General features: G+C 47.0%; 3 protein-coding genes across 3 annotated transcripts; 1 reads left to right on the top strand and 2 right to left on the bottom strand.

Annotated features, from left to right (window-relative positions):
- Positions 1-1,391: 1,391 nt before the first annotated feature.
- GEMIN4 (gem nuclear organelle associated protein 4) lies at positions 1,392-24,665 on the bottom strand. The gene is made up of 3 exons (XM_075334215.1): positions 24,527-24,665; positions 16,611-16,668; positions 1,392-5,123 (listed from the first exon to the last, which is right to left on the bottom strand). The coding sequence occupies exons 2-3, from the start codon at positions 16,630-16,632 to the stop codon at positions 1,930-1,932; spliced, it is 3,216 nt and encodes a 1,071-aa protein (XP_075190330.1). The 5' UTR covers positions 16,633-16,668; positions 24,527-24,665; the 3' UTR covers positions 1,392-1,929.
- Positions 24,666-45,599: 20,934 nt separating this feature from the next.
- Positions 45,600-76,592, bottom strand: GLOD4 (glyoxalase domain containing 4). The gene is made up of 9 exons (XM_075334214.1): positions 76,453-76,592; positions 71,017-71,066; positions 70,617-70,737; positions 69,940-70,084; positions 68,578-68,714; positions 67,487-67,573; positions 64,129-64,242; positions 58,094-58,180; positions 45,600-45,816 (listed from the first exon to the last, which is right to left on the bottom strand). The coding sequence occupies exons 1-9, from the start codon at positions 76,543-76,545 to the stop codon at positions 45,751-45,753; spliced, it is 900 nt and encodes a 299-aa protein (XP_075190329.1). The 5' UTR covers positions 76,546-76,592; the 3' UTR covers positions 45,600-45,750.
- Positions 76,593-76,800: 208 nt separating this feature from the next.
- On the top strand, positions 76,801-98,709 carry MRM3 (mitochondrial rRNA methyltransferase 3). Its single transcript, XM_075334213.1, has 4 exons — positions 76,801-77,143; positions 81,421-81,665; positions 83,951-84,118; positions 97,589-98,709. Exons 1-4 carry the CDS (start codon positions 76,824-76,826, stop codon positions 98,116-98,118), a joined length of 1,263 nt encoding a protein of 420 aa, XP_075190328.1. The 5' UTR covers positions 76,801-76,823; the 3' UTR covers positions 98,119-98,709.
- Positions 98,710-121,896: the final 23,187 nt, after the last annotated feature.

The raw sequence follows: 121,896 nt of genomic DNA, 5'->3' as shown, positions 1-121,896 counted from the left end.
GATCTTAGAGCTCATTTTTGCATGTGAGAAAAACGTAGCGTTCTCAGGAATAAGACATCAGATTGCAGATATCAAGGTATCTTTTTATTCAGCTTCTTATAACCTACATTTCCATACAGACGGCTTGGCAGGGTTGATCCTACTGACAGATTCCCTTAAAGAAAAATCCTAAATGTATGCACCTTTTGGAGCTTTTTATAGCTGAAGTATACCTAAGCATTCAAAAAGAGGAAGCAAAGCTATCAATGATGTTGGCGGGGAATTGTTTAAGGGTCTGATGTTAAGTGCACATAGTGTACGGCTGGTATTGTAAAGGGTAGGTGTCATCAGAAAAAGATCTATAATTTAAATAATGTTTGTGTGTTGGATACATTCAAATATTTTGACAGTTTTCTTTTTTCAAACCTGAAAAATTGATCTATGTGATCACAATACCGATGTAGTTCGCAGTGAACCAACAAAACCTATAAAGAACTACAACATCTTATATTGAAAAATCTTTATTGAAAAGTATAAAAAATACAAGATAAAAATATGCACAGCAAGAAGATGACTTGAGGAGGAACAACTTCACATAAGATGCAATTTCTCAGTGGCTAGCAATAGTAAACAAACATCATTATCAGATGGGATATGAGTAGAATACTTGTCAAAATACTGACATCCCAAATGGACTCAAAGTATCATCTGATAAGCCCTATTTATAAAAAATAATTATATGCCACATATGGGTTTATAAAATATTACTAAAGTTGATCCATGTGAATGAACACTCTGCAAAGCAGGTGGATGGTAGATGGAAACAGGACAGCATGTCTATAATAATGATAACAGATGTAACACTGCATTGACTGTAAAGAAGCAAGGACATCCAAAGATGTAATAGGGGGTGTCAGGAATCAATAACAAATACAAGTAGGTAATGCCATAACTAACAATGTAGAGTATGGAAAAATAATTATAAATGAGAGTCCTGACACGCCGCACCACATACATATAAGTCACATGCAAATATATAGAACACCCAATGTAATCACATGCTGCATCTTACCACAGAACACCCTGACGCGTTTCGCCGAGGCTTTATCCAAGGGCGCTTGAGTGTTCATTCACTTGGATGAACTTTAGTAATATTTTATAAAGCCATATGTGGCATGTAATTATTTTTTACAAATAGGGCTTATCAGATGATACTTTGAGTCCATTTGGGATGTCAGTATTTTGACACGTATTCTGCTCATATCCCATCTGATAATGATGTTTGTTTACTATTGCTAGCCACTGAGAAATTGCATCTTATGTGAAGTTGTTCCTCCTCAAGTCATCTTCTTGCTGTGCATATTTTTATCTTGTATTTTTTATACTTTTCAATAAAGATTTTTCAATAAGACGTTGTAGTTCTTTATAGGTTTTGTTAGTTTTCTTTTTTTCCTAGATGATATTCTTTATTAAAAATAAAAAAAAAAGAAATTTTGCAATTTTCACGCTGGACTCTGGATCATTTAACATTCTGTTTCAGGAAAGTCACATGCGGCAATGACCAGTCTCTGACCATGTATTTTGTATTGAAGCATCTAATCAGGGTGTGCAAAGAGAGCTGTAACATGGCCTACCGTGATTTGGAGATCCTGTGTTATCAGAGGTGTATAGAGTGTTACCTGTCTTTGTAATCCTACCTCTGACAAGGAAAACGCCGTCAACTCTTCTTTTGAAAATTGCAAGATGACTAATTGTTTTTTTAATAAAAGTGATGAAATAAAAAACACAGGTAACAAAACCTTATTTAAACAATAGGTAATTTTCTGATGACACTCCCTTTTAATAGATGATATGCAATACTTCACATGGCCATTGCTGAAGTTGAGGCAGGGATTTGTGGCATCTTGTAAGAGACTGTACTGTTAACTATAGGGCTATACATTTCTATCTTTAAAGCTTGTTAATCTTCTGCATCAGTGTAGCTCGATGGTCTTCATTGCTCACATTCTCAGTAATGGATTTCAAGAAATGCCTTTCGTTAGCCTGCCTGAGCGAGCGGTTTTTGGAAGTGTCATTTGCTTTCAGGTTTTCGTACTGGGAGAGAATTTCTAGTGCCAAAAAAAAGAGAGGTTCACAAGTATTTTCTGGCATCATTGCAATGATATGGAGGACATGACAGAATACCTGACTGTAAATAAATAACACCTCCTGGACATAGTTTGCTTCTTTCTGCATTTGAAGATTATATTCTGCCAGCTGCTGTTTAACAGTATCCAGCATATCAGATATGCACACACTGTAAAGCCTCGCAATGTGCTTTTGGCCATCAATTGTAAGCCAGTTAGAGCAACTTGAGCTACAAAGAAGCTGGAACCCTCTGAGTAATAAGACTGAGAACTGAAGATCATAGGCAAAAGGCCGGAGATTCAATAGAGGCATAAACTGTACATATTCCAGAGAATACGGGACATGGAGCAGTTGTCTATTCAAAAGACTCATCACAACCTGAGAGAGAAGCTTGCACTCTGTAGAGCTGCACCATGGCAAGACTTGTACCATGGCCACTAAAAATCCTTTACTAAAAAAATTAACCTCTTCTGGGTCTTCTATGTTGACGCAAAGAACTGAAAGCATGAAGTCTTTCATCTCTCTAGAAATACAACAGCACTCCATCCAAGCTAATAGGCCTGTGCCAGGACCATACTCTGGTAGATCAAGAGGTGTCCACTCATTCTCGGAGAGTTTGCAGACTTGAAACAAGGATGCAGGGGCTTCATTTTTAAAATGCTCCCCAAATACAGGCTTTATCCTCAAGCGTACAACCCAATCTAAATGCTCCATTTTTCTGTGAAGCCAAAAGAGTGACTTTCCCCACGTTTCTATGCTAATTTCAGCTTCAGGCAATGTCAAAGTGCAGATCTGGGTAAGAATTTCAATGATTAGCTCCTTGATTCCCAAGGTAAGGCAGTATGGCTTATCTGATTGTTGCCAGCACCTAGTGAAGCTATGGAGGAGTTTACAAAGAGACATAATAAGAGGGAACGGTGAGCATGAAAGAACCCAGTGTTTACCAGACTCATCCAAAGGGTTCTCAACATTTAGAGCTTTATGAAGAATACGCAAGCAAAGCTCCACGTGATCGCATTCATCAAGTATATATGGAAGAACAAATGTCCTCACTACCTCTGCTGGCTGTAATAGTGAGACATTATCACCTGTATTTTCTGAAGGATTCATCAGATAACCAAGCAAGTACAAAAACTGACTTTCTTCCTTATCAGCGGAGAGTTTGCCCCAACATGTCTTCATCAAGCAGCGAGATAATAATGAGACTGATGGGCCTGCATTATTGGGAATCCTAAAGCTTAAAGCAGGAAGTGAAGTTAATATTTTTGCTAAAAATACATGAGCACCAAGATTAGAAACTGCAAAGTGGCATGCTTTGCTTATAACATACTCAGGATACAATAGGGCCAACCTAGCCACTCTAGAAACTGTGCCATAGTCCGTTACATCTTGGGAGATTTGATTGAATGTCATGTTGAGCTCTTCTTGGAAATTATCGGTAAATGCAGACATGCAGTGGGACAGACCTTTTTCACCCCATGTGTTCAGTACCTTCATCAGCATATCATCCATCTGAGCTAATGAAAGCTCACAAAACAGATCTAAAATAATAGCTGTAGCATTCTTAATGTCCATGATGTTTATATTATTCTGCTCATAAGTGGCTTTAATGACAGTTTCCAACAACTTCAAAATGAGGTCAGGTTCCAGAAAAGTCTCTCTATTTGTTTTAAGGCAATTTACCCAATCACTGGAGAAGGCCCAAGTTATTTCAGATACAAACTCAGAACATATTTCCTTATAACGGCACATTTTATAGTCAATTATGTTTTTTGCAACTGTAGCCATCATGTCCACGTCATTCATCTTACACATTATTCGAATGTTGGTGGTTTTTTCCAGATGGCTCGAAATGAAGCTTGACAGTTCTAAAGTGTTCCCTCTTTGTTCTTGAGGAAAAGTCTCACTAGATGTAATTGGGACCAAATTTTTATGTAAAGATGCAAGACTACCATTCATCCTGAAACATTCATAGGAACTCTTGTCACCGTTATTCATGTAATTGTGCAACTCATCACCCCAATGAGACAGTAGGTCTTTCAAAAGTTGTAAGCCAATGTGTTGGGCACCTCCTAATAACCTGAACCTAGAAGCAGTGCTGCCACTCTGCACAGTCCTCTCTGCTTCTCGAATCATATCTTGAAGACTTTTTTGAGGAATATCATCCTTGACCTTTGTGTTACCAAAACAAAGGACAGCAACTAGCTTCTCCAGATATAGTCTTATCGGAAGATCATCGGATTCTTTTTCTAAAAAAGCAGATGAGCATAACATGTCAGCTAAATTTGCTATAGTGTAGCACTTTAGTTTGCCGTTATCTATGCATTGCATGATTTTAGGAAGCCCCTCTAAAAAAACAGATAGAATATTGTCAGTTGGAGGTAGGAATTGCTCGGGATCAGACTTAAATCTCTTAGAGGTTTGGCAAACTTCATCTTTTGTCTTAGGTAAGTATTGACAAGCAACAGCTGAAAATATTTCGACAATCTCATCCTTGCAGTTTTGATTATTTTTCAATATTTCCCACCACACATCCAGGAAAAAAGTCACATCTTCTATGGAAGTTTCATCGCAAACATGGTTTAACATCAAGGATGCTTCTTCAACCCAAAAATGTGTTGGTAAAGACAAGAGAAGTTCTGCAAAAACATCTGCTGCTTTTGTGGCTTTTAGTACTTCAAACAAAACAGTGTGATTCATTTTTGGAATCATGTTTTCCACAGGAAAGAAAACATCCTCTTTCCATCTCCTGTCAATATCAAAGTCTCCATCCAAGGAGTGTTGTGCTTGACATGAGAGCACTTTGGCCCAAAATATTGCAACGATCTTCTTCCTCCATTCATGGCTTTGCGACCAGGTTCCTGAGCTGATTTCTTTTAAAGCATTTGTGATCGTCTTCTCTACAAGAGGCCATTCAGCCTTTTTAATCTTCAGCAAGGTTTTCTGTAAAGTCAGTTTTTCAGCTAATAATAGAGCTCCTTGAAGAACTACTGTTTGTTCACATATGTTCCAACTACCTAGAGAAAAATAATAATAAAATAGCTTTAGTATAAATGTTTGCAGGTCACTGATAAAAAGACACACAATACAAAAATATTGTATAAGAACCTGTTTAGCAACTTTTTGTTAATTAGCGGCAAGCCAAGAAGATCAAGTAACCACAAAAGCAATTAAAACCTACAGGAAAATTATTTTCTTGTTGCCAATATCTTGAAGAGTTCACAACTCCTTAGTAATTCAGATATTTTGAAGAAAGTCAGGCAATTCTTATGTAGAGAGAGGGAAGTACTGTTTACATGCTTCTTTACTATTATATAACCTAACTAGCTGTAGCACCCAGCATTGCCCAGGATAGTAACTGTGTCTCTCCCAGTCTCTGTCTCTCTTTGTCTGTCTGCCTCTCTCTTTGTCTGTCTGCCTGCCTCTCTCTTTCCCTGCCTGCCTCTCTTTCCCTGCCTGCCTCTCTCTTTGCCTGTCCCCGTCCCTCTCTTTCCCTGGCTGCATTGTGACACTCCAACATTCCATTTAAGGGCATGGCTGCACATTCTTCTGAAGTTCTGACTGCACTGTGGCTCCCAGCTCCATTAACTTTAATGGAGGCAGGTTTTTTGGCGAATGACTAACGCACATGGTTAAAACTTCCCCTCAATACATAGTCTGACGTTTCCTGAGTCAAATGGAGTGTCTGTGCAAAATTTCATGATTGTACATGCAAATTCCTTTAGCGGACATACATACATACATACATACACTCAGCTTTATATAATAGATAATTAGCGGGCTGTTTATTGGTTCATAATACACACACAACACAGTAAAAAAAAGTTTCGTAATACACACTGCCACTCATAGTGTGAACAGTCCTTATTAAAAAATTTAGCAAATTTCTTTGCATTGCTCAAAGGCATTAAGCAGATGACCTTGTAAGGGTAAGAGTCTGTTTACAACAAGAGTGAATAATCTTTTTTTACTCAGATGGTCACGTTGTCTTTTTTTCCTACTTTAAGAGGCTGGAACAAAACTTAAAAGGAGTTGTCCAGTCTAAAATGACAAGTCTACAGTCACTGTGTCACTCTGTCACTATGACTGCCGACTTGTGTATACTCACATAGCATGAGTACATCACTATGCGCAATAAGGATTCTCCAGTGTCGGAGCAGGGAACAGCAGTCATGTGACTGCAATTATGTGATATGTATACTCCCAGCCACATTCCCACTAGATGGGCGCAGCCTTGCTCAACGCTAGTATATTCAGTGAGGCCACCCCTATATAGTCGGAATGTGGCCAGGAGCATACATATCACATAATTGCAGTGACACGACTGCTGTACCCAGCTCAGACCCCAGAGAATTCTCACTGCGCACAGTGCATGCAATGTAAAGATTTACAAGGCTGCAGTCAGATTGACCACAGTCATTTTAGACTGGACAATCCCTTTAAAGGGAACCTGTCACCTAGAATATGCGTTCTGACCTATCAGCAGACGAATGTGTGCCCTAATTACACCTCCCTACCCATCCCTGTGCTGTAAAATTGTATAATATGAAAGTAATAAAAAACGTTTTATTACCTTCATATTTCGTATGTAAATAGCAGGGAATGTGGTCACAGGGGCGGCACCTTGCCCTATGGACGTCTGCATATTTCCGTGGTATCACGCCCCTGTGGGCGTGATACCATGGAGCGACATCCCCGTCGCTCATTCTATCCTGAAGGTAATAAAACGTTTTTTTATTACTTTCATATTATACAATTTTACAGCACAGGGATGGGTAGGGAGGTGTAATTAGGGCACAAATGCGTCTGCTGATAGGTTACAACGCATATTCTAGGTGACATGTTTCCTTTAAGCTGCTTTGTTTCGTACGCAAGTGATATAGATAATTAAATTCTCATATAAACTCTATTTGGAATTGCGCCTTATACCTATATAGAATGACTGGCAGCACGATATGACTACCGATCAGTAAACACTTACTGATCAGCTGTCATTTAAATGACTGTTTACACAGACAGACCAAAATAAATGATTCACATTGCGTGATCTATACAAGATTACTCAGTGCTCAGACTGCCATAGTTAGAGACTTGTTTACACTGGATGATGCACCACTGAAAATGATAATCTTTTGCACTGAGCAAAAAAATCAAATCATCCAGTGACCATGCTTTTTGCTCATTCATTGGGTGATCACTACTATGCTCAGTACTTGTAACAAGCATTCAGATGCTCGGACGGGCTGGACTTGTATACAGAGTATAATGGAAGCCCATTCAAAACTCGAGGAGTATTCTTGAGATCTTCCAGAAAAATGCTCGACTTTCCTATTGACTTGCAATATACTCGGTACACGAGTCAAGCACGTCTGAGATTCCGATTGCTCGTTACGAGTAGCAAGCACTCCAGCATGGTAGTGCTCGCTCATCAATAATGACCACTTACTAAGGCCTAAGCCACACGGCGAGAAAATCGGTGTGAGTGGAGTGCGATAAAACATCCCATTCCACTCGGACCAATATTAGCCTGTGTGTCAGCACATGAGCGATTATTTTCTCAGCCCTAATCGGACCCCGAGAAAACAATCACAGCATGCTGCGACATTCAAGTGAATGGGGCGAGAGAAAAATCGCACTGCACTCGCAGTACACTCTCCTCCTCCATGCCAGCCCGCCCCCCGCAGCTGAGGTCTGCTCACATGATCGGAGCTCAGATGCAAGCACACTCGTATGACAATCGGCTCCTGCTGTGCTGCCAGCGCGAGCCGAGTCTCATGCGAGCATCTCAGTAGTGCCCCGTGTGGCCCCAGCCTAAACACGGCAGAACAATTGTGAAACGAGCAATTATAACAAAGCTCATTCACGATTATGTTGCAGTGTAAATGCAGCTTAAATCTGGTCAGAGTACTTACACTCACACCACTAACTGGCGTATACATAAGTGACTTTTTTTTTCCACAGTCACCTCAATTATGCGGCACCTTTGTTAGAACATTACCTCAAATAGTTTATTTCTGTCCATATGTTGAATTAGAGTAAATAGACATTATAGGAACGGGTGCAATTAGAATCTCTTTCTCTGTTTAACTCAGCTCGATCATATGGTACATTATTGGCAATACGGGTAGTCATCATCAACCTGTAGAGATGTTAGCTAATTGCTGTTATTGTGACCGCCATCTACTGTCTAAGGGTGCGTGTCCATGATCAGTGTTTGCAGCATTTTGGACGTAGCATGCTTCAGCTGCATCCAAAACGGTGTGTTCTACAGAACAAGCATAGTGGATTGGATTTCTAGAAATCCCGTGCCCACTGTGCTTGTTTTATCCGCATCAAAAACTGACCTGCGGTGAGTCTTTCCAGACTGAAGCATGTCAATTTTTTGCTGTGGATTTGCATGCATCCTCCGTAAGGAGAACACAAGCGAGAGACAGCAGCGCACTGAACCCTGATCGTGGGTACAAGCAGCTGCGGTCTCCTGCGGAGGAGACTCGCGGCCCTGCAGGTCAGGAACCGCTGGGTCCAGGATGCAGTGAATCTTGATCGTGGGCACATGCCCTAACTCTATAATAAAGGTGTTCCCTTTCATAGTGACTCTGCCTTTTAGAGAGCATTGGGTTAAATTACTAATCACCAGGGATCTGCCTGCTGAGACCCCCAGCAATTCTGAGAATGGGGGTTCTGCAGAGTGAAGATGCACAAACTCCTCTGTCTACAGGGCTGCCCAAGCACTGTACTTCGCTATGGATAGCCCCTTTATAGGGAACTTGACAAGCATGCCCTTCTGACAGGCTGTGTCATCTTTTCGGCAATGGAAATATTGTACATGATTCCTTACTGTTTGTGCACAATGAAGTCAGATGTACCCTCCCTGGTTTTATTGGTGCACTGCAGATTCTCAAGTAGGGAAGATACCCCATATGTGAGCAATACTTCCAGTGCAGAAGGGATGACGAGGCCAGTCAGAAGGACATCGCCCATGGGAATATGATCACAGCATGTACATATGAACTGCTCTATGAGAAGAGACAGCACATTGAATAGTCAGGGTAATTGCCTGCGTGTTGAGAGACTATTGCCTACTACAAGCTGTGAAGAAAAAAAAGAGAATTTTGTTTACTTACCGTAAATTCTTTTTCTTGTAGTTCCGACATGGGAGACCCAAACCATGGGGTGTATAGCTAGCGCCTCCGGAGGACACACAAAGTACTACACTCAAACGTGTAGCTCCTCCCTCCGGGCTATATACACTCCCTGGATGACAATCTATCCAGTTCAGTACAAAAGCTGAAGGAGGACATCCACCCATAAGTAGAGATAGAGTAAACGTTGCAAAACCAGAACTCTGTCTACTAACAACAGCCGGTGAAACACACGGAACAAAAAACTGCCAACAGGCAACAGGGAGGGTGCTGGGTCTCCCATGTCGGAACTACAAGAAAAAGAATTTACGGTAAGTAAACAAAATTCTCTTTTTCGTTATCGTTCCTTCCATGGGAGACCCAAACCATGGGACGTTCCAAAGCAGTCCATGGGTGGGAAAGAAACCAAACTGAGAAGTAGGCAAAACCTAACTTCACAAGTGGGCGACAGCCGCCTGAAGGATGCGTCTGCCCAAGCTCGCATCTGCCGAAGCATGAGCATGCACCTGGTAGTGCTTCGAAAAAGTGTGCAGACTGGACCAAGTGGCAGCCTGACACACCTGCTGAGCCGTAGCCTGGTGCCTGAAAGCCCAGGAGGCACCGACAGCTCTGGTCGAGTGCGCCTTAATCCCCGGCGGGGAAGGCACCTGAGAACACTGGTAGGCATCGGCGATAGCCGACCTAATCCAACGAGCTAGGGTCGGCTTAGAAGCAGCGAGACCCTTGCGCTGACCCGTGGTTAGCACAAAAAGTGAGGTGCACCGCCGAAAAACGGCGGTGCGTGACACATAGATTCGGAGCGCCCGCACCAAATCCAAGGTGTGCAACGCCTTCTCACAGCGATGCACAGGGGCCGGACAAAGAGAGGGCAATGAAATGTCCTGGTTAAGGTGGAAGGAAGACACCACCTTAGGGAGAAAGTCCGGAGTCGGACGAAGAACCACCTTGTCTTGGTGAAACACCAAAAAGGGGGATTCCGAAGAAAGCGCAGCCAAATCAGAAACTCTCCTGAGAGAAGTTATGGCTACTAGAAAGACAACTTTCTGTGAAAGTCTAGACAAGGGAACCTCCCTGAGAGGCTCAAAGGGGGGTTTCTGTAAGGCCGTGAGGACCAGATTAAGGTCCCAGGGATCCAAGGGCCGCCGGTAAGGAGGGATGATGTGAGATGCGCCCTGCATGAAGGTGCGCACCTGAGCCAGTCGGGCGATACGCCGCTGGAACAATACCGACAAAGCCGACACCTGTCCCTTGAGGGAATTGAGGGACAGACCTAACTGTAGGCCTGACTGTAGAAAAGACAGGATGGTCGGCAAGGAGAACGGCCAAGGGGCACGGCCGGAAGAGCGACACCAGGACAGGAAAATTCTCCAAGTCCTGTGGTAAATCTTGGCCGAGGAAGACTTCCGAGCCTGAGTCATGGTGGAGATGACCTCAGGGGGAATGCCTGAAGCCGTCAGGATCCAGGACTCAAGAGCCACGCCGTCAATCTGAGAGCCGCAGAATTCTGGCGGAAGAACGGACCTTGAGAGAGAAGGTCTGGGCGGTCCGGGAGATGCCACGGCACCTCTACGGACAGGCGGAGCAGGTCTGGGTACCAAGCTCGCCTGGGCCAATCCGGAGCAATGAGTATGACTCGACGGCCCTCCGTACCGATCTTGCGCAGAACCCTGGGCAAGAGCGCTAGAGGGGGAAACACATAGGCCAGACGGAACTGAGCCCAATCTTGAACCAGTGCGTCTGCTGCGAAGGCCTGAGGATCGTGGGAGCGAGCCACGTAAACCGGAACCTTGTTGTTGTGCCGGGATGCCATCAGATCCACTTCCGGAGTGCCCCACTTGCGGCAGATCGATCTGAACACTGACGGATGCAGGGCCCACTCGCCGCCGTCCACGGTTTGACGGCTGAGATAATCGGCCTCCCAGTTTTCCACGCCTGGGATGTGGACCGCAGATATGGTGGACTTGAAGTCCTCCGTCCACTGAAGGATTCGTTGAACCTCCAACATCGCCAGACGGCTGTGAGTCCCGCCCTGGTGATTGATGTAGGCAACCGCCGTCGCGTTGTCCGACTGAACCCGAATGTGCTTGCCCGCCAACAGGTGGTGAAAGTCTAGGAGAGCTAGAAACACAGCTCTGATCTCCAGCACATTGATCGGGAGGGCTGATTCGGACGAAGTCCAAGTGCCCTGTGCTCGGTGATGAAGAAATACCGCTCCCCAACCGGAGAGGCTGGCATCCGTGGTGAGTATCACCCAGGACGGAGTCAGGAAGGAGCGTCCCTGTGACAGGGAGAGGGGCTGAAGCCACCACTGAAGGGAGTTCCTGGTCTGAGATGACAGAGCCACCAGCCTGTCCAAGGAAGAGATCCGCTTGTCCCAACAGCGGAGAATGTCCAGCTGCAAGGGACGCAGATGGAACTGGGCAAAGGGAACCGCTTCCATTGACGCCACCATCTGACCCAGCACCCGCATGAGGTGTCTGATGGAATGACGGCGGTGCCTCAGCAGAGAGCGCACCGCCAGACGAAGGGACTGCTGTTTGACTAAGGGCAACTTGACAAGTGCCGGCAGAGTCTCGAACTGCATCCCTAGGTACAAAAGTACCTGGGTCGGGGTCAGAGTGGACTTGGGCAGGTTGACAAGCCACCCGAACTGAACTAGCGTGGCGACAGTGAGAGAGACACTCCGCTGGCAGTCTACACTGGATGAGGCCTTGACTAGAAGGTCGTCCAGGTAAGGAATCACTGCCAATCCCTGGAGGTGCAGGACTGCAACCACTGCTGCCATGACCTTGGTGAACACCCGAGGGGCCGTGGCTAAGCCAAAGGGAAGAGCCACGAACTGGAAATGTTCCTCTCCGATTGCAAAGCGTAGCCAACGCTGGTGTGAGACCGCAATAGGCACAGGCAGATAGGCATCTCTGATGTCGATGGATGCCAGAAAATCTCCTTGGGTCATTGAGGCAATGACCGATCTCAGAGATTCCATGCGAAAGTGCTGCACCTGAATATGCTTGTTGAGAAGCTTGAGGTCCAGGATGGGCCGGGAGGAACCGTCCTTCTTGGGGACTAGAAAGAGGTTTGAGTAGAAACCGCTGAACCGTTCCCGGCCGGGAACCGGAACAATAACCCCGTTGGCCTGCAGGGAGGCCACGGCCTGAGAGAAGGCGGTTGGCGGGCTGGAAGAAAATTCTATCCTGTAGCCGTGGGAGATAATATCCCGCACCCACTGATCGGTGACGTGTTGGAACCACACGTCTCCAAAGTGGGAGAGCCTGCCACCGACCAAGGACGTTGCTGGCGCAGCCAGGTAGTCAAGAGGAGGCCGCCTTAGTGGCAGCGGCTCCTCCGGTCTTTTGAGGACGCGGCTTTGCGCGCCAGTTTGGTTTACGATCCTTGGCTGCGGTAGTGGACGCGGCCGAGGGTTTCGAGGATGACCAGTTAGAGGAACGAAAGGAATGAAACCTCGATTGGATCCTGCCCTGGACAGGTTTCCTGGCCTTAGTTTGAGGCAAGGAAGTACTCTTCCCGCCAGTAGCCTCCTTGATTATGTCATCCAGCTGTTCCCCAAACAGCCTGGACCCAGCAAAAGGGAGACTCGCAAGGTACTTTTTTGAGGAAGCGTCTGCTTTCCACTCTCGAAGCCACAAGATCCTGCGGATCGCGAGGGAGTTAGCGGAGGCCACCGCAGTGCGGTGAGAAGCCTCCAGGATGGCAGACATGGCGTAAGATGCAAAAGCCGAAGCTCGAGAAGTTAAGGTCTCCAGCTCAGGCATAGAGTCCCTGGTGAGGGAATGCATCTCCTCCAGAGAGGCAGAGACTGCCTTGAGAGCCCACACTGCCGCAAAAGACGGGGAGAACGAGGCTCCAGCCACCTCATATACAGACTTGGCCAAAAGGTCAACGTGGCGGTCAGTGGGATCCTTAAGAGAAGTGCCATCAGCCACAGCCACGACTGTGCGGGCTGAGATTCTGGACACCGGAGGGTCCACCTTTGGGGACTGAGCCCATTCTTTAACCACCTCTGGTGGAAAAGGAAAACGGTCATCTGAACTACGCTTCGGAAAACGTTTGTCAGGACAGGCCCTGGGTTTGGTAACAGTGGCCTGAAAGCTGGAGTGGTTAAAAAACATACTCCTAGCTTTCTTAGGTGAGGTAAACTGGTGTATCTCTACCAGAGAGGCTTGTTCCTCAGACTCTGGTGGGTTGAGGTTCAGTACGGAGTTAATGGACGCAATTAAGTCACTAACATCCGCATCTCCCTCAGACAAGTCAATGGGGTACATAGAGGTAGCGTCTGAGCCCACAGTAAACGAGTCCTCCTCGCCCTGCACCTCGGCACGTGAATCAGAGCCGTGGGAAGAGGAGGGAGAAGGGTCCCTGCGTCTCCGTTTAGGGGGACGGGGTCCTGGGACATGCTCTGAGAGCTCTGCAGAGCTAGGAGCAGCCGAAGCACCCTGTGAAGGGGGCTGATGCATGGACAGCAGTGTCTGGGACAGCTGCCCCATGGAGTCGGCAAAAGACCTGGAAAGAGCTTGAGAAAAAGATGCTACCCAAGCCGGGGGTTCAGCCACCGGGGCCAAAGCAGCCGGAGGGACCCCTGCGGAGGCTCCAGGCTGAGACACAACCATATTAGCACAGGCATCACAATGTGGGTATGTGCTTGGCTCTGGCAGAATGAGCTTGCAAGCAGTGCATATAGCATACATGTTTGCAGCCTTGCTCCTAGTGACAGACATGCTGCTGATGGTGGAGAGCTCTGCAGCCAGAATATACTCCTGTAGAATGCCTGAGAGTGTAATAAAAGTCCACAACCAGAGGTTGTGGCTTACCAGCCCGTGCTCTCTGTGTGCCCTCCGGATTCCACCGCTCCCCTGTGAAGCGTTAGCCTTCCTGATAGAATGCAGCTGCAGCATCCAGCTCCCTCTAGCGCAAGAACGCTGAGAAAATGGCGCTGGGAGAAAGAGGGGGGGCGTGTATAAGCCCAAGAGCGGGAAAAACGGAGGGCAGAGAGATACAGGACGACAGACAGGGGAGGGGACATCTCCCCAAGGAGGAGTGCCCTCCCCTCTGCTGGCCGGGCGGTGGGCGGCGCTGTATGCAAAACATGCAGAGAAGCCGATACCGAAACTAGGCCCAAACAGAAGCCGGGGCCTAGATTTAACAATGCGGCCGACGAGCAGGCACCTTCGGCGCGGTTCTCAGGGGAAATCCCCAGAATCGGCCGGAAAGTACAGTAACGTTAAAACACATACTGTCCCCCTAATAAAAGTCCCGGGACCCCTGAAAAACGTCTCTATACTTATCTTTGAGACGCAGGGCCATGTCCCTGGAGAGGGGGGTAAATGCTCCTTCCAGCAGGGACCAGACAGGGCTGCGGATGGAGACCGGTCGTCTGCAAGCAGAGAGGACCGTGGAGGCTCCCACTTCAACCCAGAGCCTCTTAGAGGATGTGAAGGAGCGCGGCATGTGAAGGCTCCAGCCTTATAAAGTCAACCTTAACAGCACCGCCGACAGAGTGGGGTGTGAAGGGACATGCCGGGAGTCCAGACTGGACCCGCTTTTCTTCCAAATCTTTAAAAAAAAATAAAAATGAGAAAAAAATATCAGAGAATGCAAGTGTGTGTTCCTCCTGAAACACAAAGTATTGAACTGGATAGATTGTCATCCAGGGAGTGTATATAGCCCGGAGGGAGGAGCTACACGTTTGAGTGTAGTACTTTGTGTGTCCTCCGGAGGCGCTAGCTATACACCCCATGGTTTGGGTCTCCCATGGAAGGAACGATAAAGAAAAACAAAAGCGCTGGCAGGTTCCTTTAAACATGTCCACAAAAAGACAAGTTAAAGACACCTTGTGAAAAGCCAAGTTAAAGAATAAGCGCACATGAAATTCCTCTGCAAATTTCATTGCAAAAACGGTGCAAGTGAAACATGATAACAATAGAGGCAAGTTGAAATTCCAAATCCGCTGCGCAGGACAATTTATGCTGTGGATATTCCCATACATCTGTTACAATTCACAAAATGCTGCTACTGTAAATCCGGAAATTTCTGTTGCCGATGCACCCATGTGCACATACATAAACGGACATGTAGAAAGACTATAAACTGGCAGATATGAGGTTAATAATATTTTGACCTGTATTCCTCGGGCTGTCAGTTATACACTGTGTGCAGAATTATTAGGCAAGTTGTATTTTAGAGGATTTTTTTTAATTATTGATCAACAACTATGTTCTCAATCAACCCAAAATCCTCGGAGTGGAGCTCTCTGCCCTTTACTGATCCAGCCTCTGGCCCATCCATCTGGCCCATCAAGAGTCACTCTCATTTCATCAGTCCATAAAACCTTGGAAAAATCAGTCTTAAGATATTTCTTGGCCCAGTCTTGACGTTTTATCTTCTGTTTCTTGTTCAAAGGTGGTTGTTTTTCAGCCTTCCTTACCTTGGCCATGTCCCTGAGTATGGCACACCTTGTGCTTTTTGATACTCCAGTAACGTTGCAGATCTGAAATATGGCCAAACTGGTGGCAAATGGCATCTTGGCAGCTTCACGCTTGATTTTCCTCAATTCATGGGCAGTTATTTTGCCCAACACGCTTCTTGCGACCCTGTTGGTTATTTGCTATGAAACGCTTGATTGTTCAGTGATCACGCTTCAAACGTTTGGCAATTTCAAGACTGCTGCATCCCTCTGCAAGACATCTCACAATTTTGGACTTTTCAGAGCCCGTCAAATTTCTCTACTGATCCATTTTGCCAAAGGAAATGAAGTTGCTTAATAATTAAGTACACCTTATATAGGGTGTTGATGTTATTACACCGCACCCCTCCTCATTACAGAGATGCACATCACCTGATTTACTTAATTGGTAGTTGGCTCTCAGCCTTTACAGCTTGGGTAGTACAACATGTATAAAAAGTATCATGTGATCAAAATACTCATTTGCCTAATAATTCTGTACACAGTGTAGTGGTGCAGCCGGCGCAGTTTCAGTCAGTGCATTATGTGCACAGTAAGCGGCGGCTGTAACCGTGCCTGCCACTGACTGACAAGAGGCTGATTATCCTCATATCTGCATTTTTTTACATGACATGTTCCCTTTAAAAAGAGTAAAGTCCAATTAACAAAATAATTTCAGCCTTTAGGTGTAAGTAATTACTTAATTTACTGACAACAATCAGAGATATTGAATATGGCAGGAAATTGAGTCTCTAGACATACACCCCATTGGAAAACCATTGTCAGAAAATGTGAAGGAGTCAACAAGTTTTACCAATGTTTCAGAGTGGAAGTACAGGCTCGAAGTAGGCAGTTTATATACAAGAAAGTATTCTAGCAAGTCAGATATCACGTATACTTACCAAATTCCATTGCATTACTCATGGTATGGAAATTCTTACAGCATAGCACCAGCACAATCTAAAAACAAGTGGACTAAGGTTATAAGAATATGGTAAGAAAATGATTAATGGAAACAACTATTAATGCAATAATCCATGATGTCCAAACATCATAGCAGTAGGACATACATACAGTGCCTTACGGTAAGTATTCGGCCCCTTTGAATTTTTAAACCTTTTCCCACATTTCAGGCTTCAAACATAAAGATACAAATTTTAATGTTATGGTGAAGAATCAACAACAAGTGGGACACAAGTGTGAAGTTGAACGAAATTTATTGCTTATTTTAAACCTTCGTAAAAAATAATAAACTGAAAAGTGTGCAATATTATTCATCCCCATTAAGTTAATACTTTGTAGCACCACCTTTTGCTGCGATTACAGTTGCAAGTCGCTTGGGGTAAGTGTCTATCAGTTTTGCACATCGAGAGACTGAAATTCTTGCCCATTCTTCCTTTGCAAACAGCCGGAGCTGAGTGAGGTTGGATGGAGAGCGTTTGTGAACAGCAGTTTTCAGCTCTCTCCACAGATTCTCGATTGGATTCAGGTCTGGACTTTGACTTGGCCATTCTAACACCTGGATACGTTTATTTGTGAACCATTCCATTGTAGATTTTGCTTTGTTTGGGATCATTGTCTTGTTGGAAGACAAATTTCCGTCCCAGTCTCAGGTCTATTGCAGACTCCAACAGATTTTCTTCAAGAATGGTCCTGTATTTGTCTCCATCCATCTTCCCATCAATTTTAACCATCTTCCCTGTCTCTACTGAAGAAAAGCAGGCCCAAACCATGATGCTGCCACCACCATGTTTAACAGTGGGGATGGTGTGTTTAGGGTGATGAGCTGTGTTGCTTTTACGCCAAACATATTGTTTGGCATTGTGCCCAAAAAGTTCCATTTTGGTTTCATCTGACCAGAGCACCTTCTTCCACATGTTTGGTGTCTCCCAGGTGGCTTGTGGCAAACTTTAAACACTTTTTATGGATATCTTTGAGAAATGGCTTTCTTCTTGCCACTCTTCCATAAAGGCCAGATTTGTGCAGTGTACAACTGATTTTTGTCCTATGGACAGACTCTCCCACCTCAGCTGTAGATCTCTGCAGTTCATCCAGAGTGATCATGAGCCTCTTGGCTGCATCTCTGATCAGTCTTCTCCTTGTTTGACATGAAATTTTTGACGGCTGGCCTGGTCTTGGTAGTTTTGCAGTGGTAGGATACTCCTTCCATTTCAATATGATCGCTTGCACAGTGCTTCTTGGGATGTTTAAAGTTGTGGAAATTTTTGTAACCAAATCTGGCTTTAAACTTCTCCACAACAGTATCACGGACCTGCCTCTTGTGTTCCTTGATCTTCATGATGCGCTCTGTGCTTTAAACAGAACACTGAGATTATCACAGAGCAGGTGCATTTATACGGAGACTATATTACACACAGGTGGATTATATTTATCATCAGTCATTTAGGACAACATTGGATTATTCAGAGATCCTCAATGAACTTCTGGAGTGAGTTTGCTGCACTGAAAGTAAAGGGGACAAATAATATTGCACGCCCCAATTTTCAGTTATTTATTTTTTATAAAAGTTTAAAATAAGCAATAAATTTCATTCAACTTCATAATTGTGTCCCACTTGTTGATTCTTCACCATAACATTAAAATTTTTATCTTTATGTTTGAAGCCTGAAATGTGGGAAAAGGTTTAAAAGGTCAAGGGAGCCACATACATGCTTGGAAACATACAAATGCTTTTATATATCTATATATATAATTGCCTTATTCTGTCTGTCTGTCTGTCTGTCTGTCTTGCTCCAAAATTGTGTCCTTACGGTGACACAAAGCTGATTGGCAGCTGGGCTCGCCATGGTCCTGCCCCCTCGCACGGATTGGCCGCTCGTCTCCGCCCCCCCACGGATTGGTCGCTCGCCTCGGCCTGGCCCCGCCCTCCGCATGGATTGCCCGCTCGCCTCGGCCCTCCGCATGCATCGCCAGACATAACCTTGCGCTGCTGGGATCGTGACGGAGCCGGTGTACGCTGGTAACCATTATACACATCGGGTAACTAAGGTCCCTTGGTTACCCGATGTGTATCATAGTTACCAGTGTACACTGGCTCCGTCACGATCCCAGCAGCGCCAGACATACCCTTGCGATGCTGGGATCGTGACGGAGCCGGTGAACGCTCGTAACCATTATACACATCGGGTAACTAAGGTCCCTTAGTTACCCGATGTGTATGATAGTTACCAGCGTACACCGGCTCCCGGTACACATGTGCAGGGAGCCGGCATTATACTCCTCTCCCCCCAGGACTACTCCTCCTATTATAGTCCTCCTATTATACTCCTCTCTGAGTATAATAGGAGAACTATTATAGCATGGGGGATGTAGCACGATGGGGAGTGCGCAGCATGGGGGATGGAGCACGATGGGGAGTGAGCAGCATGGGGGATGGAGCACGATGGGGAGTGCGCAGCATGGGGGATGGAGCACGATGAGGGGTGCGCAGCATGGGGGATGGAGCACGATGGGGGGTGCGCAGCATGGGGGATGGAGCACGATGGGGGGTGAGCAGCATGGGGGATGGAGCACAATGGGGGGTGCGCAGCATGGGGGATGGAGCACGATGGGGGGTGCGCAGCATGGGGGATGGAGCACGATGGGGAGTGCGCAGCATGGGGGATGGAGCACGATGGGGAGTGCGCAGCATGGGGGATGGAGCACGATGGGGAGTGCGCAGCATGGGGGATGGAGCACGATGGGGAGTGCGCAGCATGGGGGATGGAGCACGATGGGGAGTGCGCAGCATGGGGGATGGAGCACGATGGGGAGTGCGCAGCATGGGGGATGGAGCACGATGGGGAGTGCGCAGCATGGGGGATGGAGCACGATGGGGAGTGCGCAGCATGGGGGATGGAGCACGATGGGGAGTGCGCAGCATGGGGGATGGAGCACGATGGGGAGTGCGCAGCATGGGGGATGGAGCACGATGGGGAGTGCGCAGCATGGGGGATGGAGCACGATGGGGAGTGCGCAGCATGGGGGATGGAGCACGATGGGGAGTGCGCAGCATGGGGGATGGAGCACGATGGGGAGTGCGCAGCATGGGGGATGGAGCACGATGGGGAGTGCGCAGCATGGGGGATGGAGCACGATGGGGAGTGCGCAGCATGGGGGATGGAGCACGATGGGGAGTGCGCAGCATGGGGGATGGAGCACGATGGGGAGTGCGCAGCATGGGGGATGGAGCACGATGGGGAGTGCGCAGCATGGGGGATGGAGCACGATGGGGAGTGCGCAGCATGGGGGATGGAGCACGATGGGGAGTGCGCAGCATGGGGGATGGAGCACGATGGGGAGTGCGCAGCATGGGGGATGGAGCACGATGGGGAGTGCGCAGCATGGGGGATGGAGCACGATGGGGAGTGCGCAGCATGGGGGATGGAGCACGATGGGGAGTGCGCAGCATGGGGGATGGAGCACGATGGGGAGTGCGCAGCATGGGGGATGGAGCACGATGGGGAGTGCGCAGCATGGGGGATGGAGCACGATGGGGAGTGCGCACCATGGGGGATGGAGCACGATGGGGGTTGGGCAGCATGGGGGATGGAGCACGATGGGGGGTGCGCAGCATGGGGGATGGAGCACGATGGGAGGTGCACACCTCCCCCCAACACACACACACAACACACCACACACACACTGGGAACCACAAACACCGCCCTACACAGACACCCACACACACAGACAGACAACGCCGCACACACACAACACACAAACACCGCGGCATACATAAATATACGCACATACCGCACAACACACACATTGCACAAAACATACCTCCCCCCAAAACACACCACACCCACACAAACCACGCAACTCACACAACGCTACAGACACACAGCGCTCCACAAACAACGCAACACACATACAACACCGCTCTTACCCCCCGCCACACCCAGACAACACCCAGAACATGTACAGCCATACAGAGATCCACGTACACATGCTGTAGCCATACATAGATCCATGTTCACATGCTGAAGCCATACATAGATCCATGTACAAATGCTGTAGTCATACATAGATCCATGTACACTAACTGTAGCCACACATAAATCCATGTTCACATGCTGAAGTCATACATAGATCCATGTTCACATGCTGTAGTCATACAGAGATCCATGTTCACATGCTGTAGTCATACAGAGATCCATGTTCACATGCTGTAGTCATACAGAGATCCATGTACACATGCTGTAGCCATACAGAGATCCATGTACACATGCTGTAGCCATACAGAGATCCATGTACACATGCTGTAGCCATACAGAGATCCATGTACACATGCTGTAGCCATACAGAGATCCATGTACACATGCTGTAGCCATACAGAGATCCATGTACACATGCTGTAGCCATACAGAGATTCATGTACACATGCTGTAGCCATACAGAGATTCATGTACACATGCTGTAGCCATACAGAGATCCATCTACACATGCTGTAGCCATACAGAGATCCATGTACACATGCTGTAGCCATACAGAGATCCATGTACACATGCTGTAGCCATACAGAGATCCATGTACACATGCTGTAGCCATACAGAGATCCATGTACACATGCTGTAGCCATACAGAGATTCATGTACACATGCTGTAGCCATACAGAGATTCATGTACACATGCTGTAGCCATACAGAGATCCATGTACACATGCTGTAGCCATACAGAGATCCATGTACACATGCTGTAGTCATACACAGATCCATGTACACATGCTGTAGTCATACAGAGATCCATGTACACATGCTGTAGCCATACAGAGATCCATGTACACATGCTGTAGCCATACAGAGATCCATGTACACATGCTGTAGCCATACAGAGATCCATGTACACATGCTGTAGTCATACAGAGATCCATGTACACCTGCTGTAGCCATACAGAGATCCATGTACACCTGCTGTAGCCATACAGAGATCCATGTACACCTGCTGTAGCCATACAGAGATCCATGTACACATGCTGTAGCCATACAGAGATCCATGTACACATGCTGTAGCCATACAGAGATCCATGTACACATGCTGTAGCCATACAGAGATCCATGTACACATGCTGTAGCCATACAGAGATCCATCTACACATGCTGTAGCCATACAGAGATCCATCTACACATGCTGTAGCCATACAGAGATCCATGTACACATGCTGTAGTCATACAGAGATCCATGTACACATGCTGTAGTCATACATAGATCCATGTTCACATGCTGTAGCCATACAGAGATCCATGTACACATGCTGTAGTCATACAGAGATCCATGTACACATGCTGTAGTCATACAGAGATCCATGTACACATGCTGTAGCCATACAGAGATCCATGTACACATGCTGTAGCCATACAGAGATCCATGTACACATGCTGTAGTCATACAGAGATCCATGTACACATGCTGTAGTCATACAGAGATCCATGTACACATGCTGTAGTCATACAGAGATCCATGTACACATGCTGTAGTCATACAGAGATCCATGTACACATGCTGTAGTCATACAGAGATCCATGTACACATGCTGTAGCCATACAGAGATCCATGTTCACATGCTGTAGTCATACAGAGATCCATGTACACATGCTGTAGTCATACATAGATCCATGTTCACATGCTGTAGTCATACATAGATCCATGTTCACATGCTGTAGTCATACAGAGATCCATGTACACATGCTGTAGCCATACAGAGATCCATGTACACATGCTGTAGCCATACAGAGATCCATGTACACATGCTGTAGCCATACAGAGATCCATGTACACATGCTGTAGTCATACACAGATCCATGTACACATGCTGTAGTCATACAGAGATCCATGTACACATGCTGTAGCCATACAGAGATCCATGTACACATGCTGTAGCCATACAGAGATCCATGTACACATGCTGTAGCCATACAGAGATCCATGTACACATGCTGTAGTCATACAGAGATCCATGTACACATGCTGTAGTCATACAGAGATCCATGTACACATGCTGTAGTCATACAGAGATCCATGTACACATGCTGTAGTCATACAGAGATCCATGTACACATGCTGTAGTCATACAGAGATCCATGTACACATGCTGTAGTCATACAGAGATCCATGTACACATGCTGTAGTCATACAGAGATCCATGTACACATGCTGTAGTCATACAGAGATCCATGTACACATGCTGTAGCCATACAGAGATCCATGTACACATGCTGTAGTCATACAGAGATCCATGTACACATGCTGTAGTCATACAGAGATCCATGTACACATGCTGTAGTCATACAGAGATCCATGTACACATGCTGTAGCCATACATAGATCCATGTACACATGCTGTAGTCATACAGAGATCCATGTACACATGCTGTAGTCATACAGAGATCCATGTACACATGCTGTAGCCATACAGAGATCCATGTACACATGCTGTAGCCATACAGAGATCCATGTACACATGCTGTAGTCATACAGAGATCCATGTACACATGCTGTAGTCATACAGAGATCCATGTACACATGCTGTAGTCATACAGAGATCCATGTACACATGCTGTAGTCATACAGAGATCCATGTACACATGCTGTAGTCATACAGAGATCCATGTACACATGCTGTAGCCATACAGAGATCCATGTTCACATGCTGTAGTCATACAGAGATCCATGTACACATGCTGTAGTCATACATAGATCCATGTTCACATGCTGTAGTCATACATAGATCCATGTTCACATGCTGTAGTCATACAGAGATCCATGTACACATGCTGTAGCCATACAGAGATCCATGTACACATGCTGTAGCCATACAGAGATCCATGTACACATGCTGTAGCCATACAGAGATCCATGTACACATGCTGTAGTCATACACAGATCCATGTACACATGCTGTAGTCATACAGAGATCCATGTACACATGCTGTAGCCATACAGAGATCCATGTACACATGCTGTAGCCATACAGAGATCCATGTACACATGCTGTAGCCATACAGAGATCCATGTACACATGCTGTAGCCATACAGAGATCCATGTACACATGCTGTAGTCATACAGAGATCCATGTACACATGCTGTAGTCATACAGAGATCCATGTACACATGCTGTAGTCATACAGAGATCCATGTACACATGCTGTAGTCATACAGAGATCCATGTACACATGCTGTAGTCATACAGAGATCCATGTACACATGCTGTAGTCATACAGAGATCCATGTACACATGCTGTAGTCATACAGAGATCCATGTACACATGCTGTAGTCATACAGAGATCCATGTACACATGCTGTAGTCATACAGAGATCCATGTACACATGCTGTAGCCATACAGAGATCCATGTACACATGCTGTAGTCATACAGAGATCCATGTACACATGCTGTAGTCATACAGAGATCCATGTACACATGCTGTAGTCATACAGAGATCCATGTACACATGCTGTAGCCATACATAGATCCATGTACACATGCTGTAGTCATACAGAGATCCATGTACACATGCTGTAGTCATACAGAGATCCATGTACACATGCTGTAGCCATACAGAGATCCATGTACACATGCTGTAGTCATACAGAGATCCATGTACACATGCTGTAGTCATACAGAGATCCATGTACACATGCTGTAGTCATACAGAGATCCATGTACACATGCTGTAGCCATACATAGATCCATGTACACATGCTGTAGTCATACAGAGATCCATGTACACATGCTGTAGCCATACATAGATCCATGTACACATGCTGTAGTCATACATAGACACATGTATCCCAAGAACACTTTGCAGGACTCCATACCTGTCCAGTCAGGAGCCGCACACAGCCCCGTACAATGCGGCTCCGCAGCGTCCTGTGACACAACTCGCTCTAGGCAATTACTTCAGACACGGCTTCGTTCTGTTACAGCCGTAGACATTGCAGCAGCCATATTTCCGAAGCCATTCTTCTGTTTAGTTAGCACAAGTATCACATCCAAAATGGCTCCTTTCCGAAAGACAGGAATAATGTTCTATCGCAAAGTCCCTCTGACGTCATTAGTATGCGACATTGCAGGTGTCTTTTCCTGCCAGCAGAGGGCACAGGCACATTTGCTGGCGGAGCTATACAGCGGTGTTGTCAGGGTAACGGAAGGCGCCGCAGGACTGATAGAAGCCGCCTCACTGTAAGCCTGCGCCTTGCTGACTATGCCGGGCTACGCATTACCGTGACCGGTGGCAGCCTGTCCTCTGCCGCACAGAATGTCCTGTCAGCATGGAGACGCTATGGTGCAGACCGGCCCTGTAATAAATATGGCTGTAGGTCTAGCTGAAGACCTAGGTCATTGGGGTGATGGGGCTCTGACCCTGGCAGCCCCCAATGATCATCTGAGCTCTGCTCCAGCAGCACCTGCAGTACTGAGTAGCGGCCACTAAGCAATGCGCGGCGCTGTATTATTCTGCTCCGCCTGTAGCGGACATCGGGCCATAGCAAAAGCAGACATCTGCCCCCGCCGACCTGATATTGATAGTCATAGACCGTCCCTTTAAACTGCTGCCACAGGTCAGTCCATGCTCTGGTATAAACGCCACAGTTACTCTAGGGCAGTGATATGGAACCTTTCAGAGACCGCGTGCCCAAACTGCAACGCAAAACCCCATTATTGATCGCAAAGTGTCAACAGGGCAATGTAACCTGAAGAACTTTAAAAGCATTTGGCATGTTTTTGAACAATTAGGCTATGTGCGCACGTCTGCGTTCTATTCCGTAGCGTTTAAGGCTACTTTCACACATCCGGTTTGAGCCATGCGGGTCAATCTGGCTGTGAAACCTATGCAACGGATGCGGCGAAAACACCGCATGCTTTTCATAAGTTTTTACATGAGGCCGGTCCGTTTTTTTCCGGTTGCGGCACGCTACTGAGCATGCGCAGTGGAAGAAACCGCATGCGGCGGTCGGATGCGTTTTTTCCGCATCACGCCACATCCGGCGTCCATAGGCATGCATTGAAAACTGCGCCGCAGCGGCCGGATGCGGCGCAATGCTTTTTTTTTTTTTTTTTGCTGGAGCAAAAAAAGTTGCAGGCAACGTTCCATCCGGCCGCGGCATTGGCTAAATCTGCCACATGCGGCAAAAACCGGACCAAACGTAAGTCCATGCGGCACAATACGGCAGTAATGTAAGTCTATGCAAAAAAACCCGCAACCGGCGGCAAAAAAAACGGTTGCGGTTTTTCTGCAGAGCGCCAGATTGTGCTGCAGAGCAAAAACCGGAGGTGTGAAAGTAGCCTAAGTTACTGCATGTGCGTTTCAGAGCGCAGCCGAAAAGCTGCGTTCTAAGACGCATTGTACATGCAGAATTCATGCGTTCTTGATGCTTGCTCTGCCACAGACAGAGGGAAAAGCATCCAAAATGCACAAAAGAAGTGACATGTTGCTTTTTAGAACGCAGCGTTTTGGCAAAATATTTCAGCATGCAAATCACTGCGCTCTAAAACGCAACGTGCACATGGATTATGCACCATCTTCATAGATTGTGCAGGGGACGCAGGACGCATGCTTTCACGCTGCGGTGCAAAACGCAGCGTAAAAGCATGAAAAAAGCACACGTGTGCACACAGCCTTAGGCCACCTTCACACGTCTGAAAATTACGCACATTTTTCACGGATGTGTCAAAGGTGCGGATTGCCCTCTGTGTTCCGTGTTTATGGTACACGTGTGTTCTCCGTGTGTTATTCGTGATAACACACGGAGAATGGGAACATTCTACTCACCTGTCCCTGGCGTCGCTGTCCGTGGCGCTGATCTTCGGTCTCCGGTCCTGCCGACTCCCCGCTGTTGCTGCTTCCGCCCGCAGTGGAGTGAATATTCATGAGCAAAATGAGCGGGGGTCGAAAGCAAGTGACAGCAGCGGCAGAGACAGCAGAGCTGGAGAAGAGGAGTGCAGAAATTCTTTTTATTTCACAGGCACGTGTTTTCTCCGGTGCGTGTCACACAGATCACATCCGTGCGGTCCGTGTGACACCTGTGATGCCAGAGAAAAACGGAAATGTCTACATGTGGAGCACACGGGCACACGTATGCTCCACATGGTCCATGGCAAAACACACACGTGAGCGTACACCCATTGATGTCTCCGGCACGTGAGGAAACGGACCAAACGCGTACCGGAGACACAGATGTGTGAAGGGGGCCTCAATGTGATTTTTGTTCCATTCTGATAATTTGTCTAACTTGGCTCATACTTTGTAAGTTTCAGAGCAACACATATAGCACTCAGGTCATCAGATTTTATATAATTCAAAGTTGAAAACAGCCCCATCCTGTTATAGATATCCCCATCATAGCCCCATCCTGTTATAGATATCCCAATCATAGCCCCAACCTGTTATAGATATCCCAATCATAGCCCCAACCTGTTATAGATATCCCAATCATAGCCCCAACCTGTTATAGATATCCCAATCATAGCCCCAACCTGTTATAGATATCCCAATCATAGCCCCAACCTGTTATAGATATCCCCATGATAGCCCCAACCTGTTATAGATATCCCAATCATAGCCCCAACCTGTTATAGATATCCCAATCATAGCCCCAACCTGTTATAGATACCCCAATCATAGCCCCAACCTGTTATAGATATCCCAATCATAGCCCCAACCTGTTATAGATATCCCCATGATAGCCCCAACCTGTTATAGATATCCCAATCATAGCCCCAACCTGTTATAGATATCCCAATCATAGCCCCAACCTGTTATAGATATCCCAATCATAGCCCCATCCTGTTATAGATATCCCCATCATAGCCCCAACCTGTTATAGATATCCCCATCATAGCCCCAACCTGTTATAGATATCCCCATCATAGCCCCAACCTGTTATAGATATCCCAATCATAGCCCCATCCTGTTATAGATATCCCCATCATAGCCCCAACCTGTTATAGATATCCCCATCATAGCCCCAACCTGTTATAGATATCCCCATCATAGCCCCAACCTGTTATAGATATCCCAATCATAGCCCCAACCTGTTATAGATATCCCAATCATAGCCCCAACCTGTTATAGATATCCCAATCATAGCCCCAACCTGTTATAGATATCCCCATCATAGCCCCAACCTGTTATAGATATCCCCATCATAGCCCGATCCTTGTATATATGTCCTCATCATTGCCCCATCCTGTTATAGCTATTTCCATCATAGCCCTCATCGTGATATAGATGTCCCCATCATAGCCCCATCTTGGTATCAACTGTATGTCCTCATCAATGCCCCATCCTGGTATAAATGTCCCCATCATTGCCCATTTCTGGTGTAGCTGTCCCCATCATAGCCCCAACCCAGTGTAGATTTCCCCCGGGGGCATATATAAAAATCATGGGGCCCATAACAGAATTTCTAATTGCACCCACCCCCCATCAAAGAAAAGAAAACTAAAATATTCGGCTGGGTATCAGAAGAGCAGCCCTTATTACAAAGTAATTTTCCTCCTATTTATGCCCTTAGATTCCCCTTTCATTGCAGCCATAAAGTATGATGTCAACAATAATGCCCCAGAAACACTGTATGATCCCCCACAGTAAATTCCTCCACAGTACCCTCCACACGCACAGTATGATGACCCTACTGTACTCCCCTTCAATGATTGGTGACCCCAACACAGTAAGATCTCCAGCTGTGACTCCCATATAGTCCTCCATTTAATGTATTTCACCGCATAGTCCTTCATATATTATAAGGCACACCACAGTTATCCATATAGTATAATGCATTCCCCATAGTCCGCCGTATAATAAAATGCAGCCCCCCCATATTCCTCCATAGTATAATGCACCCCATAATCCTTCAAATAGTTTAATGCACCACCATATTTCTCCATGTATTATATCTCCATGTATTATAATGCACCCCCATATAGTATAATGCAGCCATATTCCTCCATATAGTATAATGCACTCCATATTATTACTCTCCATATCGCTCCATTTAATATAATGCAGCCCCATATTCCGCCATATAGTATAATGCAGCCCCATATTCCTCCATATAGTATAATGCAGCCCCATATTCCTCCATATAGTATTATGCAGTACCCATAGTCTTTCATATAGTATAATGCAGCCCCCTTCTTCCGCCATATAATATAATTCAGTTCCATTTTCCTCCATATAGTATAATGCAGCCCCCATATTCCTCCATATAGTATTGTGCAGCCCCCAGAGTTCTCCATATAGTATAATGCAGCCCCATATTCCTCCATATAGTATGAGATAATGCACCCCATATTCCTACATATAGTATTGTGCAGCCCCCATAGTCCTCCATATAATATAATGCACCCCATATTCCTTCATATTGCATAATGCAGCCCCTATATTCCTCCATATAGTATAATGCACCCCCCATAGTCACCTATAGTATTATGCAGCCCCCATATTCCTCCATATTTTATAATGGAGCTCTCATATCATTTAATGCACCGCATAGTCCTCTGGCCACCTCACTGATTAAATATATAAATACTCACTTCTCTTCAGTTCCCACGCTGCTTTGGTCTCTGTGAGAGTGTTCTGCGTTCTGCACATCTCAGCACAGCAACATATACTAATGACATAATCGCGCTCTGCTGTGCTTAGATGCCAGACCACAGATACAGCAAAAGAATGATGAGAGGGGGCGCTCCACTCCCTATTTAATCATCGCTTTCAACTGTATTGGCATCTGTGATGCCAATACAAATGAAAGTGTGATATTGGGTGGGGGGGCCAGTGGACAGGGTGGGGCCCAGTGGCGGCACTTGCACCAGGCCCTCCTGACTCACGGGACCCATAGCGGTTGCGTGGTCTGCCACCATTGGGAGTACGCCACTAATGTCCAAATCATAGCCCCATCCTGCTTTAGATGTCCCAATCATATCATCATCCTAGTATAGATGTCCCCATCATAGCCCCAACCTGGTATAGATGTCCCCATCATTGCCCCATCCCAGTATAGACGTCCCCATCATTGCCCCATCCCAGTATGCATGTCCCCATCATAGCTCCATCCTGGTATATGTCCCTATCCTGGCTGTATCCTTGTACATATGATCCCCCATAATGCCACACACAGTAAAAAGAAAAACAAAACAAAGGATTATACAGTGAAACCTCGGATTACAAGTAACCCAGTTTACGAGCATGTTGCAAGACGAGCAAAGCTTTTCACAAATTTGTAACTTGGTTTACGAGCAATGCTTTGCAAGACGAGCAAACACTCACCATACACACTTCTGGTTTTGTACTTTCACCGCGCTCTGACTCGCTCTGGTTGCTTCTCCTGGCCTGCAGGCACGTGGAACCGGAAAGGATTGCAGCCGGTGCAGGGGCTGCTGCCGTCTTTGCTTTATTTAAGCTTAACGTTTTGCCGGCGCTGTGCACAGCACAGCTACTGTATTTCCAAAGGCAGCGTGCTGGCCAATGGGAGGAAAGCAGCGTATGACGTCAGCTGCTGAAGTGCTGACAGCGGCAAGTCCTGCACGGCCGCGATTGTTACCGGGTCCACAAGCCTGCAGACTGCAGAGCAGGGGGGACATTGCCGAGGGAATGGTGGACAGGTGAGAATAATGTTTTAGTTTTTTGTGTGTATGTGAAGGATGGCACAATATCGGACCAGGATGGGACATTGCTAGTGTGTGTGTGTAACAAATTGTCTGAGTTTCAATTATTTCCTATGGGAAAATCTGCTTTGCTATATGAGTAATTTGGTTTACAAGCACCAATTATGCTCGTAATCCAAGGTTCCACTGTACTTACCTTCCTTCTGCTCTCCCAGTGTCCTCCTCCGATACTGTGACGCAGACAATTGACCTCATTGTATAAGTGGCGCAGCAAATGATGTCACTGTCATGCACGCCCACTTACACCGCTGTCAGTTGTCGGCATATTCGCTACTCAACACGCCCGGGATTATGGGCGTGAGTAAAAGTGAATAATCGTTCTCTTTAATAGTGGCACACGACCGTCCAGCCGTGGCATGAAGCCGGCTGCTGGGTGGTCATGTGTGCTGCTATTAAAGAACATGAATATTTACTGCTCCCCACACCCATAATTCTGCCCACCTCTCAGCATGGTCTTCAGTGAAAAGAGATGAGCGGGATTATGGTCATGGGGAGCAGTGAATATTCAAATCCTTAATCTGCAGCCGAAAAATTGCAGAGTCTGCAGCCTAGGAGAGCGAGTGTCGGAACGATGAGTAATGAAACAACTCTGAACTCTAGCGCGATCTCGCCAGCCGTTCAAAGTGGCAGTACGATTGTGGCTGAGGCGACAGCACACGTGCCAACAGAGAGGGCTCTGTGTGCACTCTCTGGCATGCGTGCCATAGATTCGCCATCACTGCTCAAGAGTAAATATTCAAAGAAAACTTTAACCCCTTCACCCCCCAGCCTGTTTTCCTTACAAGGCCAATTTTTCAATTCTGACTAGTGTCTTTTTATGTGGTAATAACTCTGCAACGCTTCAACAAATTCCAAAGATTCTGAGACTGTTTTTTCGTGACATATTGTACTTTGTTAGTGGTAAATGTAGGACAATATTTTTTGCACTTATGTGGGAAAATATCGTAGATTTGGCGAAAATGTTGAAAATTTTACAATATTAAAACTTTGATTTTTTTTACCCTTAAACCAGTATGTCACACAAAATAGTTAATAAATAACATTTCCCACATATCTAGAAGTTTTTTTGTTAGGAAGTTAGAAGGGTTCAAAATTTAGCTGCAATTTCACATTTTTCAAACAAAAATTTACAAAACTATTTTTTAGGGACCATATTACATTTGAAGTCACTTTGAGGGGCCCCGGTGACAGAAAATACCCAAAAGTTACACCATTCTGAAAACTGCACCCATCTCTCCTGCTCAAAACCACATCCAAGAAGATTATTAACACTTTAGGTGCGCCACAAGAAACTAAAGCAAAGTGGAAGGAAAAAATGAAAATGTAACTTTTTCCCGCAAAATTGTATACTTACCCTTGTGAAAATGCAAAATTTGGGGCTAACAGGAGAAAATGTACCATGCAATTTGTTGCGCAATTTCTCCTGAGTACACGGATACTCCATATATGGTGGAAATCTACTGTTTGGGCGCATGGTAGGGCTCGAAGGGAAGGAGCGCCATTTGACTTTTTGAACACAAAATTTGCTGGAATCATTAGTGGACGCCATGTCGCGTTTAGAGAACCCCTGAGGTCCCTAAACAGTGGAGCTACAATAAAATTGACCCCATTTTGGAAACTAGACCCCTTAAGGAACTTATCTAGATGTTTGGTGAGCACTTTGAGCCACCAGATCCTTGAATTTTATAATTTTGAGCCATGAAAGTAAAAAAATACATTTTTACCACAAAAATGTTGCTGTAACCCCTAATTTTTCTTTTTCCAAAGGGTAATATGAGAAAATGTACCTTGCAATTTGTTGTGCATTTTTTTCTGAATACACCAGTACCATATACATGGTCAAAAACTACTTTTGAGGCACAGTACAAAGTGAAGAAGGAAAGGAGTGCCATATTTGAGTTCAGATTTAGTTGAAATAGTTTGATGGTGCCATGTAACATTGGCAGATCCCAGAGGTGGCAGAAACCCCCCCCAAGTGACCCAATATTACAAACTTGAAGTGTTTTTTTTTTATGCCATTCACCATGTCGTAAAAGTGATAAGAACGCATTATTGTTCAGGTCAGTACAATTACAGTGTTTATATAGTTTATATGTACAGTGGAACCTCGGTTAACGAGTAACCCAGTTAGCGAGTATTTCGCTTTACAAGAAAAGCTTGCTGTAAATTTGTACCTCGGTTTACGAGCAACCTTTGCCGTATGAGCAAATAGTCACCGCACACAATTTCGGTTCTGTACTTCCACCGCGCTCTAACCCGCTCTTGCAGTCCCACAAACACACACATATTATGGTCACCTTACCTTCCGTTCCCTCGCCGACCTCCCAGTTCTTGTAGTTCGCCGGTACAGGATGTGTATCGGGTACGGAAGGTAAGGCGAGCATAATATGTGTGTGTGCATGCGTGTTTGTGTGTTTGTGCATGTGTGCAATGGGACATTGAACAAGTTGTGGAATGAATTGTCTCCATTGCAATGATTTCCTATGGGAAATCTTGCTTTGCTGAACGAGTAACTTGGTTTACAAGCACACGCCCAGAACAGATTGTTCTCGTTAACCAAGGTTCCACTGTAGTTTTTTTTTTATCTTTTACCACTTCTACACCGTAAAAACTATCTTATAGAAAAAATAATAGTTTGTGCATTGCTGTATTCTGAGAACTATAGCTTTTTTATTTTTTCGCAGGACAAGATGCCGTTTTCAACGGTACCATTTTTATTTATATATGACATTTTGATTGCGATTTATTCCACTTTTTTGTCAGCTTTATGATGAAAAGTCCTAGTTTTTGCTACTTTTTTTTGTTTACAGTGTTCATTGAAGGGGTTAACTAGTGAGACAGTTTTATAGATTGGGCTATTATGGATGCGGCGATACCAAATATATGTTCTTACATGTAGTTATTTTTTACATAAATATAACGAATAATTTTCTTCGTCGCTCCATTGGGAGACCCAGACGATTGGGTGTATAGCTACTGCCTCCGGAGGCCACACAAAGCATTACACTAAAAAGTGTAAGGCCCCTCCCCTTCTGGCTATACACCCCCAGTGGGATCACTGGCTCACCAGTTTTCTGCTTTGTGCGAAGGAGGTCAGACATCCACGCATAGCTCCACTGTTTAGTCAGCAGTAGCTGCTGACTATGTCGGATGGAAGAAAAGTGGGCCCATATAGGGCCCCCAGCATGCTCCCTTCTCACCCCGCTGGTGGTTTGTAAGGTTGAGGTACCTATTGCTGGTACGGAGGCTGGAGCCCACATGCTGTTTTCCTTCCACATCCCCCTGAGGTGCTCTCAGGAAGTGGGATCTTACCGGCCCCAAAGCCCTGAGGCCGGGCTCCATCCACAGACCCATTGAACCTGCTGGATGTGGAGCGGGAGTGCCGTTCAGGGACAAGGCCCTGCACCATTCAGGTACTCTGTGTCCCCGTACACACAGGCACAGCACACTCCAGACTTGCTGGGTGTGCTAGTGCGCCGGGGACAGTAAAGGGTTACAGTCACTGCAGCCTAGCTGAGTGACTTTATGTATGGGGAACTACCGCGCCGGACGCTCGGGAGCGGCGGCGCGGCTGGGACTTGTAGTGCGCCGGGGACTTAGCGCCGACCGCGCTTTTACGGCGGCGGCGCTTATAAATCCAGTCCCCGGCTTTTGCGGCCTAGCTCCGCTTCGTTCCCGCCCCCACCCTGTCAATCAGGGTAGGGGAGAGACGCTGTACAATCAGCAGCGCCGAGGGCTGGAGCCTTATTTACATGCTCCAGCCCTCTCACTGGACACTGTGGGACGCCGGTTTCCCGCTCTGACTTGGGGGCACGCCCACGGCCCGCCCCTACTCACACGAGCTGGAGAAGACGCCGGCAGCCATTCCTGCAGTCCGAGCTGAGAGATCGGACTCTGGGCAACCAGGCACAGGACTAGGGCGACCACACACCCGCTTATAGGCGGGCGGTAAGCGGCACCTGAAGTGCTGACCCCACTAAATACCGCAGTTGTCCATTTGTATTTTTATGCTTACACTGCATAGGTCGCTATCTTTGGCTATATGCCCTCTTAGATGGCGACACATCAGCAGCAGGAAAGCAGGGGTGCTAAGGCACAGGCTTTCTATGCTGCTTGTATTGCATGTACTGAAGTGTTCATGTGTATTTATGCTTGTAGGCTATACACTGCACTGTACGGTCGCTAGTCTGGGCTATTTTCGCCTAGAATGACTAGACTACAGCAGCAGAAAAGCAAGGGTGCTGAGGCACAGGTTTTTTCTATGCTGCTTGTATTGCAGGGGTTGCAGTGTTCATTTGTACTTATGCTTGTATGCTATACATTGCACTGTATGGTCCATATTCTGGGCTATATTCTCCTAGATGGCTAGTCTACAGCGGCAGAAAAGCAGGGGTGCCAAGGCACAGGCTTTCTATGCTGCTTGTATTGCATGTGCTGCAGTGTTCATTGTACTTTATGCTTGTATGCTATACATTGCATTGTACGGTCGCCATTATTGGCTCTATGTCCTAGATGGCTAGTCGGCAGCAGCATATAAGCAACACAGGCTTTCGATGCTGTTTTTACTGCATGTGATACTGTTCCACGGCACTGAACCCCATTGTGTGCAATGCTCCCCTGGAGCACTTGGTCAGCCGGGGTCTCTACTAGACGTGGCCAAAGGAACCACCTGTCAACCCTGTCCAAGGACAGGGATGGAGTTGCAATGGGATAGAGACTTGCAGTCCGGACAGGCCATGGGCAATCTGGATCATTGCTCCCTGGCCACCCTCATTGGGAATAAAATCGGTGCTCCGGGGGGGGGGGGTCCCAGGAGGCTCTCTGTATGATGAGGCAGACGTAGCTCATCAGGACTTTGATCCTGACAACGCTCTCAATCCGGATACACCGGATGGTGACGCCATAAGGAATGATCCTATAGCGTCCATCAATGGAATGTTGGATCTTTCTCCCTCAGCTCCCCCAGCGGAGGAGTCAGCTCCACAGCAGGAGAAGTCCCATTTCAGTAGCTCAAACGTATATTTTTCTGGCCACGCTGACTTCAGAGAAGCAGTCCAGGAACACCACGCTTACCAGATAAGCGTTTTCTCCAAACGTATTAACGATACACGTTATCCTTTTCCCCCTGACGTGGTCAAGCGCGGGACCCAGGGTCCAAAGGTGGATTCTCCAATCTCCAGGCTTGCGGCTAGAGCTATAGTTGCAGTGGAGATGGGACTTCACTTAAAGATGCCAGACAGATGGACTCTGGTTGAAATCTGTCTATGAGGCTATCGGCGTGTCGGTTGCTCCGGCATTTACAGCCGTATGGGCACCCTAAGTTTTTCAGCTGTTCTTGCACAGCTGGTCTTGAGCATATGTACATTTGTGCCGCAGGGGCGTCCGTAACCTCGCAATGTCTGCATTGCGACTTACCCTATTAATGCTGTCCTGGAAGGACAGTCGAGGTTTCGGTCCTTCCCAAGCTCGGGCAGGTCCCAATTGTCCTCGCCCAGAAGAGCTGAAAAGCCTCAGAGGGGCTCAGTTTCCGGGGGCTCATTCACGCCCAAGGAAGGCAGCCGGAGGAACCGCTACCAAGGCGGTCTCCTCATGACTCTCAGCTCTCTCATCTCTCCGCATCCGCGGTTGATGGCAGACTCGCTCGCCTTTGGCGACATTTAGCTGCCACAGGTCACAGACCGGTGGGTGAGGGACATTGTGCCCACGTAAACAGGACAGAGTTCTGTTCTCGTCCTCCGACTCGATTCTTCAGAACGTCCCCACCTCACCACCGAGCCGATGCTCTTCTGCAGGCATAAGGAGTGGTACTCCCTGTTCCTCTTCAGGAACAAGACACGGTTTTCCTCCAATCTGGTTGTGGTGCCAAAAAAGGATGGCTCTTTCCGTTCCGTTCTGGACCTAAAACTGCTCAACAAGCACGTGGAGGCCAGGCGGTTCCGGATGAAACCCTCCGCTCCGTCATTGCCTCAATGTCTCAAGGATATTTCCTAGCATCAATAGACATCAAAGATGCTTATCTCCACGTGCCGATTGCTACAGAGCACCAATGTTTTCTACGTTTCGTGATGGGAGACGACCATCTTCAGTTCGTAGCTCTGCCATTCGGTCTGGCGACAACCCCACGGGTGTTCACCAAGGTCATGGCGGCAGTGGTAGCAGTCTTGCACTCACAGGGACACTCTGTGATCCCTTACTTGGACGATCTACTTGTCAAGGCACCCTCTCAAGAGGCATGCCAACTCAGCCTGAATGTTGCGCTGGAGACTCTCCAGACGTTCGGGTGGACCATCGACTTTTCAAGGTCAAACCTGTCACCGACCCAATCACTAACGTATCTTGGCATGGAGTTTTCATACCCTGTCAGCGCTAGTGAAGCTTCCGCTGAACAAGCAGCGGTCACTACAGACTGGGGTGCAGACTCTCCGTCAAGGTCAGTCGCACTCCTTAAGACGCCTCATGCACTTCCTCGGGAAGATGGTGGCGGCAATGGAGGCGGTTCCGTTTGCGCAGTTTCATCTGCGTCCTCTTATTGGGACATTCTCCGCCAATGGGACGGGAAGTCAACATCCCTGAACAGGAAAGTATCCTTTTCGGAAGGACTCTCTGCAATGGTGGCTTCTTCCCACCTCATTATCACAGGGAAGATCCTTCCTACCACCGTCTTGGGCGGTAGTCACGACAGACGCGAGTCTGTCAGGGTGGGGAGCAGTTTTTTCTCCACCACAGGGCTCAGGGTACGTGGACTCAGCAGGAGTCCACCCTTCCGATCCATGTTCTGGAAATCAGAGCAGTGTATCTTGCCCTACTAGCCTTCCAGCAGTGGCTGGAAGGAAAGCAGATCCGAATTCAGTCGGACAACTCCACAGCGGTGACATACATCAATCACCAAGGAGGGACACGCAGTCGGCAAGCCTTCCAGGAAGTCCGGCGGATTCTTACGTGGGTGGAAGCCACGGCCTCCACCGTATCCGCAGTTCACATCCCCGGCGTAGAAAACTGGGAAGCAGACTTCCTCAGCCGCCAGGGCATGGACGCAGGGGAATGGTCCCTTCACCCGGACGTGTTTCAGGAAATCTGTAGCCGCTGGGGAAGGCCGGACGTCGACCTAATGGCGTCCAGGCACAACAACAAGGTCCCAACCTTCATAGCACGGTCTCGCGATCACAGAACTCTGGCGGCAGACGCCTTAGTGCAAGATTGGTCGCAGTTCTGGCTCCCTTATGTGTTTCCACCTCTCGCACTCTTGCCCAGAGTGCTACGCAAGATCAGATCCGACTGCAGCCGCGTCATACTCGTCGCCCCAGACTGGCCAAGGAGGGCGTGGTATCCGGATCTGTGGCATCTCACGGTCGGCCAACCGTCGGCACTACCAGACCGACCAGACTTACTGTCCCAAGGGCCGTTTTTCCATCGGAATTCTGCGGCCCTGAACCTGACTGTGTGGCCATTGAGTCCTGGATCCTAGGGTCTTCAGGATTATCCCAAGGGGTCGTTGCCACCATGAGACAGGCTAGGAAGCCCACGTCCGCTAAGATCTACCACAGAACGTGGAAGATATTCTTATCCTGGTGCTCTGCTCAGGGAGTGTCTCCCTGGCCTTTGGCATTGCCTACCTTTCTCTCTTTCCTGCAATCTGGGTTAGAAAAAGGTTTGTCGCTCGGCTCCCTTAAAGGGCAAGTCTCGGCGCTATCCGTCTTTTTTCAAAAGCGTCTAGCACGGCTTCCTAAGGTGCGCACGTTCCTGCAGGGGGTTTGTCATATTGTACCCCCGTACAAGCGGCCGTTAGATCCATGGGATCTGAACAGGGTACTAGTTGCCCTCCAGAAGCCGCCCTTCGAGCCTCTGAGGGAGGTTTCACTTTCTAGACTATCACAGAAAGTGGCTTTACTGGTAGCGATCACATCTCTTCGGAGAGTGTCTGAGCTAGCAGCGCTGTCATCCAAGGCTCCTTTCCTGGTCTTCCACCAGGACAAGGTAGTGCTGCGCCCCATTCAGGAGTTTCTCCCGAAGGTGGTATCCTCTTTTCATCTTAATCAGGATATCTCTTTGCCTTCTTTTTGTCCTCATGCAGTTCATCGGTATGAGATGAATTTACATTTGTTAGATCTGTTGAGAGCACTCAGAATCTACATTTCCCGCACGGCGCCCCTGCGCCGTTCCGATGCACTCTTTGTCCTTGTAGCTGGTAAGCGCAAAGGGTCGCAGGCTTCCAAAGCCACCCTGGCTCGATGGATCAAAGAACCAATTCTTGAAGCCTACCGTTCTGCTGGGCTTCCGGTTCCATCAGGGCTGAAGGCCCATTCTACCAGAGCCGTGGGTGCGTCCTGGGCATTACGACACCAGGCTACGGCTCAACAGGTGTGCCAGGCAGCTACCTGGTCGAGTCTGCACACTTTCACCAAACATTATCAGGTGCATACCTATGCTTCGGCAGACGCCAGCCTAGGTAGAAGAGTCCTGCAGGCGGCGGTTGCCTCCTCGTAGGGGAGAGCTGTTTTGCAGCTCTAACTTGAGGTATTAATTTGCCCACCCAGGGACAGCTTTTGGACATCCCAATCGTCTGGGTCTCCCAATGGAGCGACGAAGAAGAAGGGAATTTTGTTACTTACCGTAAATTCCTTTTCTTCTAGCTCCTATTGGGAGACCCAGCACCCGCCCTGTTGTCCTTCGGGATTTTTGGGTTTTTTCGGGTACACATGTTGTTCATGTTGAACGGTTTTTCAGTTCTCCGATGTTACTCGGAGTGAATTTGTTTAACCAGTTATTGGCTTTCCTCCTTCTTGCTTTTGCACTAAAACTGGTGAGCCAGTGATCCCACTGGGGGTGTATAGCCAGAAGGGGAGGGGCCTTACACTTTTTAGTGTAATGCTTTGTGTGGCCTCCGGAGGCAGTAGCTATACACCCAATCGTCTGGGTCTCCCAATAGGAGCTAGAAGAAAAGGAATTTACGGTAAGTAACAAAATTCCCTTCTTTTTTTATTCTTTATTTTCTGCTTTTTTATGTTTTAACTTTTTTTTTGTTAAAAAAAGTTTTTTACTTAGTTTCTATATGGGACATTACCTTTTATTGCTCTGATCGCAGCTGCACTTTATTCGCAATGCTCGATTATTACAGTACAGTGCAGCTGTCAGAGCTGAATTATCAGAAGCTGCAGGGATCATGTTGCAGGCATGATCCCCCTGAGGTGTCCCATAGTCTGGTTATTGAGAGGTAGTCATGATGACCTTTGGTCACCATGATAACGATCGGGCCCTCGCAATGACATCACGGGTGCACCAGAGGGGAGAGGGAGTGTGATCCCTCTCCCAAATACCCTAAATGCTCCCATCCATATTTATTGCGGCATTTAGAGGGTTAAACAGCCACGGACAGCGGCTGTGAGAGCTGGGGCTCAGCTGTTGGGTGAGGTAGTGTACATGGCCCCGATCGTGCTGGGCACAGCTCCTGTGGCCCTGTGATCGCCAGGACATACCTATACTTCCTTAGTCAGGCACTCCCTCCCAGCCACAACATATGATTGCGTCCAAGATAGTGAAGGTGTTAAATAAATCTCAGTAAACTTGTTCGATACTTTTTCCTGGGTCATTTCTCATTATTTCACAACTTTATGGACATCTATGGTGTTATTTCTTTGCATGTGTGGATTGGATGGGTTTTTACCAACATCTGGTGAGAAATGTCAATAGTACCTTTAGAAATATTTTTACTTAAAAAATTGGTGATGTGTTAAATACTTATTTCACCCGTTGTATATATTATATATGTATACACACATATACACAGTGCCTTGCAAAACTATTCCTACCCCAAACTTTTCTGCATTTTTTTCACTTTACACCCTGTGATGCAGTAAAAGGTATGGTAGTTGATGGGAGCTATTTTACTCTTAGGCCCCTTTCACGCTGCGTTTTGCCTTACGTTTAGTGGTCCCGTCCGAACCGCACCTCCCCCACCCCGCAAAACGTGTTTTGGATGCATGCGCCGACAGGGCCATTAACTGTAATGGAGCAGTCTACTACATTTTGGTGTACGCCTGCAGAAAACGTATATGCCAGAACATGGTACAAAACAGAGCACATGCTATTGTAGTGTGCTCCATTACAGTCAACGGAGCTGTCGGCGCATGCGTCCGAAACACGTTTTGCAGGGTGGGGGAGGGGCGGTTCGTACGGATGTCCCGATGAGACCACTAAATGTAAGACAAAACGCAGTGTGAAAGTAGCCTTAGCGTTTTGCACTGTTGAACAGCAGAGAGAGGTTAATCCTGGCCTGGGTTTTCTCTGCTAGTTCAGGTTGTGAGGCAAGGCCTGATGAGCACAGGTGTATGATTAGCACAGCATAGAAAGGCAGCCAGATCTTCTCAGTGTTTGTGTGGGTGCTTGGGCTGGAGAACTGAAAGGAAAACCCCTATCTGAATGAACTGGTATGTTCTAGACTTTTTGCTGTGACGTATATCAAGCTGGACATTTCCTTTTGTAAGGCTGCTTTCACACTTGCGTTCAGCACAATCCGCCACTATGGAGAATAGCGCAGTCCGTTAATGCACTGCGCTATTCTCCATAGACTTGTACTGACGATGCACTGTAACGCAAGTGTCTGCGTTGCATCCTCTGGACGACGCTGAGTCGTTATTTTGACGCAGTGTCGGGCGGAGGGAACGCTACATATAGCGTTTTTTGGGTCGTTAAAATAACCGTTGGAATCCGCCAAGGTGTCTAATGATTGTTTATGGGGGCGGATTCTGCCGCTATGCGCTAAGTGGCTGAATCCGCTGACAAATTCCATCACGTTCTACTGAGCATGCTCAGCATGTCCAGCAGTACGATCTAAATCGTTTAAAATCACTCCTGGTCTCACTCCCCCCTCTCACATACTCAGCGATCACGGGCACAGCTGTCACAAAGCTCCGGCGGCTTTTCCTCTTTTGAAAATGCCGGCCGCTCATTATTCAATCTCCTATTCCCTGCTACCCCCGCCCACCAGCGCCTATGATTAGTTGCAGTCAGACCCGCCCCCACGCTGAGTGACAGCTGTCTCACTGCAACCAATCACAGCCGCTGGTGGGCGGGTCTATACCATGCAGTAAAATAAATAATTAATAAAAAAAATAAATAAAAAAAAAAACGGCATGCGGTTTCCCCAATTTTGATACCAGCCAAGATAAAGCCACACGGCTGAAGGCTGATATTTTCAGGATGGGGAGCCCCACGTTATAGGGAGCCCCCCAGCCTAACAATATCAGTCAGCAGCTGCCCGGAATTGCCGCATCCATTAGATGCAACAGTCCCGGGACTCTACCCGGCTCATCCCGAATTGCCCTAGTGTGGTGGCAATCGAGGTAATAAGGAGTTAATGGCAGCAGCCCATAGCTGCCACTAAGTTCTAGGCTGATCATGGTAAGCGTCTATGAGACAAGCCCCCACAATTAACCTGTAAGTGAAAGTAAATAAACACAAACACCCGAAAAAATCCTTCATTTGGAATTAAAGACAAAGAAAAAACCCCTGTATATATAGATAGGAAAAAGAATAAGCACTCACCAATTATTGCTGTGTAGAAGTGTGGACATTTATTCATACTAAGGAGTTACATGCTGTGGCAAGCGGGGAGGGGGTAAGACAGGACAGCACGTTAGTCTAACGTGCTGTCCTGTCTTACCCCCTCCCCGCTTGCCACAGCATGTAACTCCTTAGTATGAATAAATGTCCACACTTCTACACAGCAATAATCGGTGAGTGCTTATTCTTTTTCCTATCTATATACACAGTGGAATTTTTGTTGGCTTTTTGAATGAGGACCACGTAGCTGTATTAGTTATTTCAGCCTAAGTCCTTTTGGGCAGCCTATACAGGTTGCAGCAGCAAAACGCTAAATGTGAATTCCGACTAATAGCATCATCCAAAGTAGTGCCCTGTGCATTTCCTTCTCAATCCTACCCAAAGAAAAAAAAACTCTCTTTCACCAGTTTATTAATCCCCAAATACCCCTCCAGGTCCGGCGTAATCCACACAAGGTCCCGCGACGCTTTCAGCTCTGCTACATGAAGCTGACAGGAGCAGCCGTAGAACACGACCGCTCTCTATCAGCTCCACGAAGCAACTGAAGTGAGCCGCGTGATCAGCTGTGCCCTCATTCAGGGGACCCGTGGACACAGCTCTCGGGTGGAGGACTACAGCTGTGGCCGCGGGTCACCTGAGTGACGGCACAGCTGATCGTGCGGCTCACTGCAGTCACTCAGGGGATTTGCGGTCACCTCTCTCTCTTCTCCCGACCGCAAATCTCCTTTCCCGGCGAAACATTAAAAAAAAAAAAATGCAAAACGTTCTTTTACAGGAATCCGTTACTTTATTAGCACACTATTTGCAAAGCGTCCGTCACACAACGCACTGTGACGGATGCCTCACAACGTAAGTGTGAAAGCAGCCTAACCCTGTCTGACGTAAGACTGCATTTATGTTTATGTTCAGTGTGAATAAACCACAGACCTTTTTGGGCTAAAAACCAGTGTATGCCCCTTTACTGCATCCCTGCCAATGGCGACCAGAGCTGAACCCCTACAAGCCACAAATTTAAGTGTATTTTATTGGGATGTTATGTGAGGTACCAACAGAAAATAGCAAGTATTTATGAAGTATAAAGGAAATTATAGAGGGTTTTCTAAATATTTTAAAAATATAAATCTGAAAATTGTGAAGTGCTTTTCTATTCAGTCCTCCTTTAGTCTGATACCCTAAATAAAATCCTGAGTGACTAATTGCTTCCAGAAATCTCCTAATTAATAAATTGACTCCACCTGTGTGCATCTTTTTCTCAGTATAAGGCTATGTGCGCACTTACCGGATTTTGCCGCGGATTTTCCGCGGATTTGCTGCATGTTTCGCTGCAGAAAATGTTCATAACATCTCTGCAGTGAATCACCAGCAAATCCTATGGAGAAAAAAAATCCTGTGCGCACTGGGCAGAATTTGACAGCTGCATGTTTTGCTGCGGAAATCCCGCAGCAAAAACAAGTGCATGTCACTTCTTTTCCGCAGGTAGCTGCGGGTTTTCCCTAATCTAATGTAAAAATCACGCAGGGAACAGCTTGCGGAAAAACCGCACCAAATCCGCACCAATTCCGCACCAAATCCGCAACAAAACGCGACAATCCGCATGCGGATTTGGGTGCGGATTTGGGTGCGGATTTTTTCCGCAGGTGATAAGATCTTTGAGAGCCTGCGGAATTCACGCAAGGAAATTTCATTTCCCAGTGCGCACATAGCCTAAATATATCTGTTCTGTGAAGGCCTCAGGGTTACGTTTGAGAACATTAGAGATCAAACATCATTATAAAAACAAAGGAACACACGGGACAAGTCAGGGATAAAGTTGTGCAGAACTATAAATCAGGGCAGACAAGATTATAAAAAAAATAGTCCGAACTCTGAACATCTCAGGCATCACTGTTCAATCCATGATCCAAAAATTTAAGGAATATGGCACGACTACAAACTTATCAAGATATGGCCGTCCAAGCAAAGAAAGCACTAATTGAAAAAGCAGCCATAAGGTCCAGGGTCACTCTGGAGGAGTTGCAGAAATCCACATCTCAGATGTGAGAATCCGTCCACAGGACAACTATTAATCGTACACTCCAGAAATCTGACCTTTATGGCAGAGTGGCAAGAACAGAGCCATTTTTTTTGAAAAACAGTCTTAAGAAATCCCTTTTTCAGTGTGCAAAAAGCAATTTAGGGAACACAGGTAGCATATGGAAGAAGATGCTAAAGACCAAAGTAGAACTTTTTGGACTCAATGCAAAACACTCTGTGTGGCGGAAAACTACCGTATTTCCCCGAAAATAAGACCTAGGAGGAGTTTTCAGGGAGGCTTAAATATAAGACATCCCCTGAAAAGACCTAGCCACGGTCAATAATGAAATGTCATGCAGCGGTGAAAAGTTAAAGGCATTGCAGGACACATCATTATAGACAGAAGACACCCCCTAAAAGGACAGAAGAGAGAAGACCCCCGATCATACTCACCCGACGCCGGAACAGGTGAGCACATCAAGGTCCTGCGGCGGATCACACACGCACACACACATCAGATCACACACACACACACACACATACAGATCGGATTCACACACTCACCACATCCAGCGATATCGCTTGCTTCTCGGCAGCAATACTGTGCACTGTGAGGTGATCTTCCAGGACCTGCCGGAGGATCACATGGCCAGTGGCATGTGGTATCTCTGGATGTTGTGAGTGTGCACGCGCATATGTGCGATGTCGTGAGTGTGTGTGTGAGTGTATGCCATCGGATGTGTGTGTTTGAATGTATGCGATCAGATCTGTGTGTCGGCAGGAGGTAGAGGAGGACGGCGTGCAGAACAGCTGCTGGGACCGCCCATCGGAGATCACAGGGAGAAATGATGTGGAATCTGATGTGTGTGTATGCTGCCTGATGTGTGACTGTGTTCTGACGTGTGAGTGTCGGCGAGATGCAGGGGAGCACAGCTGCAGGGAGATCACAGGGAGAAATGATGTGGAATGTGATGTGTGTGTGTATGTGTGACACCTGCTGGGAGATCACAGGAGGGTCTGGGAGCCATACAGACTCCTGGGGCTGGTAAGTATGACGATCCTGGGAAGGGTGGAGTCTGCTTTTTGTGGGGGGAAAACTTACCCCCAACCATATCTCCTCGAGAATAAGACACCCCCTAGAAAATAAGACCTAGTGCTTTTTTCAGGGCAAAAAAAAAATAAGACAGACAGTGTCTTATTTTCGGGGAAACAGGGTAACACTACACATGACCCTAAAAACACCAGAAAGAAAGCATCCCTATGGTGGTGGCAGCATCATGCTGTGGGGTTGCTTTCTTCAGCAGAGACAGGGATGCTAGTCAGAGTTGATGGGAAGTTGGATGGAGCTATATACAGGAATACAGGGCAATCCTGGAGGAAAACCGTTTAGAGGCAGCAAAACACTTAAGACTTGGGTATAGGTTCACATTCCATCAGAACAACAACCCCAAACATACTGCCGGAGCTACAATGTATTTAGTTCAGACCTAAATCCCTTTGAGAATCTGTAACAAGACTTGAAAACTTGCTGTTCACAGACGCCTCCATCCAGTATCTATCAAGCACAATACATGAATATATTAAATACAGATTGTGATAATGAGGAAAAAAATGCAACTTTTTTTTTTTAATTAAATTAACACAAAAAACTGATTTAAACGATAGGACATTATATAATTCTAAATATCTTAATACAAGTTTTTAGCAAAAAAAATGCCACTTTACAGAAAGTTTATCATTCAGCATTATTTTCTCAGCATATAAAGCAGTCAGGCAATTAAACAAAGCACATCATCCTGGTTAATTATGCAGATGGCTTCTGTCGTTGGTGTTTTGCGAACCATTCATTGCTCTTGTCTGCTGACATTGCCTGTAAGAAGTGAAGAAATATTCATGTAGTGCCATCAAATAATATACAAAAACATTAAGAACCTATCACCGCGAAAGATCAAGATCGTGGTTCGGAAAAATCCAATTACTGGTAAGCAATTATCTTTTCCCTTCATCATGACAGCACCATACATGAGAGAATAAAATAGAAGAAATCCCTATGGAGAGACGACTGCTAAAAGAACCTTCATTCCAAAAGATAGATCAGAAAGTCCCAAATCCAACCTGTACTGCTTAAGGCTATGTGCGCACTAGACCGTTTTTCCCGCGGATTTACCCGCGGATTTGCCCCGGAAATTTCTTGAGAAATGTCTGCAATCTTTGTGCAGACATTTCCCATGAAATTCAATGAGAAAAAAAAATAGCTGTGCGCACTGTGCGGATTTTTCTCAAGAAAATTTCTTGAGAAAATTTTCTCGAGAAACTTTCTTGAGAAAATGTGCATGTCCATTAATTTCCGCAGGTACCTGCGGTATTCCGGGGGTATTCCGCAGGTAGCAATGATGTGCGGTATACCACCGGAATAGCCGCGATTTACCTGCGGTAATGCCCATCGCTGTCTGCGGTTTTGCAGGAAGCGATGTCATTATGCCAGGAAGAGGAGCAGAGGAAACACACGTCACACTCCCTGGACGCCGCACAGAAGCACTTCCGTGCGACCTCCAGGTGTCTGTGCAGTGTGTGTCCTGCTCCGGCCTCGCGGCTGCCTGCACTGCAGGGTGTCAGTGTCTGCCCGCAGTGTCAGCAGCCTGTCACGCGGCAGCGCAGGCAGACACGGACATCCTGCAGTGCTGGGAGCCGCGGGGATGACGATCGCTGCTGTCAGGAGGTGAGATCATTACCTGCTGTGACGATCTCCTGCCTCCTGACGTCAGCGCTGTCACTGCTGTCTAGGGCCGACTCGCGAGCGGCCCGAGACTGTCACTAGCGGTGACGTCACGGGCTCTCGCGATAAGTCAGTGACAGCGCTGACGTCAGCAGTACAGGAGATGATCACAGAAGGTAATGATCTCATCTATGCTCCTGATGGCAGCGCTCGTCATCCCCTGCAGTGACCTGAGCTGACCTATTGATGTTAGCTCAGGTCACTGCATTGCTCTCCCAGCCAATGGGGAACATTCTGTTTTTCATTGCCTGGGACAGCGACAATGGTATGGATCGCCGTGCCCCCCCCCCCCCTTATTGGATTACGCCGGACGTGGAATTGATTGTGCTCTTTTCAATAAATTGGTTAAAGAGGGAATGTTTTGGGGAGTGTTTTTTCAAATAAAACTTTTTTTGTTGTCTATTTTTTAATTATTACTGACTGGGTTGGTGATGTCGGGTATCTGATAGACGCCTGACCTCACCAACCCCAGGGCTTGATGCCAGGTGACATTACACATCTGGCATCAACCCCATATATTACCCCGTTTGCCAACGCACCAGGGCGCGGGATGAGCTGGGGCAAAGCGCCAGGATTGGCACGTCTAATGGATGCGCCACTTCTGGGGCGGCTGCGGCCTGCTATTTTTAGGCTGGGGAGTGTCCAATAACAGTGGACCTCCCTAGTCTGAGAATATCAGACCCCAGCTGTCCGCTTTACCTTGGCTGGTGATCCAATATGGGGGGGACCCCACGTTTTTTGTTTTAAATTATTTATATAATTTAAAATAACAGCGTGGGGTGCCCACTGTTTTGGATTATCAGCCAAGGTGAAGCTGCCAGCGGTGGTCTGCAGGCTGCAGCCGTCTGCTTTACCCTAGCTGGCTACAAAAAATGGGGGGACCTCACGTCATTTTTTTTTAATTATTTATTTATTTTATGGCTAAATACAAGGCTAAGCACCCTTTAGGCTACTTTCACACATCCGGCTTGAGCTCTGCGGCTCAATCCGGCTGTGCAAGCTATGCAACGGATGCGGTGAAAACACCGCATCCTTTGCATAGGTTTTTCCTTTGCGGCCAGTCCGGTTTTTGCCGCTTGCGGCATGCTACTGAGCATGCGCAGTGGCAAAAACCGCATGCGGCGGCCGGATGCGGTTATTGCCGCATCGCGCCGCATCCGGCCGCCATAGGCATGTATTGAAAAATGTGCCGCATCGGCCGAATGCGGCGCGATGCGGTTTTTTTTGCCGCACGAAAAAACGTGCCAGGCAACGTTCCATCCGGCCGCCGCATCGGCTACATCTGCCGCATGCGGCAAAAAACGGACGGAACGCAAGGCCATGCGGCACAATGCGGCACTAATTAAAGTCTATGCAGGAAAATCGCAACCGGCAGCAAAAAAAACCGGTTGCGATTTTCATGCAAAGTGCCGGATTGTGCCGCATAGCAAAAACCGGAGGTGTGAAAGTAGCCTAAGTGCCACATGAAAGTCACTAAAGGGTGCCAGCTTAGAAAATGCAGGGAGGTGGAACATTATATAGGTTTTTCTCATCTATCTATCTATCCCTCTATCTATCTATCTATCTATCCATCTATCCCTCTATCTATCTATCTATCCATCTATCCCTCTATCTATCTATTCATCTATCTATCCCTCTATCTATCTATCTATTCATCTATCCATCTTTCCCTCTATCCATTATCTGTCTATCGATTATCTTTATTATTTATTGCAGGGACAAACCTGCGGTAAATCCGCGGTAAATCCGCGGCAAATTCGCGGCAAATTCGCGGCAAATCCGCGGCAAAAACGCATGCGGATTTGGTGCGGATTTTTTCCGCAGGTCCGGAAATCTTTCACTGGCAGAAGTTTCTCAAGAAATTTTCTTGAGAAACTTCACATTTCTAGTGCGCACATAGCCTAAAGAAGGTAGAGGGTGATGACCAGACTACGGCCCTGCAGATTTGATCAATGGAGGCATTAGCTCTTTCTGCCCAGGAGCTAGCCATGGCTCTGGTTGAATGTGCCTTAATACCATGAGGGGGGTCCTGACCTAAGGCAGAGTAGACTAAGCTTATTGCCATCCCAACCCAGCTAGCAATAGTTGATTTAGTGTCTCTTTTTCCCCTATTTGGGCCCTGGTATAAAATAAACATGACAGAGGACTTCCGCCAAGACCCCGACACCTCCAGATATCTAAGTAAACATTATGGGAATGAAAGGTTATTTCATCCTTGGATCTTGGAATGTGATAAAAGAAAGAGTATGATTTCCTTAGTCCTCTGAAACTTGGTAGAAAAGCTAGATAGTAGTGAAAGATGGGTTAGCCTGCAACTCACAAACATGTCTACAGTCATGGCCAAAAGTTTTGAGAATGACACCAAAATTATATTTTCACATGATCTGTTGCCCTCTGGTTTTTAATTGTGTTTGTCTGATGTTTAAATCACATACATAAATATAATTGCAATCATATTATGAGTACCAAAAGGTTATATTGACAGAATGAGTTAATGCAGCAAGTCAATATTTGCAGTGTTGACCCTTCTTCAGAACCTCTGCAATTCTCCCTGGCATGCTCTCAATCAACTTCTGGACCAAATCCTGACTGATTGCTGTCCATTCTTGCATAAGCAATGCTTGTATTTTGCCAGAATTTGTTGGTTTTTGTTTGTCCACCCGTCTCTTGATGATTACCCACAAGTTCTCAATGGGATTAAGATCTGGGGAGTTTCCAGGCCATGGACCCAAAATCTCTATGTTTTGTTCCATGAGCCACTTAGTGATCACCTTTGCTTTATGGCAAGGTGCTCCATCATGCTGGAAAAGGCATTGTTGGGCGCCAAACTGCTCTTGGACAGTTGGGAGAAGTTGCTCTTGGAGGACATTCTGGTACCATTCTTTATTCATAGCTGTGTTTTTACGCAAGACTGTGAGTGAGCCGATTCCCTTGGCTGAGAAGCAACCCCACACATGAATCGTTTCAGGATGCTTAACAGTTGGCATGAGACAAGACTGGTGGTAGCGCTCACCTCTTCTTCTCCTAATAAGCTGTTTTCCAGATGTCCCAAACAATTGAAAAGGGGATTCCTCTGAGAAAATGACTTTACCCCAGTCCTCAGCAGTCCACTCCCTTTACCTTTTGCAGAATATCATTCGGTCCCTGATGTTTTTTCTGGAGAGAAGTGGCTTATTTGCTGCCCTCCTTGAAACCAGGCCTTGCTCAAGCAGTCTCCGCCTCACAGTGCGTGCAGAAGCACCTCACACCAGCCTGCTGCCATTGCTGAGCTAGATCGGCAATGCTGGTAGTCCGATTCCGCAGCTGAAACAGTTTTAAGATATGGTCCTGGCGTTTGCTGGTCCTTCTTGGGCGCCCTGGAGCCTTTTTGGCAACAATGGAAGCTCTCTCCTTGAAGTTCTTGATGATGCGATAGATTGTTGACAGAGGTGCAATCTTTGTAGCTGCGATACTCTTCCCTGTTAGGCCATTTTTGTGCAGAGCAATGATGGCTGCACGTGTTTCTTTAGAGATAACCATGGTTAACTGAAGAGAAACAAGGATACCAAGCACCAGCCTCCTTTTAAAGTGTCCAGTGGTGTCATTCTTACTTTACTTAATCACGCCAGCCCTGTCCTCATCAACACCCACACCTGTGTTAATGGAACAATCACTAAAACAATGTTAGCTGCTCCTTTTAAGGCAGGAATGCAATGATGTTGAAATGTGTTTTGGGGGTTAAAGTTCATTTTCTTAGTCAATATTGGCTTTGCAAGTAATTGCTGTTAAGCTGATCACTCTTTATGACATTCTGGAGTATATGCAAATTGCCATTAGAAAAACTTAAGCAGTAGACTTTGTAAAAATTAATATTTGTAGCATTCTCAAAACTTTTGGCCATGACTGTAGCTAATGTTCGAGAGACAGTATCGTTTTAAATGTGAGAATATAAATGGAATCTGATGAAATTGGCTCCAACTAGACTTTTGTAAAGACATTCAAAACTATGTTTAAGTCCCAGGAAGCTATCTTAGAGCCATTTATTGGCCTAGAGAAAAAAGGAAGCTCCAATGAACCTATGTATCCATAGGGGGGTCAGTGATTTCTTTTGGATAAAAAGTACACCCAGGGTCTATTCCCCCACCTCTTATGTGCTCGTGAAACAAACCCTCTCAAGCCCTTTTTGTAGAAACTAAAATTTTTGTAAGGGGACTTTTCTGCTGCTGGGTATACAGATTTTGTCCTAAGAATTCTAGAAATGTATTCCTGATTCTAGTTTTATTTCAGGAATGTTATTTTCTTTTTACTTAAAAGAGTGGAGACTAAATTGTGTGAAATTACCCTGGCCGATAATAGTCTTGTTTCAAGATCCAGGCAGTCACGTGTAGGCTGTGAACCAGAGGGTGGATGATCGGACCCAGAGACAGAAGACTGGGCCCTTCGAGTAGTGTTCTTGGGTCCGATATTTGCATAATTCTTAACCACGGAAACCATGCCCTTTTTGGCCTAAAAGGGGCAATCAATATGACCCTGGCTCCCTCCTCTGTTATTTTCTTCAGAACGATCAGAATCAGAGAGAGGGAGGGGGGGGGGGGAGCATAGGCCATATTAAAATTCCTTTTTTGTAGAAGGTGTCCACTCCTTTCAGAAATCCCCTTGATTTAGGGAAAATAATTTCTCCACTTGACAATTTTCTCTGATCGTGGACAAGTCTACTTCTGGAATTCCCCAAGCCGTACAGATCTGACTTAAAATTTCCTGATTCAAAGTCCATTCTCTTTGATTTAACACATGACGACTCAAGTAGTCTGCTATGATGGTTTCTGACCCCTTTAAATGTCATGCTGTCAGGGATAGCAGCTTCCCCTCTGCTACTGGAAATATTTTATCCCCTTCTGTCATTAATGGACCAGATCTGGTCCCTCCTCGATGATTTAGTTAAGCAGCTGCTGTCCTGTTGTCAGACAGAATTACTATGTTTTTTTTCCTGTAATCCATTTTAATGTTGATTGTATGACTTCCCTTACAGCCACTAGTTCTTTTAGCTATGATAAACCACTTTTCAGTGTGGCACGGCACAAATTCTGAAAGAAAAAAAAAATACTGTCTAGATGGGCTCCAGAGCTTACTGGACCTTCATTTGTGGTAATCACCAACAGATTTTTCACTGTCCAAGTTCCCCCTTTAAAGGGAGGCAATCACCAGGATTTTTGTATATAACCTAAAGCCAGTGCTATACTGGCACTATCAGGCTGATTCTATGCATATCTGTAGTGGAGAGCTCGGATGTTTAGGTTTTGAAATCCAAGAAAGTGAAGTCTGTAAAATGAGCAGCTTCTTGAGTGACAGCTGCACTGGAGCAGATCATATATGTATAGTTATCCCCTCCCTCTGTTAGAATTAGCATAAGTATTATACAAACAACCCACTTTGTCTAGCAGGACCTGTGGTGAGGTCATACCCATGTGACCTGGTATCCAGCTCTGGTGGCTGAGACCCGTCACATGGGTATGACCTCACCACAGGTCCTGCTAGACAAAGTGAGTCGTTTGTATAATACTTATGCACTTCTCCTTTGCCGAGATAATGAATCAACCTCACAGTTGTGGCATAAAAATATGCTGATTAGACAGCAGGATTATTGCACAGGTGTGCCTTAGGCTGCTCACAATAAAAAGCCGCTCTAAAATGTGATATCACAAATGTCCTTTTTAACTGTGTTTTTAACTTCATCTTTCCTTAAGGATTTAATTTTCTGAAATATGGAAGGGGATTTTTCCACCACCATTCGTTCAATATAGGATCGACAAAGATTTTTATTATACGTTTTGTACAAACCTTCTCTGTACAGAGCACAGTCTCTGTGTTTAGATTTTGCTACCACTTTCCTGGTCAAAAGAAGATTACTAACAGTCAGAGTGGATTACAGAAAAGGAAAAAGCCCATTCACCGATCCTAAGCTTTGGAAACTACCATGCTGCAAAAGGGTTTTGCATCATCTATTTCAACACTAGGCACCGGAATTTCCATGCTGCACCTGCACATCGCCATCATATCCAGATGACAGAAAACCCACGCATACCCTAAAGTGCCTACTATTTGCTGCCACCACTCCCTCCTCTTGCAGGAGGTGACGACATCTCGTGTTGTGGCCACATCCGGCCCCTACTTCCAAACCCGGAAGCGGCCTGCTTGGATTGTTTTGCAGATGGAACTATGGCCAGATCGACTATGGGTGCCCAACATCCACAGTCAGCCTCCAAGCCCAAGACCTGCCAGCTGCCCTATGTAGGATTCACTCATTTGGAGAAATCTCCCCAGTTACTCTTCACCCTGTAGGGTAGTAGGTCTCATCCTCAAGGAACAGGAAACCACAGTGGGGCGTTCGGAGAGGTACCTCCCTTTTATTTTCAGTAGGTTTCCTGTTCCTGGGGGAGGATAGTTTCTCTTATGTGCGGTGCTGTCATAATGAAGGGAAAAAAATGCATTTTGTGTCACATAGACGTTATGCAAATGACTAGATTTGCTAAAGGAGTTGGGTATAAACTTCAGTCAAGGGCTCTGCTCATACCCAGACAACTAACTCCCAAGCCCCCAAAGCAGTGAGCTCTCACTAGGTATTGCAACTCTAATTGAAGGAACGCTGTCACTACAAGATTTTTTTTTAGCATAAGGTCAGTACACATATAAAGAATTTCTTCAGATAAGGTATATTTAGGTTAATGAAGTAATTGTTTTTCTGATGGCCTAAGGCCCTGTGCCTACGGGAGCTTGCTTCTGCGGATTTTGCCGCGGAAAACCTGCAGATTTATCTGGATTTTCCAGATAAATCTGCAGGTTTCAGCATGTACAGAGACTCTCCATATTATCCTATGGAACATGGGGAGTGCTGTGTCCACGTTGCGGAATGTGCGGTTGCGGAATATACTGCGGATGTCCCGAAGCCGCACATAACTGCACGTCAATTATTCCTGCGGCATTACCTGCGGAAATCCCCTGCTTACCTGCCTTGATAGCAGACACCCGGTCATTTTCCCTCGGTGTACAGGAGTAGGAAGGAGGAGGTGGGCGGGGCCTGCACAAGCTCCGGTCATGTGACAGCCAGAGCTAGTTCAGGCCCGCCCACCTTCTCCTTCACAGTGTAAACATGGCCGGAGACGAGAGAGAAGTGCTGCGTGATGGAGGTATGAACGCCCCGATCACTCAGCACTAGTGATGAGCGAGTACTAAAAAGCTCGGGTGCTCGAAGCTCGGGCCGAGCCTCCCAAGATACTCGTGTACTCGGCCCGAGCACCGAGCCCAATGTTATCCTATGGGAGACCCGAGTATTTTTGTGAAATGACCCCCCGGCAGCATGTAGAAACCCTAAAAATGTCACAAAAGTCTCAGAAGAGTGCTCAAATGACATGGCATCAGCATGGGGAAGACCCCTTGAAGCATTTATCACTCAAAAGTCACAGCTGTGAACAATTTTGTCCAAGTTTTACGCCATTTTTACGGACTCACCAGAAAACCTTCCAAAATGACACCAAAATGAATTTTCATGGCGGAAATGTTAAGGGCGCATACCCGATAGTGAGATAGAGCTGGTATATGTTACTTTTTGAGATTAATACATGAAAGATTTTACGTGAAAACCTTGTGTGGCACTCCGATGTCCAAAACGCACGTTTTGTGCTTTTTACTAACGATGTCGGTCATTTTTTTTTTCATTCTATCTCCCGTCGGTCTGTCTCTCTCTGTCTTGTCTGTCCCCCTCTCACAGTCTGTCGGTCAGTTCCCCCCCCTCTCTCTTACTTACCGTTCCCCGATCACTGCCGCGGCGCTGCACAGCTGTTCAAACTCCGGTGGCTTTTCCTCTTTTGAAAAAGCCGGCCGCTCATTAATCAATCTCGTATTCTCTGCTTTCCTGCTTTTCGGCGCCTATGATTGGTTGCAGTGAGACACGCTCCCACACTGAGTGACAGCTGTCTCACTGCACCCAATCACAGCAGCCGGTGTGTGTATACTGTGCAGTGAAATAAATAATTAAATAATTAAAAAAAACGGCGTGCGGTCCCCCCAATTTTAATACCAGCCAGATAAAGCCATACGGCTGAAGGCTGGTATTCTCAGGATGGGGAGCTCCACGTTATGGGGAGCCCCCCACCCTAACAATATCAGTCAGCAGCCGCCCAGAATTGCCGCATACATTATATGCGACAGTTCTGTGACTGTACCCGGCTCTTCCCGATTTACCCTAGTGCGTTGGCAAATCGGGGTAATAAGGAGTTAATGGCAGCCCATAGCTGCCACTAAATCCTAGATTAATCATGTCAGGTGTCTCCCTGAGATTCCTTCCATGATTAATCTGTAAATTACAGTTAAAAAACACACACACCCGAAAAATCCTTTATTAGAAATAAAAAACACTAACAAAGTCCCTCATTACCAATTTATTAACCCCGACAAACCCTCCATGTCCGGCGTACTCCACAGTCCTCCAGCGTCGCGTCCAGCTCTGCTGCATGGAAGTGACAGGAGCTGCAGAATACACCGCCGCTCCGGTCACCTCCACGCAGCTAATGAGATGAGTATAGCGATCAGCTGAGCTGTCACTGAGGTTACCTGGATCCAGCGGTGGATGCAGCGGTGGCCGCGGGTAACCTCAGTGACAGCTCAGCTGATCGCGCTACTCACCGCCGCTCCAGTCAGCTCCATGCACCAACTGAGGTGAGTATAGCGATCAGCTGCTGTCACTGAGGTTAATCGCGGCCACCGCTGGATCCAGCGGTGGCCGGGAGTTACCTGACTGACAGCAGCTGATCGCGCTATTCCCTTCATTAGCTGCGTGGAGGTGACCGGAGCGGCGGTGTCTTCTGCAGCTCCTGTCACTTCCATGCAGCAGAGCTGGACGCGACGCCGGAGTCCGTGGAGTACGCCGGACATGGAGGGTTTGTCGGGGTTAATAAATTGGTAATGAGGGACTTTGTTAGTGTTTTTTATTTCTAATAAAGGATTTTTCAGGTGTGTGTGTTTTTTAACTGTAATTTACAGATTAATCATGGAAGGAATCTCGGGGAGACGCCTGACATGATTAATCTAGGATTTAGTGGCAGCTATGGGCTGCCATTAACTCCTTATTACCCCGATTTGCCAACGCACTAGGGTAAATCGGGAAGAGCCGGGTACAGCCCCAGAACTGTCGCATATAATGTATGCGGCAATTCTGGGCAGCTGCTGACTGATATTGTTAGGGTGGGGGGCTCCCCATAACGTGGAGCTCCCCATCCTGAGAATACCAGCCTTCAGCTGTATGGCTTTATCTGGCTGGTATTAAAATTGGGGGGACCGCACGCCGTTTTTTTTAATTATTTATTTATTTATTTTACTGCACAGTATAGACCCGCCCACCGGCTGCTGTGATTGGGTGCAGTGTGACACCTGTCACTCAGCGTGGGGGCGTGTCTCACTGCAACCAATCATAGGCGCCTGTGGGCGTGGAAAGCAGGGAATATGAGATGGCTGTGTACAGAGCACAGCGCGCCCGCCGGTATAAAGGCTCGGTCACGCTGTGCGGGCCGGCCAATCACTGCAATTCCACAACTAACAGGGCTGTGGCATTGCAGTGGTCTGCCAGCCAATCCCTGCATGAGGGCTGGCTCTCAAAAGAGCGCCAACATGCAGGGATGAAGACCACGAGTAAAGCACGAGTATTGCAAAATTACTCGGTACCCGCCGAGTAGCCCGAGTACAGTGATACTCGTGCGAGTACCGAGTAGTAACAAGCATACTCGCTCATCACTACTCAGCACTTGTTCTGCATTGAGGATGCAGTGCCGAAGCCATGGTACTATATTCTCAATGCAGAATGCCCGCAGCATATCCGCAGGACATTCCGCAAATAAACCGCAGCATGGAAACAGACAAAGTTGTGCTGCGGTTTTCTGGGAGCTCCTGCGGAATGTCCTGCAGATATAACCGCAGGACACCTTCCCCGTGGGCACATAGCCTAATAGTGCTTCAAATATAACAGGGTCATGGTTATATTAGTAAATCTAGCACACGCAATCAGCTGTCAATCGCAAAACTTAATTTATATTAATCAGACGGACATAAGTGACTAAGCCTTTAAAATAATCATGATTGTGGTTTCGATTTTTCATTGATTAGCTAGAAAATAATCACTAAAGCACTACAGCATTTTTTTTTAGCGCTGGAGTTGCGCTTTAACTCTAAGCCCCCTGCCCCTGTCTTATACTCACCTTCTGGCGGCTTCACTTTTTACAGATGTCGTTTCAGTACCATGGCGCCAATCTTGTCACAGAAACATCTGACTGTCCAGAAGTCAGAAGTTACATCACAAGGTCTCAATGCAAGTCTATGAGAGCCAGAAAGAGGCTCTCAAATAGATACATTGAAGAGTGATGTCAGGCACGCTCTATGAAACCTCTGGAGCTGCTGGCAGGTCACAAATCTCCAAGACCAATTGGAGCAGCGGTGATAGAAGATGAAGCAGCTGGAAGGTGAATATAAGACAGGGGTCAGGGTACTTTGATTTAAATAGAATCTGTCACCAGGTTTTTGCCATCTAATCTGAAAGCAGCATAATGTAGAGGCAGAGATCCTAATTTCAGCGGTGTGTCAATTCCTGTGCTGCTTACTGTAGTTTTGATAAAAATCACTGTTTAACAGCAGTAGATTATCATTAGAGGACTACTTGGTGTACTGCCAGGTAGTCCAGCATATTCAAGAGCTCTGTATAATTGCTAGATCTGCAGCAGAGAAAACATTGATTTTATCAAAATGACACAGCAAACAGCTCAATAAGTGACACATCACTGGAATCAGGATCTCCATCTCTACATTATGCTGCTCTCAGATGGGTGGTTAAATCCAGAGTCACTTTAAAGCATCACTCCAGTGGTGCAATAGAAAGAAATGCTGAAATAGTGCTTTAATTACTATAGAAATGTGGTTGATGGTGCTCCATTGGCACGGCCAAACTCTCGGAGCACCGTTCCACACCCTCCTGCTTTGTTCACTAACAGCCTAACAGCACTCACTTGCTTATTACAAGCACACACTAACACTACAGGAGTGAGTAGCCATGCATATATCCCTCTCTATTGTGGCCGCTCACTCACTGATCTACAGAAGTGTAGTGTGCGACGATTTTAGAGTTCAGGCAGTGCTTGTATGGGAAAGCAAGTGCTATCAACAAGGGTGCAGCAAACACCCTAATTTGCATAATAATTAAAGATAAAGTTAGCAATAATGACAGCTGATTAGTTTTACACGGAGTTGGTGTATTTTTTGCCTTTGAGGAAGCGGTGGGGGTGAAATCAAAGTTGGTAAACGTGCCAATATTACACGACAGTTGTATGTAGCGTTTTCATGAATGTAGACTTACATCATTGAGAAGCTTATCGGCATGTGGATCCGTCTGAGACAGTTCTCGGAAGGCTTCATCACCAACAAAGCAAATTTCATGACCATCCTAGGAGACAAGAAGCAATGAATATATACAGGGCTCCAGCATCTGACCACTTACAGAATGGTAGAGAAGACACCTGAGCCACGTGCAAATCCAATCTCTCCATCCTAGCTAGATCTGGATTTGAGAAACAATAGTAATCATAAGAAAGAAGTCAGAGCTAGGTCAGATATATTGCCAAAAATGTAAGCTGTAACTTAACCTACAAGCAATGATTTAATGGCGACCCATGTAAACTGAGCTGCATATTCTGTTATAGATTATTGTAGAATAATGAGCTGCTATCAGTTTATAATGATGAAAGGAAGGAATAAAATACACTGCCATACAGAGATGGAAGCAATTTAGCAGAGCTATTACTCGGAGCCTACAGTCCAAAGCCTCCTTAGTTCATATGTCTCTTGTCCAGCAACAAATGTTAACTGGGTAATTAAAGAGGAAGAAATCATTGTGCCTTTCCTATGATCTGAGGGACTGAATCTTTCTAATCTAATAAAACCAATACTCCCTGAACCAGCAAAATCTAATAAACTGGTTTAAAACTAGGGCAGCTGGCACGGAGCCAGACGGGGTAATCTAGCCTAGGAAGTCTTGTAATCTTTAAATGCCAAAATGTTTTAGATGTTGAATGCTGCCAACAAGTCATGAAAAACATATGACCGCTATTACATTACCCCATGTTCACGAGAGCGGTGTAGTGCAGCACTGATGCTTCAGCCCAAGCCTTCACAGCTCAAGAGGAATTGGAGCGCATTTCCCCAAACCACAAAAGGCTCCTGTACATTGGAGAGCATCTTGTTTAGCAAATAAATCTAAAAAGGTGGTGATAAGTAATGGAGGGGAAATGCATTTGTATGTCTTATTTCATAAAACATTACAAAATAAAATGTAAAAGAAAAATATCAACAATTGAACACTGAAAAATAAAACTATGCATCTATATTCCAGATATCTATGTGCTACATGAGTACAATATACTTCTGAAACACGGCTGTCACACTGTCAGTGCAGCAGTATGGCTCCTCGCAGTACAGCAGAATGGCTCCTCACAGTGCAGCAGTATGCCTCCTCGCAGTGCAGCAGTATTGGTCCTCGCAGTGCAGCAGTATTGGTCCTCGCAGTGCAGCAGTATTGGTCCTCGCAGTGCAGCAGTATTGGTCCTCGCAGTGCAGCAGAATGGCTCCTCGCAGTGCAGCAGTATGCCTCCTCGTAGTGCAGCAGTATGCCTCCTCGCAGTGCAGCAGTATTGGTCCTCGCAGTGCAACAGTATGCCTCCTCGCAGTGCAACAGTATTGGTCCTCGCAGTGCAGCAGTATTGGTCCTCGCAGTGCAGCAGTATTGGTCCTCGCAGTGCAGCAGTATTGGTCCTCGCAGTGCAGCAGTATTGGTCCTCGCAGTGCAGCAGTATTGGTCCTCGCAGTGCAGCAGTATTGGTCCTCGCAGTGCAGCAGAATGGCTCCTCGCAGTGCAGCAGAATGGCTCCTCGCAGTGCAGCAGTATGGCTCCTCGCAGTGCAGCAGTATGGCTCCTCGCAGTGCAGCAGTATGCCTCCTCGCAATGCAGCAGTATGCCTCCTCGCAGTGCAGCAGTATGCCTCCTCGCAGTGCAGCAGTATTGGTCCTCGCAGTGCAGCAGTATTGGTCCTCGCAGTGCAGCAGTATTGGTCCTCGCAGTGCAGCAGTATTGGTCCTCGCAGTGCAGCAGTATTGGTCCTCGCAGTGCAGCAGTATTGGTCCTCGCAGTGCAGCAGAATGGCTCCTCGCAGTGCAGCAGAATGGCTCCTCGCAGTGCAGCAGAATGGCTCCTCGCAGTGCAGCAGAATGGCTCCTCGCAGTGCAGCAGTATGGCTCCTCGCAGTGCAGCAGTATGGCTCCTCGCAGTGCAGCAGTATGGCTCCTCGCAGTGCAGCAGAATGGCTCCTCGCAGTGCAGCAGTATGGCTCCTCGCAGTGCAGCAGTATGGCTCCTCGCAGTGCAGCAGTATTGGTCCTCGCAGTGCAGCAGTATTGGTCTTCGCAGTGCAGCAGAATGGCTCCTCGCAGTGCAGCAGAATGGCTCCTCGCAGTGCAGCAGAATAGCTCCTCGCAGTGCAGCAGAATAGCTCCTCGCAGTGCAGCAGTATTGGTCCTCGCAGTGCAGCAGTATGGCTCCTCCCAGTGCAGCAGTATGGCTCCTCCCAGTGCAGCAGTATGGCTCCTCGCAGTGCAGCAGTATGGCTCCTCGCAGTGCAGCAGTATGGCTCCTCGCAGTGCAGCAGTATGGCTCCTCGCAGTGCAGCAGTATGGCTCCTCGCAGTGCAGCAGTATGGCTCCTCGCAGTGCAGCAGTATTGGTCCTCGCAGTGCAGCAGTATGGCTACTCGCAGTGCAGCAGTATGGCTACTCGCAGTGCAGCAGTATGGCTACTCGCAGTGCAGCAGAATGGCTCCTCGCAGTGCAGCAGAATGGCTCCTCGCAGTGCAGCATTATGCCTCCTCGCAGTGCAGCAGTATTGGTCCTCGCAGTGCAGCAGTATTGGTCCTCGCAGTGCAGCAGTATTGGTCCTCGCAGTGCAGCAGAATGGCTCCTCGCAGTGCAGCAGTATGGCTCCTCGCAGTGCAGCAGTATGGCTCCTCGCAGTGCAGCAGTATGGCTCCTCGCAGTGCAGCAGAATGGCTCCTCGCAGTGCAGCAGAATGGTTCCTCGCAGTGCAGCAGAATGGCTCCTCGCAGTGCAGCAGTATGGCTCCTCACAGTGCAGCAGAATGGCTCCTCGCAGTGCAGCAGAATGGCTCCTCGCAGTGCAGCAGAATGGCTCCTCACAGTGCAGCAGAATGGCTCCTCGCAGTGCAGCAGAATGGCTCCTCGCAGTGCAGCAGTATGGCTCCTCGCAGTGCAGCAGTATGGCTCCTCGCAGTGCAGCAGTATGGCTCCTCGCAGTGCAGCAGTATGGCTCCTCGCAGTGCAGCAGTATGGCTCCTCGCAGTGCAGCAGAATGGCTCCTCGCAGTGCAGCAGTATGGCTCCTCGCAGTGCAGCAGTATGGCTCCTCGCAGTGCAGCAGTATGGCTCCTCGCAGTGCAGCAGTATGGCTCCTCGCAGTGCAGCAGAATGGCTCCTCGCAGTGCAGCAGAATGGCTCCTCGCAGTGCAGCAGTATGGCTCCTCACAGTGCAGCAGTATGGCTCCTCGCAGTGCAGCAGTATGGCTCCTCGCAGTGCAGCAGTATGGCTCCTCGCAGTGCAGCAGTATGGCTCCTCGCAGTGCAGAAGTATGGCTCCTCGCAGTGCAGCAGTATGGCTCCTCGCAATGCAGCAAAATGGCTCCTCGCAGTGCAGCAAAATGGCTCCTCGCAGTGCAGCAGTATTGGTCCTCGCAGTGCAGCAGTATTGGTCCTCGCAGTGCAGCAGAATGGCTCCTCGCAGTGCAGCAGAATGGCTCCTCGCAGTGCAGCAGAATGGCTCCTCGCAGTGCAGCAGTATGGCTCCTCGCAGTGCAGCAGTATGGCTCCTCGCAGTGCAGCAAAATGGCTCCTCGCAGTGCAGCAGAATGGCTCCTCGCAGTGCAGCAGTATGGCTCCTCGCAGTGCAGCAGTATGGCTCCTCGCAGTGCAGCAGAATGGCTCCTCGCAGTGCAGCAGAATGGCTCCTCGCAGTGCAGCAGAATGGCTCCTCGCAGTGCAGCAGTATGGCTCCTCGCAGTGCAGCAGTATGGCTCCTCGCAGTGCAGCAGTATGGCTCCTCGCAGTGCAGCAGTATGGCTCCTCGCAGTGCAGCAGTATTGGTCCTCGCAGTGCAGCAGTATTGGTCCTCGCAGTGCAGCAGTATGGCTCCTCGCAGTGCAGCAGTATGGCTCCTCGCAGTGCAGCAGTATGGCTCCTCGCAGTGCAGCAGTATGGCTCCTCGCAATGCAGCAGAATGGCTCCTCGCAGTGCAGCAGAATGGCTCCTCGCAGTGCAGCAGAATGGCTCCTCGCAGTGTAGCAGTATGGCTCCTCGCAGTGCAGCAGTATGCCTCCTCGCAGTGCAGCAGTATTGGTCCTCGCAGTGCAGCAGTATTGGTCCTCGCAGTGCAGCAGTATTGGTCCTCGCAGTGCAGCAGTATTGGTCCTCGCAGTGCAGCAGAATGGCTCCTCGCAGTGCAGCAGAATGGCTCTTCGCAGTGCAGAATGGCTCCTCGCAGTGCAGAATGGCTCCTCGCAGTGCAGCAGTATTGGTCCTCGCAGTGCAGCAGTATGGCTCCTCGCAGTGCAGCAGTATGGCTCCTCGCAATGTAGCAGAATGGCTCCTCGCAGTGCAGCAGTATGGCTCCTCGCAGTGCAGCAGTATGGCTCCTCGCAGTGCAGCAGTATGGCTCCTCGCAGTGCAGCAGTATGGCTCCTCGCAGTGCAGCAGTATGGCTCCTCGCAGTGCAGCAGTATGGCTCCTCGCAGTGCAGCAGTATGGCTCCTCGCAGTGCAGCAGTATGGCTCCTCGCAGTGCAGCAGTATGGCTCCTCGCAGTGCAGCAGTATGGCTCCTCACTGTGCCACGCCTGTTATCTCTCTACTGGGTACAGGAGGCTACAAGACAGATGTGCTCTACAGCAACTGTGAGTGGTCATTAGCAACCAGAGCTCCTAGCAGCAGTTCACAAGCCAGCAGGAATTAACTCCTACTGGACTGATGACAAGTGAACATGAAACAGCTGATGACCGCCTCTGACTGAGCAAATAAGAGACATTAGATTGCATGTCAGACTGCAGTGTGAACAGAGTCCGACGCCGCCATGACACCCCGCGATTGCAGAGCAGAACACCACATGACAGTTTCTGGAAGAAAGCAGGAGTGCTTTTGTACCCCATTAACTTCTTGACTCCTGTGTCAATTTTCGTTTTTATGTTTGCATTTTTCCCTTTGTTTGTTCCAAGTATCATAACGTTTTATTTTTAATTTTACCATTGTATGCTATCAGTTTTGCATATGGACAGCACACAGGCTGATTATACACTCGTCTGAACGAGACCTAAGGAGAAGCTGTGATATGAGTGAATTGCTGTTTTTAGCCGCCTTCTCCTCAGGCTGCTTCATACAAGAATCCATCTTCCATCTCTTGTTCCCCAAGTATATTCAGTCTGATGACATCTGCACCTCCACAGTCTAGGAGGATAAAAGGATCTCCGCTGGGCTTACGCCTCTCTAGGGGTCCTTGCACACAGGGGTATCTCCTAGCTACTAAGCAGGAAGTCTTACACAGCTATCAAAAGCCTCTCTTTCTTAAAAGGCCAAAGCTATGATCACTAAATTTGAAAATATTTTGTTAGTTTTCTCAATTATATACAGTATATTGGAGAAAGTTTTAATACTTTGGTCTCATTTTACATCATTAAGTTTTCCAGGGGGTTTATTGCCTCTTTAAAGGGGTAGATATAAAAAAATAAATAAATAAAAAAAAAAAAAAATTGTACTTTCCTTGCTATCATACACTATGAAGCTGGCCACTGCAGGTCTAGTATCTTTAGAACACTTGTAGATCAATAAAATAATAGCTGCTCTCATGCCTCTTATATGGGACATTAAGTCACAGGCTAGTGTAAAGTTCCGTGCAGCAGCAGAGAACAGAGGGCGTAGCGGGGACGAGGCCGCTGGCTCCATGCGCTTCCTACCTGTCATGCCACGACCACGCCCCCTGCTGTTAGACTTGATAGAAGTAAGTATCAGGAACCAGGCAGGTAGGAAGAGCATGGAGTCGGCGGCCACGCCCCCGCTACACCCCCTGTTCTCCGCTGCAGCACGGAGCTTTACACTGGCCTGTGACGTAATGTCCCATAGGTGAGTGGTGAGGGGTGAGGAGCAGCTACTATTTTATTGATTTACAAATGATCTAAAGATACTAGAACTACAGTGGTCAGCTTCATAGTGTATGATGGCAGGAACAGCACAAACATTTTTTTTTCTCCCCAGAGTACCCCTTTAATATCTATTGGTAACACAATTACTCACCGGATCAGCCAAAATAACAACTTGAACTGTTGCTTTTCCAGGAGTATCCAAGCTTACAAGGGGAGTCAAGATCTTTTGATTCTCTCTTTTCATAGTTTCCTCAATAGTTGCAAGCTGTGGAGAAAAAAAAATGAAAATGAATACCAACTAAGAGATAAATTATAAAATATCTGGAATTTTACAGCCTGATAAAAAGATAAAGACTAGCGATGGGTGAACCCGAACTCTAAAGTTCGGGGCTCGTACCGAACACAGTGTTCGTGCACAAGGACCCGATCACAAGCTTTGTGTTACCGTTTGGGTTCAGGTGCTATAGAAAAAAAAAAACCTCCAACGTAGTCCAAAGGTGAGCATCTCTTCAGCTGTGCTCCATCTGTGTGAGGAGACAAACACAGGTCTGCTCACACAGATAAGCAGGCAGTCAGCGGTGCCCCCGGGTAACCTCCACTGACTACAGGACCTTCCATGACCAGTCTGGTGTGAATGTTGTTGTGACGTCACTGCAACACTGCCGTAAGTGAGCGCTTGTCGGTGGTGAAGTCAGCTGTGCCCTCGGTTAACCTCGACTCTGACATCAGCGCTCTCACTCCCGACAAGCGCTCACTTTACAGCAGTGTTGCAGTGACATTGGTCGAGGTTACCCGGGGGCACAGCTGACCGGCCTCAGCTGTGCACGGGTGAAGTCTCTTTCAGCTCTCAGCTGAGTCTGTGTGAGCAGACCTGTGTTTGTCTTCTCGCACAGATATAGCAGAGCGGAAGATGTTCGACCACCTTTGGACTACATTGGAGGTTTTTTTTTGGGTAATAAAGATGGAGTCCTAAATGTTTTTTGTTTTATTTGTAATAAAATATTTTTTCTGTGTTGTTGTTTTAGTTTACTGTTAAAATAATAGACAATTACAGACGCTGTCACAGAGTGGTGATTGGATGCTGAAGTAACCTGAAACCAGCCCATACATTCTAGCATCTAGAATGTATGGGCAGATTCCATGTTACTCCAACAGCCAATCACAGATGCCCATTCTGTGTGACACTGTCTGTGATTGGCTGTTGGGTCCCTCATACATATAGTAGTGCAAAAAAATAAATAATTTACAAAAAAATGACGTAGCGCTCCACGGCAGTGCATATAAAGCGGACAGCTACGGGCTGCAACCCCCATCTGCCTGGCTTTACCTTGGCTGGCAATCAAAATACAGAGAAGCCCATTAATTAAAAAAATGATTTAAAAAAATAATTAAAAAAAAATGCATGGTCTTACGCCATATTTTGATCGCCAGTCAGGTAAAACCAGGCAGCTGGGGGCTGGGATTCTCCGCAGCCGCCCCTGGTAATGGCGCATTGTTTCTTAGTGCCATTTCCAGGCTCTTTACCCGACTCGTCTAGTGGCCCTGATGGCGGTGGCATGCTGGGTAAATACCAGCTTTGTATTCTCAGCTGGTACTAAGACCGAAATTCATGGTGTCACGCCAAATTAGACATGGCCACCATGAATTTCTAGTAAACAGTAAAAAGAAAACAGAACACAGCATTTTTTTTATTAGACATAAACCAAAAAAAAAAACCATTTAGAGACTCCATCTTTATTATATAAAAAAAAAATCTTTATAGTCCAACGTAGTCCACAGGTAGAGCCATGTCAGCTCTGCTTCATCCCTCTGTACAGACAAACATCTATACAGAGTGATAAGCAGGCTGACAGTGAAGGTAAGCACACACGGCGAGAAAAACGGGAGTTAGTGGAATGCGATTAAAAAAAAAAAATCACATTGGGCCCACTCCCATGAGCGATTTTTTTCTCAGCCCTAATCGGACCGAGAAAACAATCGCAGCATGCTGCGGGTGGAATGCGATCCTGTTTCACTAGCACCCATTTAAGTCTATGAGTGCGAGAGAAACATCGCATTGCTCTCGCCTTAGACCGGTCTAATGTGAGTGCAGTGCGAGAATCGCATCAGCTGACAATGGAGGAGATAACTCCCTGCCTCTCCTCTGCAGCGTGGAACACAAATGGGCGAACATGAACATCGGGAGGTTTGCCCATCACTACTAAAGACTACTTATGCTGCATTTCTTTTTGCCATGAGACAAACAAAAACAAAAACATTTTGTAGGAATTTTTTTGCTAGGTCTATTGTTGGCCCTAAGCACATAGATCTCACATGGCCTAAAATTTAAAGAAAATCCATCAGAAGGATTGCCCTCCCCCCAGCCAAACTTTTTATATGGTCATGCTGTTTCTCTGAAAGATACTGTTATCCACTTCTTTATTTAGGTAATGTGTTGCGACTAAGAAATGGCTGTTATAATTCCTATGCAAATTAGGCTTAAGTGCTCTGGGCGAGTCGAAGCACTTCCAGAGCCTTTGTCTTCCTGACTAGAGATGAGCAGATCTGCTGCAGTTCAGGTTCAGCGGGTTCAGCCAGACTTTAGAAAACGTTTTGTTCTGAACCCAGACTTGACCTGAATTCCATTGGAACTCTCTGATTGGGCAATTCAGTCTCACTTATCTCTATCCCGACTACTCCCAGTCCCTTTCCAACTTCCTCTGCTTAACTGCCTGTTTGCTTGTCTACACAGTCAGTGTGCTATCAGTCAGGCAGAGGAAGATAGGACTGGGTGGGGAATACAGCGAGTAAGTAAAAAACTTGGGAAATACTTTGCCACTTCCAGAGCATTTAATTCTCATTTGCATATGAATTAAAACAATTATATTTTAGTCAGGGAGCAACAGAGATTAACATGACCATTTAAACAGATTTGGTTGGAGGGTGGATCGTGCTACCAGATTCCCATTAATGCAACACTTAAACTGAATAGTCCTGCACTATTACAAAATTTTGGTCTCTAGTGGTGCTTCTAATGCTTCTAATCTTAGTTCCCTGCCCTTACTCTCATACTCATCAGCCACTGTCTTCCCCTTCTATCGCCACCACTCCTGTAGCTCTCAGGCCGTTTATGACTTGTCGGATCTCTCCAGTGTTTCATGGACAAAGCTGGAGGTCACTCTTCTATACAAGTCTATAAGAGTCTTGTTCTGGCTCGAATAAACTTGAATTGAGAGCTTGTGACATAACTTCTGACATCTGGAAAGTCTAAAGTTACTATCACAAGAAGCCACAACGGGATCGGAGTGCCGATAATAAAAGGATGGAAATGCTGGAGGGTGAATATAAAACCGGGGACAGGGACATTAAATTAACAGTACCACTACAGTGGTAAGAAGAAAAAACAATGGACTGATACTTAAAAAAATATATTCAATTGAAGAATATAATTATACTACAATACGATTAAAATATTAAAGAGTTACTAATAAAAATAATGAAAAAAAAAACAAAAAACAAACAATTCTAACCTCATCTTTTGGACAAGCAAACGCAATTCGTCCAAATGCTGCAGCATGATCCACCGATCCTCCGATATCCTGCAGCTCCAGCTTGCACTGCAAAATGACACCTATATTAGTTGTATTTTCCCCATTTTTTGGAAGTTGATACAGGAAATATATGGTGTCCTACAATCTGAAGAAAACTCAAAACTAGTGCAGAGCTAAAGTGGATGTGGAAGTGATAACATCTAGATTGCTTCTTTCGCCTTCATATAAAGCCTGCTTTACACGGGACGACCGATCGTGCGATTTCACAATCGATCGTACCTGCCCCCGTCGTTTGTGCGTCACGGGCAAATCGCTAACCGTGTCACAGAAAGTTGTGAAACCCCCGTCACACGTACTTACCTGCTGAGCGACCTCGCTGTGGGCGGCAAACGTCCACTTCCTGAATGGGGAGGGACGTTTGGCGTCACAGCGACGTCACACAGCCGCCGGCCAATAGAAGCGGAGGGGCGGAGATGAGCGGGACGAAAACATCCCGCCCACCTCCTTCCTTTCGCATAGCCGGCGGGAGCCGTGGGAAGCAGGTAAGCAGAGTTCATCGCTCCCGGGGTGTCACACGGAGTGACGTGTGCTGCCAAGGGAGTGATGAAGAACCAGCACAAGTAAAAATAAACTATATTATGAAACTGAGCAACGAGTACACGACTCACGATTTGTAAGCAATACTGCATCGCTCAGAGGTTTCACACGAGACGACGTCGTGTATCATGCCGGATGTGCATCACGAAAACCGTGACCCCGACGATGCATCGCACGATCCGTCGTCTCGTGTAAAGCCTGCTTTAGTCAGGTAGGAGTATTGGCAGTACTTTTACTTGGTTGGCGTTTATTCTTGGAAACAGTGTTGTCCTGATGCATATTGCAGACACGTAATGAGAGGTCTGTTATATTCTGTGTTACCTGCTAATAATATGGCTCCACATAACTTTTTGGTGTAACAGACAAGTGGATTGTTTCTATATAGAGAATTCTTTGTAGTTCAGATCCACTTTATACAGAAACAAAATGTCAGTCCTATATTAGCCAATGGCATAACCTGTATTATTCTCTACCTGATTGTCTGCATAACCCAACAGAATTCGCTTTTTGGCCTTATCCTCCTGATAGACTCTCAGGCCTAACAAGTCAGACCAGTACGCAGTAGACTTTTGTAGATTGGATACAGCAACAGTCACTTTCTGCACTGGATCTGGAAAAAAATTGCATAAATTATTAAGAAAACATACTTTTATAGCTGAATTCTAAATAATGTACAAATATTAACAGTGATTTGTTAAAGTTGAGAATAACAGTCTGCTGTTCTCAGATGTTCGTAATACATGTGTCTTTTTGCACCTGATATAGAACTAACATAACATAAACATAAAAGGTCTGCAGTTTATTCTAACTGAGGCCTGTGTTAATCTAAGGCTATGTGCACACGCTGCGTTCTGACTTGAGAAATAAACTGCAGCGTTTTGACAACTGTAAACACTGCGTTTGACAAAAAAAAATGCATCCAAAACGCATGCATTTTGATGGTGCGGTCCCACTCGGCTATGCTACATCCCCATTGAGCATGGCTGGCTGTGAGACAGAGCCGCGCAATGAGAATGAAGTCGGATGAACTTTACCTGACTTCATTGTCATCGCGCTGATCTGACTCTGTGTCTCAGCCTGAGTGACTGAAGTGAGCCGCGCGATCGCTCAGGTTACCTGCGGCCAGCTGTAGTCCTCCACCCGAGACCGCAAATCACCTGAGTGAGAGCATCGCTGATTGCGCGGCTCAGTTCAGTCACTAGGGCGACTTGCTGTCACAGTTGGAGGATCCAGCAGTGGCCGCCCATGGGTAACCTGAGTGACGTTATCGCTGATATAGCAACTCACTGCAGTTGCTCTTTGGAGCTCACAGCTAGCGGTCGTGCTCTATGGCTGCTCGCTGTCAGCTTCCAATGTAGCAGAGCGGAAAGTGTCGTGGGACCTCGTGTTGGCTACGTTGGACCCGGATGGGTGTTTGGGGATTAATAAAGTGGTGAAAGAGGGTGGTTTTTTTGTCATTTATTCCAAATAAAGGATTTTTTGTGTGTATGTGTTTTTTTTCTTTAACTTACAGGTTAATCATGGAAGGTGTCTCAGATGCCTGCCATGATTAACCTAGGAATTAGTGGCAGCTATGGGCTGCCATTAACTCCATATTACCCCAATTGCTATCGCACCAGGGCAATTCGGGAAGAGCCGGGTAAAGTCCCAGAACTGTCGCATCTAATGGATGCGGCAATTCCGGGGCGGCTGCTGCCTGATTTTTTAGGCTGGGGGGCAGCCTATAAACGATAGGACCTGATCTGCAATACTAACATCAGCGACAATGGTTAATAACATCAAAGTGGTGGAAAACTCCTTTAAGAACATCTGAAACTGGTCTAATAAGTGTTTACCTGTGTTGGGTTGAGTTTGGTCTTCTAAAAAGAACTTATAACCTCCAGGGGCTTCAGTCTGGAACAGTCCAGGTGATACTTCGGATAGTGGCCAGTTCCTCTGTTTGGCATTGAGAATTGCTTGACTGGACTTTAATGTGAGTCCCTAATGATATGAAGGCTAAAGTCACATGAACATATAAAAAATAACCCAAATTTCAGGACGATTTTGTATCTTTATTGTTATCCTTATTACATATATTTTTATACATCAGCAGTAAATAAAATTCACATCACCAAATACAGTTTCCTGTAAATAATGGCAAAATATCTGCAAAAATCGGATGCTAAATGGTTGATATATCTGGAATATAATTTTTTACGCACCCATAGTCACATCCAATATACTGAAAAAATATTGATTTTTTTCAGCCTAACATTTGATCAGTCTATGAAAAGTCATCTGGGCATCTCTACTGTCTGATATTGGACGACTGCTGTCAGTTATTTCAGAAAACAGCACTTGGACAGAATACATGGTCTTGTTAATTGTAGCCAAATAGAGGGCATAAAGAAACATCTTCAGTCCCTTCAGGAAACTCATGTACATGTAAAGAATTAAACTACAATGACTATAAAGAGTGTTCACAGAAACATATCACCTACGTAATTAGGAGGCCAGGAAGCGTTACACATACCAAGAAATCATTGCCGAGACGGTACTCCCCAACTCCATAGTTGTAGGTCAGCTCAACAACAAAGTGGCTGTCTTCAGACCCAAAGCCTATCATAGTTTTACTCCATTTCCCATCATAGGGGCTGTAATTATGTACAATAGATTGAAGTTGAATACAGTAATAATAAATATAGTGACAGAAATCATGAGAGCTTAACGTGATTTAGTAAATAGCCGTTCTTAAATTGTCTTCAGCTTGGTCTTTTATTTTACCTTTCACCATCTCCGCCTTACGTTACTAAGAAATAGCATAATACATTTTTTTTTATAAACTTAACAGAAAAGTGCAATAGAACAGGAGTCACTGGTGCATCATTATCCCAACTCCATTACTAACAGCCAGTAATGTCTCATCTCCATACCCATTGCAGGTGGCCTTGCACCCTTCTTCAAATTCTTCATGTCGTAATACCTGAAACAAGCAGAATATGCATATTAGGATTCAGTCTCCGTCCTTAGACTTAAGGCCGCTTTACACGCAACGACATCGCTAACGAGATGTCGTTGGGGTCACGGAATTCATGACGCACATCCGGCCTCGTTAGCGACGTCGTTGCGTGTGAAACGCACGACCGACCGTTAATGATCAAAATTACTTACCTTATCGTTGACGTGTCGTTCCTTTCCCGATTATCGTTGATTGTTGCAGGCCGCAGGTTGCTCGTCGTTCCTGCGGCAGCACACATTGCTATGTGTGACACCGCAGGAACGAGGAACATCCCCGTACCTGCGTCCTCTGGCAATGAAGAAGGAAGGAGGTGGGCGGGATGTTCCGCCCGCTCATCTCCGCCCCTCCGCTTCTATTGGGCGGCCGCTTAGTGAAGTCGCTGTAACGCCGCACGAACCGCCCCCTTAGAAAAGAGGCGGTTCGCCAGCCACAGCGACGTTGCTAGGCAGGTATGTGTGATGGGTGTTAGCGATATTGTGCGCCATAAGCAGCGATTTGCCCGTGACGCACAACCGACAGGGGCGGGTACGCTCGCTAGCGATATCGATATCGCAGCGTGTAAAGTGCCCTTAAGGCTACGATATAAGATTGTAATGTGACACTACTACATCACAAGTGAGGATACAACATCCAGTCAAAATTATTTTATATCAAAGATATATGTGAGAAGATCACATTGGTGAAGTTTATGATCCTGTAAATCCATCTTAAAAAAATGTCTAAAACCAAATGGATGAAAAAAAATCATCATATAGTTGGTGTGAAGATGCACAGGGAGCCACTGGTAAATGGTTGATGAAAACACATATGCCCCATCCATCACAGACTAATGATGGCTGAATACAACGATACACACATGCTGGGCCCATAGTCTAATGTGTATGGGGGCCATGGATAAATGATTGTTAGGAGAGTTAAAGTGGTATTCCCCATAATAATATTAGCAATTACCCCCCCTTAGAAAGATGGCTCTATCAGGAGAACTATGTTTCTTATCTCATGTGCAGGGTATTATAGCTTAGGTATCCATGGTTACGACCACTCATATAGTGAGAGTTAATTAGTTGCTCATGGCCGTAATTATGGATACCTAAGCTGCAATACCCTACACATGAGGTAACAGACAAAGCTATATCAGGAGAACTTTACTATCGTCTAATTGGAGGTAATTGATAATATTATTATTATGCCTACTAAATATTGGGATAGGATCTTGGAGATGGGCATACTCTTCAGATTACGGATCCTTTTGTTCTCCAGGAGGTAAGCCAGTGGTGACTCACTGATAAGAGAACACCATAGTGCTTGGCTGAACAAGGACTCCTGTATATGGGGAAGCTGACAGAGATGGACCATCATTTGGCCAACAGCCATCTAATGTGTAAGGAGAGCTGAACAATATAGCGCAGATTAGTTCGGACCACACAGCCCTTTGGCAGTTCCAGTGTGAACCGCGGACCAGGACAGTCAAAGAGCTGGATACAGTAGCGTCCCGCACCACACTGCCAAAACACCCTGCTCGGGGTCTCTTCCACCGATATCTGCATCTTCAGAACCCAATACCAGTGAAAACTATGATGAAACAGAGAGTCGTTCCATCATGGAGCCTGTCTGAGAGCACATCTGACACAGTGACGACACTACATCACGCCAGCGTGTCTCAGTACAGTATAGACCAGAGAAGCGGTGGAATGGGCATAGGCAAGTACCCTTTTTTGTTGTTTTTTTTGTTTAAGTTGCCATTACATTGCGGGAAACTCTGGGAGCATAAGGCCCTGTGCGCACTTGCCGGTTTTTGCCGCGGATTTCCTGCGGTTTTGCTGCATGTTTCGCTGAACGTTATGTTCATAACATCTCTGCAGTGATTCACCAGAAAAACCTATGGGAAAAAAAAATGCTGTGCGCACTATGCGGATTTTGACAGCTGCATGTTTTGCTGCGGGATTCCCACAGCAAAAACAATTGCATGTCACTTCTTTTCCGCACGTCGCTGCGGGATTTCACTCCATTTACTGTAATGTAATTGTGAAATCCCGCAGGGAATAACGCAGGTAGCAAATTCTGTGCGGTTCATTGTGTTTTCCTGTGTTATTCCCTCCGGTATTTCGTGGTTTCGGGACATAATGTTCAGCACTGTCTGCGGTTTGCAGGGAAGTGATGTCATTATGACAGGAAGAGGAAGCGGAGCAGAGAGTAAACACACAGAGATCAGACACAGACATAGAACACACACAGATTACACTCACACACATACACAGACATATAGAATACACATACAAATCAAACGGACATATAGAAAGAAAAAAAACACGTGGGCTCCTCCGTATTTTTACCGTCCAGTCACGGTAAGCACACAGCGGCGGCCCGGTATTCTCAGGCTGGGGAGGGCGAGGGCAGGGTTAATGCCCCCCCCCCTCCCGCAGCCGAGATTGTCAGCCCGCAGCTGCCCCGGGACTGTCGCATCCATTATGCGGCAGTCCCGGAGTGTCCCCGGCTCTTCCTGTTGCCGTGATGTGGTGGCAATCAGGGTAATATAATGAGTTAATGGCAGCGCATCGCCGCCACTAAGTCCAGGCTTAATCAGGTCAGCGTCTATGAGACAGCTGACATGATCAACCCGTAAGTAAAGTGAATAAACACACACCGAAAAATCCTTTATTTTAAATAAAACACAAAAAAGCCCGTTTCACCCCTTTTATGAACCCCCCCGAAACACACAGCTCCGGCGTAATCCACGCCCTACGATGCTTGCATCCAGCTGCGTCTGACACACTGCTGAATGCAGCCTCGCAACGAGACAGCAGAGGTAACCACAGGGCATTTCCCACGGCCGGTAATGTGAACTCACTACCGACCGTGAGAAATGTAGCGTGTGCTCACAGGGACTATCTATCCCTCTATCTATTCTTCTGTCTATTTACCGATGTACTTTCTATCTCAGAAGGAAATGACTTTTTTTTTTTCCAATGTGCTTTATTGCATTGAATGCATTAAAACACATGTACCAACCCGCACGCGGCAAAACTGCGGCAATACCGCGAACACTACCGCGGTAAAACCGAAGCAAACCGCATGCGGTTTTCGGGTGAGGTTTGCTGCGATTTTTTACCGTGGGTGCGGTAATCTTTCAGACCCTGCGGAATTTTCTTAAGAAAATTCCGTTTTCCAGTGCGCACAGGGCCTAATACTGCGCAAGTGGGCTGTGTGGGGACATAATACTGTGCAAGTGGGAAGTGGTGACATTCTACATGGGGGGCCATGCTGGGACATACTATGTGAGGGGACATCATACTATTTGATGGGCTCTGTGGAGACATCATACTGTGTGTGAAGAAGGTGACAGCATCTTTTGTGTTGGGAGGTGTTGATCAAGGTAAAATGGCTGAATATCAGGAGCAGTAGGATTTACAGATTTTTATGAAAAGCAGTAAATTATAAAGTGTTGATTAACTGCTACATATAAGAATACACGTTACAATAAGCCCCAACCATAACATGTAATAGCAGTGGCAACTAATCAACAAGACAGAATATCAAGTGATAACATTATAAAACAATAATAATGAGCAGAATTAGGGTACCTTCACACTTAGCGATGCAGCAGCGATCCGACCAGCGATCTGACCTAGTCAGGATCGCTGCTGCATCGCTACATGGTCGCTGGTGAGCTGTCAAACAGGCAGATCTCACCAGCGACCAGTGAACAGCCTCCAGCCAGCAGCGACGTGCAAGCGACGCTGCGCTTGCACGGAGCCGCCGTCTGGAAGCTGCGGAGACTGGTAACTAAGGTAAACATCGGGTATGGTTACCCGATGTTTACATTAGTTACCAGCGCACACCGCTTAGCTGTGTGTGCAGGGAGCAGGAGCCGCGCACACTGAGCGCTGGCTCCTTGCTCTCCTAGCTGCTGTACACATCGGGTTAATTAACCCGATGTGTACAGCAGCTACATGTGCAGAGAGCCGGAGCCGGCAGCACAGGCAGCGTGAGAGCTGCAGAGGCTGGTAACTAAGGTAAATATCGGGTAACCACCTTGGTTACCCGATGTTTATCTTGGTTACAAGCTTACCTCAGCTGTCAGACGCCGGCTCCTGCTCCCTGCTCGCTTCATTTGTCGCTCTCTCGCTGTCACACACAGCGATCTGTGTGTCACAGCGGGAGAGCGCCTTTGAAGAAAACGAACCAGGGCTGTGTGTAACGAGCAGCGATCTCGCAGCAGGGGCCAGATCACTGCTCAGTGTCACACATAGCGAGATCGCTAATGAGGTCACTGCTGCGTCACAAAAAGCGTGACTCAGCAGCGAGCTCGCTGTGTGTGAAGCACCCCTTAAGTTCAACCTGATGGTTCAGCCCTCCACAACAGTCACAGTTCATTATGTGACCCCAGGAGGAAAATCATTTATCTATGGCTGGATTAGTTGGATCAAATTAATGGGGTTGTCCAGTAATAAATTATTTATTGTTGGGGGTCTGACTGCTGAGAACTGCTACGATCAGCAACATGGGGCACTTTTATCCCTGTTGGAATGGAGCCCACCACTCTATTCCCTATAGGCTGCCGAGCGCTGCCCCTTAGGCCTCTGTCACACGTCCGGGAAAATCACGCACGTTTTTCACGGACATGTCAAAGGTGCGTATTGCCTCTGTGTGCCGTGTTTATGGCACACGTGTGTTCTCCGTGTGTTATCTGTGATAACACATGGAGAACGGGAACATTCTGCTCACCTGTCCCTGGCGTTGCTGTCCATGGCAAAACACACACGTGATGATTAATTTGATGTTAATGTGTCTACGTGTGTCCGTGTCTCCGGCACATGAGGAAACGGACCAAACACGTATCGGAGACACGGACGTGTGAAGGAGACCTTAGTGAGTGAAGGATGCAGTAGTCAGGCGTGTGACCTGCCGTGTAATTTGTGCAGATCGGTGAGGATCTAAATGGAGGGGACAACCACCAATAAGCACGGTAGCAACAATCCTGTATATAAGTTATAACTGGACATCCCCTTTAAGCCCCCAGGGACCTGCTTATGAGTCCTTCCACTCTGGAGATGTTCTTGGCCCTTATGTGCAGTCTGAACACTGCCTAGTACAAGCTTGGTGCTCTAATATAAAAGGCTCCGGTCCTGGTGACCTGTATACAGAAGGCTCAGGCCAGGGGCTGGTTGTTCCTTAGTGATTAGTCTCATAGCTGCTTCCTACACTGCTTGGTCTTCTTGTTCCTCCCAATAGCTGTGAATCGTGTCCCTTCTGTCTCAGCATGGTGAGCATGTTCCCATCTAGCAGTAGATTAGATGAGCTACACAGAAAGCAGATGTCTCCTGTCTGATCAGCACACACCACTGCTCACCTTCATGCCAAGAACATCCCTGAAGAACAGAGCAGTCTGAGGTCTGTCAGTCACTTTGAGGACATAGTGCAGCGCTCTACTACCACCCATCATGTCCACTAGAAGCTCCACACCCTGGCCCTGGCCTGCGCTCCTTGATGACGTCACGCCTTATCACCATGGACACCACACTCGCTCCTTCCTATGTGTTTTATTCCTTGCTGTCAGTGTATAGTTCACTGCTTACTTCCTGTTATCTCTGATGCAGGAAGGTAATGGGATAATGTTGTAAATCAAACATTTTACGGTGACATACACAAATTGTATCTTGCCACTCACAACATGGCGGCTGCACGGTATACACTGACGTCACTTGTGTGCGACTACCAAAGATGGCGGCGCTCATGAGGAGCGTGCTGGGCTGCCCTAGGTTGACAATTGTAAGGCTTCCAATCAGTGTGCAGGTAAAGCGGGATGTACGAGCCCTGCGAAGGAAACCGGTGCGGATCATTCCCCCGGAAAGCGAACAGAGACTCGAGAAGCGAGCTCGGGACGTGAAGGAGCCGAGGACAGCCAAAGCATCCGCACCCGACAAGCACCGACGGGACCCGGTCACTAAGGACGAGAGCCGCGTACAGGAGGGGAGGGCTGAGGAGCCTCACACATACGAGCTCAAGTACGACAGAGCCGCGGCTGGCGACAAGAGGCTCAGGTAACCCTCTCCGGGCACTGCAAACTGCAACCAATAAGATTCCAGCTTTTAGTACACGTATGCAGGTTGGAAAATGAGAGCAGCAACCTGATTGGCTAACTGGAGCAACTCACCATTTTTGCACTGGTTTCTGTATATGTAACCGTGCTTTTTGGCTTATATAATAGTAAATGTTATTACAACGCCGTGCAGACATTGTCCCCATGGGGCTCACAATCTGAATTCCCGATCAGTGTGGCTTTGGTGTGGGAGGAAACCTGACGAAAACGCATATACAAACAGTGAAAACATACACACTCCACCATGCTGCCCATTTGTCTTATTGTCGCCCTTGCAAGTCACGTGTGTATGTACTGTACAGGCCCAATATGGTCCATATGTGCAGGGACAATACCATGTTATTGCTATATGGATGTGTAAATGATTACACTGGGCATTTGCATGCTTCACTACCCTACCATGTGCAACACTGCCAAATCCATAAGGCCACATTCAATGAGTTTTTCACCACAGTATCTGTAAGGTCACGTGCACACGCTGAGTATTTGGTCAGTTTTTTTACCTCAGTATTTGTAAGGCCACGTGCACACGCTGAGTATTTGGTCAGTTTTTTTACCTCAGTATTTGTAAGGTCACGTGCACACGCTGAGTATTTGGTCAGTTTTTTTACCTCAGTATTTGTAAGGTCACGTGCACACGCTGAGTATTTGGTCAGTTTTTTTACCTCAGTATTTGTAAGGTCACGTGCACACGCTGAGTATTTGGTCAGTTTTTTTACCTCAGTATTTGTAAGGTCACGTGCACACGCTGAGTATTTGGTCAGTTTTTTTACCTCAGTATTTGTAAGGTCACGTGCACACGCTGAGTATTTGGTCAGTTTTTTTACCTCGGTATTTGTAAGGTCACGTGCACACGCTGAGTATTTGGTCAGTTTTTTTACCTCGGTATTTGTAAGGTCACGTGCACACGCTGAGTATTTGGTCAGTTTTTTTACCTCGGTATTTGTAAGGCCACGTGCACACGCTGAGTATTTGGTGAGTTTTTTTACCTCAGTATTTGTAAGGTCACGTGCACACGCTGAGTATTTGGTCAGTTTTTTTACCTCAGTATTTGTAAGGTCACGTGCACACGCTGAGTATTTGGTCAGTTTTTTTACCTCGGTATTTGTAAGGCCACGTGCACACGCTGAGTATTTGGTCAGTTTTTACCTCAGTATTTGTAAGGCCACGTGCACACGCTGAGTATTTGGTCAGTTTTTACCTCAGTATTTGTTAGGTTATATGCGCACACTGCACTTTTTATCACGTTTTTGGTGCAGTTTTGTTGTCAGAAAGTTCTGACTTTTGACTTCCCAACAAAGTATGAGAAGTCAGTGTTGCTGTGCGCACGTTGCAGTTTTTTTTTGGCTGTAGTTTGTTTGTCACAAATTTCTGACAAGCTGCAGCGTGTTCTATCTTGCGTTTTTGGCTTGCTTCTACTGGAAAAAGAAACGCATCAAAAACACATGGTAAAAAACGCAGCATCATTACAAGCGTTTTTTTTTTTTTACATTTCTGGGACAATGTGCAGTTTTGATGTGACAACAAAACTGCAGCGTGCGCATGTAGCCTTAGGATGAAATAACTTAAAGGGAACCTGTCAGGTGCAGTATGCACCCAGGACCACGAGCAGTTCTGGGTACATATTGCTAATCCCTGCCTAACTGTCCCTGTATACACTAGCATAGATAAACAGATCTTTAGAAAACGTATTCCTAAAGATCTTATATCGCATGCTAATGATGTTGGCGTTAGTTCCCCTGGCTAGTCGGCTCCATTAGCATGTTAGTACATCCCTGTGGGCGTGTTAACATGCTAATGAATACGCAGCATCACAGGATGGTCTCACCTTTCCGCTGCCATCGATGGATTTCGGCTCAGTGCCCATGACCCCGGAGTTTGCACTACTTCAGTTTGAAGCCAGGACGTGTACACCCGGCTTCATAGTGCACATGACCCAAACTCTGGGGTCATGTGCACTGAGCTGAAATCCCCCTTCGGACGCAATGGCGGCGGAGAGGTGAGAGATCATCCTGACGCTGCGTATTCATTAGCATGATAGCACGCCCAGAGGGGCGAACAAACATGCTAATGAGGGGTGTCTGGCTGGGGAACTAACGCCCAGGGGACTAGTCTCCTCGCTCATTAGCATACGGTAAAAGATCTATAGAAATACTTTTTATAAAGATGCCTTTATCTATGCTAGTGTATACAGGGATTAGCAATATGCACCCAAAACTGCTCGTGGCTCTGGTCGCATATTATAACTAACAGGTTCCCTTTAATATTCTATCGTAATGATAGTCAGTGCGCCGGTGGTTCTTAGGGTGTAGTCACACATCCATTTTAATGATGGTGTGCTGACTGATTTTTTTTTTATATATTAGATCTTGGACAGCACACAGACTCGCTGGTTACGTCCATTTTGATCCACAACATCCGAGCAGTCACACCCTGACTTTCACTGCTCTCATTCTCGGATCATGATTTCAATGGTTCTCTGAGACTCAGTGTTGTCTAGTAAAATATGGGACAGCAGTCTTGCATTTCAGAAGATGTGTGAATGCACCCTTAGGGCTCATGCGCACGTTGCGTAATATCACGCATTTACGCTATGTATATCACTGCAGCGTAAATGCATGCATCCTGCGTCCCCTGCACAATCTATGTAGACTGTGCATGACACGTGCGCACGTTGCTTTTATGAACGCAGCGATTTGGTTGCTAAAATTTTGACCAAAATCCGTGCGTTCATAAAAGCAACATGTCAATTATTCCGTGCGCTATGGATGCAGCTCCCACTCTGTCTATGGTGGGGGCAGCAGCCCGAGCGCATGAAATCGCCTTTTTTTAACAAAAATACTGCATTCATTCTGCAGCGATCAGAAGCGCACATGTGCTGTCAAATCGCTGCAGAATAATCAGAGGTTACGTGTGCATGAGCTCTTAGGTCTCATATAGACGTCTGTGCACAGTGATCCAATCTCAGAGCACAGTGCACGGACTGACCACATGTCTCCTGCCCGAGCATGGCAGCTTCAATCATTTGTATGAGACAGGGGTCAGGAGACCATCTCCAGTCTGTGTGGTCTGATATTGGATCGATGTGCACAGACGTCTGCATGAGCCCTTATATGTATTGTCTAATTACAAACTAAATTCATGGGCTCCCATGTCATTTTTCTGTCTGGGTTTGACGCTAAATTCATCCACATGAACAATGAATTGGCACAAATTCAGAAATGTGTTGGGTTTATTTTGGGCTGCCAATGTTAACACATTTTTTTTCAAAAATTATGCTAAAATTGTGGTATAAAATCTCTACAGTCTTAGGGTAAATTCACACATTGCCTTTCACGTGAAAATATGCAGCGTTTGTGTGCAATGAGATGTCTGAAGTCTCATGCACACACATTTTTTTTTTTCTTTGCAGATTTGGAGCAGTTTATCTGCAGCATGTCCATTCTACAGGGTTTTTGCAGCATTTTTGACACATTAAAATGAATTGAAAAAAATGCATCAAAAATGATTTTCCTGCTAACACTCCAGTATTTGGAGCATTTTTTACTGTTGCAAATACTGAATGTGGGCACATGCCCTTACCATGATTTTGGAAAAGCTTTAGGCTATGTGCGCACATGTGCGTATTACATGCAGTTACGCTGCGATCTGCAGCGCAGCGGAACTGCATGCGTCCTGCGTCCCCTGCACAGTCTATGGAGATTGTGCAGGGGCTGTGCGCACGTGGCATATTAGAACGCAGCGATTCGGCTGCTGCCCGAATCGCTGCGTTCTAAGAAGTGACATGTCACTTTTTCCGTGCGGTTTGCATGCTGTCTAGGGAGAGGCAGCATGCAGAGCGCACGAATCTGCCGGCACCATGCACTTCAGTACGGAGCTTTTCAGCGGCGCTCTGAAGCGCACCTTTTAGGTGCAGTGCAGAGCGCACACGTGCGCACATAGCCTTAAAATGGCACACTGTCTACAACTGTGGCACTGGTGTAAAGCATTTCAAGTAGTTGCAAATAATAAATTAGGACAAAACATCTGGAAACTCAAACCCCGGTCTTGATGCGGAACATAATAAAATTCCCCAAAATAATCACTAGAAGTGGTATATCTGATACAAGTTTTGACCTTTTTTTTTTATTTTTTATTTTTTTTTATTCTTGCACCTCCTAATTTACTATTCACTTTACTACTATCATAAATGTAATTAATTTTCTGCCTCATATACAGCAAAGTAGTTACAATTGTGAAGTCCAGACACTTCCGGGAGCGCCATGGACAGGTTTTGCTGGAAGGACAGAGGCTGCTGGTGGACGCTCTAGACGCTGGCGCTGTCCTGCAAACACTTTTCTTCAGCAGAGTAGACCAGCTGAAGACGCTGCCAGCTGAGAAACTAAAGAAGGCAAACTTAATTAAAGTGAAATTTGAAGATATTAAGATATGGTCTGATGTTGTGAAGTCACAAGGACTAATGGGTGAGTAAATATGGAATGAAAGTCCGGTATCTATGGAACACCTTAGAAGAGTACTAGAACATTATGATTGTATTTCTGATGAGATAGCACTAAAATGCTCGGTACTCGAATCGAGAAGGCTGGACGGGCTCGATTCGAGTAATGAATATAATAAAAGTTAATGGGAAACTGAAGCATTTTTTCCAGAAGATGCTAACAGGAGAGCAGGAAAATCACTTAAATGAAGGGAAACCGCAGTGAAATAAAATGAGGACGAAGCCTGAACACATCTCTAACTTCCAGGTCACTGCTGGGAACTAAATAAATAAGTAGTTTAAAAAAAAATAATGATCTAGGTGTCCCCCCCCCCCCCCCCCCCCCCTATTTTTTTTTTTTTTTATAACCAGCCAAGGGAAAGCAGACAGCTGGAGGCAATCAGGCTGGGAAGGTCCATGGTTATTGGGCCCTTCTCAGCCTAAAAATAGCAGCCTTCAGCTGCCCCAGAAGTAGAGCTTCCATTAATGCCAATTTTAGCATTTTGTCCAGCTCTTCCCGATTGCCCTGGTGTGATGGCATTTTGGGTTAATGGTAGTTGGGGTTGATGTCTGTTGTGTAATGTCAGCTGGCATTAAGCCGAGGGGTTCGTAATGGAGAGGTGTCTATTAGACAACCCCATTACTAACCCAGTAATAAGAAAAAAAAAAAAACCCCACAGGAAAAAAATGTTTACTTGACTAAAGACACCCCACACACTATCCCTCGTTCATCAATTTAACCCCTTAACGACCGCGGGCAGTAATATTACGTTTTAGCGGTCATAGTGGTACTGCCTGCGGTCTGCCGCCGGCAGCATGCCGAGATCGGCTCACAGCTGAGATGTGTGCCTGCTATGCACAAGCGGAATCGTTATCTGGTCATGCCGTTTAACCCCTTAAATGGCGCTGTCAATATGTGACAGCGCCATTGACGACATCAGCGGTAAACATTTACTTACTGACAGATACCGGAAGTCACGTGACGTGATCACGTGACTTCCGGTGGTTGTCATGGTAGCATAGGGTCATGTGATGACTCCTGTAGCTCACATGAATTACTTTCGGTTTCACTCGGCCTGGAGCCGAGTGAAGCAGAAAATGAGCGTATCTGCTGTTTACAGCTGTATAGCTGTGATCAGCAGATATGGCAGAGCAAACGGATTGTTGATCCATATAGCCCCCTAGGGGGACTAGTAAAATAAAGAGTAGTAAAAAAAATAGTTTTGAAAAATTAAAAAAACAAACCCTAAAAGTTCAAATCACCTCCCTTTCGCCCCATTTAAAATTAAATGGTTAAAAAAATATATACACACATTTGGTATCGCCACGTTCAGAAACGCCCAATCAAAATATAAAATCAATTAATCTGATCAGTAAATGGCGTAGCAGCAAAAAAATTCCAAATGCCAAAATTTATGTTTTGGTCGCCTCAAATTTTGCGCAAAATGCAATAACAGGCGATCAAAACATAGCATCTGCGCAAAAATGGTAACATTAGAAACGTCAGCTCGAGATGCAAAAAATATGCCATCACTGAGCCATAGATCCCAAAAAATGAAAACGCTACGGGTCACGGAATTTTTCGGACAAACTTCCGATTTTTTTTTTTTTTTTAACCCCTTATATAAAAGTAAACCTATACATGTTTGGTGTCTACGAACTCGCACTGATCTGAGGCATCACACCCACACATCAATTTTACCATATATTCAACACAGTGAATAAAATATTTCAAAAACAATAGTGCTATTGCACTTTTTTTGCAATTTTTCTGCATTTGGATTTTTTTTGCTGTATTCCAGTACACTATATAGTAAAACTTATGTTTTCATTTAAAAGTACAGCTCATTCCGCAAAAAAGGAGCCCTCACATGACCATATTGACTGAAAAATAAAAAAAAGTTACGGTACATCTCTCGGAAGAAGGTCGAAAAAAAAACGGAAAGCGAAAAATCGGCCGGTCTTGAAAGGGGTTAATATAAAAATATTTCCACTGGACTCCGGATGCAGCTCCTGCGACGGTGATTAGCAGTAAAATACAGCTGTTCAAAGGCGCTGGGTAGTGACTACAATGCTTATCAGCGCTGCCGGGCCCTCAATATTTGCTTGGTGAACCCCTTCAATACATTGTCTAGGAGGATTGCAGTGCAAGTACACTTTTGAAATGGAACAAATAGTTTTATACCTTGCATAATGAGATGGTAAAACCACTTAATGTTAGTGCAAGCAGCATGTAAGAGTATTTCTATAACACTTTCAAATCATTTGTAGGAATTTTTGGGAAACCTGATCATGTAAAGATGAAGTTTCCTGACATCCAGGTCCAGAACAGTTTACCGCTCTCTCTCATCTGTGATAACATCCGTGATCCTGGGAATCTGGGCACCATTCTGAGATGTGCAGCTGGAGCTGGCTGCAATAAAGTCTTGCTCACAAAAGGTTTGTACCCTGCATAGGCCTGAGCTGGTCTTATCACTGCGCTAGGGAGCCTCAATTTATCCAGTTATCATTTGGATCCAAACTAAACATGATCACATTGGAGTTTTCAACCTCTTGTATGAAGTTTACTGATGCTATTTGGTGTCCAGAGTTTGATCACACCTTAGTCTTCACTACTTTTTCATAAAAATATATAATTTTATTGATATCAAATTCACATACATAAACAATTGAGTTTAAAATTAGGAAGGAGAGAGGAGAGATTATTATCCCTGTCCTTTTGGTGGTGGTACCACTTTAAGGTATTCTATCTATGAGAGGGAATGCACCATGCTAAATTAGGGAGGGTATCATATAGGGATTGAGCCGTCGTGGAATGGGGGCGTCATTACATTTAGGACGCCACCCCCGTAGTGCAGGAAGGGAGAAGGACAGGGATAATAATCTCTCCTCTCTCCTTTCTAATTTTAAACTCAATTGTTTATGTATGTGAATTTGATATCAATAAAATTATGTTTCTTCGGCGCTCCATTGGGAGACCCAGACGATTGGGTGTATAGCACTGCCTCCGGAGGCCACACAAAGCATTACACTAAAAAGTGTAAGGCCCCTCCCCTTCTGGCTATACACCCCCAGTGGGATCACTGGCTCACCAGTTTTCTGCTTTGTGCGAAGGAGGTCAGACATCCACGCATAGCTCCACTGTTTAGTCAGCAGCAGCTGCTGACTATGTCGGATGGAAGAAAAGAGGGCCCATACTAGGGCCCCCAGCATGCTCCCTTCTCACCCCACTTTATGTCGGCGGTGTTTGTTAAGGTTGAGGTACCCATTGCGGGTACGGAGGCTGGAGCCCACATGCTGTTTTCCTTCCCCATCCCCCTGAGGGGCTCTGAGGAAGTGGGATCTTACCGGCCCCCAAGCCCTGAGGCCGGGCTCCATCCACAGACCCATGGAACCTGCTGGATACGGAGCTGGGTACCGTTCAGGGACAAGGCCCTGCGAAATTAAGGTACTCTGTGTCCCCGTATGTACAGGCCGCGCACACTCCAGACTTGCTGGGTGTGCTAGTGCGCCGGGGACAGTAGCGCTGCGCGCTGGGGTTACAGTCACTACAGTTTTTCTGAGTGACTTTATGTGTTGGGGACTGCCGCGCCGGCCGCCCCTGGAGCGGCGGCGCGGCTGCGACTTCTAGTGCGCCGGGAACTTAGCGACGACCGTGCTTTTACGACGGCGTCGCTTATAAATTTAGTCCCCGGCTTCTGCGGCCTAGCTCCGCTTCGTTCCCGCCCCCACCCTGTCAATCAGGGCAAGGGAGAGACGCTGTACGATTAATCAGCGCCGAGGGCTGGAGCCTTATTTACATGCTCCAGCCCTCTCACTGAGCACAGGGGGACGCAGGTTTCCCGCTCTTTGTCTGCACACGCCCAGGGCCCGCCCCTCTCCACAGGACGCCGGCAGCCATTCTTACATGCAGTCTGGCTGGAGAACGGACGCAGGCTCTGGGAGACCCAGACAAGGGATTTCTGGCGACCACACACCCGCGTTAAGCGGGCGGTAAGCAGCACTTAAGTGCTGGCCCCCACTAGTGCCACAGTGTTATATTTGTGTACTTTTTTCTCTGTACCATATATATATATATATATTTTGCACTGTAAGGTCGCTTTTTGGCTGTATACCCCAATTGCTCTGAGGAGACGACAACATGTCATCTGTAAAACGCAAGGGTGCCAAGACACAGGCTGTGAGCGTTGCTTGTGCCGCTTGTGGGGCTGATCTACCGGCAGGTTACAATGACCCCCATTGTGTGCAATGTTCGGTCCCTGTGCCACTTCGTCAGCCGGAGTCTATGGTGGTAGTGGCCCAGGCAGAGACGCCTGTGAACCCTGTCCCGGTGACGGGGACAGAGTTTGCAGTTTTTGCTGACAGGATGTCTGTCACTATGACAAAAATCCTAGAGACCTTGCAGGCCAGACCAGTTCCTCAGTCCATGGACACTGCTGCGGCAATGTTCCCCGGTCCCCCTCAGTTGGAGTTAATCCGTGCTTCAAGGGGGTCCCAGGCATCTCAGCCTGAGGGCTCTGATTCAGATGACAGTCCCAGGCAGCCTAAGCGTGCTCGCTGGGAGAGACCCTCCACGTCATCACGCGGATCAGGGTCTCAGCGAGAAGAGTCTCTACATGATGAGACAGAGGAGGGGGATCAGGAGTCTAATCCTGAAACCGCTCTCAATCTGGATACTCCTGATGGTGACGCCATGGTAAATGACCTTATAGGGGCCATCAATAGTCTATTGGAAATTTCTCCCCCAGCCCCTTCTGCAGAGGAGGCAGCTGCACAGCAGGAGAAGTTCCATTTCAGGTATCCCAAGCCTAAACTGAGTACTTTTCTGGACCACGCTGACTTCAGAGAATCAGTCCAGAAACACCATGCTTACCCAGATAAGCGTTTCTCCAAACGTCTTAAGGATACACGTTATCCCTTTCCCCCTGACGTGGTCAAACGCTGGACCCAGTGTCCAAAGGTGGACCCCCCAATCTCCAGGCTAGCGGCTAGATCCATAGTTGCAGTGGAAGATGGGGCTTCACTTAAAGATGCCAATGACAGACAGATGGACCTTTGGTTAAAGTCTGTCTATGAAGCTATCGGCGCGTCGTTTGCTCCAGCATTCGCGGCCGTGTGGGCACTCCAAGCTATTTCAGCTGGCCTGGCACAGGTGGACTCGATCATATGTCCAGCAGTGCCGCGAGTAGCGTCCCTAACCTCGCAAATGTCTGCGTTTGCGACTTACGCTATCAACGCTGTCCTGGACTCTACAAGCCGTACCTCAATTGCGTCTGCCAACTCTGTTGTCTTGCGCAGAGCCTTGTGGTTAAAGGAATGGAAAGCGGATTCTGCTTCCAAAAAATGTTTAACCAGCTTGCCACTATCTGTAGATAGACTGTTTGGTGAACAATTGGCTGAAATCATTAAGCAATCCAAGGGTAAGGACTCCTCCTTACCCCAGCCCAGATCAAGCAAACCTCAACAGAGGAAGTGGCAGTCGAGGTTTCGGTCCTTTCGAGGCTCCGGCAAGACCCAATTCTCCTCGTCCAAAGGGACTCAGAAGGAGCAAAGGAGCTCAGATTCCTGGCGGGCTCATTCACGCCCCAAGAAAGCAACCGGAGGAACCGCTTCCAAGGCGGCTGCCTCATGACTTTCGGCCTCATCCCTCCGCATCCTCGGTCGGTGGCAGGCTCTCCCGCTTTTGCGACATTTGGCTGCCACAGGTCAAAGACCGGTGGGTAACAGACATTTTGTCTCACGGGTACAGGATAGAATTCAGTTCTCGTCCTCCGCCTCGGTTCTTCAGAACCTCCCCACGTCCCGACCGAGCAGATGCCCTTCTGCAAGCGGTGTGCTCACTAAAAGCAGAAGGAGTGGTGATCCCTGTTCCTCTGCAGGAACAAGGGCAAGGTTTTTACTCCAATCTCTTTGTGGTTCCAAAAAAGGACGGCTCGTTTCGTCCTGTTCTGGACCTAAAGCTGCTCAACAAGCATGTGAACGCCAGGCGGTTCCGGATGGAATCCCTCCGCTCCGTCATTGCCTCAATGTCTCAAGGAGATTTCCTTGCATCAATAGACATCAAGGACGCTTATCTCCACGTGCCGATTGCTACAGAGCACCAACGTTTTCTACGTTTCGTGATAGGAGACGACCATCTCCAGTTCGTAGCTCTGCCATTTGGTCTGGTGACAGCCCCACGGGTTTTCACCAAGGTCATGGCGGCAGTGGTAGCAGTCTTGCATTCTCAGGGACATTCGGTGATCCCTTACTTAGACGATCTACTCGTCAGAGCACCCTCTCAAGAGGCATGCCAACACAGCCTGAATGTTGCGCTGGAGACTCTCCAGACTTTCGGGTGGATCATCAACTTTTCAAAGTCCAACCTGGCACCGACTCAATCACTAACGTATCTTGGCATGGAGTTTCATACTCTCTCAGCGATAGTGAAGCTTCCGCTGGACAAGCAGCGGTCACTACAGACAGGGGTGCAGTCTCTCCTTCAGGGTCAGTCGTACCCCTTAAGGCGCCTCATGCACTTCCTAGGGAAGATGGTGGCAGCAATGGAGGCAGTCCCGTTCGCGCAGTTTCATCTGCGCCCACTTCAATGGGACATTCTCCGCCAATGGGACGGGAAGACAACTTCCCTAGACAGGAAAGTCTCCCTTTCTCAGACGGCCAAGGACTCTCTGCAATGGTGGCTTCTTCCCACCTCATTATCACAGGGAAGATCATTCCTGCCCCCATCCTGGGCAGTGGTCACGACAGACGCGAGTCTGTCAGGGTGGGGAGCAGTTTTTCTCCACCACAGGGCTCAAGGGACGTGGACTCAGCAGGCGTCCACACTTCAGATCAATGTTCTGGAAATCAGGGCAGTGTATCTTGCCCTATTAGCCTTCCAGCAGTGGCTGGAAGGAAAGCGGATCCGAATTCAGTCGGACAACTCCACAGCGGTGGCATACATCAACCACCAAGGAGGGACACGCAGTCCGCAAGCCTTCCAGGAAGTCCGGCGGATTCTGTTGTGGGTGGAGGACAGAGCATCCACCATATCAGCAGTTCACATCCCGGGCGTAGAAAACTGGGAAGCAGACTTCCTCAGTCGCCTGGGCATGGACGCAGGGGAATGGTCCCTTCACCCGGACGTGTTTCAGGAAATCTGCCGCCGCTGGGGGGTGCCGGACGTCGACCTAATGGCGTCTCGGCACAACAACAAGGTCCCGACCTTCATAGCGCGGTCTCGCGATCAAAGAGCTCTGGCGGCGGACGCCTTAGTGCAAGATTGGTCGCAGTTCCGGCTCCCTTATGTGTTTCCACCTCTGGCACTCCTGCCCAGAGTGTTACGCAAGATCAGATCCGATTGCGGCCGCGTCATACTCGTCGCCCCAGACTGGCCGAGGAGGTCGTGGTACCCGGATCTGTGGCATCTCACGGTCGGCCAACCGTGGGCACTACCAGACCGTCCAGACTTACTGTCCCAAGGGCCGTTTTTCCATCGGAATTCTGCGGCCCTGAACCTGACTGTGTGGCCATTGAGTCCTGGGTCCTAGCGTCTTCAGGATTACCCCAAGGGGTCGTGGCCACCATGAGACAGGCTAGGAAGTCCACTTCTGCTAAGATCTACCACAGAACGTGGAAGATTTTCTTATCCTGGTGCTCTGCACAAGGAGTATCCCCCTGGCCATTCGCGTTACCTGTCTTTCTTTCCTTCCTGCAATCTGGGTTGGAAAAGGGCTTGTTGCTCGGCTCCCTTAAAGGGCAAGTCTCGGCACTATCCGTGTTTTTTCAGAAGCGTCTAGCGCGACTTTCTCAGGTGCGCACGTTCCTGCAGGGGGTGTGTCATATCGTACCTCCGTACAGGCGGCCGTTAGATCCGTGGGATCTAAACAAGGTCCTTGTTGCTCTCCAGAAGCCGCCTTTCGAGCCCCTGAGGGATGTGTCACTTTCTCGACTCTCACAGAAAGTGGCCTTTCTGGTAGCGGTCACGTCTCTTCGGAGAGTGTCTGAACTAGCAGCGCTGTCATGCAAAGCTCCTTTCCTGGTGTTCCACCAGGACAAGGTAGTGCTGCGCCCCATTCAGGAGTTTCTCCCTAAGGTGGTATCATCTTTTCACCTTAATCAGGATATCTCCTTGCCTTCCTTTTATCCGCATGCAGTTCATCGGTATGAAAAGGATCTACATTTGTTGGATCTGGTGAGAGCACTCAGAATCTACATTTCCCGCACGGCGCCCCTGCGCCGCTCGGATGCACTCTTTGTCCTTGTCGCTGGTAAGCGCAAAGGGTCGCAGGCTTCCAAGGCCACCCTGGCTCGATGGATCAAAGAACCAATTCTTGAAGCCTACTGTTCTGCTGGGCTTCCGGTTCCATCAGGGCCCATGCTACCAGAGCCGTGGGTGCGTCCTGGGCATTTCGACACCAGGCTACGGCTCAACAGGTGTGCCAGGCAGCTACCTGGTCGAGTCTGCACACTTTCACCAAACATTATCAGGTGCATACCTATGCTTCGGCGGACGCCAGCCTAGGTAGAAGAGTCCTGCAGGCGGCAGTTGCCTCCCCGTAGGGGAGGGCTGTCTTTGCAGCTCTAACATGAGGTATTTCTTTACCCACCCAGGGACAGCTTTTGGACGTCCCAATCGTCTGGGTCTCCCAATGGAGCGCCGAAGAAGGGAATTTTGTTACTTACCGTAAATTCCTTTTCTTCTAGCTCCTATTGAGAGACCCAGCACCCGCCCTGTTGTCCTTCGGGATTTTTGGTTGTTTTTCGGGTACACATGTTGTTCATGTTGAACGGTTTTCAGTTCTCCGACGTTACTTCGGAGTGAATTTGTTTAAACCAGTTATTGGCTTTCCTCCTTCTTGCTTTTGCACTAAAACTGGTGAGCCAGTGATCCCACTGGGGGTGTATAGCCAGAAGGGGAGGGGCCTTACACTTTTTAGTGTAATGCTTTGTGTGGCCTCCGGAGGCAGTGCTATACACCCAATCGTCTGGGTCTCCCAATAGGAGCTAGAAGAAAAGGAATTTACGGTAAGTAACAAAATTCCCTTCATTTTTTTGAAAAAGTAGTGAAGGCTTAGGTTTGAGCAAATATCTACTTTAAGTACTTGGAATCGGTATACAAAGTGTCTAGAGTTTGATCCAAGATGTTAAAAAATGAGGTTAGGTTGTCTCAAAGACATGTATGGTATGTCCACAGGATATATGCCATAAGTGTCTGACAGTCGGATATCCCATACACTTTTGATATGTTCTAAGAGTCGTGTTTTTTGTTTTGTTTTTTTTTTTTTTTTAATGGAATGAAGTGCAGTTTTTACTGGTACAAATTTGGGATGCATATGACTTTCAGTGAGCAGGGTGAATAATGTAATAGGTTTATAGTTTGGGTCATTATGGATGTGGTGATACCACATATGTTTATTTTTGGGGGGCCATTGAGGGAATTTGTTTTAAAGTTGTTGTTTTTTTTTTTTTTTTTTTTTTTTTCTTTATTACATTATAGGACGTGATGATGAGATTTTGTTTGACTGCTTCTTCAGTGCAATTAAACTTACAGGCATTCTATTCAGCCCTTTCTTCAGCAGGAGTTCATAGATGGCACAGTTAGGGGCCTTTGCTTGGCTCCTGCTAATGGTCTGGCAGGACGTCCCCTTCCTTCTAACTGTATACAGGAAGCTGTTTCTCTTGACAATGTCAACTCTGGGGTTAATTTCTGATATATCAAATTTTTCGCTTTATAAGACGCACCTGATTATAAGACGCACCTAGGTTTTAGAGGAGGAAAAAAAAAAAAAATTGAGCCAAATAGTGTGCTAAAACATTTTAATAAAATTAAAAAAACATTATTTTAACAATTTAGACTCAACAGGAGGGTCTGTTATGGGGGGATATGTGGATGATGCACTGCTGTGGGGGACCTGTGGATGACACTGCTATGGGGGACCTGTGGATGACACTGCTATGGGGGACCTGAGCTGTGGGGGACCTGTGGATGTTGCACTGCTGTGGGGGATCTGGGACTTCCACCCCCCTCATCCTTAGGAATACACCCATATACTGTATACCATACATGGCTGTATTCTGAAAGATGAAGGGGGTGGTAGTCACATTTACACTTTGACCACTACATTAGTCCCTCCCTGGAGTGTTTACACTAAAGGACTACAGCCCCCATCATCCTTCAGAATACACCGATTGATACAGTATATTCTGAAGGCTGAAGATGGGGGTTGTGTTCCCCTTCAGTGTTTTTTGCTCACCTATTAGGACCCTTCGTTCAACTGACAACACTTTGTCAGGCTCAGATCACTGATTGGTGGAGGCAGCTCTGCAGAAGTTGTCTCCACCAATCAGCATCCAGCCCTAGCAAGGAGGAGGAGAATCGTTCTTCTCTCTCTCCTCTTTCTTATGATAGTCTCTGCCTGCTGCGGAGATCTAAAATGGAGCCCACGCATGCGCAGATCGCGATCTTCGAGAGCCGCGATCTCTATCTGCGCCTGCGTAGCCTCCGACGCGATGGACTTCAGGAAAATGGCTACGGAAGGCGGCGCATGCGCAGATGGAGATCTCGCTTCTCTGAGATCTCCATCTGCGTCACCTCCGCAGCCATTTTCCGGAAGTCGCGTTGGAGGCAGCGCCTTCGCAGCCGATTGCCGGGGGATCCATGGCGGCCGCCTTCGCAGCCGATTGCCGGGGGATCCATGGCGGCTGCTACCGCTCCAGCGGCAGCACAGGCACCAGCCTCCTGTGACTCACTCCACCGCCGCATTACTGCCCGGTAAGTTACATTCACTTTGTAAGACGCACCCCTATTTATCCCACAATTTTGGGGGAAAAAGAGTGCGTGTTATAAAGCGAAAAATACGGTAAGTCCTTTCATCAAGGTGCCAGCTCTACAGTGAAGGAAATAATTATTTGATCCCTTGCTGATTTTGTAAGTTTGCCCACTGACAAAGACATGAACAGTCTATAATTTTATAATTTTAAGGGTAGGTTAATTTTAACAGTGAGAGATAAAATATCCAAAACAAAATCCAGAAAATGACATTGTAAAAATTATATAAATTTATTTGCATTTTGCAGAGAGAAATAAGTATTTGATTCCCTCTGGCAAACAAGACTTAATGGTATATGCACACGCTGCACTTTTAACTGCAACCAAAACTGCATCTTGTCACAGAAAACCTGGAAATGTAATTAAAAAAAAAAAAAAAAAAAGACGTGGGTTCACCCTAATTTTTCTAAAACCAGCCAAGGTACAGCAGACAACTGGGAGCTGATATTATTAGGGTGGGAAGGGCCATAGTTGTTTGGCCATTTCCAGCCTAACAATAGCAGCTGACAGCTGCTACACTGCTACAGAGGTGGCGCATCCATAAGATGTGCCAATTCTGGCTCAACCCATTGACCTGGTGCAGTGGCAATCAGGGTGATATGGAGTTAATAACAGCCCACAGCTGCTAATAAGCCCTAGATTGGTGATGGCAGTAGTCTGAGAACATCTCTCATCAGTAATCTGTAAGTGATAGTAAACACAAATACCCCAAAAAATGTTTTATTTGACATAAAAGACAAAAAAGCCCCCTCTTTCACCACTTTATTAACCCCCCAAACACCCCTGCAGATCCGAAGTAATCCAAACAAAGTTCCACAATGCTTCCAGCACTGATGCCCACAGCGAGCGCCATAGAACATGATTACCCCCTGTGAGCTCAACGCAGCAACTGAAGTGAGTCGCACGATAAGCAATGACGTCTTTGAGGTTAGCCACATCTGGAGTCCTCCACCTGTGACCGCAAATCACCCGAGTGATTGATGTGGGCCCCGCGGTCAACGGTGCCTTCACTCAGCTGATTTGTGGTAACAGTTAGAGTCCTCCACCTGGGACCACAAAATCAGGCCGCGACTTAAGTGAGCCGCAGGTGGAGGACCTACCTGAGTGACGTCACCACTGATCGCTTGGCTTACTTCAGTCGCAGCCTGAATTTCATGGCGGGCAGTCATGTTCTATGGCGCTGACTGTGATTGTCAGATAGCAGTGCTGAAAGCTTTGTGGGACCTCGTGTGGATTACATCAGACCTGGTGGGGTGTTTGGGAGGTTAATAAAGTGGTGAAAGAGGGTGTTTTTTGTCTTTTATTTCAAATAAAGTATTTTTGGGGTATTTGTGTTTATTTCACTTACAGATTAGTGATGGGGGTGTTTCAGACGCCTGCCTATACTAATCTAGAACTTAGTGGCAGCTATGGGTTTCGATTAACTCCTTTATTACCCCAAATGCCACCGCACCAGGGCAATCAGGAAGAGCATGGTAAAGTGATGGGACTCCCGCATCTAATGGATGCAGCAATTGCAGGCGGCTGCAGACTGATATTTTTAGGCTGGGGGCGGCCTAATAACCATAGGCCTCCCCAGTCTGAGAATACCAGCCCCCCAGCTGTGGGGCTTTTATCTTGGCTAGGTATCACCGTTCTCGAACGTATCTAGAACTATCGAGCTTTTGCAAAAAGCTCGAGTTCTAGTTCGATCTAGAACAGCCCCCAAAATCACTCGAGCCTCGAACTGGAGAACCTCGAACCGCGCTCAACTCTAATCTTGTCCCTGACATCTTTCTATTAGATCTTTTTCTGAGCACCGACTTTACATGGTTGCAGCGGAGCCCTACCATATTTATATGATCTTGTCCCTGACATCTTTTTGTCCCTGACATCTTGTCTTGCCCATGTTGTAGAGGATAGTCTGTGGACAGGAGTCTCTTATACAGGTGACAATTTAAACCAGCCTTCTTTAATGCAGGTAACGAGTTGATTACTAGCGTCTGAGTGGTATATAGGAGCAAGAACACTTAATGGTTGGTAGGAGATCAAATACTTATACCTTTACCCAGTAGGGTAATTACGCAGAGATTCTCTCTCCTTGTTTAACCCCCTTCATCCCTGGGCGATTTTCTTTTTTTCCTCCCCATGATTCAAAGAGCTATAACTTTTTTTTTTTTTTTAATTTTTCCGTCAATAGTCATATGAGGGCTTGTTTTCTGCAGGACGAGTTGTACATTTGAATGACACCATACACTCTGCCCCCATATTGGGATTTTTTTTCCTGTTTTCCAGTGCAAGTAATATATATATATATATATATATATATATATATATATATATATATATATATATATATATATATATATATATATATATATATATATATATATATATATATATAAAATATATATATATATATATATATATATATAATTTATTATAATATATTAGTGTGTGTGTTCTTGGTTGTGAAGGGGTTAAAAAGTCATCTTATACGCCGGAAAATGCGGTTATTATGCAGCTAGGCAAATATTTAAATACCTGAACATGAGGTTCTTGATTTAACATTTTGATCAGACTGTGTGAAGCCACTGCCACGTCACGGCGAACCTCACTTATATGAAATCTTAAACCCATGCTGCAAGGCTGAGTCCTCATGACTCCAGGCCACACTGCCCCACTGACACAAAACCATCACAACAATGGCCGCCACACAGCAAACATCCTGTGAAAGGAGCTGGACAACTCACCATCCACAACCTACCAGTATGTGCACTGAGAACAAAAAAGGCAGAACCCCTTCTCTCATTTGGCACAGTCATTTTTTAATTAGCAGGAGACTGGAAGGAGAGGTTCTGCCTTTTTGCTCTAAGATCACACACTGTGAGCTTGTGGAAGGTGAGTTGGCCAGCTCCTTTCACAGAGTTCTGTTGCTGTGTGGCTGCCATTGCTGTGGTGGTTTTGTGTCTGTGGGGAAGTGTGGCTTGAAGTCATAGGGTATCAGCCTTGCAGCATGGGTGTCGTGAGGCACCAGGTCACCTGCCCTGCTGGTGCACTGTTGCTGTGGCAATGGTTGGCTAACGGCGCTGCACCTTTAAGGCTTCATATAAGTGAGGGACCCACTCAGAGGTTCGCCGTGATGTGGCAGTGGGCTTCATACAGCCTGATCAGAATGTTACACCAAGAACCTCTTGTTCAGGTATATACATTTTTTGGATGTGCGATCCATTTTTTTTTTTTTTCTTCAGCTATGTTGTCACTTTTACCATATAGTGAACACTGTAAATATATCTCATACAGTCATATGGAAAAGTTTGGGCACCCCTATTAATGTTAATCTTTTTTCTTTATAACCGTTTGGGTTTTTGCAACAGCTATTTCAGTTTCGTATATCTAATAACTGATTGACTGAGTAATATTTCTGGAATGAATTGAGGTTTATTGTACTAACAGAAAATGTGCAATCCGCATTTAAACAAAATTTGACCGGTGCAAAAGTACGGGCACACTTATCAATTTCTTGATTTGAATACGCCTAACTACTTTTTTCTGACTTACTAAAGCACTAAATTGGTTTTGTAACCTCATTGAGCTTTGAACTTCATAGGCAGGTGTATCCAATCATGAGAAAAGGTATTTAAGGTGGCCACTTGCAAGTAGTTCTCCTATTTGAATCTCCTATGAAGAGTGGCATCATGGGCTCCTCAAAACAACTCTCAAATGATCTGAAAACAAAGATTATTCAACATAGTTGTTCAGGGGAAGGATACAAAAAGTTGTCTCAGATTTAAACTGTCAGTTTCCACTGTGAGGAACATAGTAAGGAAATGGAAGAACACAGGTACAGTTCTTGTTAAGCCCAGAAGTGGCAGGCCAAGAAAAATATCAGAAACGGGCCAAGAAAAATATCAGAAAGGCAGAGAAGAAAAATGGTAAGAACAGTCAAGGACAATGCACAGACCACCTCCAAAGACCTGCAGCATCATCTTGCTGCAGATGCTGTCAATGTGCATCGGTAAACAATACAGCGCACGTTGCACAAGGAGAAGCTGTATGGGAGAGTGATGCGAAAGAAGCCGTTTCTGAAAGCACGACACAAACAGAGTTGCCTGAGGTATGCAAAAGCACATTTGGACAAGCCAGTTACATTTTGGAAGAAGCTCCTGTGGACTGATGAAACAAAGATTGAGTTGTTTGGTCATACAAAAAGGCGTTATGCATGGAGGCAAAAAATGGTGGAGGTTCCATCATGCTTTGGGGCTGTGTGGCCAATGCCGGCACCGGGAATCTTGTTAAAGTTGAGGGTCGCGTGGATTCAACTCAGTATCAGCAGATTCTTGACAATAATGTGCAAGAATCAGTGACGAAGTTGAAGTTACGCAGGGGATGGATATTTCAGCAAGACAATGATCCAAAACACCGCTCCAAATCTACTCAGGCATTCATGCAGCGGAACAATTACAATGTTCTGGAATGGCCATCCCAGTCCCCAGACCTGAATATCATTGAAAATCTGTGGGATGATTTGAAGCGTGCTGTCCATGCTCGGCGACCACTTAACTGAACTGGAATTGTTTTGTAAACAGGAATGGTCAAATATACCTTCATCCAGGATCCAGGAACTCATTAAAAGCTACAGGAAGTGACTAGAGGCTGTTTTTTTTTTGCAAAAGGAGGATCTACAAAATATTGTCACTTTTATGTTGAGGTGCCCATACTTTTGCATCGACCAAATTTTGTTTAAATGCAGATTGCACATTTTCTGTTAGTACAAAAAACATCATTACAATCCAGAAATATTACTCAGTCCATCAGTTATTAGATATATGAAACTGAAATAGCTGTTGCAAAAACCCAAATTGTTATAAAGAAAAAAAGTTTAACATTAATAGGGGTGCCCAAACTTTTCCACATGACTGTATGATATATATACATATATATGTGTGTGTGTGTGTTCTTGGTTGTGAAGGGGTTAGATAACCAAATTGTTTGATATTTAAAGTTCTAAGATTCTGTACTCTTGGATTTAACAGTTTATAATGGCTATAATAATTATCTGACTTATCCTTAATGCACTCACTATATAAAGTATTTTTTTTTTTTCTTTTTCTTTCTAGGTTGTGTTGATGCCTGGGAACCTAAAGTAATCAGAGCTGGCATGGGTGCCCACTTTCGTTTGCCAATAATCTGCAATTTAGACTGGAACACTGTTTCTAACTATCTCTCAGAAGACACCAGGGTGTTTCTGGCAGATAACTTCTGGCAGAAAATCTCCAATGAGACCACAAGTCCTTCTGACAAAGCTATTGACTATGGCTGGATTTCGTCTGATCCAAGGAGGGTACATGAAATACAAGATGACTATTATTCATCCAGTGATGAGGAAGATGGAGTGGATAACAAAGAGCAAGAGATTCCTAACATTCCTATACAGAGATATTATGAGCCATGGGCCAGAGGTTCTAGTGCACTTGTGATTGGGGGAGAGGTACACGGACTGAGTTTGGAGTCATTACTACTGGCTGAAGAATTAAATGGCAAGAGACTGTACATTCCTGTTGTTCCAGGTATTGAAAGCATAAATTCTGCTATGGCGGCGAGCATCCTCTTGTTTGAGGGAAGAAGACAGCTTAAAACCAGTGCATAATTTAAGGAAAACCTCACTTAATTTTAAAGGGTATGGAAAGTTGTCGCATGAGAGGTTTTATGGCTGAAGCAGTAGATCGCAACTCCAGGCTGCTTTACGATTTCTATATTCAAGTTATCAAGGCTTTACAAAGGTCTGGCACTGACTGTTGTTTCATGGGTAATTGGTGGGGGACTTTTGACAGCATCAAGTCCTGTTGCCTCTTAATTGAAGATGCAAATAATAGAACATGGTTGAAAAACTTTAAAGGGATCTATTATAAAATGATAGGTTGTATGTTTTTTGATTTTCTTAAAGCAGATTCATATCTGAATTCATTGTTCTATTTCGAGGCACTTAGAAAATAACACAAAGGAGACCTTGGTGCCCACAAGTATATGAAAGTAAAGTCTACATTTCTTAAGAAATACAATACATTTTGGGTCTGATTCATTAAGTCAGGTGTACACAGCCTTTCTTAATTATATCACATGGTGGGTATGATGATGCTGCTGCTAAATTCATTAAGAAATGCATGCCAATTAATGAATTATGTGCGTCTTACAAATCCCATGCGCCTCCTCCAGATATGTACTCCAGTTTTGATAAATCATACAAACAGACTTGACTACTCCCCTCCTACAGTTTGACAAAGGTTTCAGGAACTAGCTTGAGACCGGCAAAAGTTTCGTAGTGCTAACGTTTTGTGACTTTTTTTTAAGGTGTTTTACGTCTGAATTCTGGAGAAAACGCCCTAATGAATTGAGTCGTAAATATTTTTAACTAAATATCACAATGTATGATAGGACAACATCTACAGATAGATATAGATATATTTATCTATCTCTATTATATATAAATATATACATACACAATGTAGTGTCTACATACAGAATCATGTCACATATACACATGCTAGCAGCCTATATTGCATATAGACTGGATACCTAGCACTCAGGCAATGATAAAGTACAACTGCAGTTCTAGTCCAGTTGCCTATTCCACAAGTGTAAGGGGTACTTTACACGCTGCGTCATCGCTACCGATATATTGTCGGGGTCACGTCGTTAGTGACGCACATCCGGCGCTGGTAGCGACATTGCAGCGTGAAACAGTAATGATCGACTTTTAACAATCGCAAAATCGTTCCAAAACGGTGATTGTTAACACTTCGTTCATTTCTTTGTCGCTCCATTGGGAGACCCAGACAATTGGGTGTATAGCTTCTGCCTCCGGAGGCCACACAAAGCATTACACTTAAAAGTGTAAACCCCTCCCCTCTGCCTATACACCCCCCCCGTGCATCACGGGCTCCTCAGTTTTATTGCTTTGTGGAAGGAGGCACACATCCACGCAAGCTCCACATTTTAGTCAGCAGCAGCTGCTGACTATATCGGATGGAAGAAAAGAGGGCCCATAACAGGGCCCCCAGCATGCTCCCTTCTCACCCCACTCTGGTCGGCGGTGCTGTTAAGGTTGAGGTACCCATTGCGGGTACATAGGCAGGAGCCACATGCTGTTTTCCTTCCCCATCCCTTAGGGGCTCTGGGTGAAGTGGGATCCTAATCGGTCACCAGGCACTGGGACCGTGCTCCCTCCGCAGCCCCTGAGGGAATCTGCTGGACAGGCGACCGGGTATCATCAGGGACAAGGCCCTGCTGCTCTGAGGTACTCTGTGTCCCCTTGGGGACGGCGCATAGAGCGCCTGTGTGATGGACACTGCAGCAGCTGCTGGGTGTGTTTGTGCGCCGGGACTACCGCGCTGACCGCGCTTGTTTGCCGGCCGCGCTTATAACTTTAGTCCCCGGCTTTTGCGGCCTAGTACCGCATATTCCCGCCCCCGGGCCTGCCAGTCAGGGGTAAGGGCGGGACGCTGCACTGGACGTCAGCGCTGAGGGCTGGAGCATACTTTGTATCCTCCTCCCCCCTCACTGAGCACCGTGGGGCACCAGATTCCCGCACTTTTACAGGCACGCCCACGGCTCCCTCCTCCTCTCTGAACGCCGGCAGCCATTGCTATCAGCACTTCAGACACTGGAGAACTTCAGAGGGGAGACAACTTCGAGCTCCACAGCTCTGGGAGGCCCAGGCAGGGAATCTGGTGGTCACACAACCGCTGAGAGCGGTCGGTAAGCCGCACCTGTTACTAGGTGCTGGCCCCCCTGGGTGCCGAAGTGTATATTTATATGCTTATAGTGTATACATTTACTCTGTACGGCCGCACTATTAGCTTTTGGCTATATACCCTCACTGATTGCTCTAAGAGGAGACAACAGCATGTCGTCCGCAAAAAGCAAGGGTGCCAAAGCACAGGCTTACTTTGCAACCTGTACCTCATGTGCGGCAATGCTACCTGCAGGTTCCACCTACCCTCATTGTGTGCAATGCTCGGCCCCTGTGACACTCACTCAGCCGGAGTCTCAGCCACTGGTGGGACCCCCGGCCCAGGTGGAACCACCGGCCCCCACTGTCCAGGTGACAGGGACAGAGTTTGCAGTATTCGCTGACAAACTTTCTGAGTCTACGGATAGATGGTCTGCTAAGATACTAGAAGCTTTGCAGTCCAGACCTGTAACACAGGCCCCGGGCACTGTTGATTCATTGCCCCCAGGCCCCCCTCGGTCGGAGCAGCAAAGTGCTCCTGGGTCGACTCATAGGTCCCACGGGGAGGACTCCGACACGGACCGCAGTCCCAGACCGGTTAAGCGGGCTCGCTGGGAGCTTCCCTCGACTTCATCTCACTGTTCAGGGTCTCAGCATGAGGACTCTCTGGAGGATGAAGCGGATGTGGCAGATCAGGGTTCTGATCCTGACGCCGCGCTCAACCTTGATACGCCTGAAGGGGACGCCATAGTGAACGACCTTATAGCGTCCATCAATCAGGTGTTAGAACTTTCTCCTCCACCCCTTCCGAGTGAGGAGTCAGCTTCTCAGCAGGAGAAATTTTATTTTAGGTTTCCCAAACGTACACGGAGTGCGTTTCTTGATCACTCCGACTTCAAAGATGCAGTCCAGAAACACCGAGCTTTTCCGGATAAGCGCTTTTCTAAGTCCTTAATGACACACGTTATCCCTTCCCACCTGACGTAGTCAAGGGTTGGGCTCAGTGTCCCAAGGTGGATCCTCCAGTCTCCAGACTGGCGGCCAGATCCATAGTTGCAGTGGCAGATGGTGCATCACTAAAGGATGCCACTGACGGGCAGATAGAGCTCCTGATGAAATCCATCTATGAGGCTATCGGCGCGTCCTTTGCTCCGGCATTTGCAGCCGTATGGGCACTCCAAGCTATCTCAGCTTGTCAGTCGGAGATTAATGCAGTCACACGGGCCGCTACTCCGCAGGTTGTGTCATTAACCTCTCAGGCGTCGGCGTTTGCGTCCTACGCCATGAATGCTGTACTGGACTCTGCGAGCCGTACAGCGGTAGCATCCGCCAATTCAGTGGCAGTCCGCAGGGCCATGTGGCTACGTGAATGGAAGGCAGACTCTGCTTCCAAAAAGTTTTTAACCGGTTTGCCGTTTTCTGGCGACCGCCTGTTTGGCGAGCAATTGGATGAAATCATTAAAAAATCCAAGGGTAAGGACTCGTCCTTACCCCAGTCCAAACCTAACAGACCTCAACAACGGAAGGTACAATCGAGGTTTCGGTCCTTTCGGCCCTCAGGCAGGTCTCAATTCTCCTCGTCCAACAGGCCTCAAAAGGGTCAGAGGAACTCTGATTCATGGCGGTCTAAGGCACGTCCTAAAAAGACCGCCGGAGGAACCGCTCCCAAAGCGGCCTCCTCATGACTTGCGGACTCCCCAAACCGCATCCTCGGTCGGTGGCAGGCTCTCCCGCTTTTGCGACGCCTGGTACCCGCATGTCCAAGACCGATGGGTGAGAGACATTCTGTCTCACGGTTACAGGATAGAGTTCAATTCTCGTCCTCCGATTCGTTTCTTCAGAACATCTCCGCCCCCCGAGCGAGCCGATGCTCTTCTTCAGGCGGTGAACACCCTGAAGGCAGAGGGAGTGGTTATCCCTGTTCCCCTTCAGCAATGGGGTCACGGTTTTTACTCCAACTTGTTTGTGGTACCAAAAAAGGACGGATCTTTCCGTCCCGTTCTGGACCTCAAACTGCTCAACAGACACGTGAAAACCAGACGGTTCCGGATGGAATCTCTCCGCTCCGTCATCGCCTCGATGTCCCAAGGAGACTTCCTAGCCTCAATCGACATCAGGGATGCTTATCTCCACGTGCCGATTGCACCAGAGCATCAGCGCTTCCTGCGTTTCGCCATCGGGGACGAACACCTTCAGTTCGTGGCACTGCCTTTCGGCCTGGAACAGCCCCACGGGTCTTCACCAAGGTCATGGCAACAGTGGTAGCAGTCCTACACTCTCAGGGACACTCAGTGATCCCTTACTTGGACGATCTCCTTGTCAAGGCCCCCTCTCGGGCGGCATGCCAACACAGCCTGAACATTGCTCTGGAGACTCTCCAGAGGTTCGGGTGGATCATCAATTTCCCAAAGTCAAAACTGTCACCGACACAATCGCTGACATACCTCGGGATGGAGTTTCATACTCTCCCAGCGATAGTGAAACTTCCGCTGGACAAACAGCGATCACTACAGACAGGGGTGCAATCTCTCCTCCGAGCCCAGTCGCACCCCTTGAGACGCCTCATGCACTTCCTAGGGAAGATGGTGGCAGCAATGGAGGCAGTTCCATTTGCGCAGTTTCATCTGCGTCCACTCCAATGGGACATTCTCCGCAAATGGGACAGGAAATCGACGTCCCTCGACAGGAACGTCTCCCTTTCTCGGGCAGCCAAGGCCTCCCTTCAGTGGTGGCTTCTTCCCACTTCCTTGTCGAAGGGGAAATCGTTTCTGCCCCCATCCTGGGCTGTGGTCACGACAGACGCGAGTCTGTCAGGGTGGGGAGCGGTCTTCCTCCACCACAGGGCTCAGGGAACCTGGACTCCGACAGAGTCCTCCCTTCAGATCAATGTTCTGGAGATAAGGGCAGTGTATCTAGCCCTAAAGGCGTTCCATCCGTGGCTGGAAGGCAGGCAGATCCGAATTCAGTCGGACAACGCCACGGCGGTGGCATACATCAACCACCAAGGCGGCACACGCAGTCGCCAAGCCTTCCAGGAAGTTCGGCGGATTCTGCTGTGGGTGGAAGCCACAGCATCCACCATCTCCGCAGTTCACATCCCGGGCGTAGACAACTGGGAAGCAGACTTTCTCAGTCGCCAGGGCATGGACGCAGGGGAATGGTCTCTTCACCCGGACGTGTTTCAAGAGATTTGTTGCCGCTGGGGGAAGCCGGATGTCGACCTAATGGCGTCCTGGCACAACAACAAGGTCTCGGCATTCATGGCACGGTCTCAAGATCACAGAGCGCTGGCGGCAGACGCATTAGTTCAGGATTGGTCGCAGTTTCGACTGCCTTATGTATTTCCTCCTCTGGCACTGCTGCCCAGAGTGTTACGCAAGATCAGGTCCGACTGCCGCCGCGCCATCCTCATCGCCCCAGACTGGCCGAGGAGGTCGTGGTACCCGGATCTGTGGCATCTCACGGTGGGTCAACCGTGGGCACTACCAGACCGACCAGACTTGCTGTCTCAAGGGCCATTTTTCCACCTGAATTCTGCGGCCCTCAACCTGACTGTGTGGCCATTGAGTCCTGGATCCTAGCGTCTTCAGGGTTATCTCAAGAGGTCATTGCCACTATGAGACAGGCCAGGAAACCAACGTCAGCCAAGATCTACCACAGGACGTGGAGGATCTTCTTATCCTGGTGCTCTGATCAGGGTTTTATTCCCTGGCCATTTGCCTTGCCCACTTTTCTGTCCTTCCTTCAATCCGGAATGGAAAAGGGGTTGTCTCTCGGCTCTCTTAAGGGACAAGTCTCGGCGCTCTCTGTATTTTTTCAAAAGCGTCTAGCAAGGCTTCCGCAGGTACGCACGTTCCTGCAGGGGGTTTGCCACATAGTCCCCCCTTACAAGCGCCCGCTAGAACCCTGGGATCTGAACAGGGTGCTAACGGCTCTTCAGAAACCACCTTTCGAGCCAATGAGAGATATTTCTCTTTCTCGCCTCTCGCAGAAAGTGGTCTTCCTAGTGGCAGTCACATCACTTCGCAGAGTGTCTGAGCTAGCTGCACTGTCATGCAGAGCCCCCTTCCTGGTGTTTCACCAGGACAAGGTGGTTCTGCGTCCGGTTCCGGAATTTCTCCCTAAGGTGGTATCCCCTTTTCATCTCAATCAGGATATCTCCTTACCTTCTTTTTGTCCTCATCCAGTTCACCAATGTGAAAAGGATTTGCACTTGTTAGATCTTGTGAGAGCACTCCGGCTCTACATTTCTCGTACGGCGCCCCTGCGCCGCTCGGATGCGCTCTTTGTCCTTGTCGCTGGCCAGCGTAAAGGGTCGCAGGCTTCCAAGTCAACCTTGGCTCGGTGGATCAAGGAACCAATTCTTGAAGCCTACCGTTCTTCTGGGCTTCCGGTTCCTTCAGGACTGAAAGCCCATTCTACCAGAGCCGTGGGTGCGTCCTGGGCATTGCGGCACCAGGCTACGGCTCAGCAGGTGTGTCAGGCGGCTACCTGGTCGAGTCTGCACACTTTCACGAAACACTATCAGGTGCATACCTACGCTTCGGCAGATGCCAGCTTAGGTAGGCGAGTCCTTCAGGCGGCGGTTGCCCACCTGTAGGAAGGGGCCGTCTTTCGGCTCTATTACCGGGGTATTCTTTTACCCACCCAGGGACTGCTTTTGGACGTCCCAATTGTCTGGGTCTCCCAATGGAGCGACAAAGAAGAAGGGAATTTTGTTTACTTACCGTAAATTCCTTTTCTTCTAGCTCCTATTGGGAGACCCAGCACCCGCCCCTGTTCCCTTCGAGCTGTTGTTCTTTTGTGTACACATGTTGTTCATGTTGAATTGTTCTTTGGTTCATGGTTTAAGTTCTCCGAACATCCTTCGGATTGAATTTACCTTAGACCAATTTATAAGTTTCCTCCTTCCTGCTTTTGCACCAAAACTGAGGAGCCCGTGATGCACGGGGGGGGTGTATAGGCAGAGGGGAGGGCTTTACACTTTTAAGTGTAATGCTTTGTGTGGCCTCCGGAGGCAGAAGCTATACACCCAATTGTCTGGGTCTCCCAATAGGAGCTAGAAGAAAAGGAATTTACGGTAAGTAAACAAAATTCCCTTCTTCCTTAATATCGCTGTTGCCACCGGTACGATTATGTTCGTCGTTCCTGCGGCATCACACATCGCTATGTGTGACACCGCGGGAGCGACAAACATCTCCTTACCCGTGTCCACCGGCAATGAGGAAGGAAGGAGGTGGGCGGGATGTAATGTCCCGTTCATCTCCGCCTCTCCGCTTCTATCGGCCGGCCGCTTAGTGACGTCGCTATGACGCCAAACACACCTCCCCCTTCAGGGAGGGATTGTTCAGTGGTCACAGCGACGGCGCTGATCAGGTATGTGCGTGTGATGCTGCCGTAGCGATCACCAAATGTCGCACGAGCAACGGGGGCGGGAGCCATCGCGCTCGACATCGCTAGCGATGTCGCAGCATGTAAAGTACCCCTTAGTTTCAGCACCAAGACGAATTTTGGTGCAGCATTTATAAAACGTTCTTTGAGGCTGAGACAGTTACAAAAATTGCATTTCACTCAAATTAATGTTCCTCTATGGGGCAGCGTTTTTTCTTTTTTCTTCCCATCAGCACTGATCAGACCGAAAAAACTATCGCAGCATGCTGTGGGTGGAATCCGATTAGTTTTCACTCACACCCATTCTATGGGTGCAAGAGAAACATGGCACTGCACTCACATTATACCGAAGTGCAGTGTGATAATCACATCAGCTGACAATAGAGGAGATGGGGAGATAAGTCCCTCCCTCTCCTCCGCAGCTCTGTTCCGATCGAGGATCGCAGCACAGTATGACACTCGCAGCAGAGCGGGAGCTGGGGATCATTAGGAGAACACATCTGATGTTCTCACATCAGATGCTAAATGCCTGTGTCCTTAGCCTTACACATATAATCAGATTTTCTTTGTCGCTCCATTGGGAGACCCAGACAATTGGGGTGTATAGCTACTGCCTCCGGAGGCCACACAAAGTATTACACTTTAAAAAGTGTAACCCCTCCCCTCTGCCTATACACCCTCCCGTGCATCACGGGCCCATCAGTTTTTAGCTTTGTGTTGAAGGAGGCACACATGCACACAATGCTCCACATTTTAGTCAGCAGCAGCTGCTGACTATTTCGGATGGAAGAAAAGAGGGCCCTTAACAGGGCCCCCGGCATGCTCCCTGCTCACCCCACTGAGTCGGCGGTGTTGTTCAGGTTGAGGTACCCATTGCGGGTACAGAGGCTGGAGCCCACATGCCGCTTTCCTTCCCTATCCCTTAGGGGCTCTGGGTGAAGTGGGATCCTAACCGGTCATCCAGACACTGGGACCGGGCTCCCTCCGCAGCCCCTGGTGGTATCTGCCGGACAGGAGACTGAGTATCGTCAGGGACAAGGCCCTGCAACTACAGGTACTCTGTGTCCCCTTTGGGACGGTGCATGGAGCACCTGGGCCTCAGACGCTGCAGCGCCTGCAGTGTTTGTTTTTTGTCCGGGACTACCGCGCCGGCCATGCCTGCTTGTCGGCCGCGGTTTCGACTTTAGTCCCCGGCTTTTGCGGCCTAGTACATTAAACGCCCGCCCACGGGCCTGCCAGTCAGGGGCAAGGGCGGGACGGTCGGGCTGACGCCGACAGTGAGGGCTGGAGCACACACAGCTGTCCTCCTCCCCCCTCACTATTCCCTATGGGGCACCAGATTCCCGCACTTTTGTAAGTCCGCCCACGGCTCCCTCCTCCCCTGTGAACGCCGACAGCCATGTTTTAACACATCCTGCCGGTGGAGGACGTCTGGCTGCAGCTCTGGGAGACCCGAGGCAGAAAGGGAATCTGGTGGCCACACACCGCTGGAGCGGTTGGTAAGCCACACCGGTTACCGGTGCTGGTCCCCCTGGGGTGCTGACCTGTATATAGATACATTATATTTGTATACTTTTCCGGTTCAGCTGTATTGTTAACTTGTGGCTATATACCCTCAGTGATCACGCTCCTGGGAGACAACAGCATGTCGTTCACAAGGAGCAAGGGGGCCAAGGCACAGGGTTATTTTGCTACCTGTACCTCTTGTGCGGCTATGTTACCTGCAGGTTCCACCTACCCTCACTGTGAGCAATGCTCGGCCCCTGTGGCACTCGCTCAGCCGGAGCCTGAGGCACTAGGGGGTCCCTCGGCCCAGGTAGAACCACCGGCCCCCCCTGTCCAGATGGCAGGGACAGAGTTTGCTGTTTTAGCTGACAAACTCTGAGTCACTTTCTCATTCCATGACTCAGTCTATGGATAAATGGTCTGTTAAATTTCTAGAGGTTTTGCAGTCCAGACCGGCCCTTATACAGGCCCCGGGCACTGCGGGATCACCCCCAGGCCCCTCTCGGTCTGCGACTAAGCGTGTTCCTGGTGTGGCCTCTAGTTATTACGTGCAGGACTCCGGCACGGACCGCAGTCCCAGACCAGCTAAGCGGGCTCGCTTAGAATCTTCCCCGACTTCTTCACGCAGTTCGGGGTCTCAGCTTGAGGATTCTCTAGAGGAGGAGGCGGAGGTCGCAGCTCAGGACTCTGATCCTGACGTTGCTCTCAATCTGGATACACCTGAAGGGGACGCCATAGTAAATGATCTTATAGCGTCCATCAACCAGGTGCTAGATCTGTCTCCCCCAACTCCGCCTACAGAGGATTCGGCTTCACAACAGGAGAAACACCAGTTTAGGTTTCCTAAACGTACACGGAGTGCTTTCTTCGATCACTCTAACTTTAGAGATGCTGTCCAGAAGCACAGGGCTTTCCCGGACAAGCGCTTTACTAAACGCCTTAATGACACACGTTACCCCTTCCCCGCTGACGTGGTTAAGGGTTGGGCTCAGTGTCCCAAGGTGGATCCTCCAGTCTCTAGACTGGCGGCTAGATCCGTAGTAGCAGTGGCTGACGGTGCATCACTCAAGGATGCCACGGACAGGCAGATAGAGCTCCTACTGAAATCCATCTATGAAGCCATAGGCGCGTCTTTTGCCCCAGCCTTTGCAGCAGTGTGGGCACTCCAGGCTATCTCAGCTTGTCTGTCTGAGATTAATGCGGTCACCCGTACCGCTGCGCCACAAGTAACATCTTTGACTTCTCAGGCGTCAGTATTTGCATCCTACGCCATGAATGCTGTCCTGGACTCGGCTAGCCGTACAGGGGTAGCATCCGCCAATTCTGTGGCAGTCCGAAGAGCCATGTGGCTACGCGAATGGAAGGCAGACTCTGCTTCCAAAAAGTTCTTGACTGGTTTGCCTTTTTCTGGCGACCGACTGTTTGGCGAGCGGTTGGATGAAATTATTAAGCAATCCAAGGGAAAGGACTCGTCCTTACCACAACCCAAACCAAACCGACCTCAGCAACGGAAAGTTCAAGCGAGGTTTCGGTCCTTTCGGCCCTCAGCCAGATCCCAACCCTCCTCGTCCAACAGACCACAGAAGAGCCAGAGGAACTCTTCTGCATGGCGGTCTAAGTCACGTCCTCCAAAGACCGCTGGAGGCACCGTCTCCAAGGCGGCCTCCTCATGACTTTCGGCCGCCCCAAACCGCATCCTCGGTCGGTGGCAGGCTCTCCCGCTTTTGCGACGCCTGGTGGCCACATGTCCAAGACCGATGGGTGAGGGACATTCTGTCTCACGGTTACAGGATAGAGTTCAGCTCTCGTCCTCCGACTCGTTTTTTCAGAACATCTCCGCCCCCCGAGCGGACCGTTGCGCTTTTTCAGGCGGTGGACACTCTGAAAACAGAAGGAGTGGTGATCCCCGTTCCCCTTCAGGAACGCGGTCGCGGTTTTTACTCCAATCTGTTCGTGGTGCCAAAAAAGGACGGCTCATTCCGTCCCGTTTTGGACCTAAAATTGCTCAACAGACATGTGACAACCAGGAGGTTTCGCATGGAATCCCTCCGATCTGTCATCGCTTCGATGTCCCAAGGAGACTTCCTAGCATCAATCGACATCAAAGATGCCTATCTCCATGTGCCGATCGCTCAAGAGCATCAACGCTTCCTGCGTTTCGCCATCGGGGACGAACACCTTCAGTTTGTGGCACTGCCTTTCGGCCTGGCGACAGCCCCACGGGTCTTCACCAAGGTCATGGCATCCGTCGTAGCGATCCTTCACTCTCAGGGCCACTCGGTGATCCCTTACCTAGACGATCTCCTAGTCAAGGCACCCTCACGGGTGGCTTGTCAACACAGTCTGACCGTTGCTCTGGAGACTCTCCAGAGGTTCGGGTGGATCATCAATTTTCCAAAGTCAAAATTGTCTCCGACCCAGTCACTGACGTACCTCGGAATGGAGTTTCATAATCTCTCAGCGATGGTCAAGCTGCCGCTGGACAAACAGCGGTCGCTGCAGACAGGGGTACAATCCCTTCTTCAGGCACAGTCGCACCCCTTGAGGCGCCTCATGCACTTCCTGGGGAAGATGGTGGCAGCAATGGAGGCAGTTCCATTTGCGCAATTTCATCTGCGTCCACTCCAATGGGACATTCTCCGCAAATGGGACAAGAGGCCGACGTCCTTGGACAGGAACGTCTCTCTGTCTCTGGAAGCCAAGACCTCTCTTCAGTGGTGGCTTCTCCCCACTTCTCTGTCGAAAGGAAAATCCTTTCTGCCCCCATCCTGGGCTGTGGTCACGACGGACGCGAGCCTGTCAGGATGGGGAGCGGTTTTTCTCCACCACAAGGCTCAGGGAACCTGGACTCCGACAGAGTCCTCCCTTCAGATCAATGTTCTGGAGATAAGGGCAGTGTATCTAGCCCTCAAGGCGTTCCATCGGTGGCTCGAGGGCAGGCAGATCCGCATACAGTCAGACAACGCCACGGCGGTTGCGTACATCAACCACCAGGGCGGCACGCGCAGTCGTCAAGCCTTCCAAGAAGTCCGGCGGATTCTGCTGTGGGCGGAGGCCACAGCCTCCACCATCTCCGCGGTTCACATTCCGGGCGTAGAAAACTGGGAAGCAGACTTCCTCAGTCGCCAGGGCATGGACGCGGGGGAATGGTCTCTCCACCCGGACGTGTTTCAAGAGATCTGTTGCCGCTGGGGAACGCCGGACGTCGATCTCATGGCGTCTCGGCACAACAACAAGGTCCCAGCATTCATGGCACGGTCTCAGGACCACAGAGCTCTGGCGGCGGACGCCTTAGTTCAGGATTGGTCGCAGTTTCAACTGCCTTATGTATTCCCTCCTCTGGCAATGCTGCCCAGAGTGTTGCGCAAGATCAGGTCCGACTGCCGCCGCGCCATCCTCGTCGCTCCAGATTGGCCGAGGCGGTCGTGGTACCCGGATCTGTGGCATCTCACGGTGGGGCAACCATGGGCGCTCCCAGACCGACCAGACTTGCTATCTCAAGGGCCATTTTTCCATCTGAATTCTGCGGCCCTCAACCTGACTGTGTGGCCATTGAGTCCTGGCTCTTAGCGTCCTCAGGGTTGTCTCAAGATGTCATTGCCACTATGAGACAGGCCAGGAAGCCAACGTCAGCCAAGATCTATCACAGAACTTGGAGGATCTTCTTAGCCTGGTGCTCTGCGAGGGGGTTTATCCCCTGGCCGTTTGCCTTACCCAGGTTTCTTTCCTTCCTTCAATCGGGACTGGACAAGGGTTTGTCCCTCGGCTCTCTCAAAGGTCAAGTCTCGGCGCTTTCCGTGTTTTTTTTCAAAAGCGTCTAGCCAGGCTTCCGCAGGTCCGCACGTTCCTGCAGGGAGTTTGCCACATAGTCCCACCTTACAAGCGTCCGCTGGAACCCTGGGATCTCAACATGGTTCTACGGGCTCTTCAAAAACCACCTTTTGAGCCGCTGCGGGATGTCTCTCTATCACGTCTTTCGCAGAAGGTGGCATTTCTAGTGGCGGTTATTTCACTCCGTAGAGTGTCAGAGCTTGCAGCGCTGTCATGCAAAGGCCCTTTCCTGGTATTTCACCAGGATAAGGTGGTTCTGCGTCCGGTCCCGGACTTTCTCCCTAAGGTGGTGTCCACTTTTCATCTCAATCAGGATATCTCCTTACCTTCATTTTGCCCTCATCCAGTTCACCAATGTGAAAAGGATTTGCATTTGTTAGATCTAGTGAGAGCACTCCGGATCTACGTGTCTCGCACGGCGCCCCTGCGCCGCTCTGATGCGCTCTTTGTCCTTGTCGCTGGCCAGCGTAAGGGGTCGCAGGCTTCCAAGTCTACCTTGGCTCGGTGGATCAAGGAACCGATTTTTGAAGTTTATCGTTCTTCTGGGCTTCCGATTCCTTCAGGGCTGAAAGCCCATTCTACCAGAGCCGTGGGTGCATCCTGGGCATTGCGGCACCAGGCTACGGCTCAGCAGGTGTGTCAGGCGGCTACCTGGTCGAGTCTGCACACCTTCACGAAACACTATCAGGTGCATGCCTATGCTTCGGCAGATGCCAGCCTAGGTAGGCGAGTCCTTCAGGCGGCGGTTGCCCACCTGTAAGAGGGGGCCGTGTTACGGCTCTTTTTATCGAGGTATTCTTTTACCCACCCAGGGACTGCTTTTGGACGTCCCAATTGTCTGGGTCTCCCAATGGAGCGACAAAGAAGAAGGGAATTTTGTTTACTTACCGTAAATTCCTTTTCTTCTAGCTCCTATTGGGAGACCCAGCACCCGCCCCTGTTCCCTTCGGGCTGTTTGTTCTTTTGTGTACACATGTTGTTCATGTTGAATTGTTCTTTTGGTTCATGGTTTCAGTTCTCCGAACATCCTTCGGATTGAATTTACCTTAGACCAATTTATAAGTTTCCTCCTTCCTGCTTTGGCACCAAAACTGATGGGCCCGTGATGCACGGGAGGGTGTATAGGCAGAGGGGAGGGGTTACACTTTTTAAAGTGTAATACTTTGTGTGGCCTCCGGAGGCAGTAGCTATACACCCCAATTGTCTGGGTCTCCCAATAGGAGCTAGAAGAAAAGGAATTTACGGTAAGTAAACAAAATTCCCTTCTTTACCACACAATAGTTAATAAATAACATTTCCCATATAAAAAAGTGTGTAGGATAGACACCAGGATAAAAGAATAAAGATGACTATACAAGTAATATATCTTTGTACCGTGTTAGCCAGTAGGGATAAAAAAATGGTTTAAAAGAACTGAGTCCTCAGTGGTTGATACCTTTTAATGGCTAACTGAAAAAATTTATTTAGAATTATTACCATCTTTTCAGTTAGCCATTAAAAGGTATCAACCACTGAAGATGGCTAAGAACTCACTTTGCGCTTGAAACGCGTGAGAGAACCAGCATGCGGTTTTAACCCCTTCAGCCCCCGGGCACTTTCCGTTTTTGTTTTTTGCTCCCCTTCTTCCGAGAGGCGTAACTTTTTTATTTTTCCATCAATCTTGCCATATGAGGGCTTGTTTTTTGCGGGACGAGTTGTACTTTTAAATGAAACCATAAGTTTTACCATATAGTGTACTGGAAAACGGCAAAAAAATTCCAAGTGCGGAAAAATTGCAAAAAAAGTGGGATTGTACAATAGTTTTTGGGATATTTTATTCACAGTGTTCACTATATGGTAAAACTGATGTGTGGGTATGATGCCTCAGGTCGGTGCGAGTTTGTAGACACCAAACATGTATAGGTTTACTTGTATCTAAGGGGTTAAAAAAAATTCACAAGCTTGTCCAAAAAACGTGGCGCACGTTTTGCGCCATTTTCCAAAACCCGTAGCGTTCTCATTTTTCAGGATCTGAGGCTCAGAGATGGCTTATTTTTTGCGTCTCGACCTGACGTTCTTAACGGTACCATTTTTACGCAGATGCTACGTTTTGATCGCCTGTTATTGCATTTTGCGCAAAATTTGCGGCGACCAAAAAACGTAATTTTGGCGTTTGGAATTTTTTTGCCGCTACGCCGTTTACTGATCAGATTCATTGATTTTTATATTTTGATCGGGCATTTCTGAACGTGGCGATACCAAATGTGTGTATTTTTTATTTTTTTAACCCTTTAATTTTCAATGGGGTGAAAGGGGGGTGATTTGAACTTTTAGGTTTTTTTATTTTTATTTTATTTTTTTAATTTTTTAAAACTTTTTTTTTTATTTTACTAGTCCCCCTAGGGGGCTATTGCGATCAGCAATCCGATCGCTCTGCACTATCTGCAAATCTCAGCTACAGAGCTGAGAACTGCAGATTTGCTGCTTCACTTTCAATGCCGGCTATATTCCGGCATTGAAAGGAAGTGACTCATGTTAGCTACAGGCGTCATCACATGACCCTGTGCTACCATGGCAACCGCCGAAAGTCACGTGATCATGTCACGTGACTTCCGGTGGGGGTGGGGTAAGTCACTGTCATGGCGGCGCCGATATACATATCGCTGCCAAGACTTTGGCAACGAAATGTAAGGGGTTAATGGCCGCGGGTGGAAGCGATTCCACCCGCGGCTAGCAGGCACACATATCAGCTGTTGATAACAGCTGATGTGTGCGCGTCTCGCCGCCGCCTGCCGGCGGCAGGGGGCGGGGCTTACCGGCACACGATCCATGACGTATCTAGTACGTCATGGGTCGTTAAGGGGTTAAAATGTTTTGATATTTTTGTGCAGTAAACCTTATTCTTTTTTCCTGGTGTCCATCCTACACACTTTTCTCATGGTTTACCTGTGGTCACAGGTGGAAGGCACTGAACTCATTTCCTGGAGCAATAGAAGTGAGTGCTGGCGATGTTTGCTTTGTTTTTGCTGGTTAACATTTCCCATATGTCTTAAGCGGGCTTTACACGCAACGACATCGCTAACGAGATGTCGTTGGGGTAACGGAATTCGTGACGCACATCCGGCCTCGTTAGTGTCGTCGCGTGTGAAACGCACGAACAACAGGTAACAATCAAAATTACTCACCTAATTGTTGATCGTTGACCGGTCGTTCTAATCCCGATTATCGTTGCTGTTGCTGGACGCAGGTTGTTCGTCGTTCCTGCGGCAGCACACATCGCTATGTGTGACACTGCAGGAACGAGTAACAACATCGTACCTGCGGCCGGCCGCAATGAAGAAGGAAGGAGGTGGGCGGGATGTTCGGCCCGCTCATCCCTGCCCCTCCGCTTCTATTGGGCGGCCGCTTAGTGACGCGGCTGTGATGCCGAACGAACTGCCCCCCTTAGAAAGAAGACGGTTTGCCGGTCACAGCAACGTCGCTAGGCTGGTAAGTATGTGTGACGGGTGTTAGCGATGTACGCCACGGGCAGCGATTTGCCTGTGACGCACAACCGACGGGGGCGGGTGCTTTCACCAGCGACATCGCTACCGTATAAAGCTCTCTTTATATCCACAAATTTTAAAATTTCCTTTTATGTTATTAGGATGTTAGGAGGTTTAAAAATTGTGCAGCTTTTTTTTTCTTCCTTTAAGGAACTATCAAACATTTTTGGGGGACTTATGCAATTTCGAAGTAATGTTGCAAGTACGACCCTCAGTATGTGAAGGCTTATACTTTTACATGCGTTCTTCTGGAATCCCAGGGAAATCTTACACAGGGCGACCATTATTCTTCTGTACAGGAAAGGGAGGGCAGGATCTTCAGGCACAGTTATCACACTATTCAAATGTGAAGGTAACTATTGGGATTTTATTCAACTTCTTTCCAATACATGACATTACTTCTCTTCATATGATAACTCCAACAACTCTATACAAAGCGTTTCTCCTCACAGATCAGTCCTCTTCAAAGTGTGTCTAGAGCTGTGCAGTCTCTACTTGCCTCATACAATGGAGGTGTGGTAGTAAGAAAAGAGTCCGTGCTGTCCCTCTACTCCTATCTTCAGATAATACAGAATCTTGTCTGTCCTGAGCCTCCTTATTTATATCGACTGTTTCTCAAGGAAAACACTGATCTAACCCACTGGTCTGTTCCCTCAAAAGCTCCCACAGACGTTTTTCACCTGGTTGTCATGGCCACCACTCCCTTTTTCCCAGCATTCTCTGGCGCTCCACAACTACTTCCTGTCTCCTTTTCACATTATTAATCCCGCTAGTTGCTAGCTGATTCTATATCACAATACAGCTTCTATGGGTCACACTAACTTTAGGGGACAAATATACTGGAAAACTGCCAAAAATGATACTAGTTTAAAACAGCACGTTGCATATTAAAAATTGCTATCTGGTAGCTTATTAACCCTTAAGGTGATTTTTAGGAGTTAAAGTGGAATGACCCCAAAGAAAAATGTTATTTTCAGGCTCCTGGCAGACTGTAATTTGACCATGAATTGCCATGACAACCACCAGAACCACACAGTCAAGATCTTAGGGTGCTGATGGGGAGGGAGCCCCCCCCCCCCACGATTTAACCATCTAGATGCCTTTATGACTAGAGACGAGCAGACCTTGTGGAAGTTCAGTTTGGAAGGTGCAGCCGGACTTTATCTAAACTTCGGTTGGAACCTGGATTTGACCTGAAACGCAATGGAAGTCACTAATTTTGTAGTTTGGGTCTACACCGACATGCTGCCAGCCATAGACAGATAACTTCCATGGGCATGGGTTTTCCATATCATTTTTTCTATTTTATTTTTGAGTGCACACTACATCCGATCATGCTATTACCCCCAGCGCATGTCGATCAAACACTGAACGCGGGTGACATTGGGCTGAGCATACCTGTGCACAGAGATGCTCGCGTGAGTGGTTTGCATACGTAAAGCACCTGATCTCCGAACTCTAACTTTTTTGTAAAGTCTGTGTTTGGTACGAACATCGAACCTCGGGTTCACTCATCTCTATTTACCACTATTCACAGCAGGATATAAGCCATTAAATGGCCACAGTCAGTGCCAACACCAATCATGGCTGATGCAACAGATTATCAGATATAGTGAACAGCTGACAGCTGCTGTGAAGAGCTGAATAGAATGGGGAGAAAAAAAATTCTACTGTTGCTAACAAGCGACCAAAGCTGGCTGACCCTGTGGCCATTATGTGACCTCAGATTGCCATGGCACTCATTGGGATCACATGAGGCAATCGCGGGCTGCCAATGGGTTGGAAAGAGACAAGTCTCGCTCTGTTAACCACGGAGGTGCCACTGTCCCTATTGACAATGGGATCTATGGGATTAGTGGGCCATAACTGGAGCTACCAATGATTGTGATAGGTAGCAGAAAATCAGATATATTATACAGCTTACACTCACTGAATTTTTGCCCTTTATGGAGTGCTATTCTCGGATTTCTCAAGTCAGTAAAAAGGCATATTGTTTGTCATTAAGGGATAAAAATGGCCCACAGGCATAAATATATTGGAAGTATACTTTGTAAACAGTGCCTTGCAAAAGTATTGGCCCCTTTGAATTTTTCAACCTTTTCCCACATTTCAGGCTTCAAACATAAAGATAAAAAATGTAATGTTATGGTGAAGAATCAACAAGTGGGACACAATTGTGAAGTTGAACGAAATGTATTGTTTATTTTAAACGTTTATAAAAAATAATAAACTGAAAATTGGGGCGTGCAATATTATTTTAGTTAATTATTTAATTATTTAAGTTAATACTTTGTAGCACCACCTTTTGCTGCGATTACAGTTGCAAGTCGCTTGGGGTTTGTGTCTATCGGTTTTGCACATCAAGGGACTGAAATTCTTGCCCATTCTTCCTTTGCAAGTAGCTCGAGCTGAGTGAGGTTGGATGGAGAGCGTTTGAACAGCCGTTTTCAGCTCTTTCCACAGATTCTTGATTGGATTCAGGTCTGGACTTAGAATGGGCAAGTCAAACACCTGGATATGTTTATTTGTGAACTATTCCATTGTAGATTTTGCTGTATTTTTGGGATCATTGTCTTGTTGAAAGACAAATCTTCGTCCCAGTCTCAGGTCTTTTGCAGACTCACACAGGTTTTCTTCAAGAATGGTCCTGTATTTGGCTCCATCCATCTTCCCATCAATTTTAACCTTCTTCCCTGTCCCTGCTGAAGAAAAGCAGGCCCAAACCATGATGCTGCCACCACCATGTTTGACAGTGGGGATGGTGTGTTCAGGGTGATAAGCTGTGTTGCTTGTACTCCAAACATATCGTTTGGCATTGTGCCCAAATAGTTTAATTTTGGTTTCATCTGACCAGAGCACCTTCTTCCACATGTTTGGTGTGTCTCCCAGGTGGCTTGTGGCAAACGTTAAACAACACTTTTTATGGATATCTTTGAGAAATAGCTTTCTTCTTGCCAGTCTTCTATAAAGGTCAGATTTGTGCAGTGTACGACTGATTGTTGTCCTATGGACAGACTTTCCCACCTCAGCTGTAGATCTCTGCAGGTCATCCAGAGTGACCCTGAGTATGACACTCTGCTGCATCTCTGATCAGTCTTTTCCTTAGTTGAGAAACATTTTGAAGGATGGCCGGGTCTTGGTAGATTTGCAGTGGTATGATACTCCTTCCATTTCAATACGCTCGCTTGCACAGTGCTTCTTAGGATGTTGTAAAGTTGTGGAAATATTTTTGTAACCAAATCCAGCTTTACACTTCTCCACAACAGTATCACAGACCTGCCTGTTGTGTTCTTTGGTCTTCATGATGCGATCTGCGCTTTAAACAGAACACAGACTATCACAGAGCAGGTGCATTTATACAGAGACTTGATTACACATAGTCATATGAAAAAGTTTGGGCACCCCTATTAATGTTAACCTTTTTTCTATATAACAATTTGGGTTTTTGCAGCAGCTATTTCAGTTTCATATATCTAATAACTGATGGACTCAGTACAATAAAACTCATTTCAATCCAGAAATATTCCATATTTAAACAAAATTTGACCGGTGTAAAAATATGGGCACCTCAACATAAGTGACATTAATATTTTGTAGATCATCCTTTTGCAAAAATAACAGCCTCTAGTCTCTTCCTGTAGCTTTTAATGAGTTCCTGGATCCTGGATGAAGGTATATTTGACCATTCCTGTTTACAAAACAATTCCAGTTCAGTTAAGGTTGATGGTCGCCGAGCATGAACAGCACGCTTCAAATCATCCCACAGATGTTCAATGATATTCAGGTCTGGGGACTGGGATGGCCATTCCAGAACATTGTAATTGTTCCTCTGCATGAATGCCTGAGTAGATTTGGAGCGGTGTTTTGGATCATTGTCTTGCTGAAATTTCCATCCCCTGCGTAACTTCAACTTTGTCACTGATTCTTGCACATTATTGTCAAGAATCTGCTGATACTGAGTTGAATCCATGCGACTCTCAACTTTATCAAGATTCCCGGTGCCGGCATTGGCCACACAGCCCCAAAGCATGATGGAACTTCCACCAAATTTACTGTGGGTAGCAAGTGCTTTTCTTGGACTGCCGTGTTTTTTTGCCTCCATGCATAACGCCTTTTTGTATGACCAAACAACTCAATCTTTGTTTCATCAGTCCACACAACCTTCTTCCAAAATGTCACTGGCTTGTCCAAATGTGCTTTTGCATACCTCAGGCGACTCTGTTTGTGGCGTTATTGCAGAAACGGCTTCTTTCGCATCACTCCCCCATACAGCTTCTCCTTGTGCAAAGTGCGCTGTATTGTTGACCGATGCACATTGACACCATCAGCAGCAAGATGATGCTGCAGGTCTTTGGAGGTGGTCTGTGGATTGTCCTTGACTGTTCTCACCATTCTTCTTCTCTGCCTTTCTGATATTTTTCTTGGCCTGCCACTTCTGGGCTTAACAAGAACTGTAACTGTGTTCTTCCATTTCCTTACTATGTTCCTCACAGTGGAAACTGACAGTTTAAATCTGAGACAACTTTTTGTATCCTTCCCCTGAACAACTATGTTGAATAATCTTTGTTTTCAGATCATTTGAGAGTTGTTTTGAGGAGCCCATGATGCCAGTCTTCATAGGAGATTCAAATAGGAGAACAACTTGCAATTGGCCACCTTAAATACCTTTTCTCATGATTGGATACACCTGCCTATGAAGTTCAATGCTCAATGAGGTTACAAAACCAATTTAGTGCTTTAGTAAGTCAGTAAAAAGTAGTTAGGAGTGTTCAAATCAAGAAATTGATAAGGGTGCCCATACTTTTGCACCAGTCAAATTTTGTTTAAATGCGGATTTCACATTTTCGGTTAGTACAATAAACCTCATTTCAATCCAGAAATATTACTGAGTCCATCAGTTATTAGATATATGAAACTGAAATAGCTGGTGCAAAAACCCAAATTGTTATAAAGAAAAAAGGTTAACATTAATAGGGGTGCCCAAACTTTTTCATATGACTGTAGGTGGCTTATATTTATCATCATCAGTCATTTAGGACAACATTGGATCATTCAGAGATCCTCAATGAACTTCTGGAGTGAGTTTGCTGCACTGAAAGTAAAGGGGCCGAATGATATTGGATGCACCAATTTTCAGTTTATTTTTTACAAAAGTTTAAAATAAGCAAAAAATATCATTCACCTTCACAATTGTGTCCCACATGTTGTTGCTTCTTCATCATAACTAACATTATCGTCATGTTTGAAGCCTGATATGTGGGAAAATGTTGAAAAAGTCAAGGGAGCTGAATACTTTCGCAAGGCACTGTATGTATTATAAATCCACTATTACATTCTAAACATTAAAAGATCACATGTTAAAGGAATTTTGCAGGTTTATTCCGCTGTGACTGCAGACTTGTGAAACATCGCATGCAGTGAGGATTCTCTGGTGCCGGCGGTGAGATTGAGTGGTAATGTGACTGCAAGTATTTGATATGCATACTCCCGGCCACAGTCCAACTAGACGTATGCGGCCTTGCTCAAGTCACTTGTATTGAGCAAGGCTGTGCATGTTTAGTTGGAATGTAGCCAGGAGTGTCCATATTTCGTAGATGCGGTTACGTGACAGCTCAGTCTCTATTCTCCAGTGCCTGTAGCCTCAAAGCACATGCTGCGGGCGATGTAAGGATTTGCAAGTCTGCAGTCAGTGACTGGAGACTTTCTTGAAGACTTGGACAATCCTATAAAAAAAAAAAAAACTACGGAGTCAAACTTGTAATTCAATAAATCTCTTGTTGAGGGTCTCTCACAACTTATAGACCTATACATTTCACAGCAATTATGGTTGATTACTCTATATAGGTAACAGATTATCTCAATTCTGTTTGATAGTTGCATGCATTAATGTAGTTGGTAAATTGTCCAAACATGTACAGTAGATATTACTACTTTATCTGTGGCAAGAGATAGAAATCAGCACCTGGAAGAGCACAATATGTAATCAAGACTATTACTGACCAGATTAATTTCTTGGACTGACTGCAGGTCTTAATTTGTAGTATGTAATATACAGCAGTTTTATAATACATTGAAAGGATCATTTTCATATGTACAGTGTTTCTCTGAAAATAAGACCTAACAGAAATTTTCGGCTTTTATGGAGTATGCTTAAAAAATAAGCCAAAGTTGTTGTTCAATAATGAAGTGTCCATGCAGTTAAAAAAGTTAAAGAATACAGCGGGACACTTCTTTAAAGCCCCAAATGAAAGCAGATAGCTCCCTACATGCAGTATCAAGCAGCTCTCACTGACTGTGTGATACTGCTTCTGGCCAGTAGGGGGAGTGACCCCTGTGTAACTCAGGGGGACCTGATCGCAACGCAGATGTCCGGTGTCTGATCAATGCAATTCTGCTTGGAAGTTTGCTTTCTTTTGGGGGTAACAGTGTTTCCCCAAAAATCAGATCTACCCAAAAGAAAAGCCCTACCACATTTTTCAGGGCAAAAAATATAAGACACTATCTTAATTTTGTGGAAGCATGATATCTATGCCTGGTGCCAGTTTTAATTATACATTGTTATTGATATAGGATACATGTCCGACAGTAATTGTCAATTCCTGGATTCAAAAGTTTGAACCAGGGGCTAGACCTCATTAAACCATAAGGTTTACTGGGAAAGGCTCCCCTATACATGTTTACCTATACAAAAATGGAGCCATATATCCACATTTGTAAAAATATCAAAAATTCTTTATTTAACATATATGCAAAACACACAGTTAAAAACAATTTATGGAGTGCAAAGTGCAGAGAATCGAACAGTTGTTGAAATCACACAATCAGATAGTACAAATGGATGGAGAAATTACTTCCACAAGGCTACGTGCTGATGATCAAGTGTAAATGTGTAGGTCACCAATGCAGACAACGCATAGATTCCATGCAAGAAGAGCAAGACCTCTACAAGGTGGAAGACACAATGGTTAATCAAGTCCACCTAATACAGTGCCTACAAGTAGTATTCAACCCCCTGCAGATTTAGCAGGTTTACACATTCGGAATTACCTTGGCATTGTGACATTTGGACTGTAGATCAGCCTGGAAGTGTGAAATGCACTGCAGCAAAAAAGAATGTTATTTCTTTTTTTATTTTTTTTTTTTTTAAATTGTGAAAAGTTTATTCAGAGGGTCATTTATTATTCAACCCCTCAAACCACAAGAATTCTGTTTGGTTCCCCTAAAGTATTAAGAAGTATTTCAGGCACAAAGAACAATGAGCTTCACATGTTTGGATTAATTATCTCTTTTTCCAGCCTTTTCTGACTAAAACCCTCCCCAAACTTGTGAACAGCACTCATGCTTGGTCAACATGGGAAAGACAAAGGAGCATTCCAAGGCCATCAGAGACAAGATCGTGGAGGGTCACAAGGCTGGCAAGGGATACAAAACCCTTTCCAAGGAC

This window comes from Anomaloglossus baeobatrachus, chromosome 2 (assembly GCF_048569485.1).
Source record: "Anomaloglossus baeobatrachus isolate aAnoBae1 chromosome 2, aAnoBae1.hap1, whole genome shotgun sequence".
Lineage (NCBI taxonomy): Eukaryota > Metazoa > Chordata > Amphibia > Anura > Aromobatidae > Anomaloglossus > Anomaloglossus baeobatrachus.
This window is presented reverse-complemented; position numbering and strand designations above follow the sequence as displayed.

Bases quoted from the DNA above. Each gene is read 5' to 3' on its own strand.
- GEMIN4 (XM_075334215.1), bottom strand. From the start codon at position 16,632: ATGAGTAATGCAATGGAATTTG. The intron at 5,124-16,610 runs GTAAGTATACGT...ATTTTTCTCTAG, and splicing joins GAGTAATGCAATGGAATTTG to GTAGTTGGAACATATGTGAA.
- GLOD4 (XM_075334214.1), bottom strand. From the start codon at position 76,545: ATGATGGGTGGTAGTAGAGCGCTGCACTATGTCCTCAAAGTGACTGAC. The intron at 70,738-71,016 runs GTATGGAGATGA...ACATAATTACAG, and splicing joins TGCAAGGCCACCTGCAATGG to CCCCTATGATGGGAAATGGA. The intron at 67,574-68,577 runs GTAGAGAATAAT...GTCATTTTGCAG, and splicing joins TGGGTTATGCAGACAATCAG to TGCAAGCTGGAGCTGCAGGA.
- MRM3 (XM_075334213.1), top strand. From the start codon at position 76,824: ATGGCGGCGCTCATGAGGAGCGTGCTGGGCTGCCCTAGGTTGACAATT. The intron at 81,666-83,950 runs GTGAGTAAATAT...AATCATTTGTAG, and splicing joins GAAGTCACAAGGACTAATGG to GAATTTTTGGGAAACCTGAT. The intron at 84,119-97,588 runs GTTTGTACCCTG...TTTTCTTTCTAG, and splicing joins TAAAGTCTTGCTCACAAAAG to GTTGTGTTGATGCCTGGGAA.